The following is a 128,043-nucleotide window of genomic DNA, read 5'->3' as shown; positions in this document are numbered from 1 at the left end:
CTAGATGTCCATTTTCAATTGTGTGTTAAGATACCGGTAGCACTTAGTATAATTACAATATTGGTCAAATCGTAGTCATATTTCTGACATCAGCTCAGAGTATGTCTCATCTTGTGGCTTTGTGGTGGGAGGCTTTAAAATGAATGGGGGAAATGTGGGAAATCATTTGGAGTTGTGTGCAGGGAGCAGAGCCACTGTCATCCTCTGGGTCAGGCGTGCCCTTTTACACAGTTAGAGTCATCGCCTGTTACAACATGCACACAGGAATTGAATTTGCTTTACACTTAAGCTCCAAAATTGGCTTACATTCACAAAGGGCAATGGTGATTGGGTTTCAAAATGTCAGCTCACCGACTGCTGGCTCCAGGGCCTCAGAGCGCAGTGACTGATGTGCGGATGAGGACGTTTCTGGACATTATGAACAAAAATATGCATTTTGAATGAACAAAAATATGCATTTTGAATGAACAAAAATATGCATTTTGAAAGTCAAAGCAGAGTCATATTATATATCTCCTCTGAGTTGCATGGTCAGCTATGTCTTCAGTCAGACCAGTCGCCAGATTAAAAACTGCCAACCAAGCTGCTTTTGTTGCCTAAACCCAACCAGTTTTACTTGCCCAAACCTAACCAAGATGCTTTGCGCCGCCGATTCGAGCCATGGCTCCAGCGACACATCACCAGGAAGAGCCGGTTTTTGTGCTGGAGGACTGAAATGTCTCGCTCCACCCTGGAGCAGCGACTAGCACCACGCTTCCTCCCACACATGCGCAGTTGCCAGCCGCTTCTTCTTTTCACCTGACGGGGAGCTTCACCGGCAGGACGTAGCACGTGGGAGGATCACGCTATTCCCACCAGTTCGAAATGCTCATATTTAACATTTTCGTGGAAGGAACATTTCTGTGGATTCTATACAATGTTACAATTCCGACATTTTTCCTGGTGATTGGGTTGCTCCAGTGGGCTGAGGTTGATCAGTAAACCAGTTTCTCACAATCTCTATCTCGCACGAGCTCCTTGACTTAAAACATGTCTTAACACCATTGGCCGGATGACATCAATCTCACAGCTATAAAATGTTTATGGTTAAAAATAGAGAATTGCTGGAATTTCTGTCACCATATTTTTGGATAACCACATTGAGTCCTGATGCTCGATTGCCGGAAAAAGAGGTCCGTAACATGCCAGGAAGCTGCTGTCAGGAATTCTAATCACCGCATTTTATCACGGTATCACTCAGCACTTGGAATTCAAACATGTTTGTTCTCCACTGAGGCTCGGACTACGAAAAAGACAGAATTCGTGGATGGAGTGGATGGAGGCCTCCTGTGGCAACCGCGGGGTTAAACGACGCGTAATATTCAGGAACCAAATGAGTCACACAGCCTGTTGTTAGGCCTGATTGCTGCTGTTTTCCAGAATCCATAATGAACTATTCCCTAGTCACGTCTCAGGTTCTGTTCATTTATTTATTTGTGCTTAGAGACATTAGGAGGAAAGGAAAGGGAAGGCGGAGGAGGCGGAGGTAGAAAAAGATCTGGTTCAACGACAGAACACCCTGTTTCGTTCACACATCCGGCCGTGCTCAAACCGATACGATGCTAAGCGGCTGCACACCGATAGCCGAGCTGCGAAGTGCCTTGTAGGTGAAAACACATAACGGCTGCATTTAATTGGGCTATTTATCCTCTCAGCGGTGCACCCACATTGCCCTCTGTGTTGGTGCCTGTGTACGCGACTATACGTGCTCACTTCTCCTGTTCCACGCATTGTTTCCAGAGGGAAAGGATAAGGCCCGGAGTAATTACTGCAATTTATGATCAAAGCTAGAACAATGTCCAAGACAAATACAATCGTGGCATCGGATAGCAGCACATCTGATGATATGAGGGAACTCGAGATTGCCTGAGTGCGCTCTGCCAAGGAGAGGCTGAAACCGCATCACTACACTTTTTCTTTTTTTTGCGAGCAACAAGCGGCTTGGAAGTCAATCACAGGTGCTCATTATGATGTCTTCTTCTATGAGTCTACCTCGTCGTGAACTCGGAGTGAACTATGCAACAGGATCTATGATCCACACAATATGATAGGGGTCAAGAACCTACAGATGCTGTCTGGCACACACCAGCTGCTATATTGCAATGTTTTGCACCAAATATGAGTAGCAAGTATGGTACTGATTTAATTCTTAAGTGTTACGATGTATAGAGTCACCTAACCTGACGCTGCCAGATGGCTTGTTTTCACATAACCCTGTGGGAACGAGTTGCTCGGGAAACCGTTTCAAGGGGCAGGCACTTTCAAAAAAGTACCTGGGAGGTGATTGGATGAACCATCTGTCTATCACGGGCTCTCCCTCGCTGACGTTACACCTAAATCCTACCCATAGCTGCCTCATTAAGACGCTGATTGGTGCAAAAACCACTGGGGGTTCGGATTCAAATGAAAAGATTGGAGCATGGCCAGCTGGATTCGTCATGTGATCGTGATCTCATGATCGCAAGTACTTTTTTATTACAATTAACAGTTAGTGACTATATAGTTAATGGTTAAAGTGATTCTATTCATGACTCATTGCTGTGGTGTTTCTGCACTCACTGCACTTAGAGATCACGTGACGCTCAAACAGTGTGGCCAAGACGTGATGTCTTTTTCCTTGGCGTTTCTGCTGATGTGGTTTGAGTTTCTGTAGGTGCCGCTCCTTTCTTTGTCTGTTCAGCTGTGCCGGCTGCCGCTGTTCATGCTAACTACCCAGTTCTTCTTCTATTATTTATTCCAAACAAACCGCTGTTGCTGCTGCCAGAAACATAAAACTCATCACTTCCTCTTTGCCAGGAAAAGCTACCTGACACCGCATTTTTAAAACGGTAGGCTAGATAAACGCGTTCATGCATTGTGTATAGGCTGACCAAGGCCAATATGTATTTGATCCCCAACGAATATATATTTTCTGATTTGATGGGGCCAACGCCAAACCTTGGGCTATCAGTTTTAACTTTATAAATAGTTTTAGTGTGAAACCTAAACCATTTCCAGGGCTGTTGCCATTGGAAGTCAATTGAGTGTGGACACCAGGAAGACTGGCGGTGGCAAAGGCGAGATGTTGTCCTGTGTTTACATTGGGTCCCCCCCCCCCTCAGTTCAAACACAATCATCCAAGTCAGATAGACCTGAGTGAGTCTCTAAATTGCTCATGAATGAAAGTGACTAATTGCCTGTCTGTGTTGGCTACTGTGATGGATTGGCAACCTGTCCAGGGTGTTTCCTTGCCTTCCTGCCTCGAGTCATTTCCATCATACCACCTTCCTTAGCTTCTGGCAGTTTCTCTCAAATTGTTGGAATTGCTTCTTCATTGATATAGAACTGTTGGTTTGCCAGTTTCCCCTGAACAATGGAGATGCTGGTCGACTTAACTCGTATGTTTCATCCAAGCCCAATTTACGTTAGCATTCGTTGTGTTCAGTGACCTTTTTGTCCAAGGTGCTGGAGTTATCATAGTAGTTACATCGTCCATATGTGTCCTGATGGGAGGGAGGTGCAGCAGCTCCTGCAGCCTTTCCACACCTCCCAGGCTGAAGTTCTAATGATTACTTCCATTGCCATAGTGAAATCTGGACGGAATATTATAAATCTCCAATATCTCCAGATGCTGCCATGCTTGATTAAACTCTGCTATTGTGAATCACATTTGAATATCTTGAAAATACGCCCTGACCAGCCGTTCTTCTCCTTCGCTCATATTTGCCCAACCACCAGAGACACAGCGAGTTAGCTGCGTGCCACGGTTCCATCCCAGCTTTTTGGCATCAATGGATAATCAAATTTCCCCTCTCACCAAGCTTCCTATCGGGATTCCCCCCCCCCCCCCCCCTTTGTCAAGACGAACAAATCTGGTGTAAATTTGCCTGATAATCCTTGGCCTAACTTGACAGCCTCTTCACCACCACACTAAGGGAAATAAGCCGCCCGCAATCAACATCTACAGAACTGTTCTCTTCGGGATGAACATCCATCCTCTTGCTCTACAGTGGATGTCCATGCGAAGACGTCCGCTTCCGTCGTTGTTTATGTTTCATGCAGTTATTTCTTTATAGAGATGAGCCAAAATGTCTTCTGGACCTAAAACGCCTACAAAAAGTATCGATCGAACAACTCCAACAGTCGAACAACTCCAACAGTCCTAACCTATAACAACTCCAACAGTCCTAACCTAGAACAACTCCAACAGTCCTAACCTAGAACAACTCCAACAGTCCTAACCTATAACAACTCCAACAGTCCTAACCTAGAACAACTCCAACAGTCCTAACCTATAACAACTGCAACAGTCCTAACCTAGAACAACTCCAACAGTCCTAACCTATAACAACTCCAACAGTCCTAACCTAGAACAACTCCAACAGTCCTAACCTAGAACAACTCCAACAGTCCTAACCTAGAACAACTCCAACAGTCCTAACCTAGAACAACTCCAACAGTCCTAACCTATAACAACTCCAACAGTCCTAACCTAGAACAACTCCAACAGTCCTAACCTAGAACAACTCCAACAGTCCTAACCTAGAACAACTCCAACAGTCCTAACCTAGAACAACTCCAACAGTCCTAACCTATAACAACTCCAACAGTCCTAACCTATAACAACTGCAACAGTCGAACTCCATTCTGGCGTCAATCGGACTGCAAACAAAGATCGCAGCTCCCGGAAGTGAGAATCTTGGCGCGGACATCCGCTCTACACCAGAAATACCGAAATACCGGCTATCTGTCCCAGAGTCTTGTTAGTTGTCAGACTGATAGACTCTGGGTGCCCAGACTATTGTCTGCCTGCATGTGTTGGCTAATGTGGATTAACCTGACACTGCCAGATGGGGGCGGTATTGTTTTCACAAATCGCAAAATACCACCGCCGTCTGGCAGAGTCCTTCCTGCCTCTTTGGGGTCACTTCATACCATCTTCCATAGATTTTGCCAGTTTCCCCTGAACAATGGAGATGCTGGTCGACGTACTCGTATGTTTCATCCAAGCCCAATTTAGGTTAGCATTTTGTTCAGCAACCTTTTTGTCCAAGGTGCTGGAGTTATCATAGTAGTTACATCGTCCATATGTGTCCTGATGGGAGGGAGGTTCAGCAGCTCCTGCAGCCTTTCCACACCTCCCAGGCTGATGTTCTAATGATTACTTCCATTGCCATAGTGAAAGCTGGACGGAATATTATAAATCTCCAATATCTCCAGATGCTGCCATGTTCGATTAAACTCTGCTATTGTGAATGACATTTGAATATCTTGAAAATACACCCCCGACCCTGCTCCTTCTCCTCTCCTTCACTCCAAGCTCCTCTCGTTCTTAAAGTATGAAAGAGTAGTTAGAGTTCAAATAGGGCAGGGGTGGGCAATTTCTTTTTCCAGAGGGCCATACTGACTTACATAAAGTAAGCGAAGGGCCACACATTGGACTGATAACTGCCAACGCTCCTGATTTTCATGGGGGTCTCTCTATTTTTAACCCTCTCTCCCATTGTGATTGGTAATTTCTCCTGTTAAACTCCTGATATCATAGTGATACAAATCAAATGGCTGTAGCAGATGAGATTTATTAACGTAATGCTGACTTTTATTGACTTTTCGTGGGTTGTTTTGTTTTCCTCTGAGGACGTTGGGGGCCGGATTGAGATGGCCCAGGGGCCGGGGCCGGCCCTGGGGCCCATGTGTGAAATAGGGCATGATTTGAACATTCCGCCCATAGACTCCCAGCTAAAAGGCACCTTCTAAACAAGCTGAAAATGTTAACGTTTAAATGGAGTTTCTAGCTCAAAGTATGAAGGAGTCTATAGGTCAAAAAACTGTATAGAATAAAAATAATAAAGAGTGGGGAACACAAAATTAACAATTAACATGGCCTATAGCAGCATAACTTCTTTTCATTTTGAATATGACCCATTTGAACTGTCTTTCCCAATCTTCTTTCAGTTTGAGACTTTACAGACGCTCCTTCTCTCCTATCCCACAGGAACTTCTCCTCTCTCCTTAAGTTGGCTTTGGACAGGCGTGATATCTGTGAAACCTCTGGCTTGGCTCCGTTATCTTAAACCACTGGCAGTGATCAGGGTTACATTATCTGGCAAGATGTGAGGACTTTGCAGTCTCAAACTAAGGGATGCTCTGCTGCTTAGATCCTTGGGAAAATGATCCTGGACTGCAGGATCTGGTCTGCTGGTCAAGCCAGCAGTGCTGTCATTCTTCCATTGAGTTGCACCTGTGGACACACTCTAGACATTCTTTATACAAACAGACAACAGATGAAAAAGAACTCTATTGGCTAATTCTGGCATAGACACTATTGATATAAACTCTCATTTCTCCCCCCAATTATAATTCAAAATCAGTATGAATTCTCAAATGAAATACAATTTTAAAGGGTATAGTGACCAAAGTGAAAGCTAATACAGCAGCATTCACAAATGTTATTCCAGTATAAAATTCTAATTCTAATTCAATATTTGTAACTATTTATATCTCTGTCCCAAAGATAGAAACCAGACTAACAAAGACAAAACCTGGAACTGCTCCACCGACATTTGAGTGTCCATATCCATGTAATCACACAAACTATTGATTCCCGTATTATCACAATGTCCTCAGAGTGAACCTAATCTTCATTGGCCATAAAGCACAGCAGAGGTCCAAGGCATCTGTAACCCCTCAGTGTAAACTGGCAGCCTGGTCAGATGCAATGGACAGATCGGAACATTGTAGTAAAACATATTTGTCAGAATGATGATAGATAGATAGATCTGCACGTACCCATAGGGCCAAGTTTGCCTCAATCTGGAATGTCTACATTTTCTATATCTCTTATGACCCAGCTGCTGCCGTACAGCAGCAGCTAGTCACCTCACAATTTTTCTGACAAAATTCCTGAAAGAAGTCTTTGACACAATTGGACTTGGTTTGTTATTGATATTCAATAGCTCTCTGGTAAATGACACTTTGCCCTCTATTTTCAAACAAGAAGTCCCGTCATTACAAAAAAATGGGCATAAATCCCAGGATTTATATCTAGATTTGGGTGAGCATTACATTTTAATTAATTTAGCTCATAACACAGCCTTTGACACTAGAACATACAATTTTAATTGGTCACCTAAATTTCTCTGTCAGCATCAAGGACACACAGTAGCCTAATTCATTGGTTCATCTCATACCTTTATAGGACATTCTCCATCACCATAGGAAAATTATCTTCTTCCTTAACACTGTCTGCTGCTGAAAACTGCTGCACAGAGTGTTGTTTGCTTGTTTATCAAAAATGTATGAATATTGAGCGTGTCCAAATTTCACCAAATCCAACACTGCACATCCTTGCTTCAACAGCAGTACACCCGCCAAGTGTGAAGTACAGTAGATCGGACGAACGGTTCTCGAGATATGCGAAGGACACACACACGCGCACACACACACGCACGCACATACACGCACACACACACACACACGCACGCACATACGCACGCACACGCACACGCACACGCACACACACACACACACACACACACACACACACACACACACACACACACACACACACACACACACACACACACACACACACACAGATTCCTTGCTTTTTGTGGTGCTAGAGAACACCCACTATGCCTCATGTTCCAGTATATCAAGAGTAGACCACACTATGAACATTTCTGGTCAACCCGCTAGGAGGAGTATATGACCATAACAGAATATTGGTATGTAGATGTCTTCAGGCTGGGACTCTGTACAGTCGAGTTACAAACCACTTTTGGTGTTGCCAGAAGGTGGCGCTATGACTATGCGCATGTCCAAATTGCACTAAGTTCGACACTGCAGTTCCTTAGGCTCCCAGCAACACACTCGCCAAGTGTGAAGGCGATCAGACGAATGGTTGTCAAGATATGCATAGGACACACACTATCTGGTGACTTGGTGCAGTCAAAACAACCTGGAGCTCAATGCTCAAAAGACTGTGGAGATGGTTGTGGATTACAGGAGGAATGCAGCCCCACCCTCCCCCATCACCCAGCTCAGTGGCCTTGTGGTTTGAGTGTCTGCCCTGAGACTGGGAGGTTGTGAGTTCGATCCCCGGCCGAGTCATACCAAAGACTATAAAAATGTGACCCATTTGCCTCCCTGCTTGGCACTCAGCATCAAAGGGTTGGAATTGGGGGGTTAGATCACCATATGATTCCTGAGCGCGGCACTGCTGCCGCTCCCCGCTCCCCCAGGGGATGGGTCAAATGCGGAGAACAAATTTCGCACACTCAGGTGTGTGACAATCACTGGCACTTTACTTTACCCTGGGTGACTCCCAGTTAACACTGCCTCCCGCTTCTTGGGGTCCATCATTAGCTGGGAACTGAAATGGGAGATGAACATCAGAGCTCTCACCAAGAAGTTACAACAGCAGATTTACTTCCTGCCGCAGCTGAAGAAATTCAAAGTGCCAAAAGCAATAATGGTGCTCTTCTTCAACTCCACCTCTTCCCTGAGTCCATCCACACCTCCTCCATCACTGTCTGGTACGCTGCTGCTACCCTCAAGGACATCTGCAGACTGCAGCGTATGATCCGCTGTGCTGAAAACATGATCAGATGCAGGCTGCCATCCCTCCAGGACCTACACACCGCCAGGAAGCTGAAGCGGGTTCGGAAAAACATGGCGGACCTATCCCACCTCAGCCACAAACTCTGTGAGACACTCCCCCTTGGCAGGAGACTGAGGTCTGTCAAGACCAGAACCTCTCGTCTCACAGCTTCTTCCCAACTGCCATCCGCCTCTTCAACGAGGAAGGCCCAAAAGCCCCCACGAATAGGGACTCTGCCAATCCTCCGACTTGGTCGGGCGTCATACAGGCACCATTGGCTGTGCCTGAGGGTGGGAAGCCGGATTGGGGTTATGTGTCCTGGTCGCTGCACTAGCGCCTCATCTGGTCACTCGGGGTGCCTGGTCGGGGGGGAGGGAACTGGTGGGAATAGCACAAGGGCGAATACCTGGTTTCACAAGTGTGTGTGTGTGTATGTGGGGGGGGGGGCACAATGAAATGTGGAGCGCTGACCCTCTAGGGGGGTCCGGGGGCATGCTCCCTTGGAAGATTTTTTTTTAACATTTTAAAGTAAAATGCATCAATTTGGTGCACTCTGAGGGGAAGATTAAGAGCTAGATCTATGAAGAACTACACACATCACTAAATACATGCCTTTTAGACACCACCTCCTCCAACTCATCAGAGCTCTGACATGAAAGCAGGTGACATGAACAAGGCATAGAACAATACTGATGTGAAAGCCAGAGCCATATTGAAATCACGTTGGTTCTATTATTATTATCATTATTATTATTATTAGTGTGCTTTATTTTAAATTCAACCATGTTCACTGCTTACCATGTTCACTTCCTCTCTTCACCTAACCCTTTATACAGCAGCAGGGACGTGCAGAGAATGTTAGAGGGGCAGGGGCTGGCAAAAAAGTTTTAACGTTTTTAGACAGATTTAGAGAAATATCTCATTTTAAATTAACATTTGGATGATACTCGTCACAGAAAAATAACTACACAAACGGAATAATATTAGTACAAAAGTTAAATTTGCTGTTACAATACTGTGAGTGCTGCCTTCAGGGATGGCTTGGAATGGGGAATTTCCATACAGAGCCCCATTAGAAATGCATTCAGCGTCTGGAGAGGGCAGTTTTTACAGACGAGGAAATCCGTGGCAATCTTTTGGAGTAGCCTATAGCTTATAATTAGCAACTCAATTAACATTCTCAGCCATAATATGATGGCTGGTCAAACAGTAGCGTATTAAGCATGTTTTTTTCAGTTTACCCACGATTTTTTCAGTTTAAAAAGTGGGGGGGACAGAATCAAGGTTTTGAAAAGTGGGGGGGACATGTCCCCCCTGTCCCCAGTGGAAAATTTGCCCCAATAGCGTGATCCTCCCACATGCTACGTCCTGCCGGTGAAGCTCCCCGTCAGGTGAAAAGAAGCGGCTGGCGGGGGGCACGGTGGCGCAGTGGTAAGCGCTGTCGCCTCACAGCTAGAAGGTCCTGGGTTCGAATCCCACCTGGGACGCTGTGAGCGCTGAAGGAGTGCGTGCCCGTCCGCATGTCCTCGAGTGCCCACCGCCCAGGTGGGGTCGTCAAAAGGGCCTTTCTGTGTGGAGTTTGCATGTTCTCCCCGTGCCCCCTGGGGGTTTCCTTCATATAGGAACCCCACACCAAAATATGCAATATCCTGGTCACTGAAGTGGTGCCTCCTCTGGTCGTTAGGGGCGCCTGTTCGGGGGGAGGGGAACTCGTTGGAATAGCGTGATCCTCCCACGTGCTATGTCCTACCGGTGAAGCTTCCCCTGTCAGGTGAAAAGAAGCAGCTGGCTACTGCCCATGTCTCGGAGGACGCATGGTGCTAGTCTCTGCCCTCCCCAGATCGGCAGAGGGTGGAGCAGCGACCAAGTATTAATTGGGAAGAAAATTGGGAAAAATCAGAAAGAATAAAAAATAGTATGAGCCAAATGTTAATATCTCAAAAACTATTAATCACATTGATTATATATTTTGACATTCTGAGTGAGAGCAGAAGTAGCTCAAGGGTCTGATGTATAATATATGTATGTCGTGTTGAAGTTTAAACTGTCGTTTAAAATAAAATGAATTTAGTAAGAAGGACAGCCTGCTAGCGTGAGGCATAGGCAGGCCCGCTCCAACCCATTACGCAGAGTACGCAGACTGCGTAGGGCATCACGTGACTGAGGGCACCAAAAAAAAAAAAAAAAAAAAAAAAATTTTTTTTTTTTTTTTTTTTTTTTTTGGTGCCCTCAGTCAGGCCACTCACTGAACAGCAGGCCAGGCGCCGCCTACTGGTTTACTAGTGGTTTTATTACTTTATTCAGGGTGCATCTCATTGTAAAATTGGACTCGGCCCAAATTGGGCTTCAAACGGCCCAAATTGGGCTTCAAGCGGCCCAAATCTGGCTTCAACCGGCCCAAATCGGGCTTCAACTGGCCCAAATCTGGCTTCAACTGGCCCAAATCGGGCTTCAGACGGTCCAAATCTGGCTTCAAACAGCCCAAATCTGGCTTCAAACGGCCCAAATTGGGCTTCAAACAGCCCAGTCGGCCTGTATCGGCCTGGCCTGCTTGGTATCTAATGCCCGGCCTGAATTATGATCCCAGTCCGCCCCTGCTTGCATGTACAGTTTAACAATCACTTGTTTGCTGACATGTACAGTAATTCTAACAATTGTTTGTTTCCCACATGTAATGAAATGTGAGATACACTAGTATCGTTCATAATTAATGATTTTGCAGTCTTTCGTTTGACAGTTATTGAAAGTTTTACGGGGGGGGGGGGGGGGCACCACAGAACAATTACGCTTAGGGCACCCAAATGGCCAGGATCGGCCCTGGGCATAGGCTCCATAGGGTCCCATTATAATCTGCCATTTGTTTACCAACACTGATCCCTCGTATATCATTTAGTAACCTGAAGGAAGCCATTCATGATTACTCACTACTGTTACTCCATTCTGGCACCAACTAGAAGTCTCTCTCTAGTGTCTCCAGCTTGTTCAAAGTGCAGCAGCCAGAATTTTAACTTCTACAAAAGTACAAAATCACATGACTCCAGTTCTGGCTTCTCTTCACTGCCTACCTAATTGCCGTTTAGGTTTACTTTACTGACCACTTTGAGAGCATGGCTATGTCTGGCCCCAAGATATATTGTAGACCTTTTAACCCCTTATGAGCCAATATGCCAGCTCAGATGCTCAGGCCCATTCCAAAGTCTAGCCTTAAAACCAGATTGAGGTGAGCATGATTTTTGGCACAGCCTGCATAAGAAGCTTAGACCAGGGGTTCCCAAACTTACCACACTTTGAAATCTGAAAATCTTCCGGGGCCCACCCAACCCTCACAACTCACAACTCTCAACTCTGATGAACACACCAGACTAAGATGATGTATTTCCCTATATGTTTTTTTTCATATTATTTATATTACATATTATTTATTCATCTTTTTTATTTCATTAACAGAGTATGTGAATTGGGGCATAAGGGAAATTAATAATCCATCAAAATACAAAAACATTTAGGCAAAATACCCAAAAGCAGATTGCCAACATGTCCCCCCCCCCCCCCCCCCCTTAATAATCAGAAGTATTTGCATGCATAGACACGTATTTGTTGAGACAAAATGTGATGAGCAACAACTTATTAATGCTAGGCTTTGAAAAATGCGACCTTATCTGTAAGGGGGAGACTCGTGGGTACATTCAGATAAATTGAGCTGAGAGGTCAGGGACCCCTTTGAAATAGTTTTCCCTCGCCAAAATTTTACCTATGTTTGGAGCGTTATTTAACCCCCTTCCCCACAAGCTAGCATATTATGCTTGATACTGTAACAGCACAGGCAAGGCTGGTTTCGAACCCGAGGTCTCCAACTTACAAGCCCAACACATTAACCATCCGACCAAAGGGACAATCCCTTTGGCCAAGGACCAACGTGCTCGCTTTATCCACCCAGACCCAGGATCGCTACACTACCTTAGGTCTTCTAGTTTCTTCTGATAACACTGTAGCTTTAAAAACAACCCTTCTAGTACAGCCATTTGATTGCCCGCAAAAATCTGAGGTGTTGGCAGACCACTCGCGGCCCACCTGCAGTACCTCCACGGCCCACAGTTTGGGAATCACTGGCTTAGACAAACAATCAGATGTGTGATGTATATTGATTTTTACTCATACTGTTTTTACCCTACTTTTTGATGTCTTCTTGTTTCTACTAATTCATTGTGTGATGGTCTGCTTCAATTTGATTGTTAAAGCACTTTCTAACGCTGTTTTAAACAGTGGTATACAAATAAAGTGACTTGTCATTAGCCTATATACATGTCACAAAAGCCGAGAAAGCAGGTGAGGTGATAGTTGACGAGAACAGTCTAAAGAAGCGGGCATCTTTCCAATGATAGACAGCCATATTGTAACAATTCTCCACAATGGATTTAGAATCTGGATATGATGAACCACAGTCCTTTCACTCCATTACGCACCCCAACAACTCAGGTCAGCCACCAGCCTGTCAGGACTATTGAGTCTTTTCTTTATTTATAGTTTTTTTGGGGAAAGTGAATCTGGACATTGTAAATATCTATAATCTAAATGATCTTTCCTCTCCGGTGACGGGCACTGCTCCATCCTGCAGGTGGGACCATCAGTGAGGAGGGCCAAGCTGTGGAAGCCTGACAGTTTATGTGTGGTATAGGAGGCTGGAATTCCTCCTTGCCTGGGTCCTCCACTGTCGTGAAACAGATGCGTTCCTTTGATGTGCTCAGGGATCTTTATTTGATGTATGATCCCCATCCCACTGTATGATCTCTTTATATTGAGCCTCTGGCTCCTGAGGTAATGTTCCCCAGGCTGTCTAGCCACATTCTGATATGGTGTGTTGACAAGGGAATCATAAAGCAGAAGGATTTATCAGGGTAGAGTAATCTTGTAGTAATGACTGTCTTCTGTATCCTATATCAATAGCATGCGTGTGAGGAGGAACCGGTACACCATGTACGGCTAATGATTTGTGGCAATTCTTTGGCCACCATCATGTAGTGTGCCCATAGATTTATAGATCATGGGGCCCATTAAATGTATACAATAGATTCATTTGTCTGTAGTATGTCTCTGCGCTCCTTGTTTGTGACATCATCGGCAGCCAATTATATTGTTATCAGATGGGTATAACCATATCACAAATTGACAGCACTGTATGATAGAGTTATTAGCAAGCCATTACTTTTGCACATTTATGCTAGGATATGTCAAGAAATGAATGTAGCCTATTTTAATGATGAACTATTAACTCTACTCAGTAACTGGATTTGATGGTTCCAGAGAGCAAAGACAGTATGGACTTGAATTAGCAACAGAAAGAGAAAGTGGCTACTGTCTGGTTATTTTATAGTCCATCATGTCTTTGGTTCTTCTGTCCAGATATCCTGGACAACATAAAGGAAACACCTACACCTACATCAAGACCTTGCAAAGTGAAATGCTCTGCTGGGTCTGTGCTGCAGAGTAGGATGAATTTGGTAGATGGGTTGGCTTAGCCTTAGAAAATCAGATTGATCCAAATTTTCCATAAGTGGACTGGGCAAATTTGACAAATTCCAATCACTGCTAACATACTCAGATAATGACTCCGAGTTTATCCCCTGATGCACTGTTTTATGGGAACAGTGTATTCCAGGATCAAAGTGCCCCTGTTGACGGAGTGCAAATGGTAACCCAATGAAGAGCGTAGCGGTGATGTTAGCCATATGTCAAAACCTTCTCAATAATCAAACCCCAAGTGAGCTATTACTGGAGCTTATGAAAGAGTATCTGAGACAGCTTTTTCCACGGGCCACGGCCATAATGAAGATGGAAGGCCCAGATGATCACTCAAAGTCACCGGTACCAATGAGCTTTGACTTTGCCCAGTAGGAGATGGGTGAAGAGAAAGCACTCTGCCCCAGCATTAAGACACCTCTGAGCCGCCGCTGAGGAAGGTTTTAACACCGTGTTTTCCTTTAATTCCACCATGCCTGTATCATCGGATTGCATTTTGCAAAGAAAAGCCTGTTTTTATCGTGACGGGCTTTGAATGGAACTCAAACCAGATGGAGGGAAATTGGAGATAAATGCAGCTGGAGTCCGTGTAAGAGCAGAACCTTTAGGTGGTATGGGACGAGAGGGGGATGATGTCATCACTGCATATGTCGTGTGTGCCATGTGCGGGTCACAGTGCATCGGCACGAAGGAGAATGCTTACGGCGGCGGCGGTATTTACATTTACAGTTTGTCCGTCTTAAAGTGGCACCTCTTGCAATGCAGGGACATAATAATCTAATGTCCATCTCAAAGTGGCTTCTCTTATAGTGGAGGGACATGCCATATTGGCTTTCGGCTCATTTACTGTACATATAAGTATGACATTCATCACTACTTTTAGAATGTTCACATAGTTAATAACATTCAACTCTACTTGCGATGTAAACAGAGCTGGCCATTCTGGATACCAATTAGGTTTGGCCTCTAGCAACTGCCTGCAGGGCGCTAAAATGGCCCTCAATTTTAAATGGCCATGACCAATGTATTTAATGACCAAATTGTGTGCAACAATATTTTGAGCCAATCAAAGGAGGTGGAACAGGTGAGTGGAGTATCGGCACAAGTCATGTCAACAGTAGTCACAGTATTACAATACCTCTGGCACACTGCAGCCTTTCCTCTGGCAGTGTGCCACACTGTAACAAAACCCTCAGAGAGAGCAAACATTCAAAGCAAGATCTGATTAGGGGGCGAGCGATCTGAAAATGGACCCCAAACTAAAATACAACATGCGTGATACAACCACGATAACATCAAGAGGTTAGGGATAAGCGTAGCCCGGGACACCTGAATTACCCTCGGAATACCGATCTGCCCGAGCCAGTTAAATAAATAAATAAATAATTCCATCATTTTCTGTGCAAAAAAACAAGTGCTTCTTTTGAAGTGGCGGTGAAGTTCAAGCTTGATTACCATTGGAGAATTGGACAAGATCTGGCGAAAGGTAGAAAAATTGCTGCTGGCAGGTCTCTTCATTACATCTTGGACTTGGATACCCTTGGAAGTATCCAGGGTATTTCAGACAGAGCCACTCTTTCAGGTCTGGGATTAACCCTCTGTGTTCCACTTTGCGCCACTGCATCTGGGAGCCAGCTGTATGTATACAGTGTGTGTGTGTGTGTGTGTGTGTGTGTGTGTGTGTGTGTGTGTGTGTGCGCGCGCGCGCTTGTCTGTCTGTCTGTCTGTCTGATTGGGGTCACTAAAGGGCCTGTCTCATTCAATATACAACTGATTGACCGATTGACCTGTATGGTGGAAGGGCACAAATGCTCCAATAAGCACGACCAAAGGAATCTGCGAAGTGACATTTTGGACAGAAAATGATGTGCAGGCAGATGACAAAATGTGTCTGAAGCAAGTTTGTCACAAAGACACCAGGGAAATTCAGAGCAATTGGGAGATGTCAGAATATAAATTGCATTACTGCGTGAGATCACAGGCAGCTAAAAGTCGATGAAAGCTCATCATTGTAAATTTAGTTTGTGAAATACACGAAATTAAGTGCTGTGTCATTTTAAATTAAGTTACATTCTTTGAAAATGTGTTATGAATTTAGAACTCTTTGGTGTGTTGCAAAAGAAAGAAGAAACATGCACTGCAAGTAACAAAGCCAGAGATTAGAGAAACAAAGAGTAAACAAAAATTGTTCCTTTTGCTAAAAATGGTTTATTGGACAAGGGAAAGTACAAATCAGTTCCTTTGCTGGTAACCACCAAGCTGTTTATACAGACCAAATTCTGACAAAAAGGAATAACCAAGTGGAAAATATCAGCAACGCATTACAAAAAGAAAAAGATCAGGAGGAATAAACCGACAAAAAAACAACAATTAAGAATTTAGAGCGAAACAGGCATCAAAGGCTCAAACTACATGCGAGATACAGTTAAAAGAGAAAAGGGCAGAATAAATAGATCATCTGAGAAGAAAGCTCATGTTGTTTTCCTAAAGGTTTAGGAAGGTTAGGGTTGCATATCGCAATGAAAACATCTCTGCAGCTCCTTTTCAATGCTGATCTGTTTTGCAGACCACTTCTTTAACTACTGGACCGTTTCAATGTAACAAAGAGACAAGTGGGACAAGAAGCAGGTGTGCGTTCTAATTCAAACAAGAGGGCACGTGAGTTGTCTTTCTGAAGACAGTCACTTGAGAAAGACCAAGGCACTCCACTTTGACATCAACTACTGGCGTAAACCAAATTTCGGGCATCGAGCACAGCCACTTAACCTGACATTGCCAGATGGGGGCGGTGTTGTTTTCACAAACCAAACGCGAGAGAATCCAGCTTGCTTGCAAGGTTAACAGCCACTGCCAAACGATTGTTTGTTTGGGGTTCAGTGATCTCTAATACTGTAGGTGCACTCACTGCCTTTTTTGACAGGGACAAGGGGAAAACAAACATTCATTCCCTCCCAAGTACCGGTCAACAGTACTTTGAGTTTGCCAGCAGCTAACTGAGGATTTCACTATATTCAATTCTTACACACCACCATTGTAACCACTCATCCAAATATAAGTTATACAGTCTGTTTTAGTTGAAACACAAACATCTACTTAGAAGTAATTTGTTTGTTCTGTTAAAGAACCAACACCTCTGGTATAATGACCTCTCTCGGACCTCGTTAAAATTTCACACAACTAAATAAAATTTGTTAAATAAAGTAGATACAGTTAAAAGACAGCAGTGAGTGTAGTAAGACTAAAAAACAACTGACAGTATTATTGTGAGTGTACATTTCAAAGTGACATTACGGAGACAAGCCAGAGCATGGCTTTAGATAGCGGTTAAGTGGTCCCCACATTCATCATTTTAACCGTTTGTTTTTCATCCAAGGCTCAAACTTAGGCCTTCTCCATTGACTTATAGTACTGCTTAAAGACGAGCTGAAATGACATCTCAGGGTCTGTGATGACGTATCCGACTGAAAACAAACATTGCTCTGACTGAAACAGGGTAAAGAGGCAGGGCATAGCGTGTGGATGATTTGATTTGACCTTTCTGGGGACTGGAGTTTGACGTTGGTCAATCCTCGAGCTTGTATGCCATGTTCTGCCCCCAAATGGAGTGGGATTCAGCGCCTTCTGCCCCCATTGTGAGTGGGATCCGCAGAGAACCGGGCAGCTGGCTGCCTCTGTGCGGACTACCGTTTCAAAGCCGAGGCTGTGTGGCTGGGTAAGAGCCGCGGTAAATAACGATATTCCTGGAATGCGAGTTTAACAAGCCAGTGTCCTTTGCATTCTACATTAAATGAAGACATTACTGTGAGTTTTATTTTGTATGTTACATACTTATTGACCAAATATATTAACATTTATGGGCTAGAAAAGTCTGCCTATGTAGGCACTAGGCAGCCATCTTGCCTGCTCAGAATTTTCTCCTTGCAATGAAGACTGATTGACAGCTGTCATGTCGTGATATGATTCGTTGAAATGAGGACTACCTGATGTCAGCAAACTGTAGATGAAAGTTATGAATAAACTATTGAAAAATGATGTGAAAAAATGTCAAATACTAAACAAATTTGATTTTTTTTGGCATACATGATTAAATAGGTGCACTGCATAACCAGTGTTGTGATCTAAAATACAAAAAAAGTCATTTTTCATTTCAGCTTGACTTTAAGATGTAACTTAACTTAAGCCTTCTCCATTGACTTACAGTACTCCTTAAGATGTAACTTAACTTAGGCCTTCTCCAGTGACTTATAGTACTCCTTAAGAACAGTCCAGGCCTTGGACGCCATGAAGCCCTCCGGGGGGTTCACTCCCTCACGAGCCATCTTGCGCATACGTGTGCCTGAGATGAAATCATAGTCTTGATGGCTAAAAGATAAAAGAAAAACAATTTTGATTGACAGGCATTTAAAAAAATCTATCAAAAGCTGATTATTGACAGCACGGCCGATGCCAAGCATTAAAAATGGGACAGCTGCTGCTTTAGAGCCTGTTGCATCAAGAGGTATGAACAGATCAGTTGGCATTTCCACAGGCAGGCTGCACAGTCTGCAAAACAAAGCAAAGATCTAATAACAGTGTGGGAACATTTATCTTAGCGAACACTACATTTCATGTGTTGACCGTTTCTGCCAGTTGCTTTATTAGTAGTCGCATTGCTGAGCCAGGAAAATTGAAGGTCGTCATGAATACCTGTCGCTTCCAAAGCACCACTTGGCTTGACAAAGCTAGCAATTTTCAGCACTGAGAAAGTCCAGCAGAAAGCCCTCCTGGACTGGAGAGTTGCTGTGAAAAACCACTAAGCACCGGCACACCCTCAAACGGATGGCTGGAGTGTGAGGCCAGTAGTAGTAGTTAACTTTTTCAACAGTTAGAAATCTCAACTGCATTAAATTGAATTCTGCTCAATGTATATTGTTCAATTGTACACGACTTTCCCAGCATGCAAGCTCCTCTGATGATGTCTACACTGAAGTACTTACACATGATGAAGCAAATAAGAAATGGAGGGTAGCAAGAAATTCAAACTCCTTGTCGCCAGTTTAAACAAAGGGTCCATGTCTGGCACAATATTGAATCAAGACTGGTCGTTTCAAACCAAAAAGCAAAACGTCTGGTAAAGACTGTCTAAATAATTTGATTTCCCTTGGTCCCTCTGCAGCAATATGTAGAAACAGAGTAAAACAAATGTTTGTTAGAAAATGCAACTTTGAGGCAACAAATGTGTTACCACCATTACAATAAAACAAACATTTGTCAAGCGTGGTTTTATTTCTCTGTGGTTTGCCATCATGTGGGTGATCAGTACAAGTGGAATTGGTTCGAGCAGATTCGTACGGGCCAATTTAAAGCTTATCATTGGGTCCTTAGACACACACACAGACACACACACACACAGACACACACACACACACACACACACACACACACACACACACACACACACACACACACACACACACACACACACACAAAGAAGGCAAACCCCCCATTCAAGTGACTACATTCATAAAAGAAAAAAAAAGAAAAAACGCTCTTTCAAAAAGTCCTTGCTTGTGTTTTGGTTTTTGAGATATTTAAGGCAGAATTTGTTAGTACGGTAATGCTAGTGGATTGCAATGGGGCTAACAGCCATTTGTCTAGACTCCAGGTGATTGAATAACAACAGCACACTGCAAACAATTTATTATTATTATACTTATTATTTATTTTACTTTTATTTATGATTTTTTTCAGTCTGACTTGCACTATAGTATACTATACTAACCCATTGATACCAAATGCCACCAACATCTGATTATAGTACATCACTAACCAAACAAAAACAAATGTATATTGCATATATAATATAAAAAAAAATTGCAACTGCTGGTTGAATGAACTGAAAGGACCCCCAGTTCAGACCAGATTTACACCCTAGGCCTAGGGTGTCAGCCAGTCGCCTCCTGTCTCACGCACGCCTCCCCAAAACAAGCCGTCTGCCCACTCTGCGTGAAGGAACGGGATGGTCTCCATCTCTGACCAATGCTGAGCAGAATATTGGCACCAGTTCATAAACATCTTCACCACCAGCACCCTCCATAAATTACTGTCAGGGTTTTGGAATACTCGGATCGTTTTAGACGTCTTATTTGCCAGAGATTTACACTTTAAGCCCATTCTCCAGCGATCTTACACTTAGGGTGTGTCAAGAGTCTTAGAGCCATGCTGATTATGGGGGTGAATTTTGAATCGCTGTCAAAAGATGTCGAGCACATCTTCTTGTGCTTCTCAAACCTTCGGAAACTTGAAGAAGAAGAAGATGAAAGGAAGATGTAAAGGAGCACGAGGCAAATTCTACACAGTTTTATACAGGGTCAAATTAGAAACAGCTCGCTGTGATTGGAGCCATTGCGCTTCAGAAAGAGACTCCGAGCGGTATCGCTGGTGATTAGGCCAAGCATCCATATTCTTTTTGAAATCTGGCAAGGCCCTGTCAGTGTGCAGTGCACCACAGGAGCGGCCAGAGAGATGGAATGCCATAAATCTCACAAAGTGCCAACCGGAGCCTTTGACAATCCAATTGGGTTTTAACCCTCTGCTTTCTCTCACTAGCATTAGCCACGGCTTCCCTTGTTGAGGAGGTCACAGAGTCACATTTAATACAATATTAAAAATGATATAGTGTCATTTTTACTTAAGGGACTGTAATGTGATGCTATATATGCTGTCATGCCATTATGTTCCAAAAATGGACAATTCCTTTGTGGGAGAACATGTTGGTGTATATCATTGAGATTTATTCTATGGTGTATATAATGTGGTTATGATTAGATTGACGGTTATTGAAACAGTTCTGCAACAATTCTTGATCAGCCCTCCTCCTTTGAAACACATGATAAATACCACGGACAAAGGTGATATATAAACAGTGTGCTTAACGGGGAGTTTCTCCCACTGAGTGATTGCTGGGTTTCAAACACAGCGGAGGAAATAACGTTTTGCCTCATTTCATGATCCCATGGCCAGGTGAAGCTCAACTATGTGCGGGTAATATTTGAACACATCCTGCCTTTAGCAGTAGTGTTTCCTTTTCACAGAAACACTGAACTGTTTCTTGAACTTGCTTTTGACTCAATATCAAAAAATGTGCATGATGGAAAAGAAAACAAATCTTTTTGATTAGTCCGGCCATATTTAGTCAAGACATTCCTAGTCCAACACAGCTACAGTCTCTCCTAACCTGATGGAGGAAGCAGCGTCAGATCTGGAAAGGCAGTGAGCTGGCATGATTTTTGTGCTGCGTCCATATACAGAGTTTAATTTAAAAAAATGAAAAATTAATGGCAGTGCTCTGTCATTTTTGAACAACTTCAAAGCTCACAGAAAGCCACAAAACCTTTTAACGTTATAAGAAAACAAAACTGTTCCTGTTATTCTTGGCATGGCATTTTACTAGAGATAAGAATATTATGGAGTGCCTAAGTCTCGCCATTGCGAGACTGCCCATGGGACCTGAGGAAGCGAATTCTCCACTGATTTCCCCATCGACTTTTCTTAAAATCCTTATTTATAGAGTTTTAGCTGGACGGGCGTCCGGGTAGTGTAGCAGTAGATTGCCTGCCTACCAACACGAGGGTCGCAGGTTCGCGCCTCCGTGTTACCTCCGGCTTGGTCGGGCGTCCATACAGGCACGATTGGCTGTGTCTGCGGGTGGGAAGCCGGATAAGGGGTATGTGTCCTGGTCGCTGCACTAGCGCCTCCTCTGGTCGGTCGGGGCGCCTGTTCGGGGTGGAAGGGAACTGGTGGTAATAGCGTGATCCTCCCACGTGCTATGTCCTGCCGGTGAAGCTCCCCGCTGTCAGGTGAAAAGAAGCGGATGGCAACTGTGCATGTGTTGGAGCATGGTGCTAGTCTATGACTCTCCCTAGCTTGGCAGAGGATGGAGCAGTGACCAGGGCAGAAGGGGGGAAATTTGGCCAAGTGCAATTGGGGAGAAAATGGGGGGGAAATCAGATTTTTTTTTAAAGAAAAAATAGTTTTAGTTGGACAATCCAAGTGATTCAGCTAAATATCGCTTGCCGATCTGAGTGGATCTAATACAAAGTCTTGCAGAGTAATTTAAACCTTTAGTGAACTGCCCCTGGTAACTTTTAGACAGAAGAAAAAGCCAGTAGTGAATATTAGTGGGTTTTTGGGCCAATCTAAAAGGGGCTTAGGGAGACAAAGGAGAGGTCATGAAGCATAGGATTACACACATTTAAGAAACCCCGGTCAATCAGAGACAGAAGGACCAGAGACTAAAGAAATCAAATAACAATATCAAGCACTTACTTCTTGGGTTCATAGAAGTCCATTGCCCTTTTCACCTTGTTGTAGGCAGCAACCTTGAAGGGCACAATCTCCAAGGAGATAAGGCCGGGTGCCATGGTGAGAACTTTGGCGCCGTGGGTGGGCTCGTACAGGTCCTTTCCCGTGTCGGGGTGGGGCATGCCCGCTGGGTCTCGGCCCACAATGTAGAAGTTGGCACCGGCCACCATTCGAGATCTGCAATGCCACTGCACCTGTGGACAATGGAGAGGGAAGAAATTAAACACATTTGAAATAAAGGGGCTTTGGAGTCATACTGCAGTCAGAAAAAGGGGGAACTCTTAACTGATTTGCAAACATGTGCAAACAAAATGTGCTTAAACAATACTGTGAGAGGCTCTATTGGCTGTTGGCTGACTGAATTCCTCAAACTATGTTACAAAGCACGTTTCTTGCCAATAAACAGTCAGTTGCTACAATAAGGCTACAAGGGAAGTGCAGTGGTGAAGTGACATTTTACCACAAATATTCCAAGAATTGTGTGCTGAAAGGATTGTTCAAAGGAAATGAACAGGCTAAATTTAATTGGATCCCCTCATCACATTAATCCCAATACCTTCTCTGGTGTGGGGAATCCAGCTTTTTGTGTTTAACGCTTATTCTCTTATTTTTAGTACCAAAATATTGACACAAGGTTTCTAAGAGTAGTTCTTATTGATGATGAGATTAATGTTTTGCAACTTTCATGCCTGCCACGGTTATGTCATGGTCACGCGCTCGCGGATTGGTTATTCCTGGCTGTCAATCAAAAGTGGGCGAAGCTAAGTTAGTGACGCGACACGGATGTCCTTATTCACCTTATTATTTGCCCATATAAGGACGCTTCTGCAGTACGTCATTTTGTAATCTTTCTTCCATTTTAGACCCAGAAGTAGATTACTCCTACCTTAATCGTTTTTAGACTTGCCAAAAAGCTGTTTTCAAGCAACAACAAAAAACTTTATAAAGTTTTAATATTTTTTCGGATGAGACAACATTCCAAATATGTGACCAGTTTATCAGAATAACACCTATTTGGACATTTTTAATGAGCAGCGAGGAGCGCGCTGGCTGTGTGAACGGTCGGACTAACGCTAGCTAGTAGGCCAGTGATACTCAACTTGTGGCCCGCGGGCCACATGCGGCCCTGTGTGGCCCACGATGGAATTGCAATATATATATATATATATATATATATATATATATATATATATATATATATATATATATATGTTTTTGTTTATTTACAGTGCACCTATACGCAACATGCAAGATACCCGCAGAATAAGTGTCCAAATGTTCATGTCATTCTGGCCAATACTCCACTTCTGTTATAGCATTTCAGTCTGGAATATGGAATATCTTTCAATAATCTATGATTTAGCTGCTAAATTGTCAAATACCGCCGTCTGCTTGCTACCCAGGCACTTATGTATGTACTTAACCTAACTAACTATCCGGTGTGCACAACATTGTCAGACTAAACTCCGGCTGACACCCCAAAAACCTACAATCCGCTACAGAAAAATGTATATTGTTTGTTTATTAACTGAACCCTGGCCTTCTATCATTTCACAAAAGTGGCCCCCGGGAGAAGCAAGTTGAGTATCCCTGTAGTAGGCTATCTGTCAACCCCCCTACTGTACTGGCAGTGAGAAAACACTGTCAACGTGCTTTTGTAACTAACATGCCGACCGGGTACAGCCATCGGCTCCTCACAGCAGTAACGATATGAGCATGTAACTGAAGTTGGCCGCAGTGTAGCTGCTGAATGTTGCCAAACTTCATTCACAGTTTACAGTTTATCGATGTTTACCGGCCGGCTAACGCTGAACCGGAAGAACAAATAAAATTGCGTCTTACACGGAAGAGAAAAAGTGGGCGTGGCAACATAAAGTGAATAGAGGCTTCCGGGACAGTGTTTGCTCTCCCCTTTCATGTGGACTCACACAGAAGACGGATGCTGAAGCTTGTCCATTAGTTTGAGATATATCTTTCATGTGGACTCACACAGAAGACGGATGCTGAAGCTTGTCCTTTAGTTTGAGATATATCTTTCATGTGGACTCACACAGAAGACGGATGCTGAAGCTTGTCCATTAGTTTGAGATATATCTTTCATGTGGACTCACACAGAAGACGGATGCTGAAGCTTGTCCTTTAGTTTGAGATATATCTTTCATGTGGACTCACACAGAAGACGGATGCTGAAGCTTGTCCTTTAGTTTGAGATATATCTTTCATGTGGACTCACACAGAAGACGGATGCTGAAGCTTGTCCATTAGTTTGAGATATATCTTTCATGTGGACTCACACAGAAGACGGATGCTGAAGCTTGTCCATTAGTTTGAGATATATCGGCCGGCCGATATATCGGTCGGGCTCTAGGCTGAAGTCTTTAATAAAAGTCGGTCCAGAAAGCTCTTAAAGCAACTTTAACATATTCACTCTTCAGCACGCCTGGGCTATTTCCATATGAGTTCATGAACAGCCAATCTCCAACAGCTGCTCCCCTCGGGAATCTCCCTTCACCACGAGCAGCATACAGGCTCTTTTTCTGTTTCTCATTATCAATAATTGCTAAAACTCCACAATACTTTCTTGAAAATTACTAATACTATTGCTATTAGAATAAGGGTCCTCACCGGTGTTTACATTAGCTGTAGGATGTTTAGGGGTCGTCTGTGCAGAAGCCCTTAGGCCAGGGATACTCAACTTGCTTTGCCCGGGGGCCACTTTTGTGAAATGATAGAAGGCCAGGGGCCAGTTAATAAACAAACAATATACATTTTTCTGTAGCGGATTGTAGGTTTTTGGGGTGTCAGCCAGAGTTTAGTCTGACAATGTTGTGCACACCGGATAGTTAGTTAGGTTAAGTTAGTACATACATAAGTGCCTGGGTAGCAAGCAGACGGTGGTATTTGACAATTTAGCAGCTAAATCATAGATTATTGAAAGATATTCCATATTCCAGACTGAAATGCTATAACAGAAGTGGAGTATTGACCAGAATGACATGAACATTTTGACACTTATTCAGCGGGTATCTTGCATGTTGCGTTCAGGTGCACTGTGTAAAAATCTTTTTTTTTTCTTTTCTTTTTTTTGTTGCAATTCCATCGCGGGCCACACAGGGGGCGCCCGCGGGCCGCATGTGGCCCGCGGGCCGCCAGTTGAGCATCACTGCCTTAGGCATTTAGTGTCTTGCCCAAGGACACTTGAGGAAGGACGGACAGCGGCTGCCCCGCGTGGAGTTACTTTAACGCCAGGTGGATGGAGAATGAAGTTAAGGCCAGGGATAAGTCAAGCTGTCTAAGACTGATATGATAAGACTGAAACAGACTGATATGAGTTTCCTGCGTAAAACATCCACCAGCGTTCAATCTGCTCTCAATACTCTCACCGTAACCTTCCCATAATCATGAGAGAATGATTAAAAGACACAGTATTCCCAGCTACGCTCAATCAGAGGGGAGAGGCTGGCGTATGGTGAAACACTAACCAGAGTTCCCCATCACACGACCAACTCCTTTCCAGTGATATGCCATCTTTTCACTTCAAGTATATTTCGACATATCACCTAAAAAATCTCACAGTGGAAATGTATAATGAGACGTCAAGGGTGTCAGTTTGCTGTCAGTTTTTTTGTTAGTTCCCCCCAATATTTTATTTTCAGTTTTCAGAACAAGTTTGCTGTCAGTTTTGAGGGAAATATCTTTGTTTTAAATAACTGCATGTATAACATTCTCCATTACCTCCGTTGGTCCGGCGTACATCATGGGTGAGGGGAAGATGGCAACGATGGTAGACTGTGGATTGAGGACCCCCTCCTCCAGCACGGCGGCGTGCTGCCTCATCCGCCAGCTCAGAGGCACGTCGTCGTCCTTGGTCCAGCCTCCCAGCGGGTGGAGCAGCAGCACGGGCCGGCGGTAGCCTCGCTCAAGCAGACGCTTGTGGGTGTCCTGCATCAGGAGCGCATGGCCGTTGTGGACGGGGTTACGTAGCTGGAAGGCAAATACAGCATCTGGACAGAGAGAGAGAGGGGGGAGGGGGAATCGGTCAAACGGAGGAAAAATATGGTTAGTGAGAAGAAAAAAATTGGAACAAATTTTGTACGCGACAAATGCCCGGTGTTTTCCCTACTCTGTCTTGATGGTATATCAATATTCAATATATTGCAATTGTGACAATACATATCGTGGGAAGAAATTGCAACATTAGCACCATTGCTGCAGCACTGCTGTAATAATCACAATGTCACAAGTTCTCAGTCTAAGTTATATGATTTACACTTTGATGACGTTTTTTAATCATTCTATAAAACCGATAGTTCCGGTCCTTGAGCTGCTGAGCTGCGTTCAAAGCCGTTATAAAATACAACAAACACCTGTGACCGCATCACAGTATTACTGCATCAAACAGTATCTCTGTGTTGCTGCGTCTGTGGGTACTAGCATGGCTAATTTTGGCGTAATGACTCCGTGGTAAGATTACACTCCTCTTGTGGTGAGAGAGGAGGGCATCTGCTCAGTCTAGAATAGAGATTTACAACAGCTACAGTAAGGTGTTATCATGAGATAAGCAAAGCACATTATTTCCCAAAGTCTAAAAATACTGATAATAAATACTAATAATTGCTTTAGGTTTTTTCTGATGGAAAAGGAAAACATCGAGATAAATGAAGACTTGTTGGCGTTGGTCCCATACCTGCATTCATTTCTTTGAACTTCTGCTTGAGCTCGGTGGGGGTTAGTCGGTACTGGTCAAGGCCATCGTTCCAGCAGATCTTGTCCAGAACCTGCAGGTCTCCACCAACCAGCCAGTCTCCGCTCTCCAACACCATCTGAAATAGAGTCACAATGATCTTGACAATCGGCAAACACAATGTATACTTTTTTTGCGGCCCGTAAAACTCATATGCTCACTCTGAATGTCACACTGAAACTCAATAATAGTGAAGTCTAACCCCAGTTATTGACAGTTGGAACAGCGATGAACCAGCAAAACTCAGTCAGTCAAAAGTCTTTAAACAGTCAAAAGAAATGCGGACACGCCTACTAATTGGAATCCAGCGAGAATCCCTTTTTGCATTTGACCACATCTACTTCGTTTCTTTCAACAATAGAGCAGAAACAAAATATGATTGTATTCCACAACAAAGCCCAGTGATGAGCTCACGACCACATTGGAGAGAATTTCCCCCCTACAAGATTATTCTAATGTCCCCAAAGTGCTCAGGATCCGAGGCAAAGGCCGCTATTGTCTCAGGCTATAACTTTTGCCTGCCTCTCGTGGCATTTACGAGACCTTAGCTAGAGTTACTGAAACACTGGCCTGTGCTATGTTAATGTGATACAGAATGACAATTCTCGACAGGGCAGGCAATAAATTGAGCACAGCACCAGTGTTGAGATGGAGAGAATCCAAAAAAAAAGACCACAGATTGAAGTGTATCAAAAAAAAAAGGCTGATTTGGAAGCTGAGAGAAGAGAAATATCTGCCTGTGCGCTCATTTCGTTTGGTAATTTATTGTGTAAATAGTCTTGGATTGGATAGCTAATATAATCAAACTCCTAGGATGTCTATACATTAAGAACAGATGGATTGGGGTTTCATTTGGCTAACTATCCTTGGTAATCAGAATGTTGTCAGTGATGGACGGGAAGTTTTTGTCTACTTGATGTGACCAAAAGCCCCCTTGGCTGCTGTAGATAGTTAAAGTTTCAGTATCATGGTGTGAAACCTTTTCCACATTCCAATTAATCCAACTTGTCTACTGCTGGCCTCAGATCAGTCATGAAAGATGCTCACGAGGAGAGATCAACAGCACAGACAAGTGGGATTCCCCCCCCCCCCCCCCCTGACAGAAGTGAATGGAAAATATAGCATGTGCATGGACGAACCCAAAGAAAAAGAGCAGGCCTACACATACACATGTGTTGCATTTAACCATTTGCATGTGCCCTGTGACTTTATATATGAGAAGGCCCTGGCTAAATAAACAGCCACTACACCATAGTTTCCGATGAAGGGGGCTCCTGTCGGACAGGTAAACAGGAAAAAGTGGATTAACCGCGTGTAATGTGGAGCGGCTCCTTTCTGGTCGGCGAGAGGGAGGATAAAAAGCTGTAGCGGAGTGTGTTGACAGACTGGCTCCGGCGTGGGGACTTAAACACACACCAACGTATACATACACACTCTTTAATGAGTGACGTCTTAATCACAACAAGCTGCGCACACACACACACACACGCTCGCCCGGCGGTGACATGTTAGAGAGGAGAGAGTAAGAGTGACAGTTGTGGAAATAGAGACCAGTCGGCATGCATTGAAAGCCAGTAGGGCTAAACTATTAATCGAACCGATATCGCAATCGCAATATGGTCAAGTGCAATATCCCTATCGCAGGAGCAGCTGCAATTTGATGAAGGTAAATGTGTCACAACATACCATTAAAATGGAAGCATCCTGGTGCTACAAAGATGCCCCGGCCTACAAATCCTATGATCCAGACGACGTAAGGAGGGAACATGCTTGTTTGGTATAGAGCCCAGTCAAAATCACATCACAAGTTTTATTAAATTTTCAGTGAAAATGAAATGCAAAAATTTGCATTCCAACAAAAAAATCGTCACTCATATGTTATTATTATGACTATTTTGCATATTGTGCAGCCCTAAAAGCCAGCACTGAAGCATCAGGTCTAGACACAGCTCAGTATTGCTAAGTGAGGGAGAACGCGAAGAATCTGCTCCCTCAACTGTCAGGTGAGCAGCCCTCACACGTTCATTGAGCACGCTTTGTTTGTACAGTGTTTGCAGTCGAATAATTGTGGCTTGACTTGCTATTCTTTAAGTGTTTCTCTACTGGAAGAAGGGGCCCATTTCAGTTGAGCAATCCATTTTATTTTGTCATGTAGGTTCATTGGACTGTTTCCTGTGCATGGTTGTGGGTTGTTTCTAACCTTGTTCTCATTTGAGGTACACTTCCTGGTTGAGGCCCAGATGAGTGGCAGTATAATCAAAGAACCTACCAAAGGTACCTTCAAGCCTCTTTGGTATAATCAACCTCGCTCGCAATGTGATTATGCTTCTGCTGATTAACCTAATTGGACTATACCAAGTGGACTGATTTATTATTTATTTATTTATTGAGGGGGGGGGGGGATGAGTTTGCTTATGTCCGTGATTAGATGTTGAAAACAATGGTGATAATAATGTGGCTGGGGGTAGGGGAACCCCTAACATCTTGGTTTGTCCATTCGGGTCTTGTTTATTTTTCTCAGTTTGGTTTCATTTCTGGTTTATGGAACAGTTGCCTGTTTGCTTAAGGAAATCCTCGGTAAATCAAAGTGCTTTGAAACCTGAACATTGCTTCATGCCGTTTTCTTCTTTACTTCATCAAAGCAGGTGCCATCCTAGGCAGTGGGTTTCACCTCTTAACAGGACTATAATTATAGAGTATTATTATATGAAACTGGCAGCATCCAAGACTTGATGCCAGCCCCGGATTTGATCACAAAGGAGGTGAGACCGGGCAGATCGCTGCTAAAATTTACAGACGAATGCCAATTGCTGTGAAATATCCAGACAGCTGGCACACATCTAGTGTTCAAATTCATCTCTCGCCCAGCCAACGCATTGTTAGCAGCAAAGGGCTTTAAAAGTCTGAGCCCAGGGTGTTAAATCACTACGATACCATGACGCTTTCCTCACTTTTGTCTTGCAACTCCGCCAGCATCTGACCCGGGCAGCCAACTGCGCTAATCCTGAATAACAATGAGATTTAAAATTAGCCGGACCGGGCAACTTTTAAAAAGTAACCCCGTCATTGTCAGTCCATGCAGATGGGCTTTCAAAAGGAAATCTGACAAGTGTCCTGCTTGGGTTTTGCGTGGCCAGACAGTTCCTCTGGGGGTGTAAAGGGAGAACTGCTGGATCATTTCAGGACGTTATCTCACCCTCCAGTCTACCTGAGCCCCAGCGCAGTCGATAAAGAGGCAGATGGAAAGCATTCCTGCGTGTATATTTGGAGAGGGGGTTGGGGCGGTACAATCTCAAAACGCATTTGGTGGCATCCAGATATAACACCTGCAAAGTTGAGGGTGGAGTGATTACACCGGGCGTCCTGACAGAGCGACAGAAAGGCTCCACTCCTCCACCGACTCAGTCTTTCCGTGAGCACTACTGTGAGAAAGCCACCTAGGATCTGTCTTGCATCAGCGCAGAAACGCAGAGAGGCAGTTTGCTTTGACATGCGGAGTGTTTATCAAACGGCACATTGGGGCAGACCTTCCAGAGTTTCATATTTGCACCTGGGTTGAGTTTCAATTCAAAACACACATCAGCATAATTTTTTCAGATGCGAGTGCTTGGTAACGTTTCCAAAATATTAGCCCATGTGGTAAATTCCGTTTTCAGAGAATGGCCAGCTCGCCCGCCAGCTTAACGACCCTGGACGCGTCGGTGGAATCTCAGTAGCGCTGCAACTAACGATTATTTTCATTGGTGATTCATCGGTATATTATTTTCTCGATGAATCGATTAGTTGTTCGGTCTATAAAATGTCAGAAAATGGTGAAAAATGACGATCAGTATTTCCCAAACCCCAAGATGACATCCTCAAATGTCTTGTTTTGACCACAACCCAAAGATATTCAGTTTACTCTGATAGTAAAGAAATCAGAAAATATTCACATTTAAGAAGCTGGAATCAGACAATTTTGACTTTTTTTCCTTAATTTGTTTTAGTGATTAATTTAATAGTTGACAACTAATCGATTAATCGTTGCAGTTCTACATCTCAGTAACTGACCTTGATGTAGGGGTGGTCCTTGCAGGTCGTGCCCCACTGGCGAGCGCAGCGCTCCTCTTTGCGGTGTTCGTAGAACTCGGGGTTGCGGAGGATGGCCACTCGTCTGCCCTCAAAGACCAGGGCCACGGCCGTCACGCCGTCCAAACGCTCTTTATCTGCACTGGACACGGGCAGCACCACAGGCACCGACAGGTTGATCACTCCACCTGGGACCACACGGGGGTGACAGAGAGGTCAGATACCAGTGACCAAGTCTGGGAGCAATCAACAACATTTTTCAGATGGGTAAAATGTCACATGTATTGCAGAATACAAGGATTTGCGTCATATTCATTTCAACGGGGCAATCTCAACTTCACCCAGTAAGTTAACCTCGTCCTGATTGCCCCCCCTGATTTGACAGCTCACTCAGTCTGGCAACCTTGCCATTCCATACCTTTTTCGCCTAAATGTGGAATGTAGCTACACCGCAACATAGTGCGAGTCTTGGAGGTACGAGCAGAAAGAATCAGCCCCGGCAAGCTCAGCCGGCTCCTGAGACTCTGAGACAAGTCTCGTTTGATGACTGGAGCTGTGGAGCATTTGACTTCTGGTTGGCAGATTCATTTTGCCGTCCCTTTGATGAGAACGTTGTGACCGGCACGCTTTTCACATCACATCAGATCAAATGCCAGCGAGGTAGACGGGATGCTGGCTACCCACAACCCCCCCACCGCTCCCGACTCCGACCCCCTCCGCCCCCGCTGGTCCCCTCTGTCACAGAGCAGCATTTACAGCTGCTTCTAATAAAAGACGACACACGCACACAAATATCGCCTAATGTCCACACAGACCTGGGGAGGGAGACACAAGCTTACATTTGAATCTGTTTATTTTTGTAGCCTGTTTGATTGGTGAATCATGCAAATGTTCCTGCTTCCCGGCCACAGTTTGAATGTGGCAGATCGGTCCTTTCACTGTGAGATCATATTTTCATCGTGAGATTCCTAGAAGGAAGTGAGAACGGGCAAACAATGGTTTGTGGTGTCAATCAATATGGAAGCTTCCTTTGAGTCCCTTCCCCCAGGACAAACAGAGGAAACTGGAGTACGGAGTTTTGACATCAACATATCTCTGCCTCTGTCCAGCCCAGACAACATTATCTAGCTAGCTAGCTAGTAGCTACCCTTCTGGGCACAGGAGACTGGCCCAAGAGTCGAGAGACTAAATCAACCCAGATTTTGCTCCCAAGTTTGAAAAGAATTTGATAGTTTTACCCTTCGGCGAGAAGAGTTGTTGTACTGTAATTTATACTTGTCAAATTCTGTTAATGAAATACAGACTATAGTTACATTTCAAATGATTTTTTTATGCCTTCTGCCTTACTGTGTGTGTAAGCGTGTGTATGTGTCAAAATGTTTGGCACCACAACACAGCGGAGAGGTCAGTGGTTATATGGGCAATAAAAGTAAATTGACTCTTTCTTGGAATTTCAAACAATACGTGGGAAATTGCTGTAATTACACAAAGGCACTGTACACCCAAATACCATTTCATTTGTTTCACAAATGCCAAAAAAAAAAGTAAGGATTCCTGAGCCTTGGGCAAAAAATGTTCTCATTACTTCACCAACACTATGCACGGCAAAGATTATTCTTGAGAACCTCTATTAGAATCGACTTCACTTCTGATTATATTCATGTCATTCTGCCACCTTGACTAGCATGTAGGCTATGGCACTTCATAAAGCATGTCAGCCGTCTGGAAAACACCTCTCACTCCTGCCAGCCCATCCAACAGTGCAGCAAATACCAGGCAGCTTTCATACCGGGAGGAGGCATTTATACATCCAGACTGGTGCTCCATTATTTTGAAGAGAGAACTCCAATTTCACTGGGATAAAGTGAAGAATATCAGAGGGAATTACAAAGGGCTTCAGCTGGCGGAAACAATAGATTCAAAGAGAAAGTGAGATACGGTGTCAAATTACAGACAGTTTATATGAACGAGCATTCTGACGAGCATGTGAATTATAAAAGGCAGCGGTGACTTGTGGGCAACAGGGGTGTCAAACTCATTTTAGTTCACGGGCCACCTGGGACCCAATTTAGTCTCGAGTGGGCGAGACAAAGAAAATCAATGCATAATAACCTATAAATAACAACGCCTCCAAATGTTCCACTTTCTTTTAGTGTAAAGAATTAGGCCTACATGTATACATTTTAAGAACACAGTTTCACATTGGGTTATCTCATATCATATCATATCAAATCTACTGTCTGTAACTGACAGCAACTGTGCAATTATTCTCTGTATTCAAGCGTAATGAAAATAGTTTACAATTGAATGATGAATACGTGAAGTGCATCAATATTAGGGGTCAAATAATGAGCTTGAAAAATTGGATGGAAGGACTTGTCATTGCAATTTTCACACTTTGCAAGTCATCCTGTGGGCCCAATTGGACCCTTTGGTGGGCCAGTTCTGGTCCCCGGGCCATATGTTTGACACCCCTGCAGCAGAGGCTGACATTTGGTCGGTCGCGTGATTCCTGTCAGATTCCCACGGGATAGGAGTCAATTTCATCACGTGATTGGGACGGGACAGGAAAAGCCAACGGGGGATGGGAATCATAACAATAGCTCAGTTTTCATATATAGCTGTCAGCTATATTTGGGTTCTAATATGAATAAATGCTATTTTCTTCATTTTGCACATAACGGTAGTCATGTAGTTGTCTTTTTCTCTCTCTCGCTCTCTCTCCTGTCTGCTCTGGTTGCTGATTGGTTTGCAGGCAGGCAGCCATCTGACCAGTGAGTGGGATGACGACGACGCACTGTGCAGACACTAAACTTCAAACGGCAATGGAGTCAGAGACGTCAGAATCTGGGAAGACAGCGTTGGAGCGCAGACGCAGCGCAAAGCACAATGATGCGTATATCACACTGACAGAGCTTTCGGGCTATTCTGAAGTTTAAAAAAAGGGTCAGGAACAGTGGAAAAAAGCACAGCACACCCAGGTGTTAAAGTAAGCGGTGCAGTTTTGCGCAGGTCGAAACCCTATACTTCTCCCCCTCGCTGCACTGCGTGCATGTGTGTGTGCGTGTGTGTTTCACCGAGCCGCTGCGCTTTCTGTCTCCACTGTGCTTCCTTGTAGAGGCCGGGGGGAGGGGCCTAAGCTAAATCTCGTGCTCACCTCTGGGTGTGCTGCTCAAATCTCTGCGAAAATGGATGCATGGACACACATATCACTTATAGAAGCGGCTGCACTGCTTAAAGGTCCCAATTCGTGCAGCTGTAACCTCTTAAAAACGTGTGTCTCTGGTCCATAAAACATGATTCTGGATTAATTTGTCGAAAATATAGCAACCCCGTTTGTTGTGGAGTTCTCACTTCCTCATCTCGTCGCTTCCCAAGAATGGTCTGTTTCTATAATATATTCAGACCTAACAGTTCCCATTGGCCGCTGAGGGAGAGCCCGCCCCAGGCTCCCAGCGGCCAATCAGATTAGCGTCTGTGGACCAGCACGCTAGGTTGCGAGCTATCGCTAACTTAACGGTTGCTACACTAAAGAGGACATCTCAAAATGCCTAGACTTACCGAATGCACCTCCGCAGTTGCTGGATCACGTACAGTTGGCGTCGCTCCAGCTAGAAGTGTTAATTTTGTGGCTATAGAGAAAATGGTGCAGGTAGCTTGTGTGAGAGAGACCCGCGCAGTATGCTTGAGGACCATCGTGACGTCCCAATACCCCGTCTGGGGAACAGAGCGTTATGGGGGCGTGGCCTTGAAGGAGACTGCAGGGGGAAGCTGGATAGGGACAAATCCAACTGTGGCAGTTCTGAGCTTGTGACCACTCATTACAGGGAGGGCTGACAGCAGTATATATGCATTTACAAGTAAAAACAGCTTTTGCACAGAATGGGACCTTTAAAAAAAACTGGAACGGGACAGGAGTATTTTTGTGGGAGTACATGGGAGTGAAAATCCACTCCCGTGTCACCCTCTAGTGGGCAGAAAAAGTTATTTACATTGTAAGTTAATGGCATAGAACTTGCCAGCCCGCTAAGCTGGCAAGTAGCACGACCACTGTAAACACCTCAGCCAGAGTGCTGCTCATAACGTTTAAATAGGAATTGGACAGCGCTCGCTCTTTCCACTTTATTTGGGGAACATTGCAATGAGTATACCCTGACATTAGCATCAAGGGACTGGAGTGAGACAAAAGCAAAGGCGTCCAAGCAGAAAGGTGTCGGCTATATACGGGTGACCCATTCTGTGAGCACTCATCTCCATCTAGTGTCTTTTTTCAAGTACAGCAACACTCAATTTTAGGATACCATTTTCCCCCAGTCATTTTTCCATTTGCTTAAATGGCATCTTACCGTCCAATAGACAGTCAAAATGAAGACACTGCAGGTACTCTCTTTCTCTCATGAAACCACTCAGAGGAGTGGCCCAGCCCTCAGCCAGCACCTGCACCCACTGCATGTCCACCTGGGGATAACACACACACGCACGCGCACGCACGCACACACACACGCACACACGCACACACACGCACACGCACACGCACACGCACGCACAGGTTACACTTTAATCAACCACCCGTCATATATTTACATCAATTGAAAAACGATACAGGAAAGATGTCAATGGACAGGGGGAAGAAAGTAGGAATTTAGCCAGGGGGAAAGGGCAAAAATGCCCCTAAGAAACCTCAGAATGCCCCTAAAAAGCATGATCCAGGAGCAAAAATTGCCCCAAATGTTTTGATAATTTTATTTTCATTCAATTCATTTAATTTCCATCTCTAACACACACTCACCAACTGCATGCTGGTTGCCAGAAGACAACGATGAAGAACACACACAAACAGTGCTGCTGTTCAGCAACTTCATGCACTAATTTTTTTTTTTTTAAAGTGCCGCCAACATTTTGTAAATGCCCCCAGTTTTTAGACAAAATATCTTTTACATTTCCTCCACTGGGAAGAATCATGACTGCTTTACATCAATGGGTCTAATAGTCTAATTTAACACCTCAATCAGAATCAAATATGCAGAAGTACCTTCCCAATCTGCACGGCGGGTAGAGTCTCTGCATCAGCCTTAGCCAAGTCCAGCCTGTTCTCCTGAGCATACAGCTCCTTCACTTCATAAGAGGCATCAACAGGAACTATATCCTGCAGAAAACAACACAATATCTAATTAATGAACATGAATATCACATCGCTGGGAATAACCTAGTAATCCTACATAATCGTTACTTCTGGTAACCGTTTAAACTTTATACTCATCACTAAGGGAATATTAATAACTTCTGGTAACTGTTTATACTCGTCTCTAAGGGAATAGTAATAACTTGTGGTAACTGTTTATACTTGTCACTAAGGGAATATTAATTCATGAATTTATATGGGACAGTGAGCATGGACACGCTGACATGAATTCCCATGCAAATATGAAGGGCCACTTCCCTCTAGTGGCAAAAAGAAGAATGACAACACAGTTTTATGCATCATCCATCAAGCTCGCAACCATCTCTCTAATCTTATCACAAACTCTCTTGGAAGTGGACAAAGCGAGCAATCAGTAGCTAATCCTAAACATGGTCTAATGATCCTTAAAGGGATAGTTCGGGTTGTTTGAAGTGGGGTCCTATCAGCTAGTAAGATACACTAACTTAATTAGGTACAGTGGTCTTGAAGCGGGGCGCAGCGTCGAACGAGATCCGGCACCCAGAGCAGCAGCCAAACCAGCTTTTTCTCTGTAAGTCCTGGGGGTCAACAACTAAAATGTAATTTAGCACCTAAAACAACGCCCACCTAAACAAATCGATATCTGTGTACATGCACGCTCTATTTTGACAATTTTCAGCGCTTTACTTTTCCGCAAAACAGCAGTTTCATTCTGCACTGCTTTTTCTCCCAACCGTACAACTACCGTATTCCTCCGCTAAAAGCCTGCACAGAGCCGCAGCACTGGATTACTCCGCAGTTATTTGGGGGTATTTTATTTCTCTCGGTTTGTTAGTGAAGACACAACAAATAGAATACACGAACGAAAATATGAGTGATTTTGATAGCGAGGATGATATGCCATTCACCTTGGTGACAAGAGGATACAATTATGAACCAGAGAGAATACAGAAGAGGAACTTTTGCAGAGAGTGAACAGGCAGAAGAGAGATGCGCCTGCTGCCTAAATGACTGGGTGTCCTGCAGACCTTTTTCACCATTCCCAGGATAAATTGTGGAAAACGTCCCAGACCAGAGAGGCCAGGTGACTTGTTGTCTCTAAAGTAAGTCAGTGTTTTATCTCTCTTCTAAGCCTTCCTGTTTTGTAAACCGCGGCTCTGTGCTCTGTGCTGGCTTTTAGCGGAGGAATACGGTAGTTGTACGGTTGGGAGAAAAAGCAGTGCCGAATGAAACTGCTGTTTGGCGGAAAAGTAAAGCGTTGAAAATTGTCAAAATAGAGCGTGCATGTACACGGATATCGATTTGTTTAGGTGGGCGTTGTTTTAGGTGGCTAAATTACGTTTTAGTTGTTGACCCCCATACTTACAGAGAAAAGGCTGATTTGGGTGCTGCTCTGAGTGCGCGGTCTCGTTCCACAATGCGCCCAGCCTCCTGAACACTGTACCTAATTAAGTTAGTGTATCTTACTAGCTGATAGGACCCCACTTCAAACAAACCGAACTATCCCTTTAAAGGATGATTTTATTTTTTTTCAACCTGGACCCTATTTTCCACACTGTATGGTTGAGTACTCACGAGATAGCCTTGTTTACAGCTCGAGCAATATCGCCAAACAACTACCAGTGTAACCCAGTCGGGCAATTGTGCACCGTCACTCCACGTTCGCTGAAACTGCTTGTTTTGCCGCTGGGAGACTCAAACTGTCATTATAGTGTCTGGCAACATGGAAACGACTCTATACATGAATATTATTCTCCGGGGTTTACTGTCAGACAGAGAAAATGTGCGTATGAAGAGGCGAGGAGAGAGAGAGAGAGAGAAAGGAGCAGAATTGTCTCAGCAGCACAGCGCTGTTGACGAGAGGGGAAATCCTCCGTGTTGACACAGCGCAAGCTTCCCTGCTCCTCTCGCTCTCGCTCTCTCTCTCCTCGCCTGTTCACGCCCATTTTCTCTGTCCGGAGAATAATATTCATGTATAGAGTCGTTTCCATGTTGCCAGACACTATAATGACAGTTTGAGTCTCCCAGCGGCAAAACAAGCAGTTTTAGCAAACGTGGAATGACGGTGCACAATTGCCTGACTGGGTTACACTGGTAGTTGTTTGACGATATTGCTCGAGCTGTAAACAAGGCTACAAGGCTATCTCGGTGAGTACTCAACCAATTTGAAAAAATTATGTCATGATGAGTCCCTTAAAGGAGAATTTCGTTTTTTTTTTAACCTGGACCCCTCTCCTCACATTAATCATTATCTGACGACTCACCCAGTGTTCTCCACAGCGTTTTTGTCCATCTTAGGCGTTGTTTTGAGATCAATAGTGTGCAAGCCAGTCCTAGAACGGAGCTCCGTGGGGGCCACGTGGCAGCGTGCTTTTCATCCATGTAAATAGACAGTTTTATTCCCGTTTTCGACCCATATCGTCATAATCTGATCCATTCTCCCCTCCAAGCCCCTCCATTCTCCATTCTCCATTCCCCCTCTATTCTTCTCGGATCCCATTTCCTCCTGTCGGGTCAGTGAGACCAAATCTCGTCAAGTCAGTCCACAGGCCAGCGGCAGGAAAGTCTCGCGGGGCTTTCCTGCCGCTGGCCTGTGGACTGACTTGACAAGAGTTGCGTCGAAAACGGGAATAAAACTCTCAAAACAACGCCTAAGACGGACAAAAACGCTGCGGAGAACACTGGGTGAGTCGTCAGATAATAATTAATGTGAGGAGAGGGGTCCAGGTTAAAAAAAAACGAAATTCTCCTTTAAGCCGCTTTCACACACAGATTGCGCAATATTGCAGTTCAGAAGGCCCGCAAAGCCGGCAGCCTCGCCACAGAAATTGCTTTCACACAGAGCCAAGCAGCACCGCCACATTCCCGTGCTGGGGTGTGCATTCAAGTGACATCCACCCCTGCCGGATTGAGAGGCGAGCGGAGGCATTTCGACCCAGCTCCTCCTAGCCCCCAATGAATATTATCATAGGTTAGTGTAGCCTAGGCTACTGTATGATGAACGAATTCATTCAACAACCAAACATTGCCGATGTACGGCAGCCTAATTAGCGTCCGTTCTGAAAGACGCATATCAAACAGCTGCAGTCTGCATAACGTTCGTCGGGGGAATAGTATAGGCTATAAATGCACATGACTACTATAACGTTAGTAGTTTTTGTAAGGGAATGCACAACTGGCTAGCTAGACAGATTGCAGTTCTGGAGCTGGTTTCCAGAGGGAATATCCTCAGACCAACTCGCCACTCCTCTGAGGCTTATTATTATATCCGTTAATTTTAGTCAAGTCAAGTCAAGTCAAGTTTATTTGTATAGCACATTTCATACACAGAGGCAATTCAAAGTGCTTCACATAAAATGGTTGACAGGAAAATAAAAGAATAAAAGAAGAGAATAAAATGGACCTAAGTTTACCTACTAATGTCAACATCATTTGAGCATAAAGCCTAACCTACTTACTAGGCACGGAGCATTCCTCCTGGCGCAGTCATGATTGTATATGCTACTTTTTTTTTTACTTTCACTTATGCCTTTGTGGCTGCATGAGGTGGTTTCCCCTGTATTTTTTTTATGAATGAGCTGACCATTCGCACCGTTCCGTGTTGCCGCTCCTACGCTTTCAGTTGGAAGGTAATCCGGCACTGTGACTAGGTCCACTGGCATAACGAAAGGCGTAACACAATTACCCACCAACCCGCTTTCACAACTTTCACATCGGAGGCGCGGATCCCATTTTCCGTGCATTTTACGGCTTTCAAGGCCGGTGTGAAAGCGGCTTTAGACACATACAGTGTGGAAAATAGGGTCCAGGTTGGAAAAAAAACGAAATGATCCTTTAAATGAACGTGACATGTTTCCCCCTCACCCTCTCCTGAAGCAGGTCAATGAGCTGCTGGATGCACTCATTCACGCTGCAGGAGTCCGTCTTCAGCACCAGCTCTGGAGCCTCAGGCTTCTCATACTCAGAGTCAATCCCAGTGAAACCTGATTTAAAGAAAGAAAGAAAGAAAGAAAGAGAAAGAAAGAAAGAAATAAATTAGTGCAAGGTTGAGCCCTATTCTGTATGCTAAGTACAACTAACCAACTGTATTTTTTCAAGAGGATTTTGGCCAATCATCACGCCCCCCCCCCCTTTTTTTTAATAATTTCACTGATCTGAATGTAACACTATATGGAATAAGTGTGACCACAACACTATGACAAATTCAAGCTAATTTCCTTTTGTTTTTCATTTAGACATCACAGAACAAACATTGGTCATGTCAGTGAGATAAAGATCAATATGGTGTAATTCAAGATAATTCTATTGTTTTGGGATATTGTAGGCAATTATGTTCACTGTTCAGAATAAATCAGCTTTGTTTTTCCTTCCATAAGTTCAGCTTTAATTACTAAATGGACAGAGTAATCACCAATAGCTGCTTTATCCATAAATGAATCAATACATTAGTGGGTTCAGCAGGGAAATAATACCGGTAATATAGCCATTAATTAGAGTGATTAAAGTATCATTCAAAATGCTTAGTGCCTGCCGTGAAGACAAGTGTTTGAAAGAGATTAGTAGTGGGCGGAGGGGACAGGCTAAAGCAGGGATACCGTAAATTCCGGACTGTAAGCCGCCGCGTTTTTTGGCGTTTTTTGGCCCCTGCGGCTTATATAACGGTGCGGCTTATCTATGGATTTCCCCCCCCCCCCCCCCAAAAAAAAAAAAAAAAAAAAATCTCTCTTTTTTAGCACTCTTTCTAACTATAAATCCACTTCTGTTTTAATTTCCTCTCTTGCCCTCTTTTCACCACACCGCGGACACTGTGTGCACTGTAAAAAACAACACAGGTGGTGTTGTGTTATGTTGTTTTGTTGAAATGTTAATAAATGGGAGCTTCCTCAAACAGCCATCTCTTTCCCGACAATCCCCTCTGTGCATGAACCCTTACATATGGTAATTAAACATTAAAACACAATAAAAAAAAAAATACCATTAAAACACCCGCGGCTTATAGTCCGGTGCGGCTTATATATGTAAAAAACAGTCAACTTTGCAGGTGCGGCTTATACTCCGGTGCGGCTTATAGTGCGGAATTTACGGTACTCAACTTGCTTTGTCCGGGGGACACTTTTGTATAATCATAGGTGGCCAGGGGCCAGTTAACAAACAAACATTAATATATTTTTTTCTGTACAGTATCAGATTGTAGGTTTTTGGGGTGTCAGCCGGAGTTTAGTCTGACAATTTTGTGCACACAGGATAGTTAGTTAGGTTAAGTTAGTTAAGTACATATAAGTGCCTCAGTGGCGAGCCGACGGCTGTATTGGACAATTTAGCTGGAGCTCAGTCAAACTTTATTTCACATTCGTTTTCATTGTGAATTAGAAAATGGTCCGGGAGGGGGGGGGCACTCTGCACCCTATCACGGGCCGCATCTGGCCCCCGGGCCGCAAGCTGAGTATCACTGGGCTAAAATCTGGATTCACTTTTCATAAAATAAAATAAAAAAACTGACATATGGACCCTAACTAACAGATGATGTCTTGACCTCCTCAGACAGTAGAGATGCTTTAAGACTGGCGACCTGCTCTACAGAAATGAGATGAGATGAGACCAGATCTCACTCTGGCACAATATAAACGGTTACACCACAGTGTGATAATAAAATATAAGAGTTCCTTCAAAACACTGAAACACTGATGCATCCGTTTTTTCCACTACTTGATAGGAATCCACTGGACTGGTGGAAAGCTAAGCAGATAGGATTGGCGAGGCTGACAGCACTAAGTGAACATCCATCCATAACACATGGATGTATATTTTGACCCCATCTCTTCAGTGCCAAAGTGACAAGGACTCCGTGCTGCACAACAGACGTCAATACAGCTCAGCCCAACTATCAACCCTGAATGTTTTGATCGCATGGCAGATAGATACACTTACACTCAAGAAGAATATAGTGTAGATCTAGTGATGCACTCTACATGAACAATACTAAACCTTACTCTACCTCGTATCTCCCCTGCTCTGGCTCTCTTGTACAGTCCCTTGACGTCCCTCTGCTCACACACATCCAGCGGTGCGTCCACAAACACCTCGAAGAAAGGCAGGCCTGCAGCCTCATGGACCTTCCTGGCGTTGAGGCGATCCTGAGAGACAATAATCAAATACAGTGAGGTACACGCATGATCTAATCAAATATAGTGAGGTAGACACATGACAATAATCAAATACAGTGAGGTACACACATGATCTAATCAAATATAGTGAGGTAGACACATGACAATAATCAAATACAGTGAGGTACACGCATGATCTAATCAAATATAGTGAGGTAGACACATGACAATAATCAAATACAGTGAGGTACACGCATGACAATGATCAAATATAGTGAGGTAGACACATGACAATAATCAAATACAGTGAGGTACACACATGATCTAATCAAATATAGTGAGGTAGACACATGACAATAATCAAATACAGTGAGGTACACGCATGATCTAATCAAATATAGTGAGGTAGACACATGACAATAATCAAATACAGTGAGGTACACGCATGACAATAATCAAATACAGTGAGGTACACGCATGATCTAATCAAATATAGTGAGGTAGACACATGACAATAATCAAATACAGTGAGGTACACACATGACAATGATCAAATATAGTGAGGTACACACATGATCTAATCAAATATAGTGAGGTACACACATGACAATAATCAAATATAGTGAGGTACACAGACTACACACATGGTTTTAGCCTCAAAAACGTCTCCCGAAGGGTGCCTTGAGCCAAAGGTCTCAGCAGGCAGAGCATTGGGCCTTAGTTAGTCTGTTCCCATCACCACTTCTGTCTATAAGGTCTTTACAAGTTAGTCTGTTCCCATCACCACTTCTGTCTATAAGGTCTTTACAAGTTAATCTGTTCCCATCACCACTTCTGTCTATAAGGTCTTTACAAGTTAATCTGTTCTCATCACCACTTCTGTCTATAAGGTCTTTACAAGTTAGTCTGTTCCCATCACCACTTCTGTCTATAAGGTCTTTACAAGTTAATCTGTTCCCATCACCACTTCTGTCTATAAGGTCTTTACAAGTTAGTCTGTTCCCATCACCACTTCTGTCTATAAGGTCTTTACAAGTTAATCTGTTCTCATCACCACTTCTGTCTATAAGGTCTTTACAAGTTAGTCTGTTCTCATCACCACTTCTGTCTATAACGTCTTTACAAGTTAGTCTGTTCCCATCACCACTTCTGTCTATAAGGTCTTTACAAGTTAGTCTGTTCCCAATTCCCATCACCACTTCTGTCTATAAGGTCTTTACAAGTTAGTCTGTTCCCATCACCACTTCTGTCTATAAGGTCTTTACAAGTTAATCTGTTCCCATCACCACTTCTGTCTATAACGTCTTTACAAGTTAATCTGTTCCCATCACAACTTCTGTCTATAAGGTCTTTACAAGTTAATCTGTTCCCATCACCACTTCTGTCTATAGGGTCTTTACAAGTTAATATGTTCCCATCACCACTTCTGTCTATAACGTCTTTACAAGTTAGTCTGTTCCCATCACCACTTCTGTCTATAAGGTCTTTACAAGTTAGTCTGTTCCCAATTCCCATCACCACTTCTGTCTATAAGGTCTTTACAAGTTAGTCTGTTCCCATCACCACTTCTGTCTATAAGGTCTTTACAAGTTAGTCTGTTCCCAATTCCCTTCACCACTTCTGTCTATAAGGTCTTTACAAGTTAGTCTGTTCCCATCACCACTTCTGTCTATAAGGTCTTTACAAGTTAATCTGTTCCCATCACCACTTCTGTCTATAGGGTCTTTACAAGTTAATCTGTTCCCATCACCACTTCTGTCTATAACGTCTTTACAAGTTTAATCTGTTCCCATCACCACTTCTGTCTATAAGGTCTTTACAAGTTAGTCTGTTCCCAATTCCCATCACCACTTCTGTCTATAAGGTCTTTACAAGTTAGTCTGTTCCCATCACCACTTCTGTCTATAAGGTCTTTACAAGTTAGTCTGTTCCCAATTCCCTTCACCACTTCTGTCTATAAGGTCTTTACAAGTTAGTCTGTTCCCATCACCACTTCTGTCTATAAGGTCTTTACAAGTTAATCTGTTCCCATCACCACTTCTGTCTTTAAGGTCTTTACAAGTTAATCTGTTCCCATCACCACTTCTGTCTATAAGGTCTTTACAAGTTAATCTGTTCCCATCACCACTTCTGTCTTTAAGGTATTTCAACACCAACAGGAAGGACAGGTTGTTGGCCATAGGGGTTGTGTAATATGAGGTATGGAATTTGGTGCTGTCAGTATGACGATGTTGTAAGTGTTGCTATTTTGCATTTGTACTATGGAACTACAACATGGAGTCCAAACAAATTTCCATAAGGGGACAATTAAAGTAAATCATTGGCATAATAATTTTCAGCAGGATGATAATGATTGTTAACATCATCAATAGCCTCACTTGAAAATGGAAAGGATAAAAAAAAAGCCTTATAGCCTGCACAAGCCTGTGGCTTATCATTTATTTCCAGTATAGAAGAACGCTGTCCTCAAACAGCCAGAATTGATTTGAATGTGATAAAACGAAGACAACATTACAGAAGCCAAAATAGTGCTGCAATAGTGCTAAAAAAAAATCTCACCCCCTATTCCTGATGCAATAGTGGCAGAACCATGTCGGCCTGTTCAGATTCATTTCTGCCTCTCCTTCCCAGAGACCACTCACCTTGCTGTAGGGAGAGATGAAGCTGGCAATGCAGACAAGTCCAGCATCAGCAAATAGCCGGGCCACCTCAGCAATGCGTCTAATGTTCTCTTCACGGTCCTCTGGGCTGAAGCCCAGGTTCTTGTTCAGCCCCTGGCGGATGTTGTCCCCGTCCAGGGTGTAGCAGGGGATCCCGTGACACACCAGGTACTCCTCCAGAGCCATGCTCACTGTGGTCTTCCCTGCCCCCGACAAGCCTTCACGTCAGAGGGAAGGGGGGGGATAACAAGACCATGAAATGACATCACACAAGCTGTGATAAGGACACCTTCAAATGTGTTCTTTTAATGGGAGCTGACATTGTGCACCAACGTACCACTGAGCCAGACGGTGCATCCTCTGAAGCCGCCTCTCGTCCCCACAACCTGGCCACGCTTGTTCCGGCTGACGTGGTGGGCTTGGTAGGTCACATTAGTTGCTCGTTGCATTCCCTGAAATGAGACATATACTTTGTTATAGAATTTTACATAGCAATGGCATTTATTTTTTGTACAGTTAGGGTGACCAGATACCACATCCCAGCAAAGCAAATCTGGGACAAAGAGTATACTTGCATTGGGGCAATGTGGGACACGTTAGCAATGCCGAGTAGGGCTGCTAACGATTATTTTCATTATCGATTAATCTGTCAATTCTTTTAAACTAATCGATTAATCGTTTGGTCTAAAAAATGTCACCAAATGGTGAAAAATGGCAGTAATTTTCCCTCAAAGCCCAAGATGACATCCTCAAACTCTACAGTCCACAACCCAAAGATAGTAACCCAGTTTTTCAGTGGAATGAAAGTACTAAGCTACAGGAAAGGTGTTGTGTAACGTATCTGGGATGTTAATAGACTACTTGCACAACTCCACTACTTCCTGAAATGAGTAGGGCATCTTGGTTTCCTGTCCTACACTATTGGATGAACTGATTAATGTCAGGTGTGCCTGACTGCTGCAGTCACAACAACAGTGATCAGGCACACCTGACATTAATCAGTTCATCCAATAGTGTGGAAACCAAGATGCCCTACTCATTTCAGGAAGTAGTGGAGTTGTGCAAGTAGTCAATAGAGAGCCGCAGTAACGAGTCCGGAAATCATCGATGCTAACAGCCCTGGTTCAACACAGTTTTCGCCTATGGGAGTTTTGAATGGGTTTTTGGCGCGATGCTTCTAATAAGCTCTCTGGGCAACGCTGGCTTAATCAAACGCGAACCAGATGGTAGTAACATCATCTTCACACATGAAGACCACTTTTATGAGTTTTGAAGCTTTTATGTGCCGTTAAAAGGGCGGCTAGCTAGCAAACGGCTAAATGGGACTACACTGTTGAGTCGATGGGGATATATACGTCAATAACGTCATCACTCAAAGGACGAACACGGAAATTATCTTTCCCTCACCTGGTTCAGCCCCGTTCAGCCCGGGGTAATCAGTGCACACATCAACAAAAGTCCAGGTTGAGTGCTGACGTGACGTGGAAGCCTATGCGACAGTGTGTAGTTCTGGATTAGCTTAGCACGAGCTTTTTACCTCTAGGGCTCGCATTTACGCTTCAAAACTCATGAAAGTGGTCCTCATGTGTGAAGATTATCCCGCTGAACCTTGGTTCGCGTTTGATTAAACTTGCGTTGCCCAGATACCTTATTTGAAGCATCGCGCCAAAAACCCATTCAAAAATCCCATAGACAGAAACAGTGTTGAACCAGGAAGTTCGGGACTTCCGCATTCAGCCTACAAAAATACGTCATCCCTGCGGCTCTCTATTGGACCAGTGTATGTCGAGTGAGGCTATGGCCCTCTCTGTCATTGGGAAAATCCACTGAAGGACAAAGTATTTGATAAGAATATCTAAATTCCTGGACACGAAGACCATGAAAGGGTAAGTATACATAAGCTATGGCTTCAGCCTACACCTTTTCGGTCCCTTTATGTATAACGTACATTATTACTGCAGTGCATCTATGTGAAACTGACAAATGGACCGAAATAAATTATGATTACTTACCATGAGGCTTTTAGCTACGTCTTTAATTCAATGTCACTACACCTGTATATCCTGGTACAGTGGTTTAACTAAAGATTAAAAGACAGGCTTCAAAAACCTCAAAACAAACTAATGAGGGTTATTCTTAAAGACCCTGGAAACCGAAATCCACAAAAACCTTTTAACTATGTAATTTAGGGTCTTGTGTGAGTAATTATAAGCCTCAAAAAGTTTGAGACATTAGTTTCAAGCCAAATCCTAAATATCGCCATTTCAATATTAAAAAAAATTCGTGAGGCAGCTTTGAATTGGGCGGTGCTGAACTGCTTCAAATTCCCCTCTTTGTGACATCACTAGGAGGAGCCAATCAGTGACGTAGCTTGCAGTTGTCCATTCAACAAAACCTTCGTGCCCCCACAGCCCACTGGGACTCTGGGGCACTTTACACGAGGACGGTTTCCTATGGAAACAGGGAATTCTTTTATCGTTAGTGCCTCCCTTTTAGACGGCGACGTCGAATTTGCGCTTAGGAAACGACACATTTTGAAACCACCCTCCAGAGTGGAATTGTTTGATACGCTTCCCGCTGAGGGCTCCATGTAATCACTTTGGAACGGCACATTTCAGAAACTCTGACGTGCCTGCACAGGCAACACATGCGATTACGCCATAGCCGTGCACGAGTTGGCAACCAAATAAAATGTCAGTATGAATGAAGTTTGGCAACATTCAGAATTAAGCTACACTGCGGCCAACTTCAGTTACATGTTCAGAACGTTACTGCTGCGAGGAGCCGATGGCTGTACCCGGTCGGCATTTAACATTAGTTACAAAAGCACGTCGACAGTGTTTTCTCACTGCCAGTAGCCTACAGTAGGGTTTGACAGATAGCACACTCAGCGCTCCGGGTCCTCGCTGCATGACGTAATTTCGTAATCGTCTTTCCGGTTTTAAACACGGAAGGAGAGTACGCTTTCCGCAGTCATTTCGACTTGCCAAAAAGCTTTTTTCAAGCTAAAAAAAAACCCAAACTGTTTTAAAGTTTTAATATTTGTCGGGTTGGGTGAGAATGTAAACTCTACTCGTGTAAAGTGCCCCTCAGTCTGAATGGGGCCCATTCGTATGCGTATTCCCAGTAGCCAAAGCCAGCAAGGACAACTCCACTCCACCCCACCTCTCCCCCTCCCCCCGCGATTTGAGAGCTGGTTCAATGCGACACGCCCAGACATTCCGCCAGGGAGCATGAAGGGATAATTCTGCCTCAGTTCTCCATGACTTTCAAACCTAAATTTATATCATTTGCAACATTCATCATAGTTCAAATTTGGCTGGTGGCTTATTAACATATGTTCCTGTGGTGTGAAGAACTCAAAATGCATATTTATTTTGGGTTTCCAGGGTCTTCAACCTCAATCCAAGAACGCATATAAGCCCAATTCATTCAGAGTTGAATTGGCTCCCCGTTGAAAGTAGAGTTCAACAGTTAAAACTCATCATGGTCTATAAAATATTGCATGTCCTTTGTCCACATTACTTTACTAAGTATTTTCAGTTTGTTCAGGACACTCATCAATTGGATCAGTTGGTGTCTGCTGTTAACTGAGCAGAGCTGGACTATAGATACACTCTTGTCCCATATAATTTCAGACAAGTCAACATCAAGTTTGTTTTCCTTTATTCTTGATTGATCTGTAATTGTTTATTTTACTGTATGCCCCGTTTTTACGACCAGGGACTAGAGATGGGCAGTATTTTAAATACATGTATTTGGCTGGACTGAGAAAAATAAGTTGTAATTTGTATCAAAATACTTTCAGACCTTGTATTTTGTGTATTTTAAATACATAAAATACTTTTTTCTTTAATTTTATGTGATTTTATTCTCAAATTGACACATTTTTTACATTGACACCGGTTTAAACTGTGGAGAAAAAAAACGCAATGTGACATGTCACATCTACTCTGCTTCTGATTGTCTTACCTAGGAACAAACTCAACCACAAATCAGAGTCAGAGTACGGTGGGTCTTGAGTCAGACTTCACATCACTTCTTCGTCTAAACTACTATGACGCCTTGTATTGGTGGAAATTCCCCCAGAGATAAATTATGAAATTGTTAATTTAGATATTGCATGCACTGGCCTATCTGCAAATGAAATGGTTTACTGCATATTCGAACCAGTGTATCATATTAGAGAGACACAACTAATTATCTTCTTTAATTAAAATTGGCTAAGTGTGTGGCGGTGTGTGTGGTGGCAGTGTGGGTCGTGAAACCGGCGATTTCCATAACTGCAGCCATGGCGCATCATCTCCAGGGATACTGTTATGATGTCAGATATCTATTGCTAAACATGGTCAAAGTTCCAAAACTTGAGGTTAACATGTAGAAAATGCTGCCTATAAGTCAAAAGCCCTCACAGAAGGTGATTAACAGCTGAAGTGAGGGAAAAATTAGCTGTGCTGAAAAACAGCTAAAACTGAAATTGAAGAACTGTAGTGTGTTAGAGTACACAAAGGAGAATACTGTCACAGAGGACTAAAGAGACGATTTACGATCTAAAGAAACCAGAAAATTTCACATTTGAGAAGCTGGAATAAGAGAATTAGGACATTTTTCCTTAAAAAAATGGCTCAAATCTCAAAATGATTAATAGATCATCAAAATAAGACATTAATGTAATATTTGGCAATGAATCGATCAATTGACTAATTGTTGCAGCTCTTTATCAGTTTTTATAAAATGTATTTTTATGTATTTTCAAAATACAAAATAGGTATTTGTATTTCAAATACATTTTTCAGACCAGTATTTTGTATTTGTATTGTGATACATTTTTTGAGCAAGTATTTGTAATTTGTATCAAAATACTTTATGATGTATTTTCGCCCATCTCAGGGACCATGTTGGAAATAAGTGTCCGCACTTTTATACATGTACATCCCTTGGATTTTGCTGTCTTTTATATCCATAATAAATTAGACATCAGAAAGCCAGAACATGAGTTTAATTAGTCTCTCGCTTGCTCTCTCTCTCAGTGGTTTGGCCTTTTGAAAACTAGAGCCACACAGATGACCAGATGACATCTGGTCACCCTACAAGAGGGATCTAAATAATAGCCAGGGGTTCACACCAAACATCAAACATGATCAATTTACCAAGTTGTTTGTTCAGAAGGCTGATAAACTGATAAAAAGCTGATACATAGTTCGCATATTTCGCAGACACTGATGATGGAGCCAGCAAATGCAATGTTATCACAGCTGCAATTACATTAAGTTAGCCTGCACCATTTTTCAGATCATGCAGAAACGCTAGCTAACGGTAACGTTAATGAAGCAGCAGCCGCTGCCAAATGCTGGCAGCTGCAGCAGCTTGTGAGGAGAGCTAAGCTAAGAGAAGAAGCGACCTTTAAACGTACAGCAGTCAAGCTAAGTAAGTTAGCTCTCGGGCTAGCCTGCTAGTGTAGCCCACTTGCAGCTGGTAGTAGTGGAGGGGCATAGGAGGGGACCATACTGTACTAGCTAGTGGGACGTGGCGCTGTGCTGTTGAACGCAACTTGCCATCAGAAACTCACCCAGTTCTCAGTTGCGTTGTTCAGCTTCTGTTTCTTGTGCGAATTGCCAGAAGTCTCCATGGCTGGGAGCGTGTGACAGCTTATCTAACCAGCTGGTTGTTTATTTAAAAATAGAAAAATAAAAACTTGCCTGCCTGTTTATTTTCTTGGACAGGTATTTCCAGTGAATGGAGTCTGGCACAAGAACCAGGAAGAGCTTTGCAGGCTACGTCACCAGGGCACGGAAGTGACGCATAACCTATGTGTCGGCTGAAAAGCACTGATCTGAAATCAGTGCGTTTCATTACAGTCTGTATGGTCTGTATGAGCACAGCGACGGGCCGAGGGACTCAACCGATCTGCAACCTGCTCATGTGAGGCACCGAGGCATATTTTTAGTTGCAGCATCCAATTCTCATTAAGATTTAATTACATTTAATGATTTAGAATGTTTAAGTTTTGATAGTCAGTCATGTATAACTACTTACATATTAAGCAATAAATGAATGGCCTATGACACATGGCGAAAATAATAGCGATAGGATAGGCCTACTACTGCTAATAATATGGTTATCTTTAATAGTAGCTATATAGGTTTTTGCCATATGTCCAAAATGAAGCTCATCAACGAAACTACATTGGAATGATCAATTCTCGCGTTATTACATCCAAGTATATAAGGCTTTAATTACAGCAAAGATGCGGGTTGAAGATTGCAGGGGATCACCCACTTAAAAAGAGCAGGTTATAGTTACAGGGCGATGCTTGTGTTTATTACAGGATAGGCTGTGTGGATGTCAGGAGGGCTGGATATAGATGCTGGATGGATATGAGCTGCATCTGGCTGCTGACTGGGAGGAGCGCTCCCTCATAGTCGGGCGCTATACAGTCGCGTTATGTAGCAGTGCAGCCTGAACACGGATCAAACAAGAAGCAACAGCAGGAGCTGCAACTACAGGAGGAGATAGCCTACCAGGAGGCCCGAGGAAGGCAGGTAGGATGCTGTAACCTGTGTATTGATCAAGAGATAAGGAGACAGAGCGAGAGAGAGGGAGAGAGAGAGAGAGAGAGAGAGAGAGAGAGAGAGCATCCTCACTGATACTATGCTAAATGGAGAATAATGGTTGTATCATTATGTGAACTGTAATAGGCCTATACTGTAGCCCTTTGATTTTGTGATTTTGTGATCAGTCTGAAATAGCCTAGGTTACTCTGTGTATCTCGATTCTAGATAACATGCATCAGGGTTTCTGTTTCCACAGGCAATGCTGTTTTCTGTTAGGCCTATATGATATCAAATGTTTCCCCCAAAAACCATAGGTACAGAAAGTTTTGTAATGTTAAGTCTCATTTCAGACAGGCCAGGACTCAGGAGGAAATGATTAGTATGGGGCACTATATGTTGGTATGATGATCTTTCCAAGACAGTGGTTCCAATAAAACTGGTTCTTTATCATCAGCATCATAAACGTGACAGAGAGATAGACTAAGGCATTTCAACACAGCACAGCTGGGGCATGTAGCCCACTACCGCAAGTAAACTCTAAAAACTTCTAATGCAAAGTGTAGATTATTTCTCAATTATGCACTACAGTAGGCCATAGAGACTGAACATGCTAGTGATGCTGATGGATGCCCCTTAATGGTTCCTTAAATCTGAATTATTCCATTATACAGTAGTAATCCAGTTGTCAGTTTCTTATTGCAATACAGTAGCTTTGACTGCAGAGGGGTTTATTACAGGACTCCCGGGCCATTAACCTGTTGCCCCACCCAGTAGCCTCAGATGGAACATGGTGTTTAGCACTGTGTGGGGCTATGCTGCTCCCCAAACGCCTAAACTTGGAAGCCGGCCACACCACACAGTACACTTCATGTGGTGAGGCTGCCGCCCTGGAATATTGGAGGCTTGGGAGTCTCCCAGTCCTGAACCTGACATTACTGCCAGGATCCACCCCATGTGGTTAAGGCACCCACAAGAGTGTAGCGGGACGGCTCCATGCACAATCTGACCAGCATGGCCTACTAGTAGGCTACAGACTGTGTAATCATTACAGTCTTACACTGTAATGCAATGTAATGTGTCTCTTTTCAGGAAGGCAACAACATTTGATGTTCAGTCAGCAAAGCTGATCTTTGTTTATTCTGATGACCAGTACTAGGGTATCGGCCCCGGCTCACCCGCGCTGCTGCGCAGTCTCGCCCACAGCTCGGCTGCTGCGTGGCCTCGTCTGCCCTATTGGCATGCGGAGTGCACAATCGCCTGCTCACAATGCCTATGACATCACTGATGATGTCACAATGCCTATGACTGTGGCTGCACACTGCTCCTAGGTTCTAGGTACAGGCTGAGGTAGGTACCTTGTATATGATGGGTCAAATGCAGAGGATAAATTTCCCCATGGGGATAATAAAAATATATATACAAAAATACAAAGGGAATACATGAGGATAATGATAACTAATAACTAATAACTAATAACTAATATGCTACTGCTGCTTAGGGGTGGGACAAAATATCGATACTCGAATTTAATATATCTTGATACTTCTTCTTGCGATACGTTATCGATACACTGGTGCCAAATATCGATATTTTTTATTAAAATATGCAGGCACTGAAATGTGTCCAGCTTTACATAAAACAAGTTGGTTATGCTTGTTAAGCACTGAAATGTGCATTCTTTGCATTTTTGTTGTTGCCTGTATTCTGTAAACTTGCTGAGGCATAGTTGTATCCTTCCTTTAAGCATTTTAACTCCAAAACTATTCTGCTTCCTGGCAGGTCTGCATTTTGCCAGTTTATGTCTATTTTACAGTGGAATGATGGCACATGTGGACAAGTAGTTGTTGCGGTGTGTGTGTGTGTGTGTGTGTGTGTGTGTGTGTGTGTGTGTGTGTGTGTGTGTGTGTGTGTGTGTGTGTGTGTGTGCGTGCGTGTGCGTGCGCACACTCGCGCGTGTGTGTGTGTGTGTGTGTGTGTGTGTGTGTGTGTGTGTGCGTGTAATCTAAGACTCTATGCACTGTGTTGTACAAGGTATATTGTTTCATCTCAGTTGTCAAATTCTGTGAAACTGACACCACATTGTGGAATTGTGGATAAATACACAATTCTTGCTTTTTGCCTTTTTAGGGGTATTTTTTTTCTTCAGTTACACACATTTCGTGATGAATCGTAGATGAATTGTCTTGCAATGTACTGTATCGCAGAACTGCTGTATCGTGCTACCATCGTTATCGCAACATATTATGATAAATATTGTATTGTGATTTACTCAGATTCCCACCCCTACTGCTGCTACAACAACTACTATATGACTACTACTACTACTACTACTACAATAATATTAATGTTAATAATAATAATAATAATAATAATAACATTAATAATATTAATAATAATAATAATGATGATGATGATGATGATGATAATAATAATAATACTAATACATTAATAATAATAATAATAATAATAATAATAATAATAATATCTGTCCTCATCATGGATCTTTCAAAACTTTAGCAAAGAGTCCTTTGTTAAACATCTCAATCAAATCTTTCTTAGTAAAACTTTTTGACTATATTTTGAGCATCTGTAACATGTAGAAATGTAAAGGAATCAAACAATCAACAATCAAACATTTTACTCCAAGTGCAATTTTCCCCTTAATTGGCTCTAAATTAAAGGTAGGCTCTTTAGATATGCTTGAGATAACTGACTGTACAAATAAATGAACTTGAAAACTAAAGTCGGAACTAAATCTAGGACACTGTAAAAAAAAAAAAGTATAATAATAAAGCAAAAAAACAACAACACACACACACACACTGAAAAGTTATTCAACCCAAATTGAATTAGAAAGTGGAACTGAAACTTATTCATTGGATGACGATACCACTTCCCGGTTGATATCCCAACAGCCGATGTAGCGCTACACGCATGAAGGAACTGGAACGAAATTAGGAATATAAACTAAATCAAATAAAAGATATATGGTCCCAATCCAGGACTTTTTCTATTGAGCACATCCACAATGCGTATCCACTGAACCATGGAAAACAGCACTGAACCAAATGAAATGTTTTTTCACAAGTGCATGTGCAGCTCTATTTTAGTCCAATACAAATGTAGACAAAATGTATTATGGTTTTCAAAGTTTTATTCATCGACCGGTTCATCAGCATGACTTGGATGTTATCATTCCCATTCAGAGACGGATGACAGTACATGTTGTTTGAACACAGCATAACATGTCAGCCACTCTCTGTGATATGGCCCCTGTTCCTACGGGGCTGAGCCACTTCTGGTCCGACTTATTTTTAACCCTGCCTTTGATGACGGCGAGCCACTCGGTGCAAAAAGAAAAAGAAAATGAGTGGACAGCGATGGAAACATGTTATTATCAAGGTCCCAAAATGGGAGTCAGTGTCCTGGTTCCCCTCGAGTAAAATACAGCCTTCATGGCAACTGGGTGGCTTCTCTGCAAATAGCTTTGGGTGAGCAAAGACGGCCAAGCCATCCATTACTGTCGGTGACCATGTGGAATAGGTTTTACTGCCAGTTTTCCATCACCACCCATCCCTGTAGACTGTAGAGCACTGGTTGCACTGGGTGATGGGAAAATAGAGTGTACTATACACTAGGGAGAAGACCAGTGGAAAACTAGCCTAATGGAGACACTTTGTTGACCTCCCCTGTGCAGAATACACTTAGCGCAGTCTCACGGTGAACACTGTAAAAGAAACAGCTTGCAACTCCTGTCTACTGTAGATTAATGTCACACTGATTTATCACAGTACAGTGTATGCACAAATATAATCAAGAGGACCTTAATAAAATATGGGCAATACAAAATAAGAAATTCTGGTAACACTTTATAATAACCATCATTAATAAATGGTAAATTGATAGTTAATTAAACTTTACTTAATAGTTATTTTACTGTTAAACAACGGAATTATAATTAATAATGTTTGCACTATACCAGCCCCAATGAATCCTGATGACAACTGTGATTCATATTCGGCTAGATACCAGGGTTTGCACAGTATTTATTAACCATTTACAAAGTATTATAAACGTCAGTTGCAATTTTATAATAGCCATACAAATAATGTTTATCGATCTGTCCCCCTCTGTTCCCTTCTGTCCTCCTGTGCCCCCTCTGTCCTCCTGTGTCCCCTCTGCCCCCCTGTGTCCCCTCTGTACTCCTCTGTCCTCTTCTGTCCATTTATTAATTACTAGGAATCTTGCGCACGATTCCTGCTAGGGTGAAGACTCTGGAAATGATGCGCCATGGCTGCAGTTATGGAAATCGTCCCAAAATTGTGACTGAAGCTGCGTTCACACCGACCTATTAAAGTTTTCGCTGGCATCGAGTTTACATACAAAGTCAATGCAAACGAGCGATTGAGCGTATATTCGCCCGGGAGAAAAATCGCTGGGCGTCCGAGCGACAGAGACAGAGCGATAGGGAGAAAATACGCTCGTCGCCCGAGATGAAATATCCCAACTCGAGCGAAAATACGCTGGCATCAGTCGCTCGCTGTTCAACGCTGATTGGCTGCCGTGTGAGAGCGAGTCAAGGATCACACTGGCTTGGAACAAACCGCTGGTTTATTGTGTGGCAACAACCCGCATTGACAGGCTGACAGCTGACATGAAGTGAAGTCTGTACTACCGGTATGGACCTTGCGTTAGGAGCACGCTGATGGGCTTAGCTTGTAAACAACGACGGGGGCTGGTAGTGGACAAACAGCATGACATTGCGTAACGTTATATCCCCCACATGTCCGTCAATTCGTGTGCCTGTTGATGAGCGATTCAAACAGAGCGACAGAGCGATTCCAAAGGGTTGAATCAAGCGACAGAGCGAAAAATAAATATCTCGGTGTGAACACAGCTTGACAGACAGACAGACACCGCCCCACCCATCATCGTGCAACTGTGCGCCATCACAATTGCTCAAGTGACATCAGTGATGACATCACTTCGTCAACAAATCGTAACTGATGCTTTGTTCAATTGTGCTCGTGTTTACCATGAATACGAGACTGGAAGTTGTGTACACGATATGCTTGGCATTCAAGTGCTCACGTCATGAACGCAGTTGACTAGAAGTCAGTCACCAAGGCTAACAATGTAGCAACCACTAGCTAGTGAGGTTAATGCAGCAAATGCAAATGCATAATGACAGAGGAAAACAAGATGAGACTGTTGATATGTTCCTCAGACATATTATAAAATGACTATGAAAAGCTCTATACAGCTAAAATGTCAATATATTTAATTGTCCAATGCTTCTGCCATTTTGTGAAATGTCACAGGCACGTCACAAGTCGTGAGCTCGAAGCTTTCAGAAAGATTCCACATAACAAGTCGTGAATACCACATGAGGGGGCCGTTCATGTGGATTTATGTGGTATTCACCCTAAACACGAGCTCAATTGAAGGCAGCATGACACCACCACAGACACGACCACCACAGAGCCCACTTAGACTATTTGAACTAAGAGATGGTTATAAAGTGTGTTACCGAAATCCTCTCATAAGTAAACTACAGGATTCCAAACCCAAAAAGTATGATTCTATTGATAGAATATGTTCACAAGCTCTCACAGCACTGATGTAATTTCCGTCCCATTCCAGCAATAGAGTGACTTGCCCTTTAGATGTCCGTGAAATGGGTAGAATCACAACATGGGGTATGACTGACCACAGAGTTGGAGAGGGAGAAGTAACATAATCTCACTAACAACATAGAAGACATAATATTGGAATAGACTAATACCATTTGTCTGCTCTCTCAGATCTTATTTGCCATCTTGGTTAGTATTAATATACATAATAGAGCTTTGACCTGCCTAAAGTCTGTCAGACGTTGTGGTCTGTAGCCATCCATCAGTTACATAAACACAATGTGAATCTGCTCTGAGTTAGTCAGAGGGCATTCGACCATCAGCCTGCTGACTCCAATGCAATAATGTTTTCCTCAAAAATTGATTCGGAGGAAATTGATACTTTCAGCGTCCCTTGTATGCACAGAGACTCTATTTCTATCCCATGCTTTTCTCTTGTGCCGAGTTTGTCTCAAAGTAAACATAGCATTCTGTATGTATCCCACATGGCATTTATTGTGATGCATTGTGGGGCCAATGGGATACCCTCAAATCCACTAATGGACCTGTTATAGGGGCTGGAAGCCTTTCAGACACAATGGAATTGGCCATATTGCTGCAGAGCTCTCTCATGTCAAATGGTAAGAGGCTCAAAAACCCAAAGCTAAACTACATTAGAATTGCCCATTGTCAACTTTGCTCATGTTCTACTAAGCATTACCTCTGGCTTCCAACAATGCTTAGTTTAGTTTAGTTTAGTTTAGTTTAGTTTAGTTTAGTTTAGTTTAGTTTAGTTTAGTTTAGTTTAGTTTAGGCAGCAATGTACCAAATCCACAGAACACATTGTTTGTTCACTCCAACAACCTGAAACCCAAACAGGCATGAAGAACATTCAGAGGTCTGGAAAAGTCCACAACGATTGACGACAGAATCAGAAAAAGCAGAGAAGGCCTGGTCAAGACCCAAAATAAGAATCTGGTTCAACTTTCAAACAGGAAAACTGTCCCAATGATTCTGGCAAATGTCCAGAGAAAGGAAAATGTAAACACACAAAGCTCAACTCATACAACCACATCTAGAAGATCTCTCTGGTATAAACTCAAAGAGAGCGATCCAAAATAGATGATTCAGCCAATAGAAAACCTATATATAGCCCCATCTCTCTTTGCTAATCCCCAGGATGAGGTGGAGTGGGAAAAAAGGTAAACATGAGAAGTTCATCTCCTCTCTGTTTCTCATCATTGTGATTTGACGTCCTGGATGCAACCACCAAGCAGCAGAGTCGCTGTTCTCTTATCTACTTTTCTTCAACAACTAACCCTAACCCATCTGTTGATCTAGCCCTAGGGAGGGACTGCCGGAGTAGTCCTTCACTTCCCTAACTTCAACTTGTTGTTTCCTCTTGTGGCAGTCTAGACCCAGAGGAGCAGACTTCTGGGTGGACAGAGCAGGCAGCCATGGCATCACCGGAGCTTGTGGATGGGCGAGACTCGGCCGCAGATAATCTCAACCCTGGAATGGAGGGTGGTGCTCTGCCCAGCGCCGGTAAAAGCTGTCCCGTTCACACCCCCGACCCAGAGGACGCCAAGCGGAGCTTCCGGAAAGGCATAGGGAGGCACAACGATTACATCAAGATCTCCGTGCCTGAGCCCAAAAGCAGTCGTCTGCCCATGGAGTGGTGGAAAACGGCCATTGCATTCTTTTACGCCGCCTTCAACTTGGTCCTGACGACGGTTGTCATCACAGTGGTCCATGAGAGGGTCCCGCCCAAAGAAAACAGCCCGCCTCTTCCTGACAAGTTTTTTGACTATATTGACAGGGTCAAGTGGGCATTTACAGTGACAGAGATCAATGGCATGGTCCTGCTGGCCATCTGGCTCGTCCAGTTGTTCTTCTTCAGATACAAGTAAGAATCTGTTCGTACTACCAGTTAATGTGATGTCAAAGTCACAAAATATTCAGTGCATTTCCATAAAACAGTCTTCTAAGAATCATCTGAACATTCAAATAACTTTTTTTTCAATCAAAGTATTATATACAATACTTCCTTTAACTGCTTTAAAGGCTAAAATCCACTGTGGATTATTATTACCCTCCTATATCATCAGTCTGCAACACATTCCAGGAGTTAATTTGTGATTAATTTGTGTTGCAATTTACTTTTTTGGTGTGTGATGACTTTTCGTCAACTTCTGCTTCAGTTAATGACTTCTGAAGTTTCCCAGAACTGGCACCAAAATCTGATGTATGCCGTTGATGTTCTAGATAGCTGAAAATGTTTCTCCAAATTATCTGACAGAATAAGAAAAATATACCACCAAAAAACAAACTGTGTCCAGAAATGCAGGCACTAATATTTATATATATATACTAATATTTGAGTAGATGTTGGCCACTCCCTAAGAAGTTCTGCATGAAGCAAGATGTCCATGCACTTACTCCACTGGATGTCCATGCACTTGTCCCTGCAATGTCCATGCACTTAGTCCACTGGATGTCCATGCACTTGTCCCTGCAATGTCCATGCACTTAGTCCACTGGGCTTCTCCCATTGTCCATTTTGCAGGTCAATAGCAAGCAGGCGGTTCTTCTTCCTGATTGGCACCCTGTACTTGTATCGCTGTGTTACTATGTACATCACCACCCTGCCTGTACCTGGCATGCATATGACTTGTGCACCTAAGGTGAGTAGCATGCAAACATCACAGTAGGCATCAGCTGCGGTTGCTCAACCGCATGTGCTCTTGTGTAGCCTCTGGGACTCATTTTGCACAGCCACGCAAGAGAGGCAGCTAAAAAGGAAAAAAAAAAAGCTATTTTGTCCTTTACAGCCTCAGGACACCAACAATATTGAGGCGCATCAGGAGTTTGATCAAAAATATGTGCTCCTGGCATGTTGTTTTCTGGGTTGTGCAGTGCAGACAGATCAGATGCTGGCCGTTTTACAGTAGTCGTTTTGTTCCCAAGAATCTAAAATGCCTCATACAGTGTATGAAATTGTTTATTTACCTGGAAATAATAAGTTATCTTCAGTGAGTTAAGCACCAGGTACAAGAGCAAGATTGGTTCATGTCCAGTTGATGATCCCTATTGTTATGTTTGTTTTACTTCCTCGCATCACTCCTCTCTCTTTTCAACCACATCTTTCCCTGATTCATGTCCCTATCTCTCACCATTTCATATTGTGTTACCACTGATCCAATCTGTAACCATTTCCCCCTCTTTCCCTCCAATACTACTTTGGTTTCAGTTGCATGGAGACTCGCAGGCAAAAATACAGCGTGTCCTGACATTGATCTCAGGTGGAGGCCTGTCCATAACCGGCTCGCATCTCATGTGTGGAGACTTCCTCTACAGTGGACACACTGTCATGCTCACCCTCACCTACCTATTCATCAAGGAGTGTGAGTAGTAAAATCAATGTTTGTATTACTTGATGTTAATTGATGTGACATTTCCATTAATTATATTAAATTGTAATATTTTGATGTAGAGTCTAGATTAGTGTGACCCCTCCTATGTGTGATTCATTCACCACCCCCATGCCCACATGACCATATTAGACATACTGTATACACATGGACCATTCAGATACTTGCAGGATACAACTGGCAAGCATTGCCATCATTCTCACTTGTATGTATTTTAGCATGCTAGTAATGTCATAGTGCACGGCAGAGATGACCAAATATGATGACAGAAACAAAATCCTGGCTGGCTAAAAATAATAATAATACAAAACAGATTTTAAGACTTTTTTTGTTCACTGTAAATTTAACAATTCGAGGTTGGAGTGTGTCAAGTAACGTTAACACTTTTTTTGCCATATCTGTGGGTTTCAGGGAATTCTCTTATGCTTGCCTCAGTGCCATTTTGCTGACAGTGGAGATATGGACATGAACAGACCGTATGCATATTGTCATGAATAATCACCGGTGTCTTCCTTTTCCTTCCTTGTGCCAAGACTCTCCGCGGTCGTTCTGGTGGTACCACCTGATGTGCTGGCTGCTGAGTGCCACGGGCGTGGTCTGCATCTTGGTGGCTCACGAGCACTACAGTGTGGATGTGGTTGTGGCCTATTTCATCACCTCCCGCCTCTTCTGGTGGTACCACACCATGGCAAACTTACAGGTCTGAACACACAGCCGCATTACTTTTGTGTACTAGTATGTGTTCGTATAGGTGGGTGGATATATATATATATATATGGCTTTTTGGGGTGAGTCATTCATTCAGTCAGTCAGGAACGGATAACGGATAGGATGCCATCAGTGATGATGTCATGCCAAATATTTTGGTGGCTTCATCCTCGTCAGGTATTTTGACTCTTGACTGTAAAAGGGCCGTCTTCATTAAGAAGGTCCTCATGTTTTTCTCGGAAACTGATTCTGTTGAGAAGTTCTGCATATGTTCTGTCGTTGCATTGGCGATGGTTCTGTTCCAGTGTTACACAGCTGAACATATGCCAGAGATTGAAGATGTCGAAAACATCTTTAAACCTGCCAAAGTTGGGCTGTTGAAAGATGTAGTTTCCTCGAATAGGCTTGAGTTGCATGAGGTCACCTGATTGCTACATGACGCACGTGGTCCTGGGCCGAATTTGCCCTTGTTTTTTTCTTTTTCCTGTCATTTTTCAATTTTCTTTTTTTTATTGTTTTTTTTTCTGATTTTCCCCGCGTTTTTCGTTGCTCCACCCCCTCTGCCGATCTGGGGAAAGTTGTAGGCTAGCACATGCCTTCTCCGACACGTGCAGTCACCAGCCGCTTCTTTTCAGGATCACACCATTCCCCCCAGTTCCCCTCCCCCCGAACAGGTGCCCTGACCGACCAGAGGAGGCACTAGTGCAGCGACCAGGACACATACCCTTAATCCGGCTTCCCACCCGCAGACACGGCCAATTGTGCCTGTATGGGCAGCTGACCAAGCCGGAGAGGTAACACAGGAGCTCGAGCCTGCGACCCTCGTGTTGGTAGGCAGAGAATCTACCGCTGCACTACCCAGACGCCCTAGAGTGGTCATAATTGTGTTGTAAACAAAGCTGAAGGCTCCACACTCCCTGAACACAGTGTATACTCATGTAACACAGTGTTTACATGAGTCATAGTATACTAGGGATCACCCATTCTTTACTGTCTGCCTAGTGATACATGATGGTTGTCTTGTGCTCAGGGGATTTGCCTCAAAGTGCAGCTAAAATAATTACATGTCAACACAAGTATTCATTGCATTTTATGTTTAAAGTAACTGTTTTTTACTGTATACTTTTACAGTAAGTGCAGATATATTTAGACTGTGTGTCAAAATCCTCTGCTCGTTATTTCCAGGAACAGTCAGCATCACTTTTCAGAATGGTTATCCACCCCCTCTATTGGCCAAATGGTTGAAAGACACCTGAATGGCAGCAGTTGAGTCTGGATCTGGAATTATCATTCAAGTTATATTGGATCTGTGATCATCAGTCATGTGATGAATATGTTTGGCATATTCCTCACAATTTCACAATTAAGGTGGCCAGCCTTGTACAAAGGTAGTGCTGTGTGTTGTGGGAGAATGAAAATCTAAGTTTGAGACATCAGATTATGCCAGATTATGTTACTGTAGTTAAATATCAGAATGGCTATACACTCTTCAAGATTTAGGCCTATACTGTCCCCACTACCAAGTAGAGCCCCACCTAATTTTCAAAATGGCAGTCGATGATAAATCACACTCTCACACTCACACAATCACACTCTCGGTTTCTCTGGGGAATGTCTTCATTTCAGGAAGCTGATTCGATGTTCTTTTCTAACCCACCCAGCTGCACTCCTACACCAATACTCAGGACGGCCCCAAAAGGCATCAGTCTTAATGATAATTGACAATATCAATCAATCTTATATCAATCAATCTTGAAGCAGTTTCCCCTGGCCAGATGCCAATATTATCAAAGCTGGGCATGACAACTCTGAAATTCACAGTGTTTGCTGGTCTCACCACTGTCTGGCAGATTGATTTTTGCAAAGCAGGCCACTAAACCAGTGATAAGAAACTGGAGGTCCACATACTTCATCCTTAGTTTAGGAATCTTAGAAATCGTCTGGTACCAAATTAGGTTCAGGAATAGTTGCAGGATGAGGTTAAGTGTGGTTCCACCCAAGCAGCCCAGTAGACAGGTCCGGTGCTCTCAGAGGAGGGCAATCTTCAGGAGAGACTTCAGATATCTTGTCCAAAGTATGGCACTGGAGCACACGGATCAAGTGTATAGACTTGTATTAAAGGACTAACGTGTCGACGCCAAGTGCGTCTTCATCAGAGTACTTTAATAAAAGTCTACTATACACTAGGTTCAGGAATCCTTTGATGTGTAGTTTATGCATGCTGCATTAGCTACAGAGATGGGAAGTAACTAAGTACAAATACTTTGTTACTGTACTTAAGTAGGATTTATCTGTACTTTACTGAGTATTTATTTTTCAGACTTTTTACTTTTACTCCCACTGTTGTGGCTGGTAATTACATAATTAAACCCTATGTTGAACATGTGTACAGTACAATAATATGGCATCTGTTCTGTTCATCCTGAGGCTAAAACTGTGTCTTATCCTGACAGACTCTGAAATGCTCGCCCAACAACTACCTCACCAACACCTGGTGGAACCCCGTGTTCAACTTCTTCGAGAGGAATGTGCAGACGTCGGTGCCATGCTCGTACAGCTGGCCCATCACCTGGCCCCCTGCCTGCCTGAAGAACCCCTGTAAGAAGTACTCCATGGTGCAGAGCACACGAGAGGAGTGACAGACAGTGCCCACCGCGCCGCCGCTCTCCGCTCCCACCACTAGCAGTGTTGCTCGACCATCCAAAGGATTGGTACTACGCACGCAGTATTATTGGTCTACTGGACAAGAACATACTGAACCAAATGAGTGGGCCGTGTCAATGATATTGACATAAACAATCTTACAAATTTATTCTGTTTATTCTTTGAGAGTAATCAAGACGGGATCATCCATACTGTCTCTGTGCGTACTTCACCACTATAATTTATTTATGAGGTCAAACTTCTATAAAGTGGTTTGCAGGTTTGCTACAGTATTCGCAAGACTTGATTTTACTTCTGTTAACCCTCTCTGTATAGGCTGAGGGGGTTTACCTCAATATGATGTCAGTGTACTCAAGTCACAAGGTGCCTTAGAAATAGTGTGTTAAATGTCCATCTGTGTAACAAAACCGCCATGTTACGTCTTGATGTAATTTCTTTTCTATAAGTTTTTATCAATTTTGTATTAATTTTAAAAGCCTTTATTGTGCGTGTAGCTGTAGTTTCAACATTGTACGGTTATATTAAAATTTAAACACATTGATGTTTGTGTACCGTTTTGTTTGGATTCAAGGGTTAGGGTTAGTTACATCATCAGTCTAAGTAGATCATTATGCTATAATTGCATTATGCATTGACCAACATGATGATATTGTGATATTTTTGTGAATACCTTCAGATGTGCAGAATTCTATATTTCTCATATGACATCAAATTTGACTGCATATTTTGTGCCATGATTAATGACTGCAATAAACACAGGGCTTATGTCCATGGACAAATCTCCTATTGCAGACTATTAGCAAATTTAGCTTTAAATTTAAAATGCAAAAATAAAAGGCGATATATATTGTATATTTAGATATTTAGATTGTTTTAGATTATATTGTGTTTTAGTCACCTGTGTTGTATTTTTCACATATTATTATTATTATTGTTGTTGTTGTTGTTGTTGTTGTTGTTGTTGTTATTATTATCTTAATGTAGTAGGCCTATATGCTCAAGAATTATTCTGGAAACGTTATCATCATCATCATGATCATCATGCAGTCAGTGAGGAGGAGACAAGCCTCCGAGCTGCCCGTCAGCTCAGCTGGTAAAAACGCACCAATGAAACAAGCCACAGCTCGACATACCAATAGGAAACAACGGTACCACCTTGGTGGGTGGTTTCACAACAAGACAGGAACAGCACGGGGAGGAAATGTAGGACATGTTTGACTGTGAACTCCGTTTCTTTTGCTAAATGACAGCATGGTTTTGGTATCATGGCACGAGGGTTTACGCACTTCTCTGCTGTCGCTCGTCGTTTTAGCTTTGGTGATATTCCTGACGGTATGCTACATAATTAAGAAACGATGGGATCTGGCAAATATTCCCCCCGGTCCCAAACCATGGCCAATAGTGGGCAACTTCGGCGGATTTCTCGTCCCTTCTTTTGTCTGGAAGAGGTTTGGAACCAGCCAGGAATCAAACGGCCCCGATAAATCAGCTGCAATACCTGCTCAAATTAGTTTGATGGAACAAGCCAAACGCTATGGTAACTTGTACAGCATTTTTGTAGGGAGTCAGTTGGTCGTTGTGCTCAATGGCTATGAAGTAGTCAGGGACGCTCTGTCCAACCGCGCCGAGGTGTTTTCCGACAGACCTGATATCCCCGCTATCACTATCATGACTAAACGCAAAGGTAAGCAGCTGTAATGTCTTCAGCTCGATGGTTTCCTTTCCCTGAGTAATTGACAGATATCTAGCTTGATTTAATCTGTAGCCTGCCTGGCTGATTTGTTTTTCTTCTTCTGCTTCTTCTTTGGTTAGCAGATGAGATGGTTGATGCTAGAATGGATCGGCCTGACTGAGGGACGGGGGAGGGACTGAATCATCGCTTCTCATGCCTAAACCCAACCAATCATCACCTCTCATGTCCCTCCAGCCGATCCAATCTAGCATGGACCAGATTGCATCCACATTGTTGCATTGCTGCCATCTCCTGGAGTAAAAGAAATTAAGTCCTACATTGTCCTGATTGTTATCAACATGTTATCAACACATCATCTACCAACATCAAGGCCGACCTAATTTTTCCAAAATACGGTCTAGTGCATGTGTCAAACTCAAGGCCCGGGGGCCAAATCCGGCCCGACACCTCATTTTTTGTGGCCCGCGAGAGCAAAGTATACAATTCGCGCAATACAATTCTTCGCAATATGGCTAAAAATAGCTATTGTTATAATAGTTGTAGGCTACTATAATTCCCTATAATTGTGCTTTCAGAGCTAGTGATTAAGTATTATGTTGTTCATACTAAAAACAAGAATAATCAAATCAGGCAATTATGAAATATGATAACACATTGATATCGTGCTACATTTACATCATGCCCTTTGAGGGCAACCATAATGCTGATGTGGCCCAGGATGAAATGTTTGACACCCCTGGTCTAGTGGTAGAAGAGCAGCCCTAATGGCCACAATGCTGATTGGCTAGGTGGTATTGCAATAATCATCTAATCCCCTCACGTGAAACAACTGGGCAATGCGGCCTGGAAGAAATGAGTAACTTTTGGTGAAACTGGCATATGTTATCAACTGCATTGTCGTTTATGGGCATCCGGGTAGTGTAGCGGTAGATTCCCTGCCTACCAACACGAGGGTCGCAGGTTCGCACCCCCGTGTTACCTCCGGCTTGGTCGAGCATCCATACAGCCATGATTGGCTGTGTCTGTGGGTGGGAAGCCGGAATGTGGGTATGTGTCCTGGCTGCTGAACTAACGCCTCCTCTGGTCAGTCGGGGCGCCTGTTCGGGTGCAGAAGGGAACTGGTGGGAATAGCTTGATCCTCCCACATGCCACGTCGGGTGAAAAGAATCGGCTGGCAACTGCACATGTATCGGAGGAAGCGTCTGTCTACGGCTCTCCCCAGATTGGCAGAGGGGGAATCGGCCAAGTGCAATAGACCCTTTTCACGGGGGGCATTTTGTGTCGAAAAGACAGGGTAAACACAGGTGCAAGCAACACACTAATGAGGATTTCCAAATGCCAATCATGGACGTTGGAAACCCTCATTAGTGTTTGGAAAATGGGGGGAAATCAGAAATAAATAATAACCAAAAAAACTGCATTGTTGGTGGATGTATGCACTTTACTGAGTGCAATCTAGTTGTCTATTTTTTCTCAAGATATTGAGCTATTATGTCATTATCTCTACTGTAGGTAACACTTTTTGTTTTCCCAAGATAACATTATGGTCTCATTATCTCGAGATACAGTAATGATATTATCTTGAGATACTGAATTCCTTGATTGTTTCCTTGAGATTTCCAACCGCATCACACTTGACATGATGACAATCCGACTGATTGAAGATGCCCTGAACAAGAATAGGTAGGCCTACATCAACATTTGTGTCTGACCAAATATGCAGAAACAACAAGCAGAACAATCACTATCATTATCATGGGAAAACAAAATTTGTTATCTTAAGATACTGACCTTGATATCTATATATATATCAATGTATGAATATAATGTCCTTCCATAGGTGTTTAAGATCTACATAAGGTTTGGTGAAACACCAGTTGTAAAGCATAGCCTAATGCGTAGGTCTAGTCAACATGACATACATGTAAATCACGTTTCTTCTTTGATTGAACCTCAGGAATAGTCTTTGCACCTTATGGTCCAGTGTGGAGAAAGCAGCGCAAGTTCTGTCACACCACTCTGCGAAGCTTCGGCCTGGGGAAGCTGAGCTTGGAGCCCTGCATCCTGGACGGCCTGGCTGTAGTCAAGACAGAGCTGCTACGACTGAGCGAGGAGTCTGGTGGCTCCGGTGTGGACCTGACCCCTCTGATCACCAACGCAGTGTCCAACGTTATCTGCTCACTGAGCCTGGGCCAGCGCTTCCATCACCAGGACCGCGAGTTCGGCACCTTGCTGGACCTGATGGCACGGGGGCTGGAGATCAGTGTCAACAGCCCCGCGGTGCTCATCAACATCTTTCCACCGCTCTACTACCTGCCGTGCGGTGTCTTCAGGGAGTTGCGGCAGGTGGAAAGTGACATCACAGTGTTTCTGAAGAGGATTATAGCGAGTCACAGGTCAACCCTGCAGCCCGAGAACCCAAGGGATCTCATAGACATGTACCTGGTGGAGATGTTGGCCCAGGAAGCTGCTGGAGAGAAGGACAGCAGCTTCACAGAGGACTATCTCTTTTATATTATAGGGGATCTCTTCATTGCTGGCACTGACACCACCACTAATTCAGTGCTGTGGATTCTGCTCTACATGGTCATATACCCAGATGTTCAAGGTATAGTGTGAGTCCATTCAATCCACCCTATATAGATATATATCTATACATTCAATCCACCCTATATAGATATATATCTATACATAGAGACATTCAATCCACCCTATATAGATATATATCTATACATAGAGACATTCAATCCACCCTATATAGATATATATCTATACATAGAGACATTCAATCCACCCTATATAGATATATATCTATACATAGAGACACTGCATGAAATAGGCCACGCCCATCGCAGGGGAAAGGCTCCGTTCATTTCCACACACCAGCGTCATTTTCCTTGAATTAAACATAGCTAAAAGCTGTTGTGTGGTGGGCTGCGCAGACAACAAATGTAAAAAATCGCCAGTTAAAGTTTTTTGTACTCCTGAGCAAAACAAGGAAGCCATTGAGAATTGGCGAGAAGAAAAATGTGGATCTAGCTGTCAAGGAGGTAAGTTGGAGTGTTCATCTTCCGTATATACAATCTTTTTCTGCAACACGCAACCATGCACGTGACATAGGAGAACGCCAGGATTGGAGGGGGGCTTTCTGTTTTCCCCCGTCTTGGGCGTGGTTTCTGAATGGTGACGCGTTACGCAGTGTCTCTATAGATGCATATCTTTTATTTCTTATACATGTTCTCATGTCTTTACATATAGAGAAATATATGTATACTTTTTATTTATTGTTCATGTTTATATGAGGCTGATCTGTTATGTTTGACATGATTTGTTTGTTTATGTTATGTCATGCTGTTACGTTACGTCCTGTCATGTCTGAAGTTTGTAGCTCACTGTGAGCTTTTTAAGGTGTTGGGTAGGCTGTGAAACTGAATTGCCCTTCTGGGATAAATCAAGTTGTCTGAATCTGAATCTATGATAACTGCTGACAAAGACCACAGTAAAATCCTGCACTCTATGCCGCTCAGGTTGCACTCAGTTGCTTGCGCTAGACCAGTGGTTCTCAATCTCAACATGGGGTCTCAGGGGGTCCCCAACAAATTGGTGAATTGTTCAACTTCACCATTATTTAATTTAAAAGAGGTTAACACATTAGAGAATGTAGATGAATAACTATTTTGATCATAGTTTCACTGTTATCTCTACCTACAATAGATAGACATGGAATTCTGGACAAAATCATATCTAACAATACAAATATTTTCAGGGTTGGGTTTGACAACTTAATTACCGGTACATCAAATGGGGGTCCATGGCCCTAATGTGGACTCTATTAGGGGTCCTTGATATGAAAAAGGTTGGGAATCACTGCACTAGACTGTCCCCCACAATGATATTGGAGAGGACTATGGATTGGTCCCTCCATCATCATCAACATCACTAAAATAGCTTTCTTTCATCTTCGCAATATCTCAAAGATCCGTCCCTTGCTAAATGCAACGGATGCCGAAACCTTAATACACGCCTTTGTTTCATCTAGACTCGATTACTGTAATGTCTTATTCTCTGGCCTTCCACTTTGTAGCACAAATAAATTACAACTCGTGCAAAACGCCGCTGCTAGAATTCTAACTAGAACTAAGAAGTTTGATCATATAACTCCGGTCTTAATCTCCCTCCACTGGCTCCCAATTCAGGCCAGATCAGACTTTAAGGTGCTTCTGTTAACCTATAAATCTTTGCACGGGCTCGCACCTCCGTACTTATCTGAGCTAATCATTCCTTATGTTCCCACGCGTACTCTCCGCTCACAGGACGGTAATTATCTTACCGTCCCTAAAATTAAGAAAAAATCAGCAGGTAGCAGAGCATTTTCTTACCGTGCTCCACATCTCTGGAACCAGCTTCCTCTGTCAGTTAGGGAAGCTGGCTCCATTGAAATCTTCAAAACTAGACTCAAAACCCATTTATTCTCCCAATCATTTGGTTGTGCTTGATGGTTATGTTTGATGATGTCATTCTCTAGAAATATTTATTAGCTCTTGAGTACATACAATCCTGAATTGCTGAGCGGGCTGTCTCAACCCAGCAATATCAGTATAAACTTAGACTTGACCTAATTTAAATAATATGGCATCAGTGGTCGACTGATGCCATATTATTTAGTAGAAATATTTATTAGCTCTTGAGTACATACAATCCTGAATTGCTGAGCGGGCTGTCTCAAGCCAGCAGTATCAGTATAAACTTAGACTGGACCTAATTTAATAATATGGCATCAGCCGATCCAGTAGCTCAGATATAAAATCAAATAGCTGGTGAATAAACTTAGTCCTGAACTGCTGAGCGGGCTATCTCAAGCCAGCAGTATCAGTATAAACTTAGACTTGACCTAATTTAATTTAATAATATGGCATGAGCCGATCCAATAGCTCAGATATAAATTCAAATAGCTGGTGAATAAACTTAGTCCTGAACTGCTGAGCGGGCTATCACAAGCCAGCAGTATCAATATAAACTTAGACTTGACCTAATTTAATAATATGGCATCAGCCGATCCAGTAGCTCGGATATAAAATCAAATAGCTGATGAATAAACTTAGTCCTGAACTGCTGAGCGGGCTATCTCAAGCCAGCAGTATCAGTATAAACTTAGACTTGACCTAATTTAATAATATGGCATCAGCCGACCCAGTAGCTCAGATATAAAATCAAATAGCTGGTGAATAAACTTAGTCCTGAACTGCTGAGCGGGCTATCTCAAGCCAGCAGTATCAGTATAAACTTAGACTTGACCTAATTTAATAATATGGCATCAGCCGATCCAGTAGCTCAGATAGATTTTAGCTGGTGAATAAACCTAGTCCTGAACTGCTGAGCGGGCTATCACAAGCCAGCAGTATCAGTCTAAACTTAGACCTAGACTACCTAGACCTGAATTAGCAGTATAATATTAGTCATCCTAAATAATCCTAATAAATTTTGATTTGACCTAATTTTATTGTTGTCTATAGAGTTAGTTCCACCTCTGCGCAGATTCCCCCGCTCTCTTCTCTCTCTCCCCCTCAGGTGTCCTTCATTGGCCTGACGTACACCCCACCGCTGCAGCCCTAGGTCCGGCCGTCATCGCCCTAGCCACCTGTCGTCACTCTAGGCCATCTACCCACTACTCCTTCTACTGTCTGACACCCCGGGCTCATCACCATCACCGACCCCTATCCTCATCATCCTGGTCACCTGCTTGCCTAAGGGAAGGGGGGGGCGCCCCCCCAGCCCCCCCCCCCCCCCGCCGCCTCATCATCACCTCCAACTCCTATCCTCCCCTCCTCTTAATCATCACCTCCGACTCCTATCCTCCCCTCCCCTCCTCTTAATCCATGTCACCAACGCGGACTCATGGATTCCTCAGATCATCCTCATGGAACTCCCAATCTTGTTACCCCTTTTTTCACCTAGCTAATTAACTAGTATTCTCTAAACCTACGAACACTTAAAGACTACATTTTCTATTTCTTTTTGGACTCTACTTTTTAGATTTTCAACTCCCTTCCCTGATCTTAGGATAATTTAAAAATTACATTTTTATATCCCTTCTGTTGGACTCTTTTTTACATTTTCAATTTTCTGTTCTCTTGTAAATTTTATTTCCATAATAAACCATTCACAGAGTTTCATTATCGGAAACTCTGTGCATGGTTTAGCCCGGCATCTCTCGGCCTGTCTCGGAGGGGAGTCCCCGGATGGGGGTCCGCTGCTGTGGCCTGGGTGGGCCCGTCCCCCGCGTGGCCTGCTCTCACGCTCTCAGTCACTATGCTGGTGGCTGGGGGCTGGGGGGGCGGGTCGCGTGGGGGCTGGGTCCGCCCGGGCCGCAGCAATGGGCCCCTAGCACAACGACCTCACAAGGTTCCTCCTCAGCCAAGTCACTGGGGCAATCCATGTGGCGATCCATGTGTGGATTGCCACCATATGGTGGAAAGGTTTTCTTGCGTTCACTGGGGGTGAGGGGGTGCCGCTGTGTCCCGGCCTGGCCTTCCCTCCCACGCCTTATGTGGGCGGGGGCCGGGTCGGGGGGCATCGGTGCTCTTCATCACTGGTCGAGGGCTGCCGGTTGGTTTAGAACAGCTTAGGTAGGCGATAGATTAGCTACAGCCTAAGGCTGACCTGTTATAGTGTTCAGGCTAAAATCAGACTAGAGCAGGGTAGGATAGGCCAGATTAGGCTGTAGATTAGCTAGATACTATGTCCCAGTTAGCTCTGGTTAATGCTTAGAGTAGTCAGTTGTCTGATCTTATCGCCCCCCCCCTCTCTCTTTCCCCCTTCCCCCGCTTCTTCCCTTCTTCCCCCTTCCTGTTCTCCTCTCTTTCCATGCTCTTTCCTCCCCCACATCCCACCGCCCCCCCCTCCCTCCTCCTGCTCTCTCCTCCTTCTCCCCCCCTCTGCTCCTTCTCCTTTTCTCCCCTATTTTCCTGAATCCCTGCCACTTCCTGCTCTCCCTTCTCTCACATTCCCCCTGCTCTCCTTCCCCTGCACCCTCCCACCTCTCCTTCTCTGCCTCTCTCCTCCTCTCTGTCCTCCCCCCTCTCTCACATTCCCCCTGCTCTCCTTCCCCTGCATCCTCCCACCTCTCCTTCTCTGTTCTCTCCTCCTCCACATTTCCCATTTTCTCCCCACCCTCGCCCTAATCCGGGCCCGTATCCTACTCCCTCCCTCCACCCTAGACCCTACCTCTACTCTACCTCCCCTGTACCCTTCCACCTCTCCTTCTCTGTTCTCTCCTCCTCTCTGTCCTCTCCCCTCTCTCACATTCCCGCTGCTCTCCTTCCCCTGCGCCCTCCCACCTCTCCTTCTCTGTTCTCTCCTCCTCTCTGCCCTCTCCTCCCTCTCACATTCCCCCTGCTCTCCCTCCCCTGCACCCTCCCACCTCTCCTTCTCTGTTCTCTCCTCCTCCACATTTCCCATTTCTCCCCACCCTCGCCCTAATCCGGGCCCGTATCCTACTCCCTCCCCTCCCCCAACCCTAGACCCTACCCCTACCCTGGCTCTCCCTCCCCTGCACCCTCATCTCTCCTCCTCTGTTCTCTCCTCCTCCACATTTCCTATTTTCTCCCCACCTCCCCCCTCTCCTCCCTCCTCCCTCTCCCTCCCTCCTCCACTCTCCTGCTTTCTTCAAATGTTCAAATGTTATCTTTATTCTGTATATTCTTGTTACTGTGTGTTAGCTAGAATCAACTAGACATACTTTCTGTGAAGCCCTCTGAGACATGCTTGTGAATTAGGGCTATATAAATAAACTTGACTTGAAACTTAAACTTGACATCATCCATCCATCCGTACATCACCCACAATATCTCTGACATCTCCAAGCAGATTTTGATGGAAGTTTAATGTTGCCTTGCTTCTACTGTTCTGTCCCCAGAGAAGGTCCAGGCTGAGATTGATGTGGTGGTGGGCAGAGATCGGGTCCCGTCTCTGACTGATAAGGGCAGGTTGCCCTTCACAGAGGCCACCATCATGGAGGTGCAGAGAATGACTGTAGTGGTTCCTCTGGCTATTCCCCACATGGCCTCCGAGACGACAGGTGAGCTTAACCACACCTCGTTTCTCACAACCCTCTGTTACTGCACACAACCTGTCAGAGCCTCAGACAGTGACTGGACCTCAAGGGCAGTAGAGATCTGCAGAGCTGAACTTTGTAACAGTACTTCTTGTGATTTCACTGGTGTCGGATTTATTGAAGTGATGCCGTTGTTATTTTGTTCATGTTTTTCACCCCTTCTTCTGGTAGAGTTCAGAGGTTATACCATTCCAAAGGGGACAGTCATTGTCCCCAACCTGTGGTCTGTCCATAGAGATCCCACTGTGTGGGACAACCCAGACAAATTCAACCCAGCACGCTTCCTGGATGACGAGGGAAAGCTGCTGAGAAAAGAGTGCTTCATTCCGTTTGGAATCGGTATGTCATGCTTCACCCTAGATGAGTTTGATCAAAGAGACATTTAACTGAAACATTGCTTTTTACAATTTAGTCCATCAGTTTCTAATGATGTCATGTGTATATGCCGTAGGTCGCAGGGTTTGCATGGGTGAACAGCTGGCTAAGATGGAGCTGTTTCTCATGATTACCAGCTTGATGCAGGCCTTCACGTTCAGGCTACCAGACGGAGTGCCTCCTCCCCCCATGCAGGGACGCTTTGGCTTGACACTGGCACCCTGCCCATACACTATGTGTGTGAGCCCTCGACGTTGAAGCTACCAGACCTGAGACCTGTGTCATGAAGCAAGTTGTACAAAGTCAGGGTATCTTTTTGAGTTAGCCAGCTTCACTAAACCTAACATTGGCAACCGGTCTCACATAGCTTGGTTATCAACTGGCTCTGTCAGGATTGACCTATCCAGCTATGAACATGTTCACATGAAAGATGTGGGGTTTGTAACAAATAGCCAGAATGCAACATGGACAGATCCAGATCAGACAATTTGGATAAGATAAGATGAAACTATTGGTCGCTGTGGGGAAACTAGATTGTTCCACAGCAAAAGTAAAATGATTCAGCAGGGAAAGGATATAGAATATAAGTGCAAAACTGTAATAGAAATAATAAAATAAACAATAAAAGCCATAGACAATAGAGCTATTTAGTATTTATACATGATATTTCCTGCTGACATTTTCAACACATGAGTATCAGAAAAAGTATATATAATAATATCAGGATCCTGTGGTGACTCCCTGTTTCCAGAGAGCTTATTGGTCAGAAGACGGGCCTTTCATACCTTTTGATCTGATACCCTGAACTTAACCTCGCTTCACCGGTATGCGTTACTACAGGCCGGAAGACAGAAGAAGACCCGCCCCTGTCTTCCGGTGGCCTGTGCTGCAGTGTTTTCATTCAACTACAGAAATGCAACAGTAGGCAGTCGCTACGAGTTAGAGAAAAAAATAAGAAGCATGGACATACCAAACTAAGTATTCAAAGAAGTACCGTAAATTCCGCACTATAAGCCGCACCGGAGTATAAGCCGCACCTGCAAAGTTGACTGTTTTTATGCCTCCGCCGGCGAAGCCAGGCCGAAGGCATTATGGATCCGGGTTGTCCGTCCGTACGGCCGTACGGATGTCCGTACGGATGTCCGTCCGTACGGATGTTTGTTAACGCCATATCTGAGGAACGCCTTGACGGAATTTCATCAGATTCGCCTTAAACATTCACTTAGGCTCAAGGATGATCTGATTAGATTTTGGTGGTCAAAGGTCAAAGGTCAAGGTCACTGTGACCTCTCGAACGCCATTTTCAAGCTTGTTAACGCCATATCTGAGGAACGCCTGGACGGAATTTCATCAGATTCGCCTTAAACATTCACTTAGGCTCAAGGATGATCTGATTAGATTTTGGTGGTCAAAGGTCAAAGGTCAAGGTCACTGTGACCTCTCAAACGCAATTTTCAAGCTTGTTAACGCGATATCTGACCAACGCCTGGACGGAATTTCATCAGATTCGCCTTAAACATTCACTTAGGCTCAAGGATGATCTGATTAGATTTTGGTGGTCAAAGGTCAAAGGTCAAGGTCACTGTGACCTCTCGAACGCCATTTTCAAGCTTGTTAACGCCATATCTGAGGAACGCCTGGACGGAATTTCATCAGATTCGCCTTAAACATTCACTTAGGCTCAAGGATGATCTGATTAGATTTTGGTGGTCAAAGGTCAAGGTCACTGTGACCTCTCAAACGCCATTTTCAAGCTTGTTAACGCGATATCTGACGAACGCCTGGACGGAATTTCATCAGATTCGCCTTAAACATTCACTTAGGCTCAAGGATGATCTGATTAGATTTTGGTGGTCAAAGGTCAAAGGTCAAGGTCACTGTGACCTCTCGAACGCCATTTTCAAGCTTGTTAACGCCATATCTGAGGAACGCCTGGACGGAATTTCATCAGATTCACCTTAAACATTCCCTTAGGCTCAAGGATGATCTGATTAGATTTTGGTGGTCAAAGGTCAAAGGTCAAGGTCACTGTGACCTCTCGAACGCCATTTTCAAGCTTGTTAACGCGATATCTGAGGAACGCCTGGACGGAATTTCATCAGATTCGCCTTAAACATTCACTTAGGCTCAAGGATGAACTGATTCCATTCTGGTTATCAAAGGTCAAAGGTCAAGGTCACAGTGACCTAACAAATGCCATTTTCAAGCTCGGTAACGCCATATCTCAGTAACACCTTGACTAAATTTCTTCACATTTGGCTCAAATATCCAATTCTGCACAGAAACGCCTTGATGCAATTTCTTCCAATTTGGCTCCATCATCCACTTGGACTCAAGAATGAACTAATGGCGGAGGCATAAGTCTGCGTTGCGGTCGTTCTAGTTTACATATATAAGCCGCACCGGACTATAAGCCGCGGGTGTTTTAATGGTATTTTTTTTTTTTTTTTTTTGTGTTTTAATGTTTAATTACCATATGTAAGGGTTCATGCACAGAGGGGATTGTCGGGAAAGAGATGGCTGTTTGAGGAAGCTCCCATTTATTAACATTTCAACAAAACAACATAACACAACACCACCTGTGTTTTTTTTTACAGTGCACACAGTGTCATACAGTGTCATACAGTGTGGTGAAAAGAGGGCAAGAGAGGAAATTAAAACAGAAGTGGATTTATAGTTAGAAAGAGTGCTAAAGAAGAGAGAATTCTGTTTTTTTTTGTTTTTTTTCTGAAAAAAATCCATAGATAAGCCGCACCGTTATATAAGCCGCAGGGGCCAAAAAAGGCCAAAAAACGGGGAAAAAGCCGCGGCTTATAGTCCGGAATTTACAGTACTTGAAGAAACTTGCCGGATCCATAACATTACATCTTTGAAGCCAGGAAGTGAGCGGAATATTTTTCCTGGAGCACAGCACTTTGGTTCCGGATCTTCCACCCATAGCCGGAAGACTCGGAGTGAGGTTTTTCCATCCAGGCTAGGCTACCCTGAACTTAACCTGCTCCGGAGCTAGCAGTGCAGCATAAGTTACCATGGTGATCTACCCCAGTCAAAAGAGAAGCACCTTCGTGAGACTGAAAAGCCAGGGTTAAACCCAAAGTTAGCTTGCTACCAGTACCCACTAATCTGGCTTTGTGATGCAGGCCTCTTGTTATAACAGAGAGATTTTCAATTAACAAGGTGGTTTGTTGCCCTGTGTGGAGCTCGCAGAGGACTAGGGACTCCGGGAGCCTGGTGGGAGTTTGTGATGTGTGGAAAGGCATGAATTGTATTTTTGAGTCAAGTTCAGTGTGGCTCTTTTCCACCTGATGTCTAGAATTTTTAATGAAAATGGTTGAATAATTGTATTGGGCATTTGGTATTGTTTTACAATGCATTCACTGATATTACAATGTTGTCCATATACAGTAGTTTTCTTAATTGTCGCATTATGGCAACAACGATTTAGAGATTTAGTGTCACGCCTGCTAGGCCAATGTGATTGTTGATATATTCAATAATCAGGGGTTAAGTGATGCTGTTTAAAGTTACACACTGGCTGCAGTGTGTTAGCTTAATGGAGTATTTTTTGCGTATTATTAAAAAAACGAATTGGCATATCAACAAGAGATAATGAAAGCTATTTTTTAAATAAATCCAATATAAACCCAATTTAAATAGGTCCATGTTGTTCCTATGATCTTGGAGATTTGTGGACAGGTAGCCAGTCTGTGAATCACAGTCACATCAAAGCTAGAACAGGAGCTGACTGCAATTTGGGACTTTCTGGACCGGCCCAGTGCCAGTTAATGGGAGAGATTACTGCACCCAAAGTGAACTATTGGGGTGTTTAATTCAGGTGTTTATTTACTGAAATATATTCTGAATGATTTAATATTGAAATATCACAGTGTTTAAGATACAATATGATCCCCATAATGTTCACTAGACCTCAAATACAAGCTGCCAGTCAGAGCTGTAATATTATTACACCATATTACATTTTGTGTCATTTTCATATTAGAAAGCATTCATAGAAAGTAACAAAGCACTTTTTCAATGAGGTATTCTTACATGAACAATCTTCCACACAATTTAACTTCCTTTGACTTGAGTAAAAAAATGATTTAACAAGTAGGCCTAACAGTGCTTCTATGAGTTAATCATTATTCTTTTAACATAATTTTGTCCTGAAAACTGGGTGAAAGGTCGTGGACTCGTCTGCGGTACCACGTGACCGGCGACCTTCTGCCTCTTCCTTCTAGCAGCAGCAGTGTGTATGTGTGTGGGGCTGTCACTGTGTCAGGCTGGTTGGTAGCAGCACCATGGCGTTCTTCACTCACCATATCTCCAGAGGTCTGTCGTCTTCAGCGGTCAGAAACGCTGTCATAAAGCATGTCACGATCATCGGTGGCGGCCAGATGGGTGCAGGTATTGCACAGGTAATTTCCTCTGCGCACTGGCTAGGTAGCGTAGCTAACTTCACTGGACATTAGCTATCGTTATAAGCTAGCTAGCTAACAACTAGCATGCCCAAATAGAGTGCTTGAAATATACAAGTGCATTTTGGAAAATCGCGTGGTTGGTGGGGGGGCTTTTGTGTTAAATATGTTGACAAATATATGTTTGCTTTGGAAATATGATTAGCTAACTGTAGCGTTAGCCGACGCTACACTTGGAAATAGTTGATGTGTTGGAAATAAACACTCAACACTGACCCTGCTGCTGCTTTGGATAGCTGCCTACAGAGTTTGAGTATTTGTATTTCAACAGCTTATTAGTTGACATTCAACGGATTCTGTTTGCTTCCCGTTCCACACACCTGCACCTAGCTAGAATAATAATAATAACATTATTTTACCTAGTGTGATAATGTAGGTATGTTCATGAATTGTCTATAGATGTTGAACATCTGTTAAACAGTTTAATTATTCAATGTCAACTAGCTGTTGAAATGTTAGGTGTACTATCCAAATAAAGTGTAACCCAACATTTTGATTATGATTTCGCCATACTTGGTTAAAAAGTTATTTGAGCACTTGGAACAGCTGTTTCCTGAAGTTAGGAACTGGTGAAACAAGGTTATCAAATGACACTTTGACACCTGGAACTGCTCTGTTGATATCAGTTGGACACTGTGGACTCGCATACATCTTTGTTTGTGCCTTTTAAAATGTTACTTTATTGTATTTCTGATAATGTACCAGAAACTGCCCATAATCTGCTGGGACTCTCATCCGCTTGTTTGGTCTCCCATAGAACTATGGAGCATTTGGTTCGTCTGTAACATTTTAGGTCCTTATAATTCTGCACGGATGTTTTCTACCCCAGTGGTTCTGAAACCTTTTCACGTCAAGGAACCCTGTTTTGAACGAGTTACGTTCGAGTATGTACACTGCACAGTCTCGCTGTCGCCGCTCGGCGGTGGCAAGGCTCCAAGTCGTGGCTGCGCAAAACCATGCCGGGCGCTTTAGTCTTGACGCCAGACCCATGAGAGTTCTTACGCTGATACACTACATTACTGCATGCTGCAGATCTCTCTCTGGGTCTGGGACACTTTCCCTCAGCTGGCTGGTTATGGGAGGGGACCGTTCGCTTGGCCAGTCATATGCCAGTGATGGATTCAGTCCTCCCCAATCAGTAACGACTTTGCGATCAGACGACAAGGGAGGCGCAGCCCATTTTTCGAACCGCTCTCTCATCGGTGCTACGACCTGTCACTCATTCAATTTCAACCCGCCTTCGAAAACCAGCAGTGGCTGTGAACTGGCACAGACTCATTTATGTAGTATGCGGAGCGCGGTGATTCAATGTAATATTTGAGTCTGGGGAGAGACTAAGGAACCCTAAACTGACACAAATTAGATCACGGACCCCCATCCTGCTTTTAGATGTTTTATCACAGAAAGTGTATGAAACCCATGACCAAAATAGTTATACATTCTGTAATTGTGTTACTTATGGATGGAATTATAGTGAAAATAAATTATTCCTATTTTTGCTGGGGACCCTCTGGAAACCCCTCAAGGACCCCTGGGGGTCCCCGGACCCCACTTTGAGAGCCACTGCTCTAGTCATTTGGGACAGTGAAGGAATCATCTGCAGTATGAACCTCATATTGAGCACCAATCATATGAAGATCTAAAGAAAAGTAAAGCTCAGCACCACTACCATTTACTGCTGTATTCATACTTGTTTTGGACCCATTTGTTTTTGCAAGGTTGCTGCATCAACTGGCCACACAGTGACGCTGTTGGACACATCTGAGGACATCCTGAACAAAGCTGTCAAGGGAATCGAAGGGAGCTTGAAAAGAGTGGTGAAGAAGAAGTTTGCTGATAAGCCAGAGGTTAGACATGCTGCATCATAACAGTAACACAAGATCACCATGTGTGTGAGAGTAAAACGTGTGTCATTATTGTTGTATGGTTTGTTTCAGGCAGGTGTAGAGTTCATCCAGAAAGTCTTGCAGAATGTGTCGACCTCAACAGATGCAACATCTGCAGTGCAGAACACAGATCTGGTGCTGGAAGCAATTGTGGAAAATCTCAAAATCAAACAGGATCTCTTTGGTGGACTTGACAAAGTGGCACCAGCGTAAGCACTGTCCTTTTCACTTTCTAAACCTGTACGTTTCTGGCTGTGTGAGTTAGATTAGCATCTAATGCAACGACAGTATAGGGAAATAAATGTGCAGGTAACAGGTTCAGGGCTATAGGGACACTGCGTAACGCGCCGTCATCATTCAGAAACCATGCCCAAGACGGGGGAAAATACAAACTCCTGTCCAATCCTGGCGTTCTCCTATGTCACGTGCATGGATGCGTGTTGCACCAAAAGATCGTTTATACGGAAGATGAACACTCCAACTTACTTCTTGACAGCTAGATCCACATTTTTCTTCTCCCCAATTCTCAATGGCTTCCTTGTTTTGCTCAGGAGTACAAAAAAACTTTAACTGGCGATTTTTTACATTTGTTTTCTGCGCAGCCCACCACACAACAGCTTTTAGCTATGTTTAATTCAAGGAAAATGACGCTGGTGTGTGGAAATGAACGGAGCTCTTCCCCCGTGATGGGCGTGGCCTATTACATGCAGTGTCTCTATACTGTACTTAGTTTGGGTTATATCTGGTAATCTGGCTACCTGGTCGCATGCTGCAGACACACACGGAGAGAGACAGGCAGGGCAGAGAGGCGCATGCTGCAGACACAGAGAGACAGGCAGGGCAGAGAGGCGCATGCTGCAGACACAGAGAGAGAGACAGGCAGGGCAGAGAGGCGCATGCTGCAGACACACACAGAGAGACAGGCAGGGCAGAGAGGCGCATGCTGCAGACACACACAGAGAGAGAGGCAGGGCAGAGAGGCGCATGCTGCAGACACACACAGAGAGAGAGAGGCAGGGCAGAGGCACATGCTGCAGACACACACAGAGAGAGAGACATGTAGGGCAGAGAGGCGCATGCTGCAGACACACACGGAAAGAGAGACAGGCAGGGCAGAGAGGCGCATGCTGCAGACACACACAGAGACAGGCAGGGCAGAGAGGCGCATGCTGCAGACACACACAGAGAGAGAGAGAGAGAGGCAGGGCAGAGAGGCGCATGCTGCAGACACACACAGAGAGAGAGAGAGGCAGGGCAGAGATCCGCATGCTGCAGACACACACACAGAGACAGGCAGGGCAGAGAGGCGCATGCTGCAGACACACACAGAGAGAGAGAGAGGCAGGGCAGAGAGGTGCATGCCGCAGACACACAGAGAGAGAGAGAGTCAGGGCAGAGAGGCGCATGCTGCAGACACACAGAGAGACAGGCAGGGCAGAGAGGTGCATGCTGCAGACACACAGAGAGAGAGAGAGAGGCAGGGCAGAGAGGCGCATGCCGCAGACACACACAGAGAGAGAGACAGGCAGGGCAGAGAGGCGCATGCTGCAGACACACACAGAGAGAGAGACAGGCAGGGCAGAGAGGCGCATGCTGCAGACACACACAGAGAGACAGGCAGGGCAGAGAGGCGCATGTTGCAGACACACACAGAGAGAGAGAGAGGCAGGGCATAGAGGCGCATGCTGCAGACACAGAGAGAGAGAGAGAGAGAGGCAGGGCAGAGAGGTGCATGCCGCAGACACACAGAGAGAGAGAGAGTCAGGGCAGAGAGGCGCATGCTGCAGACACACACAGAGAGAGAGAGTCAGGGCAGAGAGGCGCATGCTGCAGACACACAGAGAGACAGGCAGGGCAGAGAGGCGCATGCTGCAGACACACACAGAGAGAGAGAGAGGCAGGGCAGAGAGGCGCATGCCGCAGACACACACAGAGAGAGAGAGAGGCAGGGCAGAGAGGCGCATGCTGCAGACACACACAGAGAGAGAGACAGGCAGGGCAGAGAGGTGCATGCTGCAGACACACACAGAGAGAGAGACAGGCAGGGCAGAGAGGCGCATGCTGCAGACACACACAGAGAGAGAGACAGGCAGGGCAGAGAGGCGCATGCCGCAGACACACAGAGAGAGAGACAGGCAGGGCAGAGAGGCGCATGCTGCAGACACACACAGAGAGAGAGATAGGCAGGGCAGAGAGACGCATGCTGCAGACACACACAGAGAGAGAGGCAGGCAGGGCAGAGAGATGCATGCTGCAGACACACACACAGAGAGAGAGAGGCAGGGCAGAGAGGCGCATGCCGCAGACACACAGAGAGAGACAGGCAGGGCAGAGAGGCGCATGCCACAGACACACAGAGAGAGAGAGACAGGCAGGGCAGAGAGGCGCATGCTGCAGACACACACAGAGAGAGAGACAGGCAGGGCAGAGAGGCGCATGCTGCAGACACACAGAGAGAGAGACAGGCAGGGCAGAGAGGCGCATGCTGCAGACACACACAGAGAGAGAGGCAGGCAGGGCAGAGAGACACATGCTGCAGACACACACAGAGAGAGAGGCAGGCAGGGCAGAGAGACGCATGCTGCAGACACACACAGAGAGAGAGACAGGGAGGGCAGAGAGGCGCATGCCGCAGACACACACAGAGACAGGCAGGGCAGAGAGGCGCATGCTGCAGACACACACAGAGACAGGCAGGGCAGAGAGACACATGCTGCAGACACACACAGAGAGAGAGGCAGGCAGGGCAGAGATCCGCATGCTGCAGACACACACACAGAGACAGGCAGGGCAGAGAGGCGCATGCTGCAGACACACACAGAGAGAGAGGCAGGCAGGGCAGAGATCCGCATGCTGCAGACACACACACAGAGACAGGCAGGGCAGAGAGGCGCATGCCGCAGACACACACAGAGACAGGCAGGGCAGAGAGGCGCATGCTGCAGACACACACAGAGAGAGAGAGAGAGAGGCAGGGCAGAGAGGCGCATGCTGCAGACACACACAGAGAGAGAGAGAGGCAGGGCAGAGAGGTGCATGCCGCAGACACACAGAGAGAGAGAGAGTCAGGGCAGAGAGGCGCATGCTGCAGACACACAGAGAGACAGGCAGGGCAGAGAGGCGCATGCTGCAGACACACACAGAGAGAGAGAGGCAGGGCAGAGAGGCGCATGCCGCAGACACACACAGAGAGAGAGACAGGCAGGGCAGAGAGGCGCATGCTGCAGACACACACAGAGAGAGAGACAGGCAGGGCAGAGAGGCGCATGCTGCAGACACACACAGAGAGACAGGCAGGGCAGAGAGGCGCATGCTGCAGACACACACAGAGAGAGAGAGAGGCAGGGCATAGAGGCGCATGCTGCAGACACACAGAGAGAGAGAGAGAGGCAGGGCAGAGAGGTGCATGCCGCAGACACACAGAGAGAGAGAGAGTCAGGGCAGAGAGGCGCATGCTGCAGACACACACAGAGAGAGAGAGTCAGGGCAGAGAGGCGTATGCTGCAGACACACAGAGAGACAGGCAGGGCAGAGAGGCGCATGCTGCAGACACACACAGAGAGAGAGAGAGGCAGGGCAGAGAGGCGCATGCCGCAGACACACACAGAGAGAGAGAGAGGCAGGGCAGAGAGGCGCATGCTGCAGACACACACAGAGAGAGAGACAGGCAGGGCAGAGAGGTGCATGCTGCAGACACACACAGAGAGAGAGACAGGCAGGGCAGAGAGGCGCATGCTGCAGACACACACAGAGAGAGAGACAGGCAGGGCAGAGAGGCGCATGCTGCAGACACACACAGAGAGAGAGACAGGCAGGGCAGAGAGATGCATGCTGCAGACACACACACAGAGAGAGAGAGGCAGGGCAGAGAGGCGCATGCTGCAGACACACACACACAGAGAGAGGCAGGCAGGGCAGAGAGACGCATGCTGCAGACACACACAGAGAGAGAGGCAGGCAGGGCAGAGAGATGCATGCTGCAGACACACACACAGAGAGAGAGAGGCAGGGCAGAGAGGCGCATGCCGCAGACACACAGAGAGAGACAGGCAGGGCAGAGAGGCGCATGCCACAGACACACAGAGAGAGAGAGACAGGCAGGGCAGAGAGGCGCATGCTGCAGACACACACAGAGAGAGAGACAGGCAGGGCAGAGAGGCGCATGCTGCAGACACACAGAGAGAGAGACAGGCAGGGCAGAGAGGCACATGCTGCAGACACACACAGAGAGAGAGATAGGCAGGGCAGAGAGACGCATGCTGCAGACACACACAGAGAGAGACAGGCAGGGCAGAGAGACACATGCTGCAGACACACACAGAGAGAGAGGCAGGCAGGGCAGAGAGGTGCATGCTGCAGACACACACAGAGAGGCAGGCAGGGCAGAGAGGTGCATGCTGCAGACACACACAGAGAGGCAGGCAGGGCAGAGAGACGCATGCTGCAGACACACACAGAGAGAGAGACAGGCAGGGCAGAGAGACGCATGCTGCAGACACACACAGAGAGAGAGACAGGCAGGGCAGAGAGGCGCATGCTGCAGACACACACAGAGAGAGAGACGGGCTCTCTTCTTTTTTGAATATCTTCAGATTCTGTGATGTGGGTAACAAAATGTCTCGTTTTTTGTTTTTGTAATTACTCAGTGTTATATGTATGCTTTGGCAATGTAAGTATGCACCTTATCCTGCCAATAAAGCCCATTTGAATTTGACAGGCAGGGCAGAGAGTGACTCATGCGTGGACCTGCGCTACAGGCAGGGGAGGGGAGAGAGCGGGACACACACATGCGCGAGGGAAGCACAGTCACAGCTGGGCTGTAGAAATGGCCACGGTCTATAGAGTGCCAAAGTCACGCCCTCTTCCGGGTTCGGCATACACACCAAGGGATTTGGAGGCAGGGGAGAGAGTGGCGCATGTGCAGACCTGCGCGGACCCTAGAAATGAGCGTGTGATATTTCTAGTATTTATGATGAGAGGCATCACTATGGGGCGAAGCTGCTTGTACTCCTGCCACTTCAGGCAGTGGAAGACAGCTCCCCCTTCTTTTTACTGGGGTTTCGTGTGTGTCTGTCTGTCAGTCTGTCTGTCCGTCTGTCTGGTCATCTACAATCACATTAAAAATCCTTTTATCTTTTTTGTAAATTCTGATCTGTGCTTGAAGACTGCACATATATGGTGTTACTTGGTAGCCTTCAAAGAACACTGAAAAAAGCATTACGACGCACCTGCCTATTGATACTGTAATATTAGCTGTGTAGCTTACTGTCTGTTTTTGGTGTTTCTCTGTTTTAGACACACCATCTTTGCCAGCAACACGTCCTCTCTGCCCATCACTGACATAGCCAGCTCCACCAGCAGACTGGACCGATTTGGTGGCCTTCACTTCTTCAACCCCGTCCCCATGATGAAGCTCGTAGAGGTCGAGCTGCTCTCAACACATTAGACAGCTGCTTTTCACTGTCATTATCTATGCATTAAGGCCACCACAGATACTACTATTACTGTATTCACTCAAATCAAGTTCCACGAGAAGGGATTTATAAGAGACACCTAATAACAAGTTGTTCTTTCCATAGGGACAAATCGGGGGTGGGGTTCAGAAAATGGGGCGGTTGTGGGAGAGCACAGATGAAGTGAAGATGAAGTGTTCCCTTACAGCGGCACTGGGTTAGCATACTTAGAAAGCACAGTTCAGGTCAACCTCTTTCCATCTAACAATTTGGTTTGGTGCTTCATCCTTGGTGGCACCCACCAAGGATGAAGCACCAAACCAAATAGGAATCCAACCTCCATGTGCACAGTTGGGGTTATCAATGTCTACAGTCGTGAACAAACTGATGCTATAGTAACAATCAGTTTCAGAGATACTGAAGTCTGTGTCTTCCACAGGTAATTGGAACTTCATCAACAAGCCAAGAGTCTTTTGATTCCCTGCTGAACTTCAGCAAAGCGCTGGGGAAAACCCCTGTGTCCTGCAAAGTAAGGTTTGCTCTCTGATATCACTGTTTTATTTGTAGTGTTTCACATTCCGTTGTGACCAGGAGGTCTCATAGTTGTTTATTAACAGTACACTCAGCAGCATGTCACACCCCTTTATTCAGGATACTCCCGGGTTCATCGTAAATCGCCTGCTTGTTCCCTACATGATGGAGGCCATCCGGTTGCACGAGAGAGGTATGCATACCTACCTACTGTACCTACAGGATGTGACCACCATTCATGTTAAACGTCCCATGTTGTGTAAAACAAGACTTCCCTTGCCTCTTTCATTATAAAGGAGTTGGATGTGCTATCTAAACACTGACAGTATCAAAACATATGGTCACCAACTAAACCCACACAATCCATAGTTGTGAGAGATGCTGTAAATTGAACGAATAAAAATGGATTAAGAGTGTTTTTGGTGTAGAATATTGGACTTTTAATGGTAATGGTCAAATTACTATTTTGTGTGTTGGCATTATGGATCATAAAAGGTTGCCCAGGCCAGAACCAATTGATCTTGGGTATTTGAGTCCATTAGAATATCTATTATACAGTATCTATTTGACAGTAGATTTGCATAGATTCATATTAAAAATGCACAGTTGGAGATTTGAGCACAACACATTCAACATCCCTTGCCAAAATGTTCAGATTTAGTTATTTATCTATTTTTGTAGCAATCCATGGTTGTGTGTTTGCTCCCTCAGGCCATGGATCCAAAGAGGACATTGATATTGCCATGAAACTGGGCGCTGGGTATCCCATGGGACCCTTTGAGCTCCTGGACTATGTAGGACTGGACACAGCAAAGTTTATTATGGATGGTGAGTAGGGCTTATTGGGGAAGAATAGCTCCAGATTGTGATTGATTGATTTGATTGAGAGAGACAGATGCCAATTAAGTTTATAGCGGTAGTAGCAAGGAGAAAAACAAATCTCATTTGAATGACTTATTGACATAAAAAATAAAAAATCGTTACTAATTCCTTTCCATAACTGCATGTGTTCAGGCTGGAGTGCAATGGATCCTGGCAACCCACTCTTTGGCCAGAGTGAAATGCTAAACAAGTTGGTTGCAGAGGGTAAATATGGTAAGAAGACAGGAGAAGGATTCTACAAGTACAAGTAAATGATCGCAGCTCAAATACAGGTGAAGAGTCAATGAGAAACCGATGGAAACTCAGGAAAACAAAGCAACCAAGGACAGATAAGATCATGATCATACAAAAGTGCTAGATCACTGACAACACTAAAGTCCAACAATGCCAGTAGTTAACCTGTGTGCCTTTAAAAGGTTGACCTCTCTGTCTTGAGTATTTTATTCTGGACTTGAACTCTGTCTGAATGTCGTCTTTACATGTATCAAGATATTGATTAAATGGATTTTTCAAAATGCTTTGTGTCTGTTCTCATGGCAGTGTTTCATGATGTCAAATGACATTGGTGGTGGGTGAGTTTAGATCCCCCTCCCCTGATATGTGAAGCGCTTTGAGTATCTAGAAAGGTGCTATATAAATCCAATTATCAAATGCAGCTGTGCATACACAAGTAAAGAACATGCTCTTTATGAAAATGTGTCCTTGTACTTAAAAATGTATCAGTTAACATATCTATTAGCATCAATACACTTACAATTTGGAGACCATTTAAAAGAATGAACTTATGAGATATAAACATTTTGTGAGGTCGTGCAAAACAAAACTCAATGTTTAGATGTATAGATACACATTTCATGAAAAATGCCTGAAGCATTTCCTTCGGGTTTAAATATTGTGCCACACTAGTCAGTAGTGCTAATTGTAATGTTAATAGTTATGAGCCATTTACTTTTATAAAGAGCCACGCAGTCCCATTACAGGTATCTGCCACCTGCTGGTACAAAAAGTGTATTACACGCAAAAATAAACAAATCTCTTCCTGCTAAATTTGACTTGAGGTGTGACTCGCTGAGAAAAGATGACACTATGGATGATGAATGAATGGATTATTTCGGTCATAATACATTGAACAAAATTTGTATGCAGCTGCAAAAACATAATCATACAGGTTTACACACCAATCAATTTCACACAATGAGCAAAAAAGGAATAGCCTAGCTCTTTTATCCTATAGCCTACAATCCCACCAGGTAAGCTAGAATATCCGCACACACACAAAAAGGTAGATTCACTGTAAAAGCTTTATTATAATAGGCTAGCTCTTTGTGGAGTTTAATTATTGGATCTTTATTTATTTAATATAGCTACATTTCCCCAGACCTCAACACAGTATGAGTGTATGACATATGACATTAAATGAAAAATACAATGGCTATGCAGATTCAACAGCAGCTATAGGCCTCCTTGTTTTGTAAGAATATAGCCTAGCCTACTTTCTGCTTGATATTTTCTGTGGATTGGCTTCCAACAGAGTTTATGATCTATATCTATAATCTCTCCTACGTACTTCTCGCAGCTTCTAGTCATTAAAAACAATCTGTTATATGAGGGATCAGTGTTGGTAAACAAAGGGCAGTTCATAATGGGACCCTATGGAGCAGCATTGAGCATCTCGGCTAGCAGGCTGTGCTTTTTACTAAATTCACTTCATTTTAAAAATTGCGACAGTTCGCACAACTTTAACAGGAGTCACAACATACAACATCAGACCATTGAGCTACTTCTGCTCTCACTCAGAATGTCAAAATATAAGCGATGTGATGTATAGTTTTTGAGATATAAGTTATAACGTTTGTTTGGCACAACTCATATTAGTTAACTGCTGCTGTTCCGGGTGGCTGAGTGGTCGTGATGTCACGCTGATTCATCCTATTGCAGTGTAGGCTGTGCTTTTGTCAACACTTTGAGCTACTGTTTGCTCCAAATATTCCGTTTTGTGAACAACGCTAACGAGCCTGCTTGGGAGGCTGCTACGTTCTCGCAAGATCGCAAGACCAAACATCTGACAGTGAGGGGGGCGAGGCATGTCCTATGTCACGTGCAGAGGGTCCGCTAGGGTCGTGTGTAGGTCTGCGCGCGCCAGCGAAAACTAGTCCCATAAAAGCGCCAAAGCGGACATATTGCTGTTGTCTGAAGATGAGGATTCATTTTGCCTGAAACGTGAGTAACCCCTAAAACTGAACCATCTAAACCAAGTTTCTGTTTCTATGAGCTGAAAACGGATGTTTGGTTATAGCTTGGTTAGCTTGCTCTTGTGGTTCTTCACTGACTAACTTTACTAGTCAGCTAGTGCTGGCTAGCGCCGGCTAGCGCTAGCTAGCGTCAGCTAACGGCAGCTAACTTGACTGGCCCCAAATGCTGGAAGCTAACAAGAGAAACTACTTTATTTCCTTGTGATACAGTGGAACAGGTGCATAGTTTGTACATATTGATTTGTTGTCTAACTTGTCTCATATTGGAAACTCTGACAAGGATGAAAACAGAGCAAATTGGTTTAGCAACATTTAGGGTGAAGCCTATTCCCTGCATTGCATTTGCACCTCAAGTAATTCTCATCATCTACAGTGATGGAGACATTTTGATGATTCATCTCAAGTCATTCTCTCATCTAGAGCAGTAGTTCCCAAACTTTTTCATCTTATGTACTCCATGTTTGAGTTGTTTGGCCATGCCAATAGTACCTCCTCATTCATGCATGTTGAGGATTCTCCTAAATTTGTTCTATTAAACTTTTAGTAGGCCTCTCTACACATCTGATTATTGAATGCAAATCATTTGAATGACTCCCATTTAATACAATTCTTCCAATTTCAACTGGAAAAAGTCATCATCAGTATCAAGACCTTGTCTTCAGTCAGCACTGCGGTTCGGCTCATTCAGATTGTCCCTGATGAAGGCTTAGGCCGAAACATGTTGGAGTGTTTGAACTAGCCAAGATAGAATAAAGGCTTTTTAATCATAAGAAGAGTTGCCTTGGACTTCTTTCAACCTTTATATGGAAAAAGTCATCAGTTTGACCAAGATGGGCTTGTAAAATTACTTGGAATATATAGTTTTTTATCATTTTGGAACTAAATTGTAATCCCCAATCTTTCCAGTTACCCCCTGCAAGCTGCTCAAGTACCCCTAGAGATATGCCTGGTTGGGAATCACTGATCTACAGTGATGTAGACATTTTGATTATTCTATTGTGGGACAGGTCACGACTTCAAAGCAGGAGGCTGCCATACTGTATGTACTGTATATACATATGGTCAGTGTTGGGCAGTAAACTAACATGTTACTGTAATTGTATTACTTTCACCAGTAACTAATGTAAAGGATTACAATTTCAAAAAAGTAATTATATTACAGTTACTAACTTAAAGTTACTGCATTACTTTCTCCAGTGCTGGCACAGTGCTAAAACAAAGTGTGGAGATCGGTCTGGCTCTGTGAGACTACTACTGTAGCTACTGCATTGCCAGAATGCGATTCGTTTTTTGCCCTAGCTGGTAAATCAATAAAAAGTATGCAGTTTGGCTGAATGTTGACTCCTCATGTAAGTTTAATTATTGTTCCAATGAAGTGGATTTGGTTAAAAAAGGAGCTAGCTAAACAGGCTGTATGTCACTTTTATGGAAAGAGGATAGCGAAAGTAATGTAACAAGTAACATAACGGGGCGCATGGTGGGAGAGTGGTAGCCCTGTCGCCTCACAGCAAGAAGGTCCTGGGTTCGATTCCCGCCTGGGAAGCTGTGGGCGCTGCGCTGAGGGTGTGTCCCCATTCCCATGTCCTCAGTGCCCACGGCCCAGGTGGGGGTCACCAAAAAGGGCCTTTCTGTGTGGAGTTTGCATGTTCTCCCTGTGCTCCCCTGGGGTTTCCTCCAGATAGGAACCTCCCACCAAAAACATGCAAAAAAAACGTAACTAATTACTTTTGATACCAACTTCTAAGTAAAGTAATTATATAAGAAACAAGTAGCTTATTACTAGGGCTGCAACTAACGATTATTTTTATAATCGATTAATCTGTCAATTATTTTCTCGATTAATTGATTCGTTGTTTGGTCTAGAAAATGTCAGAAAATGGTAGCAAATGACGATCAGTGTTTCCTAAAGCCCAAGATGATGCCCTCAAATGTAGGGCTGTGCAATAAAATCAATACGGCAATATATCGCAATATTTTTCCCCACAATACTGTATCGATATTTCAGAAAAGTATCGTGATATATCGCCATATCGATTTTTTGCACAGCCGTGTGTTCAGTGACACAATAAGAATACTTTTGATTTCAATGCGTTCAGTAACACACTCAACACTCCGTAGTTTTGACTAAATTTGTCCACTAAGTTATCAATATAAAGTGATGTTGTGTTGAGTATTGCAATATATCGCAATATGTATTGTATCGTGATACAATCGTATCGTGACCCATGTATCGTGATACGTATCGTATCGTGAAGTCCTTGCCAATACCCAGCCCTACTCAAATGTCTTGTTTTGTCCACAACTCAAAGATAATATCAGCTTACTGTCATACAGGAGTTAAGAAACCAGAAAATATTCACATTTAAGAAGCTGGAATCTGAGAATTTAGACCTTTTATCTTAAAATTGTACTCAAAACGATTAATCGATTATCCAAATACCGTAGTTGTAATTTTTAGGGATGGGCATCGAATTTCGAATTTTCGAATAATCGTTGTTATTATCAAGGTCGACTTTTATTATTGAAATTCGAAATTCGTTTATTGAATTTTTTTTATTTTTTTTGTGAGTGAAATGTTGCATTGTCTCCCCTGATTCTAAGTATAGTAGAATCGCTTGGTTTGAGCAAGTAAAACAATTTTTATAAGCAACCTCTCCCTCTTCGTGGGATTTCATCCGCCATTCATTTTTCCATAAACCTTGCTTAAAATGCTTATAAAAATAGTTTTACTTGCTCAAACCAAGCGATTCGACTATACTTAGAATCAGGGGAGACAATGCAACATTTCACTCACAATTTTTTTTTTTTTAAATTACATTTTTAATTTTTTTTTACATTTAATTTTTCTTTTCAAATTTCGATTAAAAGTCGACTTTGGCCAGCGAATTTCAAATAGTGTTTTTGCTAGAAATGCCCATCCCTAGTAATTTTCTGATGATCGATTAATCATTGCAGCTCTACTTATTACCTGAGTAACTTGCCCTACACTGCATATTATGGCACATAGTTACACATCATTTTCAATGATATCAAAGATATCTTTTCACAGTCATTTCACAGCTCAATGAAAATTATTTCATGCCCACTCGTTCATGTGTTTTTTTGTCCTAGAGTTTATCCTGTAGATCAGGGGTTCTCAAAGTGGGAGGCGGGCCTCCACAGGGGGGCTCCAAACAGTTTCAGGGGAGGCTCTGAATGGCAGTGAAAAAATATTAGTTATTACATAAGTTATCAAAAGGAGGTCACATACAGTAGAATAGCCTAAATGTGTGTGATATGGTTAAAGGGATAGTTCTGAGATACAGTAGTTTTGAGGAATTCTACTGTTTTTCCCATTTTCACTAAGTCAGAAGCAAATACATGCCTTCAGACAGACCTTTTTTATGTATTTGGTTTAGTCTGAAGTAAGTCAACAGCAATACCAGGCTAATTTGGCTCAATTGCTGAGTGTCAATGGGATCAAATAACAAACCTGGTTTCTGGCCTGGTATGAGGGTCTCTCAAAGTGCAGAGGGTGATCATCACCCTGGGGTCTAAGCTCTGCAGTGCTCACCCCTCCAGCGGCTCTATGACCAGAGGGTGGTGAAGAGCGCAAGTAAGATCACGAGGGAGTCATCTTCTTCATCCCCTCTGCTATCAGGCTCCTTAACGAACATAGCGCCCCCTGAACCCCTTTTGCCCCCCCCCCCTCCCCGCCAGGAAAACCTGGCACTGTTGTGCCGCCACCCCCCCCCCCCCCCCCCCCCCATGCATTCCTCCATGCAAGCATGCAGGTGCACACACAGATAACTTTGAGACATAATCATGATGGGGGAGGAGGGCTTTGTTTGGTTTGGGGCCCTGTTGTGTTCCAGAGAAGCAAATGGACCAATCCCCAATTTATCAGAGATGCAATCTCCTCACCTTTCGGCAAAATTCACTATTTTGATTAGGGATGGGTATCGTTCAAAATTTTTCGATACCGATACCGTTTCGATACTTGGATTTCGATACCGGTTCCTGAACGATACTTTTTTCGATACCAATTTTTAGAAAAATCCATTTTAACAAAAATAAAACAGCATTACACATTGAAATTATTTTACAAATCTTTAGTTTTCCCCCCATCTTAAGTTTTACAGCAGAAAAAAATAAAACCTACTGTATTTAACATAACTTTAAGTTCTCTAAACGTATTGCCGTCCCTACAAAAAATATTGGAAGTACTGTACTACAAAGGAAAGAAATGTAAAACAAATAAATCAGTGGAATAGTTTTCAGTGCAAAACAGAGAGTTGCAAATCAGGGTTTAATGCTCACTGATGCAACAGAACTCTATTCTTGCCCAAACTGATGAGATGGATCCACTTCATGCATGGAAGACTAGTTGAGCATTGACTAGCCTATCAATATAGCCAATGGCACAAAGTGAATCCCATTTATATTCAACAAACTATCATGACATCAGCGTTTGTTAACGAGTTGCTAAAAATACATAATGGGCGATAACGTTTGCACATAACGTTAACGCTAATTAATTAAACATTAACGCTAGTGTTGCAGATCAGTGTTTAATGCTCACTGCTGCAACAGAACGTCATTCTTGTCAAATCTGACGAGACAGCTCCACTTCACGCATTCACTGACTAGCCAATCAATATAAATGAATCGCATTTACATTCAACAAACTATCATGACATCAGCGTTTGTTAACGAGTTGCTAAAAATACACAATGCCCGCTTGCGCATAACGTTACGGCGGCAATTAATTAAACGATCTGCTAGCTACAACTCACAGCCAGATGCATGGATTTGTCAGACTGAGGGATCTGATAACCGCTAACTTGCGGTAAGCTGACCCACCTCTCAATTATTTATCTTATCTGTGGAAACCAGTCCGTGTTGTTTCTGTTTCTTTTCCTGCTTTTCATCATCTTCGCCATATGGTACTCCAGGATAGGAGTAGCTTGAGTGGCTAACTTCTTGTATACTATATCCGCACCGCACGCCTGGCTCACAGTCACAACAAACACACCGGCTAAAGTGGGCGTAACGTTTCCTGCATGCCTCTACATGACAGCCAATCACCAGCCGTATTAGAGCGCGGCGTGCAAGCATGTCGCATGCTTATAGGCTCAATGGCGCTGTTTTGTTTTGGTATCGAAAATTGGTATCGATTGACAAGGGAGGCTTCGATACCCCTTAGTATCGATGTTTCCATTTCGGTGCCAAGTAAGTATCGAAACTCGATACCAATCCCTAATTTTGATTCATCTAATTGGTTAGATGAAGAATTGGTTACAGAATCACTGTAACATCGCATTAAAAACAAAAGTCACTTCCGGGTAGACACCTGCCGATTGATTTGAATTGTAGAGATATCACAAACTTGTTTATTCTTCATTGTCATTTTGTTCTAATTTTCAGCTGTAACTGTAACGTTAAAGATATATACGCTAGTTAAACACGGTGTCCGACGGGCGTCTGGGTAGTGTAGCGGTAGATTCCCTGCCTACCAACATGAGGGTGGCAGGTTCGCGCCCCTGTGTTACCGCCGCATCCATACAGGCACGATTGGCTGTGTCTACCTACGGGTGGGAAGCTGGATTAAGGCTATGTGTCCTGGTTGCTGCACTAGCGCCTAGCAGGAGGGGGAAATTGGCAAAGTACAATCGGGGAGAAAATGGGGGGAAATCTAAATAAACAAAATCTAACCAACAGTGACATCTCAGATCTCACCGCGGTGGCATGAGCTGCTAGTTTTGGCTCAACTCAAGCTGTAATTGTTTTTATTATGTGGCCCTAGGGATGGGTACCGAACTCGGTACTTTTACAGGCACCGACCGAAAGTGGGCGGTACTACCGAGTATCAGTTCACATGAAATGAAACGGTACCTCATTTCGGTACTTGAACGCATCTGAGTAATAGAAGAGAGTGGGTAAAATAGAAATTCCGACGGAACCTTAAGGCAACACGCGAGAGCGGGTTACGTCAGTACGTCACTCTACCTGAAACGTCAACAAACGGGACCACCCGAAAATGTGGCTACACTTTCCCAAGATAGACTCAGACAACACTGGGTGATGTGAATTGCAAAGCTGGCCAGGGAAACACCTCAAACTTGAGGAAGCATGGTCAAACACAAGATATATTTACAGTAGGTAAATGCTGAAAACTGTAACGTATTACCGTAGATAGGCTGAGGGTGAATGAAGCAGGCAGCGCACCGCAGCTGTTAGCAGCACCTCCTCAGCTGTAACGTTGAGAGAGGCATCGACTACAACATCAGGTAACGTTATTTAATTAGCTGGATAAGTTGTTTCACTGCCGTTGTGGTTGTTAGATAACGGGGCTTTTCACTGTCTTCACAACGACTGCAAAACAGAGATCGCTAACGTTAACGTTAGCGTTAACGCTAAAACGTTAACGTTGCTGCAGTAATTGTCAAGGGTTCAACAGAACGTATTTCCTCAGCCTGTATCGTAGCTATCAACATGAAATAAAAAGCATTTGAGAGATTAAACCCGTGGCTTTTTATTTGGAAGGGTTACATTTGCCGTAATCTTTATTAACATTTCTTAAACTGCATTAGAATCTTTTTATTTTTATTTTTTGGGGTTAAAGATCTTTTTTTTTAATGAACATTAGAGCAAATATAATACGAAAAGCCAAAGGGTTAAGCTCTCAAATGCTTTTTATTTTATGTTTCTATGTGCTACAGAGCCTGAGATATGAAGGCTTTAGTGAATACCGACCGCTCTCTCTGAGAAGTTTGGACTTGTTTTTTTTTTACAACTGTAATTTTTTTGTTATTAGAGCGTGTAAAGTACCGAAAATGGTACCGTTTTGGGTACCGTACCGAATTCCAGGTACCGGTATCGTACCGGTATCGGTTCAAATGTGAACGGTACCCATCCCTATGTGGCCCAACAGGTAAATTAGGTCTCTAAACTAACATTAGTGATAGTGTTGTTAATTACCGGTTAGGGATGTCAACGGTTAACCGTTAATCGATTAACCGTCGCTAACGTCGTTGTTCGGTTATTGCTGTCGGTCTATCAGTTAATATTAAAAAAATTTTTTTTTTTTTTTTTGGTCTATTTACTCAATGAGCTCATGCCCAAACAAGGCGTGTCTATTTAGATGCTGAAATGTTAATGCTTTTTGTGTTACAAATTCTAACACAAAAAGAATTTGTGTTGAAATGTTGATGCTTTTTGTTAATGCTTGTTAATGCTTTTTGTGTTAGAAATTCTAACACAAAAAGCATTAACATTTCAGCATCTAAATAGACACGCCTTGTTTGGGCATGAGTTCATTGAGTACCGTAAATAGACAATTTTTTTTTTTTTTTTTTTTTTTTTATATTAAAAAATTATGAATTAACCGATAGGTTAATCGATTATTAGCGTCGGTTAATCGAAAGTGAAATTAACCGAAAATTGACATCCCTATTACCGGTAATGAGATATGAAAGCATCAAACATGTTAGACTTAACCATTTTCTCTGATCTCAGCTGTTCCCCAGCCCGTTTGCTTGGCTCCATTAAATTGTATAGGTGATGCAGGTGTTGTCTACCCAGACGTTATTGTAAACAACACTGTATTCGGTCTATATAAGGAGGACAACACGTCCCTGCTTCCTACTGCTATGCAAAAGCAAGCTGCTACTGAATCTTGCTTGTGTGACGTCATTTGCAACTGTAGTCTGCGCAGTAGAGTCAGGCTGAGCCCCCCTGTTGTGCCGCTGTCTGACGGAGCTTTGTGAGTGGCTCTCTCAGCTGTCAATCATGACTTTTTATTTCATAAAATAAAATAACTATTTAATGTTGGGCAATCCAGCCTTCAGAGCAAACAACCATTTCAGATTTCATGATGGAACTGAGGCCAGTCACCTCATTCCATCTCTCTTCCTACATCCTGGCCTCTCTGCAGATACGTAAGACCAACATGTCTCAGTCCAGCGCCATCGTCGCCGTCCAGGCAGACAGCGCCATCAGAGACCTGCAGGCTGAGGCTGCCGCCATCAACCCTGAGACCAGCAGTACCACCACCATCAACCCTGAGAAGAACACTACCAAAGTTAAGGTATTACACCATCGTATTACTGCTTATAGTGTGTAACTTTTTGCAGTGAAGAACCATTGTCTCCCCCTTCTGGCAGTGAGAGTACATGCGCTACATTCAGGTAAAAAAAAAAAAAAATGTCGGACATTTTCCCCCCCCAACCGTTTCCCTTGCTCTTCGTTGTCACCCAAAAAACGGGAAACAGCTTCAATGTGTTTAAACGCTCTGAGCAATAAAATACAACACGTCTTCTGTGTATTGTTTCAACAATACGACTTAAAAGATAATGACCACACTGAAGACGCAAGCACGACTTCCTAATTGGGGAAGGGGACAATCCGAGCAACACTTGAATGCAGCATTTGTCACAGCCTAAGCCGTATAGTCTACTCCATCGCGGCTGTAAAACAGTGCATAATTTGAGAAGGGTTGGAGTTATGGGGGCCAATGGGGGCTCAGCTCCCATAAAGAGAGTCTGAGACCCCATGAACATGAACACATGTGGGGGTCTCTAATATAACCTTTTTTATACAAGTATTTATGAATTTGCTCTAAGAACGAAGGAGATCCTAAAGCTTAATTTATAGTAGGGCACTCGACATTTTCTCAAGTATCTCTCGATAGAAATAAAAGAGTCACACGCCATTTTTAATTTTTACTTCAGCGACCGGTTTCAGTTGTCTCCGCGGTAACAGCGAGCCGTCTGGCCCCTCCCGCCCCCTCCTCCCAGCAACAAGTCTCTCCCCTCCTTGATTTAACTCTGAGCCGTCCGAGGAGGAACAACGGTTTGTTTTCCTCTTGAGTTCAAATCACTGTAAAAACATCTCGGCAGAATCTTAAATTTAAAAAATATATCGTATCTGTATCTTTCTGCTTTGGTTTTGACAGACACGGCTCACTCCTCTTTTCAGGGAATCTTCCACTCCTCCAGAGCCCCGCCCACACGAGCCCTCTCTGTTTCTCTGTTTAAGCCTTTAAATTCTTAAATCATAAAAATGTACAAATTGTCCTATTTAACCCTGGAATGTTGGGAAAAGTTTGGAAAATGAGTTTGATCATTTCCATGTGTTGGAAAGTTTGTGAAAAGGTCTTGATTAAAGTCACTCTGGACAAGAGCATCAGCTGAAACAGTAAACTGTGAAATGTGAATGTTTCTTATTTATTTATTATGCCTCCGCTGCCGGCGATAGCCAGGCCGGAGGCATTATGGATCCGGGTTGTCCGTCCGTACGTATGTCCGTCCATACGTCCGTACGATGTTCGTTAACGCGATATCTGAGGAACCTTGACGGAATTTCATCAAATTTGCCTTAAACATCCACTTGGACTCAAGGATGAACTGATTCAAATTTGGTGGTCAAAGGTCAAGGTCACTGTGCCCTCTCGAACGCCATTTTCAAGCTTGTTAACACGATATCTGAGGAACGCCTCGACGGAATTTCATCAAATCTGCCTTAAACATCCACTTAGGCTCAAGGATGATCTGATTAGATTTTGGTGGTCAAAGGTCAAGGTCACTGTGACCTCTCGAACGTCATTTTCAAGCGTGTTAACGCGATATCTCAGGAATGCCTTGACGGAATTTCATCATATTTGCCTTAAACATCCACTTGGACTCAAGGATGAACTGATTAGATTTTCGTGGTCAAAGGTCAAGGTCACTGTGACCTCATGAATGCCATTCCCAAGTTCGTTAAAGCGATATCTCAAGAACGGCATGATGGAATTTCTGCCAATTTGGCTCAAACGTCGACTTGGGCGCAAGGATGAACGGATTACATTTCAAAGTTCAAGGTTACTGTGACATCATGACCGCTCGTTTCATGCTCGTTAACGTGAGATCTCAGGAACGATTTGACGGAATTTAATCAAATTTGCCTCAAACCTCCACTTGCACTCAAGGATAAACTGATTAGACTTTGATGGTTAACGGTCAAAGTTCAAGGTCACTGTGACCTCACACACACCCAATTTCCAAGCTCTGTAACGCAACATCTCAGGAGCGCCTTGACGGAATTTCTTCCAATTTGCCTCAAATGGCGATTTGGACTCAAGAATGAACGGCGGAAGCATAAATCCGCCGTGCGGTTGTTTATTTAAGTGACTAGTTCTGATACCCGTTGGAGCATGAGATCACAGTCTGGCCATGTAGTCAGGTCTCATTCACAAGTTGGCACAGCCTTGCCTCTCTCTCCCCATAGGGTTTTCATAGTGCACTTCCCTGGTAGATTCCAACTCCGCTCAGGTGTGCTCCATCAGTAGCTAATGGATGGAGCTCTCCATGGTGCTGAACCTGTGTTCACTCATTTTGGCCACTAATTAGCCATTTTTGCCCATTTAGTCAGCCCTAATTACCTACCGGTAATTCAAAAATCCAGCTCTGCCACATCTGCTCGGGGCCGCGCTCAGTACCCGTGCCATGTTTTAACTGTGTTTTAACTTGTGTTTTAATTTGTTCTAAGTAACTTTGTATTTATTTTATCCCCTACCCCCTATCCCTCAAAAGGCTGTGCCTTCTGCCAGGTCGCCATTCTAAATACGAATTTGTTCTTAATGACTTACCTGGTTAAATAAAGGTTAAATAAAATAAAAAATATGAATGCTGTCAGGTCGACGGTGTCAGAGGAAAATGAAACAGAGACACATCCATCCATCATCCATCCATCAGAGTACCAATTTCAGTACCCAACCCATACATGTCATGCATACATACAGTAGAGAGATATGTAGGTTTGCTCATTTATGTGTAAGATGGCAAATCTTCAATGACATGAATTATAATTATTTTTGATGCTGTGATGCTACTTGTACTTGCTACTTGGGGCGGCTGTGGCTCAGGAGGTAGAGCAGGTCATCCACTAATCAGAAGGTTGGTGGTTCGATCCCCGGCTCCTCCAGTCCGCATGTCGAAGTGTCCTTGGGCAAGACACTGAACCCCAAATTGCTCCCGATGGCTGTGCCAGCACCCTGCGTGGCAGCTGGCCACCTTCGGTGTGTGAATGGGTGAATGTAGGCACATTGTAAAGCGCTTTGGATAAAAGCGCTATATAAATGCAGTCCATTTACCATTTACTTGTCATTTTTGTGTTCCTGTATGTCAGAAGGGATTTTTAGCACTTCTGCTCATCATGCTGGTGATCTGGGAAGGGTTATCATGTGCCTACTCAAGTGTGGGACTGTTTCATATTCTGCCTGTTTTTCTCTTGTATTTCAAACCCGTCATCTAAAGACATTATTTCCCTCACAGCAGAGTTAGCTGCTTGTTTGTTTATTCAGCCTTGTTCACAAACAGTTGTTTTGTGTTTCCCACAGGCACACATCTGTGAATATCCTGGCTGTGGGAAGAAGTATACATTTGGTAAGGAGCCGGTGTCGGGTCTTTCATTGTACTCACAGGGTGGGCAGTAGTGATGTGTGGGTGCTGCGGGGCGAGCCGTTTAAGTCAGCAAATTAAGAAAATATTGTGGGCGGGGCGGGTCAGAAAGTGACAAAGCAGCAAAACAAGTAGAATGTGAAGTCAGTGAAGAATGCATTGTGTGGGTTTTCTCCGGGTGCTCCGGTTTCTTCTCACCATCAAATAATATGTATGTTAAGGTTAATACTCCTGTCAGTGCTCCTGACCAAGGCAATGGCAAAAGAACTGGAGATGGTCCCCGGGCGCTGCACTGTGGCTGCCCACTGCTCCTATAGTTCTAGGAAGGTTCCTAGTAGAGGATGGGTTGCAGAGGATGAATTTCCCCACGGGGATAAATAAAGGATAACTTAACTTAACTTATTGTTTGTGTGACGGTGTGTGTGTGTTTGTTTGTGTGTGTGTGTGTGTGTGTGTGTGTGTGTGTGTGTGTGTGTGTGCGCGTGTATGTGTGTATGTGTGTGTGTGTGTGTGTGTATGTACAGTGTGTGTTAGAGACAGAAAGGAAGAGAGAGACAGAGTTCATGTCTTGTTGGTTGTTGGATCAAAATGAGAAGAAACAGTTGGATGGAGATGGATAACTTTGTTCAGCAGCACTTTACTTTACTCGACACTTCACAGCTTAATCACAACACAACACACTTCCTTGTTCTGACTAACCATGTGACTGAACTAACCAAGCAGAATCAAGAAGGACTTTTACTCAGGTAAATGTGAGTGAACCACAGAGGTAGATTCAGCAGACTTACTTAAACATGCAAATATGTAAACGTAACTGACCATAAGTATATATATTTTAGTAAATTAGCTCCAGTATAGTAATGAACTTATTGACTTGTGAATTACTTATTAGCTTATGACTTACATTTGTTTTGCTGCTGTTCAACACTAAAGAACCCGTTTGGAACCGTTTGTCTGTTTATAGCCTAGATCTTCCCTGGGGGAGAACAAAAGCATTTCAGCACCTTGGAGAGTGCCTCAGCGCTCAGTGCTGGGTCCTGACTCCTGAGACATATTGCATTAAACTGGCCGTTTGCAGGCCGCTGGGTTGGGTTGGGCATAGTCTCATGTGGTCAGACCCAACGTCGACGTCAGCAAGCTTCCAGCGATGGAGGGTCTGAATCACATGTCAACTTTGTGGAAGCCAAGATGGCGATCCCGCAACATGATGTGGATGAAATCTGATTGGCTGGGCTGGGACAGAAGTTACATCATACAGCATGCACACATTCTGAATGCACCGCCCACGAGGACGAGGTCATGCATCCTTTTTTTTGGTCTCGGGGGCGGGTGTTAACCACTTTTCAAAGTTGTGTTCCAGACGTAGATTTATCTATGACTGGCTACTGCGAGACTAGGTTCGGCATTAACGCATCATTTGGCGGGTTGGACTGGCTCTCATAATGGGTTGGGTTGGGCACTTTATTTAACTAATAACATTTTTTGACTATGGCATTTCATGATGACCCACTCAATACTACACTCCAGTTACTGAGAATAATCAAAACAAATGCGATAGTTTGATTAAAGCATTTGGACTTTTAAAAGTATCAGAGATTCCCACAGTTTAACCCATTGATTTAAAGCTGCATTCACCAATGTTTTTGTGTTAAAATAATTGTTAAATGGCTCTATATTCTGACAGCAATTACTGAAATAGAGTGTTTGGTCAGTGACTTGAAACCCCCAACCCCCCACTGTCCTCTATCTCTCTCCTGTAGTCCTGCAGGCAGGGCGGACGTATCTCCACAACCGTAGAGACTTAGAGATGGCAGCATTGGATTCAGGGTGAAAAAATACATGTACCGGTAGTCCTTCAGAGGGATCGCAATCTGACCTTCCGTTTCCAAGAAAATGTCAACTTTTCTCAGCAGCCAGCAGTAAATAGCAAATATTCTCACTACAATTATAACTATAAAAACACCCCAAAATAATTATCATTATATTTTTGGTTAGATCTTAGAGAGATTTGTTTTGAATGCAGAGACAACAATGACACAATTCAACCAATCAATGAAAGGAGGCGGTAGAGTTACAGTGCTACTTTTTTGCCGATGAACTGATCACAGATGTAGTTTGGATGCTTGAGGAACAATGTATCGTTACAGTTTTCACTTATCTTTATAGGTATTGTTCCAGATGTGACTGGGCCTTGCATTTACATGACATCTGCTAGAGTTGGTAGTATTGTTTTCAGTGTTTACTCTAGAATTTTCTTCAGGCCTGGAGGGACTTCAAAACCTAAACCGACGGCAGGGGGGACCCTCGCTGGCAACTGAAATTTTGGCAGTATGAAGCCAGATTTGGATAATATTAACATTATGATTAGACTGTGATGTCATTATTCATTCATATTAGTCATTTATGTTATTAGTGTAAAAAAAAATCAGGCCTGGCGGGGGCCTCGTTACAATTGTAGGGGAAACACTGGTTTTAATCACATTAAGATCAGAAATTGGTGTGCATGTAAACGTGCCCTGTAATGGCTTTGCTGAATCTGAGCTTCATGTCTTTGTGGCTTTTTTGCAGGATCTAATCTGAAGATACACTCTCGCACACATACAGGTACGCTGCAACACACAGGAACTCACTGATTGATCTTTTTTGTTTGTTGTTTTATAAGGTGCACAAATGTAGAATTGCGTTATCCTATGTCTGGGACTGGGTTTAACTACGTTTTGTTACACTGCTCTGTTTCTGCTGGCTCCCAACATGACAAGACTGCTAATGTCTTCATGAGCAGGCGTGTGAGGCTAATCTTCATTTCCTCAGGCTAAAAAGTAGAGCCGACCGATACTGGATTTTTGAGGCCGATGCCGATACCGATATTAGGGGGTAAAAAAAATCCGATATCGATATATCGGCCGATATTCTTTTTTTTCTTGATTTTTTATCAAATTTTTATCCCCCATTAGTGCTAATTTTTTATTTATTTATCCTGGTTGCTGCTCCACCCTCTGCCGATCTGGGGAGAGCCGAAAACTGGCTCCATGCTTCCTCCGAGACATGGGCAGTTCACCGGTAGGACATAGCACGTGGGAGGATCACGCTATTCCAACGAGTTCCCCTCCCTCCAAACAGGCGCCCTTAACGACGAGAGGAGGCACCACATCAGCAACCAGGATATTGCATGTTTTGGTGAAGGGGTTCCTATATGAAGGAAACCCCCGGGAGGCACGGGGAGAACATGCAAACTCCACACAGAAAGGCCCTTTTGACGACCCCACCCGGGCGGTGGGCACTCGAGGACATGCGGACAGGCACGCATTCCTGCAGCGTTCACAGCGTCCCAGGTGGGAATCGAACCCAGGACCTTCAAGCTGTGAGGCGACAGCGCTTACCACTGCACCACCGTACCCCCCATCGGCCGATATTCTTACATTATATATACACATTATATTACACGATTCTTTTGCAATGATCCCTCAAATATCAAACACTGGACAAAGATTTGAGTTGACATTAATTGAAATATGTAATGTAGGCAGGTTATTTTACAGCTTATTAATAAACTTTATTGTCCAAAATGACATCAATGCAATGAAACAGTAAACTTAACTGATCCTTTAAAAAGAACTGTCATGTACAGGGCAATTACCTACTGGAACAGACTTCAGCAGCATTTAGTTTCAATTACCAGCAGAGTTGGTTTTAAGAAGAGACTGAGCAAAGATGTTATGCAGAAAGATATAGTTTTAGTTTATGTATAATTTTTAGGTCAGTTTATTGTGTTTTGTTATGAGTTATGTCTGCTTTATTTATTTATTTTCTTTTTACCTATTTTTGTTCAAGCTCAATTTAGTGTGTTGTTTCTGGTTATCGTTGCTGTATTGATTTGATACATTTTCTATATCTTTTGTCGCTTCCAAGCAATATGCTCCATATGCATTTATTTTAATATGACGTTTCACCCCGCCGGCCTTCAAATATAATAATAATATTGCACACATGACAATGTTGACCGACCAAAAACATCAAAGCCAGAAGTCTAGGAAAAATATAGAGATTTATTCCTGGAAAAGTTGTAAGAACCCTGTAAAGCCTGACTTTTATCATGTTTATCTCTTCTCTTGCTTGCAGGAGAGCGGCCTTTCAAATGCTCAGTTGAAGGCTGCAGTGAGTCATTCAGCCGGTCCGACACCCTCAAGCAGCACATGATGATTCACACTGGTAATATTTTCTGTTTTTCTTTACATCGCATTGTAACCATTTAGCTGGTGCCCAACAGCTTATAATGAGTGAGAGAAATTGAGCGTCCCTCGCTGGCTCGCCCGCTGAACTGGCAGCGCTCATGTCTACCGTGCCCTGTTGGTCTCGCCCGCTTCGCCGGCTCGCAGACGCAGCTCGGCCGCTGAGCAACCTCACCAATCACAGGGTGAGAATGGGCGGTTGTTGATAAATGCGGCCCCTGGAATCATTCACAATTTAAGAGTATCTCACCCCTAAATAGTCACGGTTCAGCCCAGAGTTTATGACATACTGTAGCGAGATGGAATATGTGTGTTTTATTTTTATTTTTTAGCTTCGGACATAAAACCAATAGGCATACCAATCAAATAGACTACTAATCTAAGAAATTAACAATTCGATTATAAAACAAAATTCAGATGGATAGTTTTTAACCTATACAGACACTGTCTGTCTGCCTGCCTGGGGCGCGCACGCACACACACGCACACACACACACACACACACACACACACACACACACACACACACACACACACACACACACACACACACACACACACACACACTAGCTTGTAGCCTGATTCTGTTTTTGAAAAACATCTATACTGGACATCACATAAACCTGCTTGTCTCTCTTCTCAGCTGTTGCTCGCTAGTGATGGTCACAACTATGGCACAAGACAAGCCTTGAGAGGTGTTTTCAGCTTGCCTAAACCCAGAACTGATCCTTTAAAAAGAGCTGTCATGTACAGGGCAATTACCTACTGGAACAGACTTCAGCAGCATTTAGTTTCAATTACCAGCAGAGTTGGTTTTAAGAAGAGACTGAGCAAAGATGTTTTGCAGAAAGATATAGTTTTAGTTTATGTATAATTTTTAGGTCAGTTTATTGTGTTTTGTAATGAGTTATGTCTGCTTTATTTATTTATTTTCTTTTTACCTATATTTGTTCAAGCTCAGTTTAGTGTGTTGTTTCTGGTTATCGTTGCTGTATTGATTTGATAAATTTTCTATATTTTTTGTCGCTTCCAAGCAATATATGCTCCATATGCATTTATTTTAATATGACGTTTCACCCTGCCGGCCTTCAAATATAATAATAATCTTGCACACATGACAGTGTTGACCAACCAAAAACATCAAAGCCAGAACTCTAGGAAAAATATAGAGATTTATTCCTGGAAAAGTTGTAAGAACCCTGTAAAGCCTGACTTTTATCGTGTTTATCTCTTCTCTTGCTTGCAGGAGAGCGGCCTTTCAAATGCTCAGTTAAAGGCTGCAGTGAGTCATTCAGCCAGTCCAGCCACCTCAAGGCCCACATGATGATTCACAGTGGTAATATTTTCTGTTTTTCTTTACATCGCATTGTAACCATTTAGCTGGTGCCCAACAGCTTATAATGAGTGAGAGAAATTGAGCGTCCCTCGCTGGCTCGCCTGCTGAACTGGCTCGCCCGCTGAACTGGCAGCGCTCATGTCTACCGTGCCCTGTTGGTCTCGCCTGCTTCGCCGGCTCGCAGACGCAGCTCGGCCGCTGAGCGACCTCACCAATCACAGGGTGAGAATGGGCGGTTGTTGATAAATGCGGCCCCTGGAATCATTCACAATTTAAGAGTATCTCACCCCTAAATAGTCACGGTTCAGCCCAGAGTTTATGACATACTGTAGCGAGATGGAATATGTGTGTTTTATTTTTATTTTTTAGCTTCGGACATAAAACCAATAGGCATACCAATCAAATAGACTACTAATCTAAGAAATTAACAATTCGATTATAAAACAAAATTCAGATGGATAGTTTTTAACCTATACAGACACTGTCTGTCTGCCTGCCTGGGGCGCGCACACACACACACGCACACACACACACACACACACACACACACACACACACACACACACACACACACACACACACACACACACACACACACACTAGCTTGTAGCCTGATTCTGTTTTTGAAAAACATCTATACTGGACATCACATAAACCTGCTTGTCTCTCTTCTCAGCTGTTGCTTGCTAGTGATAACTATGGCACAAGACAAGCCTTGAGAGGTGTTTTCAGCTTGCCTAACCCCAGAACTGATCCTTTAAAAAGAACTGTCATGTACAGGGCAATTACCTACTGGAACAGACTTCAGCAGCATTTAGTTTCAATTACCAGCATAGTTGGTTTTAAGAAGAGACTGAGCAAAGATGTTTTGCAGAAAGATATAGTTTTAGTTTATGTATAATTTTTAGGTCAGTTTATTGTGTTTTGTTATGAGTTATGTCTGCTTTATTTATTTATTTTCTTTTTACCTATATTTGTTCAAGCTCAGTTTAGTGTGTTGTTTCTGGTTATTGTTGCTGTATTGATTTGATAAATTTTCTATATTTTTTGTCGCTTCCAAGCAATATATGCTCCATATGCATTTATTTTAATATGACGTTTCACCCTGCCGGCCTTCAAATATAATAATAATCTTGCACACATGACAGTGTTGACCAACCAAAAACATCAAAGCCAGAAGTCTAGGAAAAATATAGAGATTTATTCCTCGAAAAGTTGTAAGAACCCTGTAAAGCCTGACTTTTATCTTGTTTATCTCTTCTCTTGCTTGCAGGAGAGCGGCCTTTCAAATGCTCAGTTGAAGGCTGCAGTGAGTCATTCAGACGGTCCGACAACCTCAAGAGCCACATGAGGATTCACACTGGTAATATTTTCTGTTTTTCTTTACATCGCCTTGTAACCATTTAGCTGGTGCCCAACAGCTTATAATGAGTGAGAGAAATTGAGCGTCCCTCGCTGGCTCACCCGCTGAACTGGCAGCGCTCATGTCTACCGTGCCCTGTTGGTCTCGACCGCTTCGCCGGCTCGCAGACGCAGCTCGGCCGCTGAGCGACCTCACCAATCACAGGGTGAGAATGGGCGGTTGTTGATAAATGTGGCCCCTGGAATCATTCACAATTTAAGAGTATCTCACCCCTAAATAGTCACGGTTCAGCCCAGAGTTTATGACATACTGTAGAGCAGGGCTATTCAACTGGCCACCAGTTTTTTTTCCCACCACCTCCGGAAACCTCAAGGTGCACATGAGGATTCGCAGTGGTAATATTTGTTTTTACATAACATTGTAACCATTTAGCTGGTGCTCAACAGCTTATCATGAGTGAGCAGGTAGGAGCTGTGAGTCTACTAAGCCACTGTGCTGCCACCTGAAGCCTCAACTGAAGCACGTATTCATTCTTGGCTCACAGTTAGACTTAATGTAGTCTGACACAATGGAAGTAGGCTGCGAGTATAAGCTCTGCATTGTGTGTGCCGGCGTGTTTTCAAAGTACCTGTTGCTACATGAAACAACAACAAGAACCTGCAAGCTAGCAGCCTACATGCTGAAAATGTCAAGTTTTACCTGCTCAACATACGTGTTTTACTGTTTTATGTGGTGTTTTCTTTTGCCAGGATTGATTAATTTGGTTCTACCAAATCAATCAGCTTCAGGAAGGGTCTCTATTTACATTCTAGGGTTTAAGCAGTCTGCAAAGTTTGGAAAACGATGTAACATGTATTTGTTAATTTATTGGTCTTGGTCTGAAAAGTTTGGGAAAAGGTCTTGAATATAGTACAGCGGAGGGGGAACTGCTGTTCAATTCTCATATATGTGTATCAGGACTGAACAGCAGTTCTAAGGTCAGAGGTCATTTCACTGGCCCATTTTCACACTACTAGCTCGGGCCTGTCTGTATGTGTGTGTCTGTATGTGTGTTTTGTTTTTATTTTTTAGCTTAGTTCGGACATAAAATCAATAGACATACCAATCAAATAAACTACTAATCTGAGAAGTTAACTCTTCGATTATAAAACGAAATTCAAATGGATAGTTTTTATACAGACACGGTCTGTCTGCCTGCCTGGGGCGCGCGCACACACACACACGCACACACACTCACAGACACACACACACACACACACACACACACACACACACACACACACACACACACACACACACACACACACACACACACACACACACACACACAAACTTGTAGCCTGATTCTGTTTTTGAAAAACATCTATACATCACATAAACCTGCTTGTCTTTCTTCTCAGCTGTTGCTTGCTAGTGATGGTCACAACTATGGCACAAGACAAGCCTTGAGAGGTGTTTTCAGCTTGCCTAAACCCAGAACTGATCCTTTAAAAAGAACTGTCATGTACAGGGCAATTACCTACTGGAACAGACTTCAGCAGCATTTAGTTTGATTGATTGATTGATTGACTTTATTTGGTGATAAAAAAACAGGACATAAGACAACATATCACCGAGGATAAAAACACAATAAAGCCCGAAGGCTTATTTCCATTGTGGTCCCCATGGAGACAAGACAGACAACGTAAATACGTGTAACAAAGAAGTGCAAGTGGGAACATAAATTAAAACTAATACAACTCCATTAAAAGATAAATTACTAACTCAGTTTATAATTTACCAAAATAAAAAAATAAAAACTAGAACTAAACATATCAATCAATAAAATAAAAGACCAGCTATACCATAAATAAATAACCAATTCAAAAACTAAAAAGACAGGATAAAACGGTTTAAAGTGCGGATGTTTGTAACCATTTTTTTAAGCCTTTCTTAAAAGTGCAGATAGACTCACTCAGTTTCAAGCACGAAGGTAACATGTTCCATTGAGTCGCTGCATTATATTTGAACGAGTTCCTCCCCATCAGGGTCCTAAATCTGATAGGGATGAAATCAGTAGAACTGCCTCTCGTAGAATACTGGTGACGCTCACTCACACAAGAAAAGTAGCTTTTAAGATACATAGGAACAAAATTCTTAACAATCTTAAAAGTGAACAGCAGCTTGATATATAAAGTGCGCTTCTCAACTGTCAGCCAATTAAGACTGTCAAAGTGAGCTTGGTCCAGGTGGGTACGTGGATGGACTTTAAGAATGACTCGAATCAACTTGTTTTGAGCCGTTTGTAATTTGTTTTTGAGTTTCTGAGAGAGACCAGTATACCAGCAGATGGCAGCATAGTCAAAATGACTCTGAACAAGTGCAGAGCCAGAAGTTTCAATTACCAGCAGAGTTGGTTTTAAGAAGAGACTGAGCAAAGATGTTATGCAGAAAGATATAGTTTTAGTTTATAATTTTTATGTCCGTTTATTGTGTTTTGTTATGACTTATGTCTGCTTTATTTATTTATTTTCTTTCTACATATTTTTGTTCAAGCTCAGTTTAGTGTGTTGTTTCTGGTTATCGTTGCTGTATTGATTTGATACATTTTCTATATTTTTTGTCGCTTCCAAGCAATATATGCTCCATATGCATTTCTTTTAATATGATGTTTCGCCCCGCCGGCCTTCAAATATAATAATAATCTTGCACACATGACAATGTTGACCAACCAAAAACATCAAAGCCAGAAGTCTAGGAAAAATATAGAGATTTATTCCTGGAAAAGTTGTGAGAACCCTGTAAAGCCTGACTTTTATCTTGTTTATCTCTTCTCTTGCTTGCAGGAGAGCGGCCTTTCAAATGCTCAGTTAAAGGCTGCAGTCTGTCATTCAGCCAGTCCGGAGGCCTCAAGAGCCACATGAGGATTCACACTGGTAATATTTTCTGTTTTTCTTTACATCGCCTTGTAACCATTTAGCTGGTGCCCAACAGCTTATAATGAGTGAGAGAAATTGAGCGTCCCTCGCTGGCTCGCCCGCTGAACTGGCAGCGCTCATGTCTACCGTGCCCTGTTGGTCTCGCCCGCTGAACTGGCAGCGCTCATGTCTACCGTGCCCTGTTGGTCTCGACCGCTTCGCCGGCTCGCAGACGCAGCTCGGCCGCTGAGCGACCTCACCAATCACACGGTGAGAATGGGTGGTTGTTGATAAATGTGGCCCCTGGAATCATTCACAATTTAAGAGTATCTCACCCCTAAATAGTCACGGTTCAGCCCAGAGTTTATGACATACTGTAGAGCAGGGCTATTTTTTTTCCACCACCTCCGGAAACCTCAAGGTGCACATGAGGATTCACAGTGGTAATATTTGTTTTTACATAACATTGTAACCATTTAGCTGGTGCTCAACAGCTTATCATGAGTGAGCAGGTAGGAGCTGTGAGTCTACTAAGCCACTGTGCTGCCACCTGAAGCCTCAACTGAAGCACGTATTCATTCTTGGCTCACAGTTAGACTCAATGTAGTCTGACACAATGGAAGTAGGCTGCGAGTATAAGCTCTGCATTGGTGCGTCCCAGCGTGTTTTCAAGTACCTGTTGCTACATGAAACAACAACAAGAACCTGCAAGCTAGCAACCTACATGCTGAAAATGTCAAGTTTTACCTGCTCAACATACGTGTTTTACTGTTTTATGTGGTGTTTTCTTTTGCCAGGATTGATTAATTTGGTTCTACCAAATCAATCAGCTTCAGGAAGGGTCTCTATTTACATTCTAGGGTTTAAGCAGTCTGCAAAGTTTGGAAAACTATGTAACATGTATTTGTTAATTTATTGGTCTTGGTCTGAAAAGTTTGGGAAAAGGTCTTGAATATAGTACAGTGGAGGGGGAACTGCTGTTCAATTCTTATATATGTGTATCAGGACTGAACAGCAGTTCTAAGGTCAGAGGTCATTTCACTGGCCCATTTTCACACTACTAGCTCGGGCCTGTCTGTATGTGTGTGTCTGTATCTGTATGTGTGTTTTGTTTTTATTTTTTAGCTTAGTTCGGACATAAAGTCAATAGACATACCAATCAAATAAACTACTAATCTAAGAAGTTAACTCTTCGATTATAAAACTCTGCATTGGTGTGTCCCGGTGTGTTTTCAAAGTACCTGTCACTACATGAAACAACAACAAGAACCTGCAAGCTAGCAACCTACATGCTGAAAATGTCAAGTTTTACTTTCTCAACATACATTTTTACTGTTTTATGTGGTGTTTTCTTTTGCCGGGATTGATTAATTTGGTCCAACCAAATCAAGTTCCCCGCCGACGCTATTAGGCTATCTCTCTCTGTGACATTTCTATGATGAAAACATTTAATCTGTGAATTGACAACAAAAAGTATATTGTTCATATTTTAGAGCTGCAAGAATACAACTTACCTTTTTGGACTTACGGTATGTTGTTTGTTTGTTCATGGGTTGTCATGAAAAGACAAAATGTTACAGGTGCTTTATTGATGCAATAAGGACAGGATTTTTCACGACTCCTAATAATGATGAAAACAAAGCTTCATTCTCACTGTTTGACTTCTTTCCCTGCTTCTCCAGGAGAGAAACCCTATGTGTGCACTGTGCCTGGGTGTGAGAAGCGCTTCATGTGGCAATCCGGCCTTTCCCAGCACAATGTGGCACATCATACACACTGTGAGCTCTACAACTGCAACCACTGTGGCAAAACCTACAAGCGGAAGTCCAAACTGGCCAAGCACAAATGCACAGCGCACAATGACATGGAGCCCATCGAGGAGGAGCAGGAAGCCTACATTGAACCCCTGACAGGTCATTGTCAATCAAAATTTAAGGTTATTGGGGGCGGGACTGCTCAGGTCACGGCAATGGTTTGATGCTATTACATAAGAAGAAATCTGTCCACAGACAGACAGACATTTAAACACCTGCCAAAGGACTCAAAACGTCTTCTGTGGTAGTTCCCGCTACAATAGGTGTCTCCAGAACCATATTCTGCCATGATCACACACACAAAGACTCACAAGGTGAAAACAATACCAGCCCCGCTGTCGTGGTTGATAAGAAATAAAGGTTTATGAGATCAATTAGATTAGATCAAACTTGATATCCGTGGGAAAAGTGGGTTTTTGCAACAGCAAATAATCGGAAACCTCAAAGATCTTGATATAAAATGTCTTCTCTTCATAATTTTATCCTATTAGACATTTGTGTGAAATTGTCATAATTAGTTTATGAATTATTGAGTTATGGCCGTAAACGTCTAAAAACGTCCCCAAGTTCAGTTCACCCGCTGATGATGTCATCGATAGGGATTTCTAACTAGAAACTACAATATAAGACCTCCTTGACTTGAAATTTCCAACTCGTAGAAAATTTCCACATCCCGTCTCCACTTCAAGACAGAGCGAGTAGACAGACATGGTGCCAATAGCATGTATTAGCGAGGACAAAAAGGTTACAAAATAGCAAAGTTTCCTTTAATATGTTCTAGTGTTGTACTTGTTAGATGTGTTTTGTTTGATACCACAGTATGGAATATATATATGAAGTACACCATGTATACTCTGTGTGTGTGTGTGTGTGTGTGTGTGTGTGTGTGTGTGTGTGTGTGTGTGTGTGTGTGCAGTAGAAAATGTGTAGACAAGGGAAAAGTGTGTATAGTATGAAATGCAGACGGAAAATAAATGAAATACAAATATATAAAGATATATCTATATCTTACTATAATTACAGGACTGTCTGTATGTCTGCAATGTCCTCCCATCTCGAGAACCATTCGTCGGATCGACTTCAAACTTGGGGAGTGTGTTTAGGTGGACCTGATGGAGTGCAGTGTGGGGAAAAAGAAAGAAAGAAATGCACCCACGGGGGGCGTGCCGCTACAGCAATATTTTACATCAGGGGTGGGTAACTATTTTTCATGGGGGGCCACATGAGAAACCCAGATTGTTGCCGGGGATCGAACAAATATTGTCATGCCATATCCCATGGATGGGCAACTTTGATGATAGAGAGGGCCACAAAAAATGTCCTCGCTACCAGAGGGCCAAACGGCACCAGCGCGATAAATTTGGGGCATTTGAAACCAGGTTTACAGGAATAACTACAGTTAACAGTTGTGATGTCATAACCACCAATATTTGATCCTTTTCTCACTCACTCCTATGTCACCACCTGCTCTCCCTGCAGGGCTTGAAATTAACTTTTTTGACCACCTGCTAATATGGTGATTGGTCTATGTAAAATTTACATAGACCAAGCACAGCTCACGCTGCTATGACATCTTCTTACATAGACCAATCACAGCTCCTGCTGCTATGATATCCTACATAGACCAATCACACCTCATGCTGCTATGACATCCCTAGTATAACAAATGAGAAATACAATTAAATGTTGATCATGTGTAATAGCATGATTTCATAATATGGATTGTGCTGTATGGCAAACACAACTTTAAATCTTCTCTGTTTTGTTCAGATGCCAGCGATGACACTAATGTGACCGACACAGCAGCAGTGGTGGAGGGGGGGGCCTCTGGCTTGGACCAGGCTGCTGTGGAGAGTGCTGAGATCCTGGGAGAGCAACATGTAGATTTGTTTACACAGGATGACGCAACTCAACAGCAGGTAATGGAAAGCAGTAATATGATGAAGAAATGCCCCCAGCATCCAAATCACATCCACATTACAAATGTCACTGAAGTTTGTCACACTGAGCGCTAACTTATTGAGACGTTTGAATTCCTGTTAATTACAGCACAGACTTTGGTCTTTACCTGAAACACCTGTAACTTCATCATCATCATGGATAAATGGGGTTCAACAGGCTACTGGGGGGACACATGTCATATTATAAACTAGTAACATTGCTAGTTCCTTGTTTTTGAAACTGTGTTTACACACATGCACCAAACAATAAACAATCTCTATTTCAACTCTGTGCACCCCCCAGTGGATCATTGCATCACAAAATAGCATCTTATTCTAAGCTATCCTATCTGACTTCTACTGCTAAGCAAAGTGTGTTAGCTACTAAGCTTTAGTTCACTGGTTTCATTGGTTATTATCATCATTACAGAATGGAGGCTATGGTATCAACTAGCCAATAGCCATTTAGCTAACAAGGTGCAAGGTCAAAGCGTTGAATATGAACCTCACCAGTGTAGCACGGCACGAGCAAACAAAGGAGGTGTTGTCGATCTTACGCAAACGACTGAAGTTCTGTGGTTTTGTTAGCTAAGGATGGCTAGCAAGACACGTCTTTTGTAAGCTTAACACGCATGTACAGTCACACATATCAGGATGGGATAACCATCAGTATGCTAGAACAAACCACACTATACTGCATGGGACTTTAAAATGTTAACATATCAATGATAATAATATAAACACATTTTAACACTGTGCATATATTATTTGCTACTCTGTTTCAGTTAATTAATGACTTCCTTGATGAGAACAGCTTGCTGATCCAGTGTATCATGGACCTCCAAAGCAAAGGCAAAGGCAATACAGCAGCGTGCTCACAGTAAGTCTTTTCCCTCTCTTCTCTGCCTGGGCCTGGCTGTCATTATAATATCAATTCTGTACTATGTATGTTCTGGCTTCAGCCCATTACTCATGTCTGCTCATTGCTGCTTAGTGTAACTTATTGACATTGTAGACACTACAGTAGTATGACTGTTGGCTTACATGGGATATGTTAAAATTGACATTTATCCAAAGCTTTTGTTGATGACCTTCCACCATTTCCAGGTATCAACAGTTGCTGAAAAGTAATTTAGAGTACCTGACCTCAATCGCCAACTCCAATGAGAACATGCAGTCTCTCCTTCATGATGTGAGTATTGGTAACTTTGTGTCAAGCTTTAGGCTACCTTATAAACTAATCACTTTTAATAAACCTTGCATTTGGGTTAATTACTCAATTTGTTCTCTTGAACTTTGTTTCCTCATCTGAATTCTGTTGTATTGATACAGCTGGTCCATAGAAGTTATCGCAAACTGAGACTGTTTAGTTTTGCAATCTCAAAATCAATGTATAGAACATGCAGGTTAAAGATGTAAGTGGTTAAATTACAGCTCAAAGTGGTGTTAAGGTCTTAAAATATATTGAAACGGTCTGAAAAAAATGTCTTAAAAGTTATTGAATTTAACTTCAGGATGCCTGCATGTACCCGGAGCCAGAAGCAGGCCCCAGCAGAGCAGCAGCAGGCAGCAGCACCCAGAGTACTGCAGCCAAGAGCTACAGGGAGCCTGACACTAAGAACAGCCAATCAGCATCAGAGCCTGCTGATGACAGCCAATCAAAATCAGAGCATGCAGCTTTCAAGGCAAGAGCTTCCCCTCCCCCTTCTGTCACTTACACACAGTATATCTTTTCAAAAGTACAATAACTCCTTACTGCCTTTTCATACAAAACTTAAGTCATAACTTAGTGAAATCTCCTTGATACAGTATGCGCATGCACGTTAACGTTGTGTGTGTGTGTGTGTGTCGGAACATGTTACTGTTATTACTTTAAATAAACCTTGCCTTTGGGTTAGCCACTCTTGAGCTTTCGTCCCACCTGGCCAATCTGAATTCTGTTGAATGAATACAGTGATCCATAGAAGTTATCGCAAAGTAAGACTGTTTAGTTTTGCAATCTCAAAATCAGTATATAGTAAATGTAAGTTAAAGGTGTGTCACTGATGTAACTGGTTACAGCTCGAAGTCGTGTTGAGGTCTTAAAATATATTGAAAATGTCTTAAAAAGGTCTTAAAAGCTATTGTAAAGGTCTCTAAATAAAGGAAGCAAGGCCAGCACTCTACAATGTCCTTTCAATATGTAATAGGCCTCTGGGACAGACAGCAAACACAACGGATGCATTTCAGCACGAACACTGATGAAGGCTTTGCGCTGAAACGTGTCAGTTAAATATTGAAAGGACATTCTAGAGTGCTGGCCTTACTTCCTTTACTTATGATTTATTGTGGTCTTAAAAGTTATTGAATTTAACTTCAGGGTGCCTGCATGTACCCGGAGCCAGAAGCAGGCCCCAGCAGAGCAGCAGCAGGCAGCATCACCCAGAGTACTGCAGCCAAGAGCTACAGGGAGCCTGACACTAAGAACAGCCAATCAGCATCAGAGCCTGCTGCTTCCAAGGCAAGAGCCTTCTGTCACCTACACACACTTTTCAAAAGTACATGAACTCCTTGCCATCTTTTCAAACAAACTAAAAACACAAACAAAAGGCACTACATGTGATTTTTTTTTGCCCACTAGATGTCGCACTAGAGCAGTACAGTAGCATTAGACGTAAACAAAAACAGTCTATAAAACATGTACACCAGAGAGAGCCTGACGAGCGGTGCCGTGGAGACATGCATAGAAAACCACACCCGACTGGCCGCACTGAAACCAAAACCCAGAAATGCATGGTCCAACAGCTGCCATCCAATCAGAATGCACGGTCCCACAGCGGCCAATCAGACACTAACCTTTGTTTCACAGCCACGGCCGTTTTCTTTTGTTTTTTTTATCACATTCACAGCTTGATCCACAAATTCTCGCAAGCCTCGCGTCACTGTCTGTCTATTTATAAATGCAGGGGAGGGCAACAACACACAACACCACATGCACACAACGCCACACGCATGACGGTCTGCGCTTGGACAGGCTGGAAACACCAAGCCTTGTTTTCACAACGCAGAGTAATGACTAACGTTGAATATTTTTGTTGTTTGTTTAGACAGTTGGTAATTTGCAAGGGAGACCGAGTAGTTGAGATTTGGAATGTCTTGATCTAATTATTTGTCTCTAAATAGCCTACCGATCCGAGTTTTGAAGGTCTGGGAACCAATCGGGTATTTAATTGGTATTTAATTGAATTTAATTAAAAATGGTTATTTTTACACCACACATTGTAAAGTAAAACTCATATGAATCCAGTGTGTAGTCAAATTTAGCAGTGAACCTGGGACAGAGGTTTGAACTCCAATGTGTAGTGAAACTAATTGTGGCCACATCTTTCATGCAATCCAAGCGGTGTTCACATACCGCTACTTTGCTGCTGTTGTGGGAGGAGCCAAATCGCTTCCTTATGTGCTTTCTCCATCACTGTCTTCAAGGTCAAACAAGTAAGAAGCAAGACCTCTGCCAAGGCTACCAAGGCTACCCAGACCACTAGTGACATGGACATGGATATGGACGAAAACAACCCAATCATCAGGACTCCTCTCTGTAAGTCCTTCACTAAGGCTCTGTTTACACGGCAACGCCTGTTTGCCATCAAACTGCAAACTTTTTTAGCGTTAGCGTTAGTGCCTTCCTTTTACACGGGAACGGCGTTCTTGGGGCATGAAAATGCAAAAAAGTGAAAACACGTCCCAGAGTGGAATTCTTTGATAATGCCGCCCTTACTGTGGCCGTGTAAAGAGGCGAAACGCAATTCAGGTGATGATGACACAGCCCCCCTTCGCCATGGAAGACAATGGTAGACAATAGCAGGTTATTCTGTTATTCTGGCTCACTTGATGCTGCTCTGAGCATCTGCTCTGCTTTTTGCGGCTTCAGTCTGCAATGGTCTGCACGCAAATCATTATCACAAACGCTGTGTATAAATGCAAAATAAACAGTTTGCTGTTTTATTCAGAGACTGTTGTCTTCTAAACATGGCCTAAGATACATTTTGCATACATTAATGCACACAGTTGGCACACAGTCTACTTTTAGTTCTCAGTCATTCAGAGAGAGAACTACTATTTGATTTAGAATATAAAGTTTTTAACTCATTTCCATCTTGTCATATATACCTATTTAATATTACAATATACAATAAAAATTAAAATTCATGACAAAACTCAATTACTTTTCCCATCCTGGAAAACTGTAGTTTTAGTCAAGTCAAGTCAAGTCAACTTTATTTATAGAGCACATTTACAACGACACAGGCCGATCAAAGTGCTTTACAGGTAAAAACACAAACATAAGGCAGGTACAAATGCACTAATCAGAAGCAAGGTGCAGTACAAAGTGCAATAAAACAAGTAAAAAAGATGGATAAAAGTTGAGAGACAATAAAAAGAATAAACGATAAGCGCAGAAAAACAGCTCAACTCGAGTTAAAAGCCAGGGAGAAGAGGTGGGTCTTTAGCAGGGACTTAAAAGAAGCTAGACTCTGGGCTGATCAGATATTGAAGGGGAGGCTGTTCCAGAGCCTAGGGGCAGCAGCTGGGAAGGCTCTGTCTCCTCTGGACTTTAATTTAGTCCTGGGCACCTCCAGCAGCAGTTGGTCAGCGGATCTTAGGGCTCTGGATGGGGCGTGGTGGACCAGGAGCTCAGCGAGGTAAGAAGGGGCTAGCCCGTTTAGTGCTTTAAAAACAATCAGCAGCAATTTAAAATCAATGCGTTGACGGACGGGGAGCCAGTAGAGAGAGGCCAGGACAGGCGTGATATGGTCTCGCTTTTTGGTGCAAGTGAAAAGACGGGCAGCTGCATTTTGGACCATCTGGACGACGGAGGAGCGACTGGTCAATGCCGACATATAGTGCGTTACAGTAATCTAGTCGATTGGTGATGAAGGCGTGGATCACCCTCTCCAGGTCCATTCGAGAGAAATATGGTTTCGTCTTAGCTAAAAAAGTTGATAAAAGCTAGTTTTTACCACGGAGCTTATCTGTTTGTCGAATTTAAGTTTTAGTGGCTGGTATACCAATAGGTGCATATAAGAATTCCAAGCAATAATCCCAGATGATTTTTGAACAATCCCCTCTCACCCTTCCCATGATATATAAGGGTGTATTATTCACACCTATCTCGTTTGGAGACAGCGCTTTCCCCCTTGGTGCGGTTCGTTTGGGGGAGTGTGAACACAGCAATCGCACTCGGATGCGGGACAAAACATGCGGACCGAGATCACTAAGAAAGGGTGGTCTCGGTCCGCTTTAAACGAACTCTGGTGCGGTTTGTTTGTGGTGAGAACGTGATCCGACCTCGATCCGCCACAACTGCAGGAAAGAGTGCGCATTTTTTGATAAACCAGCTGCCGTAGTCAGCTGCGCTGTGCGTAATGGCCTGAAGAACGAGCATTTTTATCATTTAAAAACAACATCTTCATTCAGATCCTGTTTTGGCGACTTGTGACTTGCATGGATAAACTTTGGGGGATTTTTGGATCATCACATCAGCAGTTTGAACTCAATCAACTTACCTCTGGTCTCCATTCAATAAATGAAAACAAGTTGTGGTAATCAGAGCCAGCCTTCTTTGTGATAAGATTGTCTGGTTCAATCAGACTGATTGCATGTCTTCCTCCAAATGTCCGTAGGCTATTATTAAATGATTTATTAATATTTTATTCCTGACAGGACAGGTGTTCATATAGTCTATGTCTCGGCTAATCCTCTGAAGTCTCCGTGATAGTAATAGCAGAAGTTGCGAGGGTCTTTGATCTTCTATCTCCAAATTCCCGATAGCCTAAATAGGCTAAATAAATACATAGGCTTACATAGGCTATATAGCCTACATAAATAAATAAATAACTTCCTCCCTCTCTCTCTCTCTCTCTCCCGATCCCTCCCTTTCTTTCTCTCTCTCCTCGCATGGCGCACGCCCGACATAGCCTACAATGTAGGTCTAACAAAACGCATTCTTATAATCATATAGGAAAATCTCTGGGAATTATTTTTTCCATTCTGACTGAGAGGCTATTAGCCTACTGGAGTGTCTCCTTGCCAATCCAGGAGGCTTGGCAATACTATTTGGACCATTTGATTTGTGGCTGTGTGAACACAAACGAACCAAGGCAACAACTATATCAATTAAGTACCTGACTCAGAACAAAGCAAACGACCTACAGGTGTGAATACACCCTTAGTGCCATTCTCTGTCTAATGGAAACTACTATCCCATTGGTTTAACACCATCAGCCACTTATGAATGATCCCACCCCACATTATGCCTTGCTCCAATATTCCCTTTCAACCGAATAATATTTTTTAGAGCAAAAAGCTCTAAAAATGACATTTCATTGCAGCTTTTATTGTCCTTTCATCTGAAATTTTAAACTTGTTTTTCAGTTTTTATTTCATAACATGAGCTTGTTCAGCTATGTTGCATGTCATTTATTACAAAGATTTCTTACTAACTACTATGGTCTGCTTATATACGTTCTGCCCCACCTCCCAAGAGGACTTGTTTGGGAAATCCCCCAGCTGTAGTGCAGGATAGCTGCAGCGTGGATGATAGCAGCGGCTAATTAAGCAATATTACACCAGAGGGTGCACTGCTGCACCACTGTCGTGTCAATAATGACGGTAAAGCACACCCTCGAGTGTATTGCGATTATACAACAGTTATGAACAAATAGATATAAACAAAGGATGTTCATATTCTGGGGTAATTCGCTCTCAAAATAAATAAAAAACTTGTTGCTAATAGCTTGTGGCTATTTCCATTTCCATTAGGACCAGTCCTTGTTGAGTAGGCCAGCTGCTGGTTTTTGAACAGGTGGCAGATAATGGAATGTGATAATGTGGTTAGCTGCTGAACAGATGGGCGGAGTCATAGTGATGACGAGGCATTAGCCCTGTTCAAACCCGGCCCCTATTGCAGAAATAGTGGACTATATAGTGTGTTCACCATTTTTTTAATAGTTTCCAAATTCTCAGCTGTTAATTTGATCCACTATATCGTCCACTATGCAATACCCACAATGCACTGCAATTCCTAGTGAACACAACAGCGAATGTACCCTACATTTTCTCCTATCTACCACAATGCAATGCGGTCGTGTTTACCAAGAGTGAGATACTGTAGTGTCTGAGACTCATTTGATTCTTCCCCATATAATTCACTATATGATCAACACTACATAGGGAATAGTGAGTGAGTGAATGAGTAAACCATTCATATAGTTCACTATATGATCAACACTACATAGGGAATAGTGAATGAGTGAATGAGTAAACCATTCATATAGTTCACTATATTATGATCAACACTACATAGGGAATAGTGAATGAGTGAATGAGTAAACCATCCATATAGTTCACTATATAATCAACACTACATAGGGAATAGTGAGTGAGTGAATGAGTAAACCATCCATATAGTTCACTATATGATCAACACTACATAGGGAATAGTGAGTGAGTGAATGAGTAAACCATTCATATAGTTCACTATATGATCAACACTACATAGGGAATAGTGAATGAGTAAACCATCCATATAGTTCACTATATAATCAACACTACATAGGGAATAGTGAGTGAGTGAATGAGTAAACCATCCATATAGTTCACTATATGATCAACACTACATAGGGAATAGTGAATGAGTGAATGAGTAAACCATTCATATAGTTCACTATATGATCAAGCGGGGAGGTGCGGGTGCGGGGACTCGAAATCCTACATTTCCCACAATGCACTGGGCTCGCGTGGCCTTCGTTTCCATGCCCACCCCTCAGGCATTTGGCTGATATCAAACTCCAGTAGGTGGCGGTAATGCACATATATGTTTGCCAACCGCCATAAAACTCAAAGAAGAAGAAGAAGAAGGCTTCGACAATAAAACATATAGAGAAGAAGAAAAAATCGAAAATAAAATTGCCTCCAAATTGCACCAAATTTAAACCGAAGTATATATGTCGGGAGATGTCTTCATAAAAAAAAAATCATGCATTTTAAGGCATTTTCGTAGGAGTTATGCGCATCTGATTTTGTAACTACCGTAAATTCCGGACTATAAGGCGCACTGGTGTATAAGCCGCACCTTCAAAGTTGACTACCGGTATTTTTTTCTTATATAAGCCGCACCGGACTATAAGCCGCGGGTGTTTTAATGGTATTTTTTGTTTTTTTTTACAGTGCACACAGTGTCCGCGGTGTGGTGAAAAGAGGGCAAGAGAGGAAATTAAAACAGAAGTGGATTTATAGTTAGAAAGAGTGCTAAAGAAGAGAGAATTCCGTTTTTTATTTTTTTATTTTAGTTACTCACAGTACTATTGACCAGTCCAACTCAAAAGATATTCGGCAGTTTCACTTTGAGCTCTTGTTCCGCCGCTGTCCATCAATGGTTATGACGAGTCTCGCTGGGTACAGTACGCCAAAGCGATATCCATTGACTTTAACCTTTTCGATGATGCTGTTGTATGTTGCGCGTTTCTGTTGCACCAACGCGGAGAGGTCCTGCCGGACGAAAAAGCGCGTACCCTCCCAGGTGAGGGGCTTCTTCCCCGCAGCCTGGAGGATGAGTTGACGGTCGGGCCAGCGGAGTAGGCAGATGAAGATGGCCCTCGGTGGCAGGCCGGGGTCTGGACGTGGCCGAGGCGCCCGGTGTGCCCTGTCCACCTCTGGTGGTTTCTCGCCTTCCTTCAGGTCCAGGATGTAACACAGGATTTTGCCACGAAAGCGTCCATGTCACCAATCTCAGCTCCCTCTTTTACATTGATCAGGCGAATGTTATTTCTTTTACTCCTGCTGATTAAGTCATCAACCTGCGTGTGCAGGGTTTCGATTTGTTTTTGCATTTTATCCACTTTCGGACTCACTGTGTTGTTTTTGTCCTCCAGTGCGCTGATGCGCTTTTCCGCATTAGAAACTCTGTTCACGCCACGGTTGCCTTATTTTCTTTAGTGATTGAGTGGATGGACTTCTGCACGTTTTCAAACTTGTTTTCAAGCTGCTCAAACCTCTGAGCGATGTCGGACTTAATCGATAGTGTTTCACGGAGTAAAAGTTTAGCCCAAGCCGTGTATCTCCAGCCTCCAGCAGGTGAGTCATTTCCTCATTCATGGCGGTGATTGCTTCGTCTTTTTCTTTCTGCTTACCTGTGTTGTGTTATGTTATGTTATGTTGTTAAAAGAGGGCAAGAGAGGAAATTAAAACAGAAGTGGATTTATAGTTAGAAAGAGTGCTAAAAAAGAGAGATTTTTTTTTTTTTTTTTTGAAAAAATCCATAGATAAGCCGCACCGTTATATAAGCCGCAGGGGCCAAAAAAGGCCAAAAAACGGGAAAAAAGCCGCGGCTTATAGTCCGGAATTTACGGTATTTTCTGTAATAATGTGTAAAAACGGGTACATTGCTCAGCGTTGATTTCGTTACTTCAACGCACCTACTACTAGATGTCAAATTTGACGAGCTTTCCAATGCCACCAGTCCCGTGTCTGTCCGTGCTTCCGTTCCCGAGATCGGTCTCTTTGCAAGGAACTATGGAAAGCTAATATTAGCTACAGCAGGCTAAGCGGTTGAAAAAGATGGCTGCCTTTTGTTTTTGTTCAAGACCTCTGAAGGGGCGTGGAGGACCTCTAGAGGCGGGACCATGGCTCACAACAATTGTAGTTCATAGGTCCTCGACTTCCGCAAGGCTGGACTTGTCGCTCTGACGCGTTTTGCGTCAGAGCGACATGGAAATAATGTGAGAGATGCTTGATATCTCTGGCTGTAAACAACCAATTTCAAAAATTTCAACAGATTCGAAAACCTTAGGGGCGTGAGATTTAATATATATTCATATTCCCCACGGAAAAGCCGTCCTTTAACTTAACTTAGCTTAACTTAAGTTAACTGAACTGAACTGAACTGAACTTAACCTAGGTAATGATTGTGTTTGTGTCACTGCAGTGCTGAATGAACCCCAGAACTTAACTTAACTTAGCTTAACTTAAGTTAACTGAACTGAACCATCTAGCTAACGATTGTGTTTGTGTCACTGCAGTGCTGAGTGAAGCGCAGAAGCTGATGGGAGAGATAGACCAGATGCTGGAGGAGCTGAATACAGAGGAGCGCCCCAGACGCAGGCGCAGGCGCAGACGCAGCCGCAGGGTATGCATCTACTAATTTCTAATTTCCCTGTCAATTAAACAGAAATGTACATTTACAGCCGGGGTGGCTGCGTAACATCTTAGCCCCCGTTCACACTATACGCCAAAGCAACACTCAACCTAAGCTCAACCTACGCTGAACCCACAAGTTTCATTTAGGCATCCTTGTTAACAGGCGATGCCGTTCACACCACCTGCGTGCGTGTGTCACGCTGAGGCCACGCTCATGCCTTGCTCAAGCAATCCTTCAGGATTCATGCCTGTTTTTCAAGCGTGACACAGGCCGGATCAGTTGCTGCGAGGCCGGGACCACATTTGATTATGGTCACGTGTGTCCGGGGCGGGATGGTTGGGTCCTATCACCACGGGTCCCGGGTCTGTTTATCATTATGTGTAATACCCGAGTGGATCCGAGAAGACCCGTGAGCGCTGATCATGAGAGAAACACATGAAAACACAGCGCGCACCGCACGTGAGGCTTGTTGTCACAAACTACAAGTAGCGAGAACTGCGGTGGATTTGATTGAGCACTCGGTGCTCTGTTATGTTGGTCTGTTGGAGTATTTCTCTCGGTTCGATTACTCATGCCTCAGTAAAGCCAAAGTTACATCTAGCCTTGCCTCCGTGACAATTATTATAAGTGACCATGCGCACTCTGAGTCATTACATTACATTACATCACGTCATTTGGCAGACGCTTTTATCCAAAGCGACTTACAATAACACATTTTTGTCAGCAATAGAGCAAGCAACTATGCAACACAGTTTATGACAACTACAACTTCTGAAGGAATAGTGGTACAAGGTTAGTTTAGAAGTTGTTGTTGTTGTTGTTTTTTTTAAGAGAGAAAGAAGTTAGTTCAAGAAGGGCCCAGATGGAGCCTGAAAAGGTGTGTTTTTAGTCTTTTCCGAAAGATCGGCAGTGATTCGGCCGTCCTGACCGAAGGTGGACGCTCGTTCCACCATTGAGGTGCCAGGGACGAGAAGAGTCGCGAACGGGATGAGCGACTTTTGAGCCCCCGTAGTGGAGGAGGGGCGAGGCGTCCTGCACTGGTGGAGGAGCGGAGGGAACGGTGAGAGATTTGGAGCCTGACCATAGATTGTAAGTAGAGAGGGGCTGTCTGGTGTACTGCCCTGTAGGCCAGAACCAGTGTTTTGAATTTAATGCGTGCCGAGATGGGAAGCCAGTGAAGGTCCCGGAAGAGGGGAGTGACATGAGAGAATTTGGGTTGGTTGAATACCAGACGGGCTGCAGCGTTCTGAATGAGCTGAAGCGGTCGGATGGCTGCAGCAGGTAGCCCAGCCAGAAGAACATTGCAGTAGTCCAGGCGAGAGATGACAGGGAGAAGCTACAGGAGCGGGCAGTTGCTGCGATGTAGGCTGAGTTGGACAGCTGATTGTCAAGGATCACTCCAAGGTTCTTAGGTGTTTGAGAGGGAAACACAGTAGTGTTGTCAATGGAGATGGAAAGGTTGGTGAGGGGACAGTCTTTCGTGGGGAGGAAGAGTAGCTCTGTCTTACCAAGATTCAGCTTGAGGTGGTGGGCAGACATCCAAGCACCAATGTCTCTGAGGCATGCAGCGATACGTACCTTGATTTGGGTGTCTGAGGGGGGGGGGGGGGAGGTAGAGCTGAGTGTCGTCAGCATAGCAGTGATAAGAGAAGCCATGAGATCACATGGCCAAGAGATCTGATATAGAGAAGGAATAGCAAGGGGCCCAGGACTGAGCCCTGGGGCACACCTGTGCTAAGAGTACAGGATCTGGATAGGGATCCTCGCCATAGAACCTGGTATGAGCGGTTAGAGAGATAGGAGGCAAACCAGGAGAGTGCAGATCCTGAGATGCCTAGATCAGAGAGAGTAGAGAGAAGAATCAGGTGATTCATATTCAGGTGAGTCATATTTACTGGAAGAGTACAAAATCACAACATGATGTCAGAAGAGCGGAGTTATGGAGTGCGCCAGGCAAAGTAACGTGACAAGCTAGCGCAAGATTAGCATTGCGAGCTAACATAAACATGGACATAAACATCTCAGCAAAAATTGGCGCAGATGGGAGCCATGCTTCAGGCTGTACATGGTCGCTTCAGGTGCGTGTGCCAAAGAAGAGGGGAGAATGCTATATAACGTTATAGGTAAGATGCACAAAGTTTCATTTATACAACTTGTAATAGCAATTAGCAAGCAACTTTGACGTTGGCACCGCTAGTCTCTGCCTCAGTATTTCTCGGTTCTGTATGCCCGGGTCTCAGCTTTCTAATAATAGGGAAGGGTGAGAGATTTGGAGCCTGACCATAGGTCCAGGTCCGGGCACAAATTTCCCGGGTCCATTAGGGTCCGGGTCCGTCATTTTAGAAGACCTCTAATCCAGTGGTTCTCAAATGGAGGTCCGGGGTTCCCCAGGGGTCCTTGGGGGGGTTCCAGGGGGTCCCCAGCCAAAAGGGGGGTACATTATTTTCACTATAATTCCATTCATAAGTAACACAATCACTATTTTGGTCATGGGTTTTATACACTTTCTGTAATAAAACATCTAAAAGCATCAATCGTATATGGGGGTCCGTGGGACAAAATCCTATCAAATGGGGGTCTGTGGTGTAATTTTTGTCAGTTTAGAGGTCCCTCATGTGAAAAGATTTGAGAACCACTGCTCTAATCCACATTGCATCACTGTCTTCATTACATATCCAGTGTTCATCTGTGCCTGACACATCCACACTGCATCACTGTCTTCATCACATATTAGGGGTCGACCGATATGGTTTTTTCAGGGCCAATACCGATTTTGATTATCGATATCGGCACGGGCTCAATCTAGTGGAGACTTGGGCACATTATCAAGATAAAGCTGTGGGCTTATACTTTTAACAAACTCACACCAACTCACAACAGTAACAAAATAATAAAGAGGGTTTAACCTCACGTCACCACACCAGGCTCTCTCTCAAAGGAGAATACTGACACAAACACGTTCATCCATGCATCCGCTGACATAATGTCTCATCCTAGTTTATTCGGTTCCTTGTTTTA

At 43.6% G+C, this 128,043-nt stretch overlaps 4 protein-coding genes across 4 annotated transcripts; 3 read left to right on the top strand and 1 right to left on the bottom strand.

Annotated features, from left to right (window-relative positions):
- Positions 1-16,335: 16,335 nt before the first annotated feature.
- On the bottom strand, positions 16,336-50,943 carry papss1 (3'-phosphoadenosine 5'-phosphosulfate synthase 1). Its single transcript, XM_083634582.1, has 12 exons — positions 50,787-50,943; positions 45,555-45,669; positions 45,200-45,435; positions 42,449-42,587; positions 40,318-40,436; positions 36,325-36,438; positions 35,639-35,750; positions 31,275-31,480; positions 27,168-27,303; positions 26,216-26,484; positions 22,445-22,674; positions 16,336-18,499 (listed from the first exon to the last, which is right to left on the bottom strand). The coding sequence occupies exons 1-12, from the start codon at positions 50,844-50,846 to the stop codon at positions 18,361-18,363; spliced, it is 1,875 nt and encodes a 624-aa protein (XP_083490708.1). The 5' UTR covers positions 50,847-50,943; the 3' UTR covers positions 16,336-18,360.
- Positions 50,944-51,681: 738 nt separating this feature from the next.
- sgms2a (sphingomyelin synthase 2a) lies at positions 51,682-64,687 on the top strand. Its single transcript, XM_083634585.1, has 6 exons — positions 51,682-51,759; positions 58,795-59,289; positions 59,950-60,067; positions 60,634-60,787; positions 61,348-61,514; positions 63,976-64,687. Exons 2-6 carry the CDS (start codon positions 58,841-58,843, stop codon positions 64,159-64,161), a joined length of 1,074 nt encoding a protein of 357 aa, XP_083490711.1. The 5' UTR covers positions 51,682-51,759; positions 58,795-58,840; the 3' UTR covers positions 64,162-64,687.
- A 1,014-nt stretch (positions 64,688-65,701) lies between these two features.
- cyp2u1 (cytochrome P450, family 2, subfamily U, polypeptide 1) lies at positions 65,702-74,853 on the top strand (the record flags this gene model as incomplete). The annotated part of the gene is made up of 5 exons (XM_083635899.1): positions 65,702-65,870; positions 67,837-68,487; positions 73,795-73,956; positions 74,164-74,331; positions 74,444-74,853. 5 exons carry the CDS (start codon positions 65,702-65,704, stop codon positions 74,623-74,625), a joined length of 1,332 nt encoding a protein of 443 aa, XP_083492025.1. The 3' UTR covers positions 74,626-74,853.
- Positions 74,854-78,612: 3,759 nt separating this feature from the next.
- hadh (hydroxyacyl-CoA dehydrogenase) lies at positions 78,613-88,114 on the top strand. Its single transcript, XM_083634586.1, has 8 exons — positions 78,613-78,785; positions 80,564-80,692; positions 80,783-80,940; positions 86,027-86,153; positions 86,624-86,713; positions 86,836-86,908; positions 87,427-87,543; positions 87,730-88,114. Exons 1-8 carry the CDS (start codon positions 78,669-78,671, stop codon positions 87,846-87,848), a joined length of 930 nt encoding a protein of 309 aa, XP_083490712.1. The 5' UTR covers positions 78,613-78,668; the 3' UTR covers positions 87,849-88,114.
- The last annotated feature ends 39,929 nt before the right edge of the window (positions 88,115-128,043 follow it).

The sequence above is a fragment of the Poromitra crassiceps genome (assembly GCF_964638095.1).
Source record: "Poromitra crassiceps genome assembly, chromosome: 4".
In the NCBI taxonomy this organism is placed as follows: Eukaryota; Metazoa; Chordata; class Actinopteri; order Beryciformes; family Melamphaidae; genus Poromitra; species Poromitra crassiceps.
The sequence above is the reverse complement of the archived record's forward strand: the minus strand, read 5'-3'. Positions and strand labels throughout refer to the sequence as shown.

Coding starts and splice junctions, on each gene's coding strand:
- papss1 (XM_083634582.1), bottom strand. CDS start 50,846: ATGGAGACTTCTGGCAATTCGCACAAGAAACAGAAGCTGAACAACGCA. Junction 45,670..50,786: donor ACAACGCAACTGAGAACTGG/GTGAGTTTCTGA, acceptor GTCTCATTTCAG/GGAATGCAACGAGCAACTAA. Junction 36,439..40,317: donor TTGACCTGCTTCAGGAGAGG/GTGAGGGGGAAA, acceptor TGTTTTCTGCAG/GATATAGTTCCTGTTGATGC.
- sgms2a (XM_083634585.1), top strand. CDS start 58,841: ATGGCATCACCGGAGCTTGTGGATGGGCGAGACTCGGCCGCAGATAAT. Junction 59,290..59,949: donor TTGTTCTTCTTCAGATACAA/GTAAGAATCTGT, acceptor TCCATTTTGCAG/GTCAATAGCAAGCAGGCGGT. Junction 60,068..60,633: donor ATATGACTTGTGCACCTAAG/GTGAGTAGCATG, acceptor CTTTGGTTTCAG/TTGCATGGAGACTCGCAGGC.
- hadh (XM_083634586.1), top strand. CDS start 78,669: ATGGCGTTCTTCACTCACCATATCTCCAGAGGTCTGTCGTCTTCAGCG. Junction 80,941..86,026: donor CTTGACAAAGTGGCACCAGC/GTAAGCACTGTC, acceptor TCTCTGTTTTAG/ACACACCATCTTTGCCAGCA. Junction 86,909..87,426: donor CATCCGGTTGCACGAGAGAG/GTATGCATACCT, acceptor TTGCTCCCTCAG/GCCATGGATCCAAAGAGGAC.